The 132,491-nt window shown below is 38.5% G+C and overlaps 77 non-coding genes across 77 annotated transcripts; 60 read left to right on the forward strand and 17 right to left on the reverse strand.

Moving 5' to 3' along the window:
* Window positions 1-273: 273 nt before the first annotated feature.
* Window positions 274-345, forward strand: TRNAE-UUC (transfer RNA glutamic acid (anticodon UUC)). Its single transcript has one exon. It is a non-coding gene; the product is annotated as a tRNA-Glu (tRNA).
* Window positions 346-1,718: 1,373 nt separating this feature from the next.
* Window positions 1,719-1,790, forward strand: TRNAE-UUC (transfer RNA glutamic acid (anticodon UUC)). Its single transcript has one exon. It is a non-coding gene; the product is annotated as a tRNA-Glu (tRNA).
* A 648-nt stretch (window positions 1,791-2,438) lies between these two features.
* On the forward strand, window positions 2,439-2,510 carry TRNAE-UUC (transfer RNA glutamic acid (anticodon UUC)). The gene has a single exon. It is a non-coding gene; the product is annotated as a tRNA-Glu (tRNA).
* A 653-nt stretch (window positions 2,511-3,163) lies between these two features.
* Window positions 3,164-3,235, forward strand: TRNAE-UUC (transfer RNA glutamic acid (anticodon UUC)). Its single transcript has one exon. It is a non-coding gene; the product is annotated as a tRNA-Glu (tRNA).
* A 1,919-nt stretch (window positions 3,236-5,154) lies between these two features.
* On the reverse strand, window positions 5,155-5,227 carry TRNAM-CAU (transfer RNA methionine (anticodon CAU)). The gene has a single exon. It is a non-coding gene; the product is annotated as a tRNA-Met (tRNA).
* Window positions 5,228-6,063: 836 nt separating this feature from the next.
* Window positions 6,064-6,135, forward strand: TRNAE-UUC (transfer RNA glutamic acid (anticodon UUC)). Its single transcript has one exon. It is a non-coding gene; the product is annotated as a tRNA-Glu (tRNA).
* Window positions 6,136-6,788: 653 nt separating this feature from the next.
* TRNAE-UUC (transfer RNA glutamic acid (anticodon UUC)) lies at window positions 6,789-6,860 on the forward strand. Its single transcript has one exon. It is a non-coding gene; the product is annotated as a tRNA-Glu (tRNA).
* A 1,378-nt stretch (window positions 6,861-8,238) lies between these two features.
* TRNAE-UUC (transfer RNA glutamic acid (anticodon UUC)) lies at window positions 8,239-8,310 on the forward strand. The gene has a single exon. It is a non-coding gene; the product is annotated as a tRNA-Glu (tRNA).
* A 469-nt stretch (window positions 8,311-8,779) lies between these two features.
* TRNAM-CAU (transfer RNA methionine (anticodon CAU)) lies at window positions 8,780-8,852 on the reverse strand. Its single transcript has one exon. It is a non-coding gene; the product is annotated as a tRNA-Met (tRNA).
* Window positions 8,853-9,504: 652 nt separating this feature from the next.
* On the reverse strand, window positions 9,505-9,577 carry TRNAM-CAU (transfer RNA methionine (anticodon CAU)). Its single transcript has one exon. It is a non-coding gene; the product is annotated as a tRNA-Met (tRNA).
* A 111-nt stretch (window positions 9,578-9,688) lies between these two features.
* TRNAE-UUC (transfer RNA glutamic acid (anticodon UUC)) lies at window positions 9,689-9,760 on the forward strand. Its single transcript has one exon. It is a non-coding gene; the product is annotated as a tRNA-Glu (tRNA).
* A 469-nt stretch (window positions 9,761-10,229) lies between these two features.
* TRNAM-CAU (transfer RNA methionine (anticodon CAU)) lies at window positions 10,230-10,302 on the reverse strand. The gene has a single exon. It is a non-coding gene; the product is annotated as a tRNA-Met (tRNA).
* A 652-nt stretch (window positions 10,303-10,954) lies between these two features.
* On the reverse strand, window positions 10,955-11,027 carry TRNAM-CAU (transfer RNA methionine (anticodon CAU)). The gene has a single exon. It is a non-coding gene; the product is annotated as a tRNA-Met (tRNA).
* A 652-nt stretch (window positions 11,028-11,679) lies between these two features.
* On the reverse strand, window positions 11,680-11,752 carry TRNAM-CAU (transfer RNA methionine (anticodon CAU)). The gene has a single exon. It is a non-coding gene; the product is annotated as a tRNA-Met (tRNA).
* Window positions 11,753-11,863: 111 nt separating this feature from the next.
* Window positions 11,864-11,935, forward strand: TRNAE-UUC (transfer RNA glutamic acid (anticodon UUC)). Its single transcript has one exon. It is a non-coding gene; the product is annotated as a tRNA-Glu (tRNA).
* A 469-nt stretch (window positions 11,936-12,404) lies between these two features.
* On the reverse strand, window positions 12,405-12,477 carry TRNAM-CAU (transfer RNA methionine (anticodon CAU)). Its single transcript has one exon. It is a non-coding gene; the product is annotated as a tRNA-Met (tRNA).
* Window positions 12,478-13,129: 652 nt separating this feature from the next.
* TRNAM-CAU (transfer RNA methionine (anticodon CAU)) lies at window positions 13,130-13,202 on the reverse strand. Its single transcript has one exon. It is a non-coding gene; the product is annotated as a tRNA-Met (tRNA).
* Window positions 13,203-13,854: 652 nt separating this feature from the next.
* Window positions 13,855-13,927, reverse strand: TRNAM-CAU (transfer RNA methionine (anticodon CAU)). Its single transcript has one exon. It is a non-coding gene; the product is annotated as a tRNA-Met (tRNA).
* Window positions 13,928-14,579: 652 nt separating this feature from the next.
* On the reverse strand, window positions 14,580-14,652 carry TRNAM-CAU (transfer RNA methionine (anticodon CAU)). Its single transcript has one exon. It is a non-coding gene; the product is annotated as a tRNA-Met (tRNA).
* A 652-nt stretch (window positions 14,653-15,304) lies between these two features.
* On the reverse strand, window positions 15,305-15,377 carry TRNAM-CAU (transfer RNA methionine (anticodon CAU)). The gene has a single exon. It is a non-coding gene; the product is annotated as a tRNA-Met (tRNA).
* Window positions 15,378-16,746: 1,369 nt separating this feature from the next.
* TRNAM-CAU (transfer RNA methionine (anticodon CAU)) lies at window positions 16,747-16,819 on the reverse strand. Its single transcript has one exon. It is a non-coding gene; the product is annotated as a tRNA-Met (tRNA).
* A 1,369-nt stretch (window positions 16,820-18,188) lies between these two features.
* TRNAM-CAU (transfer RNA methionine (anticodon CAU)) lies at window positions 18,189-18,261 on the reverse strand. Its single transcript has one exon. It is a non-coding gene; the product is annotated as a tRNA-Met (tRNA).
* A 651-nt stretch (window positions 18,262-18,912) lies between these two features.
* Window positions 18,913-18,985, reverse strand: TRNAM-CAU (transfer RNA methionine (anticodon CAU)). The gene has a single exon. It is a non-coding gene; the product is annotated as a tRNA-Met (tRNA).
* A 1,369-nt stretch (window positions 18,986-20,354) lies between these two features.
* Window positions 20,355-20,427, reverse strand: TRNAM-CAU (transfer RNA methionine (anticodon CAU)). The gene has a single exon. It is a non-coding gene; the product is annotated as a tRNA-Met (tRNA).
* An 828-nt stretch (window positions 20,428-21,255) lies between these two features.
* Window positions 21,256-21,327, forward strand: TRNAE-UUC (transfer RNA glutamic acid (anticodon UUC)). Its single transcript has one exon. It is a non-coding gene; the product is annotated as a tRNA-Glu (tRNA).
* A 440-nt stretch (window positions 21,328-21,767) lies between these two features.
* TRNAM-CAU (transfer RNA methionine (anticodon CAU)) lies at window positions 21,768-21,840 on the reverse strand. The gene has a single exon. It is a non-coding gene; the product is annotated as a tRNA-Met (tRNA).
* An 828-nt stretch (window positions 21,841-22,668) lies between these two features.
* On the forward strand, window positions 22,669-22,740 carry TRNAE-UUC (transfer RNA glutamic acid (anticodon UUC)). The gene has a single exon. It is a non-coding gene; the product is annotated as a tRNA-Glu (tRNA).
* A 2,796-nt stretch (window positions 22,741-25,536) lies between these two features.
* TRNAE-UUC (transfer RNA glutamic acid (anticodon UUC)) lies at window positions 25,537-25,608 on the forward strand. Its single transcript has one exon. It is a non-coding gene; the product is annotated as a tRNA-Glu (tRNA).
* Window positions 25,609-26,261: 653 nt separating this feature from the next.
* TRNAE-UUC (transfer RNA glutamic acid (anticodon UUC)) lies at window positions 26,262-26,333 on the forward strand. The gene has a single exon. It is a non-coding gene; the product is annotated as a tRNA-Glu (tRNA).
* A 1,369-nt stretch (window positions 26,334-27,702) lies between these two features.
* TRNAE-UUC (transfer RNA glutamic acid (anticodon UUC)) lies at window positions 27,703-27,774 on the forward strand. The gene has a single exon. It is a non-coding gene; the product is annotated as a tRNA-Glu (tRNA).
* Window positions 27,775-36,200: 8,426 nt separating this feature from the next.
* TRNAE-UUC (transfer RNA glutamic acid (anticodon UUC)) lies at window positions 36,201-36,272 on the forward strand. Its single transcript has one exon. It is a non-coding gene; the product is annotated as a tRNA-Glu (tRNA).
* A 1,369-nt stretch (window positions 36,273-37,641) lies between these two features.
* Window positions 37,642-37,713, forward strand: TRNAE-UUC (transfer RNA glutamic acid (anticodon UUC)). Its single transcript has one exon. It is a non-coding gene; the product is annotated as a tRNA-Glu (tRNA).
* Window positions 37,714-38,366: 653 nt separating this feature from the next.
* Window positions 38,367-38,438, forward strand: TRNAE-UUC (transfer RNA glutamic acid (anticodon UUC)). Its single transcript has one exon. It is a non-coding gene; the product is annotated as a tRNA-Glu (tRNA).
* A 653-nt stretch (window positions 38,439-39,091) lies between these two features.
* TRNAE-UUC (transfer RNA glutamic acid (anticodon UUC)) lies at window positions 39,092-39,163 on the forward strand. The gene has a single exon. It is a non-coding gene; the product is annotated as a tRNA-Glu (tRNA).
* Window positions 39,164-40,532: 1,369 nt separating this feature from the next.
* Window positions 40,533-40,604, forward strand: TRNAE-UUC (transfer RNA glutamic acid (anticodon UUC)). Its single transcript has one exon. It is a non-coding gene; the product is annotated as a tRNA-Glu (tRNA).
* Window positions 40,605-43,434: 2,830 nt separating this feature from the next.
* TRNAE-UUC (transfer RNA glutamic acid (anticodon UUC)) lies at window positions 43,435-43,506 on the forward strand. Its single transcript has one exon. It is a non-coding gene; the product is annotated as a tRNA-Glu (tRNA).
* Window positions 43,507-66,652: 23,146 nt separating this feature from the next.
* TRNAI-UAU (transfer RNA isoleucine (anticodon UAU)) lies at window positions 66,653-66,725 on the reverse strand. The gene has a single exon. It is a non-coding gene; the product is annotated as a tRNA-Ile (tRNA).
* Window positions 66,726-68,757: 2,032 nt separating this feature from the next.
* On the forward strand, window positions 68,758-68,829 carry TRNAE-CUC (transfer RNA glutamic acid (anticodon CUC)). The gene has a single exon. It is a non-coding gene; the product is annotated as a tRNA-Glu (tRNA).
* Window positions 68,830-69,869: 1,040 nt separating this feature from the next.
* TRNAE-UUC (transfer RNA glutamic acid (anticodon UUC)) lies at window positions 69,870-69,941 on the forward strand. Its single transcript has one exon. It is a non-coding gene; the product is annotated as a tRNA-Glu (tRNA).
* Window positions 69,942-71,527: 1,586 nt separating this feature from the next.
* TRNAE-CUC (transfer RNA glutamic acid (anticodon CUC)) lies at window positions 71,528-71,599 on the forward strand. Its single transcript has one exon. It is a non-coding gene; the product is annotated as a tRNA-Glu (tRNA).
* A 483-nt stretch (window positions 71,600-72,082) lies between these two features.
* TRNAE-CUC (transfer RNA glutamic acid (anticodon CUC)) lies at window positions 72,083-72,154 on the forward strand. Its single transcript has one exon. It is a non-coding gene; the product is annotated as a tRNA-Glu (tRNA).
* Window positions 72,155-72,638: 484 nt separating this feature from the next.
* Window positions 72,639-72,710, forward strand: TRNAE-CUC (transfer RNA glutamic acid (anticodon CUC)). The gene has a single exon. It is a non-coding gene; the product is annotated as a tRNA-Glu (tRNA).
* A 483-nt stretch (window positions 72,711-73,193) lies between these two features.
* TRNAE-CUC (transfer RNA glutamic acid (anticodon CUC)) lies at window positions 73,194-73,265 on the forward strand. The gene has a single exon. It is a non-coding gene; the product is annotated as a tRNA-Glu (tRNA).
* A 484-nt stretch (window positions 73,266-73,749) lies between these two features.
* TRNAE-CUC (transfer RNA glutamic acid (anticodon CUC)) lies at window positions 73,750-73,821 on the forward strand. Its single transcript has one exon. It is a non-coding gene; the product is annotated as a tRNA-Glu (tRNA).
* A 483-nt stretch (window positions 73,822-74,304) lies between these two features.
* Window positions 74,305-74,376, forward strand: TRNAE-CUC (transfer RNA glutamic acid (anticodon CUC)). The gene has a single exon. It is a non-coding gene; the product is annotated as a tRNA-Glu (tRNA).
* Window positions 74,377-74,860: 484 nt separating this feature from the next.
* Window positions 74,861-74,932, forward strand: TRNAE-CUC (transfer RNA glutamic acid (anticodon CUC)). Its single transcript has one exon. It is a non-coding gene; the product is annotated as a tRNA-Glu (tRNA).
* Window positions 74,933-75,415: 483 nt separating this feature from the next.
* TRNAE-CUC (transfer RNA glutamic acid (anticodon CUC)) lies at window positions 75,416-75,487 on the forward strand. The gene has a single exon. It is a non-coding gene; the product is annotated as a tRNA-Glu (tRNA).
* Window positions 75,488-76,525: 1,038 nt separating this feature from the next.
* Window positions 76,526-76,597, forward strand: TRNAE-CUC (transfer RNA glutamic acid (anticodon CUC)). The gene has a single exon. It is a non-coding gene; the product is annotated as a tRNA-Glu (tRNA).
* A 484-nt stretch (window positions 76,598-77,081) lies between these two features.
* TRNAE-CUC (transfer RNA glutamic acid (anticodon CUC)) lies at window positions 77,082-77,153 on the forward strand. Its single transcript has one exon. It is a non-coding gene; the product is annotated as a tRNA-Glu (tRNA).
* A 1,028-nt stretch (window positions 77,154-78,181) lies between these two features.
* Window positions 78,182-78,253, forward strand: TRNAE-CUC (transfer RNA glutamic acid (anticodon CUC)). Its single transcript has one exon. It is a non-coding gene; the product is annotated as a tRNA-Glu (tRNA).
* Window positions 78,254-78,735: 482 nt separating this feature from the next.
* TRNAE-CUC (transfer RNA glutamic acid (anticodon CUC)) lies at window positions 78,736-78,807 on the forward strand. The gene has a single exon. It is a non-coding gene; the product is annotated as a tRNA-Glu (tRNA).
* Window positions 78,808-79,292: 485 nt separating this feature from the next.
* TRNAE-CUC (transfer RNA glutamic acid (anticodon CUC)) lies at window positions 79,293-79,364 on the forward strand. Its single transcript has one exon. It is a non-coding gene; the product is annotated as a tRNA-Glu (tRNA).
* A 485-nt stretch (window positions 79,365-79,849) lies between these two features.
* Window positions 79,850-79,921, forward strand: TRNAE-CUC (transfer RNA glutamic acid (anticodon CUC)). The gene has a single exon. It is a non-coding gene; the product is annotated as a tRNA-Glu (tRNA).
* A 485-nt stretch (window positions 79,922-80,406) lies between these two features.
* On the forward strand, window positions 80,407-80,478 carry TRNAE-CUC (transfer RNA glutamic acid (anticodon CUC)). Its single transcript has one exon. It is a non-coding gene; the product is annotated as a tRNA-Glu (tRNA).
* Window positions 80,479-83,145: 2,667 nt separating this feature from the next.
* TRNAE-CUC (transfer RNA glutamic acid (anticodon CUC)) lies at window positions 83,146-83,217 on the forward strand. Its single transcript has one exon. It is a non-coding gene; the product is annotated as a tRNA-Glu (tRNA).
* Window positions 83,218-84,896: 1,679 nt separating this feature from the next.
* TRNAE-CUC (transfer RNA glutamic acid (anticodon CUC)) lies at window positions 84,897-84,968 on the forward strand. Its single transcript has one exon. It is a non-coding gene; the product is annotated as a tRNA-Glu (tRNA).
* Window positions 84,969-86,828: 1,860 nt separating this feature from the next.
* Window positions 86,829-86,900, forward strand: TRNAE-CUC (transfer RNA glutamic acid (anticodon CUC)). The gene has a single exon. It is a non-coding gene; the product is annotated as a tRNA-Glu (tRNA).
* A 4,905-nt stretch (window positions 86,901-91,805) lies between these two features.
* Window positions 91,806-91,877, forward strand: TRNAE-CUC (transfer RNA glutamic acid (anticodon CUC)). The gene has a single exon. It is a non-coding gene; the product is annotated as a tRNA-Glu (tRNA).
* A 1,597-nt stretch (window positions 91,878-93,474) lies between these two features.
* On the forward strand, window positions 93,475-93,546 carry TRNAE-CUC (transfer RNA glutamic acid (anticodon CUC)). Its single transcript has one exon. It is a non-coding gene; the product is annotated as a tRNA-Glu (tRNA).
* A 1,599-nt stretch (window positions 93,547-95,145) lies between these two features.
* Window positions 95,146-95,217, forward strand: TRNAE-CUC (transfer RNA glutamic acid (anticodon CUC)). The gene has a single exon. It is a non-coding gene; the product is annotated as a tRNA-Glu (tRNA).
* Window positions 95,218-96,257: 1,040 nt separating this feature from the next.
* Window positions 96,258-96,329, forward strand: TRNAE-CUC (transfer RNA glutamic acid (anticodon CUC)). The gene has a single exon. It is a non-coding gene; the product is annotated as a tRNA-Glu (tRNA).
* Window positions 96,330-96,812: 483 nt separating this feature from the next.
* Window positions 96,813-96,884, forward strand: TRNAE-CUC (transfer RNA glutamic acid (anticodon CUC)). The gene has a single exon. It is a non-coding gene; the product is annotated as a tRNA-Glu (tRNA).
* Window positions 96,885-97,912: 1,028 nt separating this feature from the next.
* Window positions 97,913-97,984, forward strand: TRNAE-CUC (transfer RNA glutamic acid (anticodon CUC)). Its single transcript has one exon. It is a non-coding gene; the product is annotated as a tRNA-Glu (tRNA).
* A 485-nt stretch (window positions 97,985-98,469) lies between these two features.
* On the forward strand, window positions 98,470-98,541 carry TRNAE-CUC (transfer RNA glutamic acid (anticodon CUC)). Its single transcript has one exon. It is a non-coding gene; the product is annotated as a tRNA-Glu (tRNA).
* A 397-nt stretch (window positions 98,542-98,938) lies between these two features.
* On the forward strand, window positions 98,939-99,010 carry TRNAE-UUC (transfer RNA glutamic acid (anticodon UUC)). The gene has a single exon. It is a non-coding gene; the product is annotated as a tRNA-Glu (tRNA).
* A 482-nt stretch (window positions 99,011-99,492) lies between these two features.
* Window positions 99,493-99,564, forward strand: TRNAE-CUC (transfer RNA glutamic acid (anticodon CUC)). The gene has a single exon. It is a non-coding gene; the product is annotated as a tRNA-Glu (tRNA).
* Window positions 99,565-100,604: 1,040 nt separating this feature from the next.
* Window positions 100,605-100,676, forward strand: TRNAE-CUC (transfer RNA glutamic acid (anticodon CUC)). The gene has a single exon. It is a non-coding gene; the product is annotated as a tRNA-Glu (tRNA).
* A 483-nt stretch (window positions 100,677-101,159) lies between these two features.
* On the forward strand, window positions 101,160-101,231 carry TRNAE-CUC (transfer RNA glutamic acid (anticodon CUC)). The gene has a single exon. It is a non-coding gene; the product is annotated as a tRNA-Glu (tRNA).
* Window positions 101,232-102,259: 1,028 nt separating this feature from the next.
* TRNAE-CUC (transfer RNA glutamic acid (anticodon CUC)) lies at window positions 102,260-102,331 on the forward strand. The gene has a single exon. It is a non-coding gene; the product is annotated as a tRNA-Glu (tRNA).
* Window positions 102,332-102,816: 485 nt separating this feature from the next.
* TRNAE-CUC (transfer RNA glutamic acid (anticodon CUC)) lies at window positions 102,817-102,888 on the forward strand. The gene has a single exon. It is a non-coding gene; the product is annotated as a tRNA-Glu (tRNA).
* Window positions 102,889-103,285: 397 nt separating this feature from the next.
* TRNAE-UUC (transfer RNA glutamic acid (anticodon UUC)) lies at window positions 103,286-103,357 on the forward strand. The gene has a single exon. It is a non-coding gene; the product is annotated as a tRNA-Glu (tRNA).
* A 482-nt stretch (window positions 103,358-103,839) lies between these two features.
* Window positions 103,840-103,911, forward strand: TRNAE-CUC (transfer RNA glutamic acid (anticodon CUC)). Its single transcript has one exon. It is a non-coding gene; the product is annotated as a tRNA-Glu (tRNA).
* Window positions 103,912-104,394: 483 nt separating this feature from the next.
* TRNAE-CUC (transfer RNA glutamic acid (anticodon CUC)) lies at window positions 104,395-104,466 on the forward strand. Its single transcript has one exon. It is a non-coding gene; the product is annotated as a tRNA-Glu (tRNA).
* Window positions 104,467-104,949: 483 nt separating this feature from the next.
* Window positions 104,950-105,021, forward strand: TRNAE-CUC (transfer RNA glutamic acid (anticodon CUC)). Its single transcript has one exon. It is a non-coding gene; the product is annotated as a tRNA-Glu (tRNA).
* A 483-nt stretch (window positions 105,022-105,504) lies between these two features.
* TRNAE-CUC (transfer RNA glutamic acid (anticodon CUC)) lies at window positions 105,505-105,576 on the forward strand. Its single transcript has one exon. It is a non-coding gene; the product is annotated as a tRNA-Glu (tRNA).
* Window positions 105,577-107,263: 1,687 nt separating this feature from the next.
* TRNAE-CUC (transfer RNA glutamic acid (anticodon CUC)) lies at window positions 107,264-107,335 on the forward strand. Its single transcript has one exon. It is a non-coding gene; the product is annotated as a tRNA-Glu (tRNA).
* A 10,694-nt stretch (window positions 107,336-118,029) lies between these two features.
* TRNAE-CUC (transfer RNA glutamic acid (anticodon CUC)) lies at window positions 118,030-118,101 on the forward strand. Its single transcript has one exon. It is a non-coding gene; the product is annotated as a tRNA-Glu (tRNA).
* Window positions 118,102-132,491: the final 14,390 nt, after the last annotated feature.

A 132,491-nucleotide genomic window follows, 5' to 3' on the forward strand; every position in this document is an offset into this window, starting at 1 on the left:
AACAACACTTTCCTCATATATTAAAAACGTTTCGGCAGAAAAACCCGATTTCCTGCATGAATGGAGGAAGACAAAAACTCACTGAACAGTGCCTCGTGCGAGGATCGAACTCACGACCTTCAGATTATGAGACTGACACGCTTCCTACTGCGCTAACGAGGTAACCACCAGATGTTTGTAGACAAGCTCAAAGCGGCAAAATGAAAAAATATATATAAATTTTCTTTATTCCCACTTTTTCTTAGTCCATGACTCATTTTACTTAATAACTGCTTCCATATGGTCTAGCGGTTAGGATTCCTGGTTTTCACCCAGGTGGCCCGGGTTCGACTCCCGGTATGGGAAAAAACCTTTTACTAGTCTTGCATTTTCAAAGGTTGAGCGTTATAGGATAAAAGTGCTCTTTGTGGCCATAAATTATAACTTATCTTTGTTTACCCATTCCTCCTCTTTTCACCAGATCCTATTTGAGCTTGAAAACTCAAATAATTCCTATTGTTCCCTTCTCACTCCAAGTCAACAACCCCTTTATCCTGTCAGTTTGGCTAATTTTCCTTTTTTTAATGAACTAGTTTCGCCAATAAATAAGAAACCATCAGACTATTTCACCCAATCTGATTGGGACTTTGCTTTAATATTGTTTCTTTTTAGGCAAAATCCTATTTTGGATTTAAAGCTCAAATCATTCCCATCTCTTCTACTCACTCAAAAATGACAAGGAAATAAACAACACTTTCCTCATATATTAAAAACGTTTCGGCAGAAAAACCCGATTTCCTGCATGAATGGAGGAAGACAAAAACTCACTGAACAGTGCCTCGTGTGAGGATCGAACTCACGACCTTCAGATTATGAGACTAACACGCTTCCTACTGCGCTAACGAGGCAACCACCAGATGTTTGTAGACATGCTCAAAGCGGCAAAATGAAAAAATATATATATATTTTCTTTATTCCCACTTTCTCTTAGTCCATGACTCATTATACTTAATAACTGCTCCCATATGGTCTAGCGGTTAGGATTCCTGGTTTTCACCCAGGTGGCCCGGGTTTGACTTCCGGTATGGCAAAGAATCTTTTACTAGTCTTGCACTTTCAAAGGTTGAGCGTTATAGGATAAAAGTGCTCTTTGTGGCCATAAATTCTAACTTATCTTTGTTTACCCATTCCTCCTCTTTTCACCAGATTATATTTGAGCTTGAAAACTCAAATAATTCCTATTGTTCCCTTCTCACTCCAAGTCAACAACCCCTTTATCCTGTCAGTTTGGCTAATTTTCCTTTTTTTAATGAACTAGTTTCGCCAATAAATAAGAAACCATCAGACTATTTCACCCAATCTGATTGGGACTTTGCTTTAATATTGTTTCTTTTTAGGCAAGATCCTATTTTGGATTTAAAGCTCAAATCATTCCCATCTCTTCTACTCACTCAAAAATGACAAGGAAATCAACAACACTTTCCTCATATATTAAAAAAGTTTCGGCAGAAATACCCGATTTCCGAATGGAGGAAGACAAAAACTCACTGAACAGTGCCTCGTGTGAGGATCAAACTCACGACCTTCAGATTATGAGAATGACACGCTTCCTACTGCGCTGACAAGGCAACCACCAGATGTTTGTAGACAAGCTCAAATCGGCAAAATGAAAAAATATATATATATTTTCTTTATTCCCACTTTTTCTTAGTCCATGACTCATTATACTTAATAACTGCTCCCATATGGTCTAGCGGTTAGGATTCCTGGTTTTCACCCAGGTGGCCCGGGTTCGACTCCTGGTATGGGAAAGAACCTTTTACTAGTCTTGCACTTTCAAAGGTTGAGCGTTATAGGATAAAAGTGCTCTTTGTGGCCATAAATTCTAACTTATCTTTGTTTACCCATTCCTCCTCTTTTCACCAGATTATATTTGAGCTTGAAAACTCAAATAATTCCTATTGTTCCCTTCTCACTCCAAGTCAACAACCCCTTTATCCTGTCAGTTTGGCTAATTTTCCTTTTTTTAATGAACTAGTTTCGCCAATAAATAAGAAACCATCAGACTATTTCACCCAATCTGATTGGGACTTTGCTTTAATATTGTTTCTTTTTAGGCAAGATCCTATTTTGGATTTAAAGCTCAAATCATTCCCATCTCTTCTACTCACTCAAAAATGACAAGGAAATCAACAACACTTTCCTCATATATTAAAAAAGTTTCGGCAGAAATACCCGATTTCCGAATGGAGGAAGACAAAAACTCACTGAACAGTGCCTCGTGTGAGGATCAAACTCACGACCTTCAGATTATGAGAATGACACGCTTCCTACTGCGCTAACAAGGCAACCACCAGATGTTTGTAGACAAGCTCAAATCGGCAAAATGAAAAAATATATATATATTTTCTTTATTCCCACTTTTTCTTAGTCCATGACTCATTATACTTAATAACTGCTCCCATATGGTCTAGCGGTTAGGATTCCTGGTTTTCACCCAGGTGGCCCGGGTTCGACTCCTGGTATGGGAAAAAACCTTTTACTAGTCTTGCACTTTCAAAGGTTGAGCGTTATAGGATAAAAGTGCTCTTTGTGGCCATAAATTCTAACTTATCTTTGTTTACCCATTCCTCCTCTTTTCACCAGATTATATTTGAGCTTGAAAACTCAAATCATTCCTATTGTTCCCTTCTCACTCCAAGTCAACAACCCCTTTATCCTGTCAGTTTGGCTCATTTTCCTTTTTTTAATGAACTAGTTTCGCCAATAAATAAGAAACCATCAGACTATTTCACCCAATCTGATTGGGACTTTGCTTTAATATTGTTTCTTTTTAGGCAAGATCCTATTTTGGATTTAAAGCTCAAATCATTCCCATCTCTTCTACTCACTCAAAAATGACAAGGAAATCAACAACACTTTCCTCATATATTAAAAAAGTTTCGGCAGAAATACCCGATTTCCTGCATGAATGGAGGAAGACAAAAACTCACTGAACAGTGCCTGGTGTGAGGATCGAACTCACAACCTTCAGAATATGAGACTGACACGCTTCCTACTGCACTAACGAGGCAACCACCAGATGTTTGTAGACAAGCTCAAAGCGGCAAAATGAAAAAATATATATATATTTTCTTTATTCCCACTTTTTCTTAGTCCATGACTCATTATACTTAATAACTGCTCCCATATGGTCTAGCGGTTAGGATTCCTGGTTTTCACCCAGGTGGCCTGGGTTCGACTCCCGGTATGGGAAAAAACCAATTACTAGTCTTGCACTTTCAAAGGTTGAGCGTTATAGGATAAAAGTGCTCTTTGTGGCCATAAATTCTAACTTATCTTTGTTTACCCATTCCTCCTCTTTTCACCAGATTATATTTGAGCTTGAAAACTCAAATCATTCCTATTGTTCCCTTCTCACTCCAAGTCAACAACCCCTTTATCCTGTCAGTTTGGCTCATTTTCCTTTTTTTAATGAACTAGTTTCGCCAATAAATAAGAAACCATCAGACTATTTCACCCAATCTGATTGGGACTTTGCTTTAATATTGTTTCTTTTTAGGCAAGATCCTATTTTGGATTTAAAGCTCAAATCATTCCCATCTCTTCTACTCACTCAAAAATGACAAGGAAATCAACAACACTTTCCTCATATATTAAAAAAGTTTCGGCAGAAATACCCGATTTCCTGCATGAATGGAGGAAGACAAAAACTCACTGAACAGTGCCTGGTGTGAGGATCGAACTCACAACCTTCAGAATATGAGACTGACACGCTTCCTACTGCACTAACGAGGCAACCACCAGATGTTTGTAGACAAGCTCAAAGCGGCAAAATGAAAAAATATATATATATTTTCTTTATTCCCACTTTTTCTTAGTCCATGACTCATTATACTTAATAACTGCTCCCATATGGTTTAGCGGTTAGGATTCCTGGTTTTCACCCAGGTGGCCCGGGTTCGACTCCCGTTATGGGAAAGAACCTTTTACTAGTCTTGCACTTTCAAAGGTTGAGCGTTATAGGATAAAAGTGCTCTTTGTGGCCATAAATTCTAACTTATCTTTGTTTACCCATTCCTCCTCTTTTCACCAGATTATATTTGAGCTTGAAAACTCAAATAATTCCTATTGTTCCCTTCTCACTCCAAGTCAACAACCCCTTTATCCTGTCAGTTTGGCTCATTTTCCTTTTTTTAATGAACTAGTTTCGCCAATAAATAAGAAACCATCAGACTATTTCACCCAATCTGATTGGGACTTTGCTTTAATATTGTTTCTTTTTAGGCAAGATCCTATTTTGGATTTAAAGCTCAAATCATTCCCATCTCTTCTACTCACTCAAAAATGACAAGAAAATCAACAACACTTTCCTCATATATTAAAAACGTTTCGGCAGAAAAACCCGTTTTCCTGCATGAATGGAGGAAGACAAAAACTCACTGAACAGTGCCTCGTGTGAGGATCGAACTCACGACCTTCAGATTATGAGACTGACACGCTTCCTACTGCGCTAACAAGGCAACCACCAGATGTTTGTAGACAAGCTCAAAGCGGCAAAATGAAAAAAAATATATATATTTTCTTTATCCCCTCTTTTTCTTAGTCCATGACTCATTATACTTACTAACTGCTCCCATATGGTCTAGCGGTTAGGATTCCTGGTTTTCACCCAGGTGGCCTGTGTTCGACTCGCGGTATGGGAAATAACCTTTTACTAGTCTTGCATTTTCAAAGGTTGAGCGTTATAGGATAAAAGTGCTCTTTGTGGCCATAAATTCTAACTTATCTTTGTTTACCCATTCCTCCTCTTTTCACCAGATCCTATTTGAGCTTGAAAACTCAAATAATTCCTATTGTTCCCTTCTCACTCCAAGTCAACAACCCCTTTATCCTGTCAGTTTGGCTAATTTTCCTTTTTATAATGAACTAGTTTCGCCAATAAATAAGAAACCATCAGACTATTTCACCCAATCTGATTGGGACTTTGCTTTAATATTGTTTCTTTTTAGGCAAGATCCTATTTTGGATTTAAAGCTCAAATCATTCCCATCTCTTCTACTCACTCAAAAATGACAAGGAAATCAACAACACTTTCCTCATATATTAAAAACGTTTCGGCAGAAAAACCCGATTTCCTGCATGAATGGAGGAAGACAAAAACTCACTGAACAGTGCCTCGTGTGAGGATCGAACTCACGACCTTCAGATTATGAGACTGACACGCTTCCTACTGCGCTAACGAGGCAACCACCAGATGTTTGCAGACAAGCTCAAAGCGGCAAAATGAAAAAATATATATATATTTTCTTTATTCCCACTTTTTCTTAGTCCATGACTCATTATACTTAATAACTGCTCCCATATGGTTTAGCGGTTAGGATTCCTGGTTTTCACCCAGGTGGCCCGGGTTCGACTCCCGTTATGGGAAAGAACCTTTTACTAGTCTTGCACTTTCAAAGGTTGAGCGTTATAGGATAAAAGTGCTCTTTGTGGCCATAAATTCTAACTTATCTTTGTTTACCCATTCCTCCTCTTTTCACCAGATTATATTTGAGCTTGAAAACTCAAATCATTCCTATTGTTCCCTTCTCACTCCAAGTCAACAACCCCTTTATCCTGTCAGTTTGGCTCATTTTCCTTTTTTTAATGAACTAGTTTCGCCAATAAATAAGAAACCATCAGACTATTTCACCCAATCTGATTGGGACTTTGCTTTAATATTGTTTCTTTTTAGGCAAGATCCTATTTTGGATTTAAAGCTCAAATCATTCCCATCTCTTCTACTCACTCAAAAATGACAAGAAAATCAACAACACTTTCCTCATATATTAAAAACGTTTCGGCAGAAAAACCCGTTTTCCTGCATGAATGGAGGAAGACAAAAACTCACTGAACAGTGCCTCGTGTGAGGATCGAACTCACGACCTTCAGATTATGAGACTGACACGCTTCCTACTGCGCTAACAAGTCAACCACCAGATGTTTGTAGACAAGCTCAAAGCGGCAAAATGAAAAAAAATATATATATTTTCTTTATCCCCTCTTTTTCTTAGTCCATGACTCATTATACTTAATAACTGCTCCCATATGGTCTAGCGGTTAGGATTCCTGGTTTTCACCCAGGTGGCCCGGGTTCGACTCCCGGTATGGGAAAGAACCTTTTACTAGTCTTGCACTTTCAAAGGTTGAGCGTTATAGGATAAAAGTGCTCTTTGTGGCCATAAATTCTAACTTATCTTTGTTTACCCATTCCTCCTCTTTTCACCAGATTATATTTGAGCTTGAAAACTCAAATAATTCCTATTGTTCCCTTCTCACTCCAAGTCAACAACCCCTTTATCCTGTCAGTTTGGCTCATTTTCCTTTTTTTAATGAACTAGTTTCGCCAATAAATAAGAAACCATCAGACTATTTCACCCAATCTGATTGGGACTTTGCTTTAATATTGTTTCTTTTTAGGCAAGATCCTATTTTGGATTTAAAGCTCAAATCATTCCCATCTCTTCTACTCACTCAAAAATGACAAGAAAATCAACAACACTTTCCTCATATATTAAAAACGTTTCGGCAGAAAAACCCGTTTTCCTGCATGAATGGAGGAAGACAAAAACTCACTGAACAGTGCCTCGTGTGAGGATCGAACTCACGACCTTCAGATTATGAGACTGACACGCTTCCTACTGCGCTAACAAGGCAACCACCAGATGTTTGTAGACAAGCTCAAAGCGGCAAAATGAAAAAAAATATATATATTTTCTTTATCCCCTCTTTTTCTTAGTCCATGACTCATTATACTTACTAACTGCTCCCATATGGTCTAGCGGTTAGGATTCCTGGTTTTCACCCAGGTGGCCCGGGTTCGACTCCCGGTATGGGAAAGAACCTTTTACTAGTCTTGCACTTTCAAAGGTTGAGCGTTATAGGATAAAAGTGCTCTTTGTGGCCATAAATTCTAACTTATCTTTGTTTACCCATTCCTCCTCTTTTCACCAGATTATATTTGAGCTTGAAAACTCAAATAATTCCTATTGTTCCCTTCTCACTCCAAGTCAACAACCCCTTTATCCTGTCAGTTTGGCTCATTTTCCTTTTTTTAATGAACTAGTTTCGCCAATAAATAAGAAACCATCAGACTATTTCACCCAATCTGATTGGGACTTTGCTTTAATATTGTTTCTTTTTAGGCAAGATCCTATTTTGGATTTAAAGCTCAAATCATTCCCATCTCTTCTACTCACTCAAAAATGACAAGAAAATCAACAACACTTTCCTCATATATTAAAAACGTTTCGGCAGAAAAACCCGTTTTCCTGCATGAATGGAGGAAGACAAAAACTCACTGAACAGTGCCTCGTGTGAGGATCGAACTCACGACCTTCAGAATATGAGACTGACACGCTTCCTACTGCACTAACGAGGCAACCACCAGATGTTTGTAGACAAGCTCAAATCGCCAAAATGAAAAAAAATATATATATTTTCTTTATTCCCACTTTTTCTTAGTCCATGACTCATTATACTTAATAACTGCTCCCATATGGTTTAGCGGTTAGGATTCCTGGTTTTCACCCAGGTGGCCCGGGTTCGACTCCCGTTATGGGAAAGAACCTTTTACTAGTCTTGCACTTTCAAAGGTTGAGCGTTATAGGATAAAAGTGCTCTTTGTGGCCATAAATTCTAACTTATCTTTGTTTACCCATTCCTCCTCTTTTCACCAGATTATATTTGAGCTTGAAAACTCAAATAATTCCTATTGTTCCCTTCTCACTCCAAGTCAACAACCCCTTTATCCTGTCAGTTTGGCTCATTTTCCTTTTTTTAATGAACTAGTTTCGCCAATAAATAAGAAACCATCAGACTATTTCACCCAATCTGATTGGGACTTTGCTTTAATATTGTTTCTTTTTAGGCAAGATCCTATTTTGGATTTAAAGCTCAAATCATTCCCATCTCTTCTACTCACTCAAAAATGACAAGAAAATCAACAACACTTTCCTCATATATTAAAAACGTTTCGGCAGAAAAACCCGTTTTCCTGCATGAATGGAGGAAGACAAAAACTCACTGAACAGTGCCTCGTGTGAGGATCGAACTCACGACCTTCAGATTATGAGACTGACACGCTTCCTACTGCGCTAACAAGGCAACCACCAGATGTTTGTAGACAAGCTCAAAGCGGCAAAATGAAAAAAAATATATATATTTTCTTTATCCCCTCTTTTTCTTAGTCCATGACTCATTATACTTACTAACTGCTCCCATATGGTCTAGCGGTTAGGATTCCTGGTTTTCACCCAGGTGGCCCGGGTTCGACTCCCGGTATGGGAAAGAACCTTTTACTAGTCTTGCACTTTCAAAGGTTGAGCGTTATAGGATAAAAGTGCTCTTTGTGGCCATAAATTCTAACTTATCTTTGTTTACCCATTCCTCCTCTTTTCACCAGATTATATTTGAGCTTGAAAACTCAAATAATTCCTATTGTTCCCTTCTCACTCCAAGTCAACAACCCCTTTATCCTGTCAGTTTGGCTCATTTTCCTTTTTTTAATGAACTAGTTTCGCCAATAAATAAGAAACCATCAGACTATTTCACCCAATCTGATTGGGACTTTGCTTTAATATTGTTTCTTTTTAGGCAAGATCCTATTTTGGATTTAAAGCTCAAATCATTCCCATCTCTTCTACTCACTCAAAAATGACAAGAAAATCAACAACACTTTCCTCATATATTAAAAACGTTTCGGCAGAAAAACCCGTTTTCCTGCATGAATGGAGGAAGACAAAAACTCACTGAACAGTGCCTCGTGTGAGGATCGAACTCACGACCTTCAGAATATGAGACTGACACGCTTCCTACTGCGCTAACGAGGCAACCACCAGATGTTTGTAGACAAGCTCAAATCGCCAAAATGAAAAAAAATATATATATTTTCTTTATTCCCACTTTTTCTTAGTCCATGACTCATTATACTTAATAACTGCTCCCATATGGTTTAGCGGTTAGGATTCCTGGTTTTCACCCAGGTGGCCCGGGTTCGACTCCCGTTATGGGAAAGAACCTTTTACTAGTCTTGCACTTTCAAAGGTTGAGCGTTATAGGATAAAAGTGCTCTTTGTGGCCATAAATTCTAACTTATCTTTGTTTACCCATTCCTCCTCTTTTCACCAGATTATATTTGAGCTTGAAAACTCAAATAATTCCTATTGTTCCCTTCTCACTCCAAGTCAACAACCCCTTTATCCTGTCAGTTTGGCTCATTTTCCTTTTTTTAATGAACTAGTTTCGCCAATAAATAAGAAACCATCAGACTATTTCACCCAATCTGATTGGGACTTTGCTTTAATATTGTTTCTTTTTAGGCAAGATCCTATTTTGGATTTAAAGCTCAAATCATTCCCATCTCTTCTACTCACTCAAAAATGACAAGGAAATCAACAACACTTTCCTCATATATTAAAAACGTTTCGGCAGAAAAACCCGATTTCCTGCATGAATGGAGGAAGACAAAAACTCACTGAACAGTGCCTCGTGTGAGGATCGAACTCACGACCTTCAGATTATGAGACTGACACGCTTCCTACTGCGCTAACGAGGCAACCACCAGATGTTTGTAGACAAGCTCAAATCGGCAAAATGAAAAAAAATATATATATTTTCTTTATTCCCACTTTTTCTTAGTCCATGACTCATTATACTTAATAACTGCTCCCATATGGTCTAGCGGTTAGGATTCCTGGTTTTCACCCAGGTGGCCTGGGTTCGACTCCCGGTATGGGAAAAAACCAATTACTAGTCTTGCACTTTCAAAGGTTGAGCGTTATAGGATAAAAGTGCCCTTTGTGGCCATAAATTCTAACTTATCTTTGTTTACCCATTCCTCCTCTTTTCACCAGATTATATTTGAGCTTGAAAACTCAAATAATTCCTATTGTTCCCTTCTCACTCCAAGTCAACAACCCCTTTATCCTGTCAGTTTGGCTCATTTTCCTTTTTTTAATGAACTAGTTTCGCCAATAAATAAGAAACCATCAGACTATTTCACCCAATCTGATTGGGACTTTGCTTTAATATTGTTTCTTTTTAGGCAAGATCCTATTTTGGATTTAAAGCTCAAATCATTCCCATCTCTTCTACTCACTCAAAAATGACAAGGAAATCAACAACACTTTCCTCATATATTAAAAAAGTTTCGGCAGAAATACCCGATTTCCTGCATGAATGGAGGAAGACAAAAACTCACTGAACAGTGCCTCGTGTGAGGATCGAACTCACGACCTTCAGATTATGAGACTGACACGCTTCCTACTGCGCTAACGAGGCAACCACCAGACGTTTGTAGACAAGCTCAAAGCGGCAAAATGAAAAAAAATATATATATTTTCTTTATCCCCTCTTTTTCTTAGTCCATGACTCATTATACTTAATAACTACTCCCATATGGTCTAGCGGTTAGGATTCCTGGTTTTCAACTAGGTTGCCTGGGTTCGACTCCCAGTATGGCAAAAAACCTTTTACTAGTCTTGCACTTTCAAAGGTTGAGCGTTATAGGATAAAAGTGCTCTTTGTGGCCATAAATTCTAACTTATCTTTGTTTACCCATTCCTCCTCTTTTCACCAGATTATATTTGAGCTTGAAAACTCAAATAATTCCTATTGTTCCCTTCTCACTCCAAGTCAACAACCCCTTTATCCTGTCAGTTTGGCTCATTTTCCTTTTTTTAATGAACTAGTTTCGCCAATAAATAAGAAACCATCAGACTATTTCACCCAATCTGATTGGGACTTTGCTTTAATATTGTTTCTTTTTAGGCAAGATCCTATTTTGGATTTAAAGCTCAAATCATTCCCATCTCTTCTACTCACTCAAAAATGACAAGAAAATCAACAACACTTTCCTCATATATTAAAAACGTTTCGGCAGAAAAACCCGATTTCCTGCATGAATGGAGGAAGACAAAAACTCACTGAACAGTGCCTCGTGTGAGGATCGAACTCACGACCTTCAGATTATGAGACTGACACGCTTCCTACTGCGCTAACGAGGCAACCACCAGATGTTTGCAGACAAGCTCAAAGCGGCAAAATGAAAAAAAATATATATATTTTCTTTATCCCCTCTTTTTCTTAGTCCATGACTCATTATACTTAATAACTGCTCCCATATGGTCTAGCGGATAGGATTCCTGGTTTTCACCTAGGTTGCCCGGGTTCGACTCCCAGTATGGGACAAAACCTTTTACTAGTCTTGCACTTTCAAAGGTTGAGCGTTATAGGATAAAAGTGCTCTTTGTGGCCATAAATTCTAACTTATCTTTGTTTACCCATTCCTCCTCTTTTCACCAGATTATATTTGAGCTTGAAAACTCAAATAATTCCTATTGTTCCCTTCTCACTCCAAGTCAACAACCCCTTTATCCTGTCAGTTTGGCTAATTTTCCTTTTTTTAATGAACTAGTTTTGCCAATAAATAAGAAACCATCAGACTATTTCACCCAATCTGATTGGGACTTTGCTTTAATATTGTTTCTTTTTAGGCAAGATCCTATTTTGGATTTAAAGCTCAAATCATTCCCATCTCTTCTACTCACTCAAAAATGACAAGAAAATCAACAACACTTTCCTCATATATTAAAAACGTTTCGGCAGAAAAACCCGATTTCCTGCATGAATGGAGGAAGACAAAAACTCACTGAACAGTGCCTCGTGTGAGGATCGAACTCACGACCTTCAGATTATGAGACTGACACGCTTCCTACTGCGCTAACGAGGCAACCACCAGCTGTTTGTAGACAAGCTCAAAGCGGCAAAATGAAAAAAAATATATATATTTTCTTTATCCCCTCTTTTTCTTAGTCCATGACTCATTATACTTAATAACTGCTCCCATATGGTCTAGCGGTTAGGATTCCTGGTTTTCACCCAGGTGGCCTGGGTTCGACTCCCGGTATGGGAAAAAACCAATTACTAGTCTTGCACTTTCAAAGGTTGAGCGTTATAGGATAAAAGTGCCCTTTGTGGCCATAAATTCTAACTTATCTTTGTTTACCCATTCCTCCTCTTTTCACCAGATTATATTTGAGCTTGAAAACTCAAATAATTCCTATTGTTCCCTTCTCACTCCAAGTCAACAACCCCTTTATCCTGTCAGTTTGGCTCATTTTCCTTTTTTTAATGAACTAGTTTCGCCAATAAATAAGAAACCATCAGACTATTTCACCCAATCTGATTGGGACTTTGCTTTAATATTGTTTCTTTTTAGGCAAGATCCTATTTTGGATTTAAAGCTCAAATCATTCCCATCTCTTCTACTCACTCAAAAATGACAAGGAAATCAACAACACTTTCCTCATATATTAAAAAAGTTTCGGCAGAAATACCCGATTTCCTGCATGAATGGAGGAAGACAAAAACTCACTGAACAGTGCCTCGTGTGAGGATCGAACTCACGACCTTCAGATTATGAGACTGACACGCTTCCTACTGCGCTAACGAGGCAACCACCAGACGTTTGTAGACAAGCTCAAAGCGGCAAAATGAAAAAAAATATATATATTTTCTTTATCCCCTCTTTTTCTTAGTCCATGACTCATTATACTTAATAACTACTCCCATATGGTCTAGCGGTTAGGATTCCTGGTTTTCAACTAGGTTGCCTGGGTTCGACTCCCAGTATGGCAAAAAACCTTTTACTAGTCTTGCACTTTCAAAGGTTGAGCGTTATAGGATAAAAGTGCTCTTTGTGGCCATAAATTCTAACTTATCTTTGTTTACCCATTCCTCCTCTTTTCACCAGATTATATTTGAGCTTGAAAACTCAAATAATTCCTATTGTTCCCTTCTCACTCCAAGTCAACAACCCCTTTATCCTGTCAGTTTGGCTCATTTTCCTTTTTTTAATGAACTAGTTTCGCCAATAAATAAGAAACCATCAGACTATTTCACCCAATCTGATTGGGACTTTGCTTTAATATTGTTTCTTTTTAGGCAAGATCCTATTTTGGATTTAAAGCTCAAATCATTCCCATCTCTTCTACTCACTCAAAAATGACAAGAAAATCAACAACACTTTCCTCATATATTAAAAACGTTTCGGCAGAAAAACCCGATTTCCTGCATGAATGGAGGAAGACAAAAACTCACTGAACAGTGCCTCGTGTGAGGATCGAACTCACGACCTTCAGATTATGAGACTGACACGCTTCCTACTGCGCTAACGAGGCAACCACCAGATGTTTGCAGACAAGCTCAAAGCGGCAAAATGAAAAAAAATATATATATTTTCTTTATCCCCTCTTTTTCTTAGTCCATGACTCATTATACTTAATAACTGCTCCCATATGGTCTAGCGGATAGGATTCCTGGTTTTCACCTAGGTTGCCCGGGTTCGACTCCCAGTATGGGACAAAACCTTTTACTAGTCTTGCACTTTCAAAGGTTGAGCGTTATAGGATAAAAGTGCTCTTTGTGGCCATAAATTCTAACTTATCTTTGTTTACCCATTCCTCCTCTTTTCACCAGATTATATTTGAGCTTGAAAACTCAAATAATTCCTATTGTTCCCTTCTCACTCCAAGTCAACAACCCCTTTATCCTGTCAGTTTGGCTAATTTTCCTTTTTTTAATGAACTAGTTTTGCCAATAAATAAGAAACCATCAGACTATTTCACCCAATCTGATTGGGACTTTGCTTTAATATTGTTTCTTTTTAGGCAAGATCCTATTTTGGATTTAAAGCTCAAATCATTCCCATCTCTTCTACTCACTCAAAAATGACAAGAAAATCAACAACACTTTCCTCATATATTAAAAACGTTTCGGCAGAAAAACCCGATTTCCTGCATGAATGGAGGAAGACAAAAACTCACTGAACAGTGCCTCGTGTGAGGATCGAACTCACGACCTTCAGATTATGAGACTGACACGCTTCCTACTGCGCTAACGAGGCAACCACCAGCTGTTTGTAGACAAGCTCAAAGCGGCAAAATGAAAAAAAATATATATATTTTCTTTATCCCCTCTTTTTCTTAGTCCATGACTCATTATACTTAATAACTGCTCCCATATGGTCTAGCGGTTAAGATTCCTGGTTTTCACCCAGGTGGCCTGGGTTTGACTCCCGGTATGGGAAAAAACCAATTACTAGTCTTGCACTTTCAAAGGTTGAGCGTTATAGGATAATAGTGCTCTTTGTGGCCATAAATTCTAACTTATCTTTGTTTACCCATTCCTCCTCTTTTCACCAGATTATATTTGAGCTTGAAAACTCAAATAATTCCTATTGTTCCCTTCTCACTCCAAGTCAACAACCCCTTTATCCTGTCAGTTTGGCTCATTTTCCTTTTTTTAATGAACTAGTTTCGCCAATAAATAAGAAACCATCAGACTATTTCACCCAATCTGATTGGGACTTTGCTTTAATATTGTTTCTTTTTAGGCAAGATCCTATTTTGGATTTAAAGCTCAAATCATTCCCATCTCTTCTACTCACTCAAAAATGACAAGAAAATCAACAACACTTTCCTCATATATTAAAAACGTTTCGGCAGAAAAACCCGATTTCCTGCATGAATGGAGGAATACAAAAACTCACTGAACAGTGCCTCGTGTGAGGATCGAACTCACGACCTTCAGATTATGAGACTGACACGCTTCCTACTGCGCTAACGAGGCAACCACCAGCAGTTTGTAGACAAGCTCAAAGCGGCAAAATGAAAAAAAATATATATATTTTCTTTTTTCCCACTTTTTCTTAGTCCATGACTCATTATACTTAATAACTGCTCCCATATGGTCTAGCGGTTAAGATTCCTGGTTTTCACCCAGGTGGCCTGGGTTTGACTCCCGGTATGGGAAAAAACCAATTACTAGTCTTGCACTTTCAAAGGTTGAGCGTTATAGGATAAAAGTGCTCTTTGTGGCCATAAATTCTAACTTATCTTTGTTTACCCATTCCTCCTCTTTTCACCAGATTATATTTGAGCTTGAAAACTCAAATAATTCCTATTGTTCCCTTCTCACTCCAAGTCAACAACCCCTTTATCCTGTCAGTTTGGCTCATTTTCCTTTTTTTAATGAACTAGTTTCGCCAATAAATAAGAAACCATCAGACTATTTCACCCAATCTGATTGGGACTTTGCTTTAATATTGTTTCTTTTTAGGCAAGATCCTATTTTGGATTTAAAGCTCAAATCATTCCCATCTCTTCTACTCACTCAAAAATGACAAGGAAATCAACAACACTTTCCTCATATATTAAAAAAGTTTCGGCAGAAATACCCGATTTCCTGCATGAATGGAGGAAGACAAAAACTCACTGAACAGTGCCTCGTGTGAGGATCGAACTCACGACCTTCAGAATATGAGACTGACACGCTTCCTACTGCGCTAACGAGGCAACCACCAGATGTTTGTAGACAAGCTCAAATTGGCAAAATGAAAAAAAAAATATATATTTTCTTTATTCCCACTTTTTCTTAGTCCATGACTCATTATACTTAATAACTGCTCCCATATGGTCTAGCGGTTAAGATTCCTGGTTTTCACCCAGGTGGCCTGGGTTTGACTCCCGGTATGGGAAAAAACCAATTACTAGTCTTGCACTTTCAGAGGTTGAGCGTTATAGGATAAAAGTGCTCTTTGTGGCCATAAATTCTAACTTATCTTTGTTTACCCATTCCTTCTCTTTTCACCAGATTATATTTGAGCTTGAAAACTCAAATAATTCCTATTTTTCCCTTCTCACTCCAAGTCAACAACCCCTTTATCCTGTCAGTTTGGCTAATTTTCCTTTTTTTAATGAACTAGTTACGCCAATAAATAAGAAACCATCAGACTATTTCACCCAATCTGATTGGGACTTTGCTTTAATATTGTTTATTTTTAGGCAAGATCCTATTTTGGATTTAAAACTCAAATCATTCCCATCTCTTCTACTCACTCAAAAATGACAAGGAAATCAACAACACTATATTAAAAACGTTTCGGCAGAAAAACCCGATTTCCTGCATGAATGGAGGAAGACAAAAACTCACTGAACAGTGCCTCGTGTGAGGATCGAACTCACAATCTTCAGATTATGAAACTGACACGGTTCCTCCTGCACTAACGAGGCAACCACCAGATGTTTGTAGACAAGCTCAAAGCGGCAAAATGAAAAAATATATATATACTTTCTTTATTCCCACTTTTTCTTAGTCCATGACTCATTATACTTAATAACTGCTCCCATATGGTCTAGCGGTTAGGATTCTTGGTTTTCACCCAGGTGGCCTGGGTTCGACTCCTGGTATGGGAAAGAACCTTTTACTAGTCTTGCACTTTCAAAGGTTGAGCGTTATAGGATAAAAGTGCTCTTTGTGGCCATAAATTCTAACTTATCTTTGTTTACCCATTCCTCCTCTTTTCACCAGATCCTATTTGAGCTTGAAAACTCAAATAATTCCTGTTGTTCCCTTCTCATTCCAAGTCAAGAACCCCTTTATCCTGTCAGTTTGGCTCATTTTCCTTTTTTTAATGAACTAGTTTCGCCAATAAATAAGAAACCATCAGACTATTTCACCCAATCTGATTGGGACTTTGCTTTAATATTGTTTCTTTTTAGGCAAGATCCTATTTTGGATTTAAAACTCAAATCATTCCCATCTCTTCTACTCACTCAAAAATGACAAGGAAATCAACAACACTTTCCTCATATATTAAAAACGTTTCGGCAGAAAAACCCGATTTCCTGCATGAATGGAGGAAGACAAAAACTCACTGAACAGTGCCTCGTGTGAGGATCGAACTCACGACCTTCAGATTATGAGACTGACACGCTTCCTACTGCGCTAACGAGGCAACCACCAGATGTTTTTAGACAAGCTCAAAGCGGCAAAATGAAAAAATATATATATATTTTCTTTATTCCCACTTTTTCTTAGTCCATGACTCATTATACTTAATAACTGCTCCCATATGGTCTAGCGGTTAGGATTCCTGGTTTTCACCCAGGTGGCCTGGGTTCAACTCCTCGTATGGGAAAGAACCTTTTACTAGTCTTGCACTTTCAAAGGTTTAGCGTTATAGGATAAAAGTGCTCTTTGTGGCCATAAATTCTAACTTATCTTTGTTTACCCATTCCTCCTCTTTTCACCAGATCCTATTTGAGCTTGAAAACTCAAATAATTCCTATTGTTCCCTTCTCACTCCAAGTCAACAACTCCTTTATCCTGTCAGTTTGGCTAATTTTCCTTTTTTTAATGAACTAGTTACGCCAATAAATAAGAAACCATCAGACTATTTCACCCAATCTGATTGGGACTTTGCTTTAATATTGTTTCTTTTTAGGCAAGATCCTATTTTGGATTTAAAACTCAAATCATTCCCATCTCTTCTACTCACTCAAAAATGACAAGGAAATCAACAACACTATATTAAAAACGTTTCGGCAGAAAAACCCGATTTCCTGCATGAATGGAGGAAGACAAAAACTCACTGAACAGTGCCTCGTGTGAGGATCGAACTCACAACCTTCAGATTATGAAACTGACACGGTTCCTCCTGCGCTAACGAGGCAACCACCAGATGTTTGTAGACAAGCTCAAAGCGGCAAAATGAAAAAATATATATATACTTTCTTTATTCCCACTTTTTCTTAGTCCATGACTCATTATACTTAATAACTGCTCCCATATGGTCTAGCGGTTAGGATTCTTGGTTTTCACCCAGGTGGCCCGGGTTCGACTCCTGGTATGGGAAAGAACCTTTTACTAGTCTTGCACTTTCAAAGGTTGAGCGTTATAGGATAAAAGTGCTCTTTGTGGCCATAAATTCTAACTTATCTTTGTTTACCCATTCCTCCTCTTTTCACCAGATCCTATTTGAGCTTGAAAACTCAAATAATTCCTGTTGTTCCCTTCTCATTCCAAGTCAACAACCCCTTTATCCTGTCAGTTTGGCTCATTTTCCTTTTTTTAATGAACTAGTTTCGCCAATAAATAAGAAACCATCAGACTATTTCACCCAATCTGATTGGGACTTTGCTTTAATATTGTTTCTTTTTAGGCAAGATCCTATTTTGGATTTAAAACTCAAATCATTCCCATCTCTTCTACTCACTCAAAAATGACAAGGAAATCAACAACACTTTCCTCATATATTAAAAACGTTTCGGCAGAAAAACCCGATTTCCTGCATGAATGGAGGAAGACAAAAACTCACTGAACAGTGCCTCGTGTGAGGATCGAACTCACGACCTTCAGATTATGAGACTGACACGCTTCCTACTGCGCTAACGAGGCAACCACCAGATGTTTGTAGACAAGCTCAAAGCGGCAAAATGAAAAAAAAATATATATTTTCTTTATCCCCTCTTTTTCTTAGTCCATGACTCATTATATTTAATAACTGCTCCCATATGGTCTAGCGGTTAGGATTCCTGGTTTTCACCTAGGTTGCCCGGGTTCGACTCCCAGTATGGGAAAAAATCTTTTACTAGTCTTGCACTTTCAAAGGTTGAGCGTTATAGGATAAAAGTGCTCTTTGTGGCCATAAATTCTAACTTATCTTTGTTTACCCATTCCTCCTCTTTTCACCAGATTATATTTGAGCTTGAAAACTCAAATAATTCCTATTGTTCCCTTCTCACTCCAAGTCAACAACCCCTTTATCCTGTCAGTTTGGCTCATTTTCCTTTTTTTAATGAACTAGTTTTGCCAATAAATAAGAAACCATCAGACTATTTCACCCAATCTGATTGGGACTTTGCTTTAATATTGTTTCTTTTTAGGCAAGATCCTATTTTGGATTTAAAACTCAAATCATTCCCATCTCTTCTACTCACTCAAAAATGACAAGGAAATCAACAACACTTTCCTCATATATTAAAAACGTTTCGGCAGAAAAACCCGATTTCCTGCATGAATGGAGGAAGACAAAAACTCACTGAACAGTGCCTCGTGTGAGGATCGAACTCACGACCTTCAGATTATGAGACTGACACGCTTCCTACTGCGCTAACGAGGCAACCACCAGATGTTTTTAGACAAGCTCAAAGCGGCAAAATGAAAAAATATATATATATTTTCTTTATTCCCACTTTTTCTTAGTCCATGACTCATTATACTTAATAACTGCTCCCATATGGTCTAGCGGTTAGGATTCCTGGTTTTCACCCAGGTGGCCTGGGTTCAACTCCTCGTATGGGAAAGAACCTTTTACTAGTCTTGCACTTTCAAAGGTTTAGCGTTATAGGATAAAAGTGCTCTTTGTGGCCATAAATTCTAACTTATCTTTGTTTACCCATTCCTCCTCTTTTCACCAGATCCTATTTGAGCTTGAAAACTCAAATAATTCCTATTGTTCCCTTCTCACTCCAAGTCAACAACTCCTTTATCCTGTCAGTTTGGCTAATTTTCCTTTTTTTAATGAACTAGTTACGCCAATAAATAAGAAACCATCAGACTATTTCACCCAATCTGATTGGGACTTTGCTTTAATATTGTTTCTTTTTAGGCAAGATCCTATTTTGGATTTAAAACTCAAATCATTCCCATCTCTTCTACTCACTCAAAAATGACAAGGAAATCAACAACACTATATTAAAAACGTTTCGGCAGAAAAACCCGATTTCCTGCATGAATGGAGGAAGACAAAAACTCACTGAACAGTGCCTCGTGTGAGGATCGAACTCACAACCTTCAGATTATGAAACTGACACGGTTCCTCCTGCGCTAACGAGGCAACCACCAGATGTTTGTAGACAAGCTCAAAGCGGCAAAATGAAAAAATATATATATACTTTCTTTATTCCCACTTTTTCTTAGTCCATGACTCATTATACTTAATAACTGCTCCCATATGGTCTAGCGGTTAGGATTCTTGGTTTTCACCCAGGTGGCCCGGGTTCGACTCCTGGTATGGGAAAGAACCTTTTACTAGTCTTGCACTTTCAAAGGTTGAGCGTTATAGGATAAAAGTGCTCTTTGTGGCCATAAATTCTAACTTATCTTTGTTTACCCATTCCTCCTCTTTTCACCAGATCCTATTTGAGCTTGAAAACTCAAATAATTCCTGTTGTTCCCTTCTCATTCCAAGTCAACAACCCCTTTATCCTGTCAGTTTGGCTCATTTTCCTTTTTTTAATGAACTAGTTTCGCCAATAAATAAGAAACCATCAGACTATTTCACCCAATCTGATTGGGACTTTGCTTTAATATTGTTTCTTTTTAGGCAAGATCCTATTTTGGATTTAAAACTCAAATCATTCCCATCTCTTCTACTCACTCAAAAATGACAAGGAAATCAACAACACTTTCCTCATATATTAAAAACGTTTCGGCAGAAAAACCCGATTTCCTGCATGAATGGAGGAAGACAAAAACTCACTGAACAGTGCCTCGTGTGAGGATCGAACTCACGACCTTCAGATTATGAGACTGACACGCTTCCTACTGCGCTAACGAGGCAACCACCAGATGTTTTTAGACAAGCTCAAAGCGGCAAAATGAAAAAATATATATATATTTTCTTTATTCCCACTTTTTCTTAGTCCATGACTCATTATACTTAATAACTGCTCCCATATGGTCTAGCGGTTAGGATTCCTGGTTTTCACCCAGGTGGCCTGGGTTCAACTCCTCGTATGGGAAAGAACCTTTTACTAGTCTTGCACTTTCAAAGGTTTAGCGTTATAGGATAAAAGTGCTCTTTGTGGCCATAAATTCTAACTTATCTTTGTTTACCCATTCCTCCTCTTTTCACCAGATCCTATTTGAGCTTGAAAACTCAAATAATTCCTATTGTTCCCTTCTCACTCCAAGTCAACAACTCCTTTATCCTGTCAGTTTGGCTAATTTTCCTTTTTTTAATGAACTAGTTACGCCAATAAATAAGAAACCATCAGACTATTTCACCCAATCTGATTGGGACTTTGCTTTAATATTGTTTCTTTTTAGGCAAGATCCTATTTTGGATTTAAAACTCAAATCATTCCCATCTCTTCTACTCACTCAAAAATGACAAGGAAATCAACAACACTATATTAAAAACGTTTCGGCAGAAAAACCCGATTTCCTGCATGAATGGAGGAAGACAAAAACTCACTGAACAGTGCCTCGTGTGAGGATCGAACTCACAACCTTCAGATTATGAAACTGACACGGTTCCTCCTGCGCTAACGAGGCAACCACCAGATGTTTGTAGACAAGCTAAAAGCGGCAAAATGAAAAAATATATATATACTTTCTTTATTCCCACTTTTTCTTAGTCCATGACTCATTATACTTAATAACTGCTCCCATATGGTCTAGCGGTTAGGATTCCTGGTTTTCACCCAGGTGGCCCGGGTTCGACTCCTGGTATGGGAAAGGTTGAGCGTTATAGGATAAAAGTGCTCTTTGTGGCCATAAATTCTAACTTATCTTTGTTTACCCATTCCTCCTCTTTTCACCAGATCCTATTTGAGCTTGAAAACTCAAATAATTCCTATTGTTCCCTTCTCACTCCAAGTCAACAACCCCTTTATCCTGTCAGTTTGGCTCATTTTCCTTTTTTTAATGAACTAGTTTCGCCAATAAATAAGAAACCATCAGACTATTTCACCCAATCTGATTGGGACTTTGCTTTAATATTGTTTCTTTTTAGGCAAGATCCTATTTTGGATTTAAAACTCAAATCATTCCCATCTCTTCTACTCACTCAAAAATGACAAGGAAATCAACAACACTTTCCTCATATATTAAAAACGTTTCGGCAGAAAAACCCGATTTCCTGCATGAATGGAGGAAGACAAAAACTCACTGAACAGTGCCTCGTGTGAGGATCGAACTCACGACCTTCAGATTATGAGACTGACACGCTTCCTACTGCGCTAACGAGGCAACCACCAGATGTTTTTAGACAAGCTCAAAGCGGCAAAATGAAAAAATATATATATATTTTCTTTATTCCCACTTTTTCTTAGTCCATGACTCATTATACTTAATAACTGCTCCCATATGGTCTAGCGGTTAGGATTCCTGGTTTTCACCCAGGTGGCCTGGGTTCAACTCCTCGTATGGGAAAGAACCTTTTACTAGTCTTGCACTTTCAAAGGTTTAGCGTTATAGGATAAAAGTGCTCTTTGTGGCCATAAATTCTAACTTATCTTTGTTTACCCATTCCTCCTCTTTTCACCAGATCCTATTTGAGCTTGAAAACTCAAATAATTCCTATTGTTCCCTTCTCACTCCAAGTCAACAACTCCTTTATCCTGTCAGTTTGGCTAATTTTCCTTTTTTTAATGAACTAGTTACGCCAATAAATAAGAAACCATCAGACTATTTCACCCAATCTGATTGGGACTTTGCTTTAATATTGTTTCTTTTTAGGCAAGATCCTATTTTGGATTTAAAACTCAAATCATTCCCATCTCTTCTACTCACTCAAAAATGACAAGGAAATCAACAACACTATATTAAAAACGTTTCGGCAGAAAAACCCGATTTCCTGCATGAATGGAGGAAGACAAAAACTCACTGAACAGTGCCTCGTGTGAGGATCGAACTCACAACCTTCAGATTATGAAACTGACACGGTTCCTCCTGCGCTAACGAGGCAACCACCAGATGTTTGTAGACAAGCTCAAAGCGGCAAAATGAAAAAATATATATATACTTTCTTTATTCCCACTTTTTCTTAGTCCATGACTCATTATACTTAATAACTGCTCCCATATGGTCTAGCGGTTAGGATTCCTGGTTTTCACCCAGGTGGCCCGGGTTCGACTCCTGGTATGGGAAAGAACCTTTTACTAGTCTTGCACTTTCAAAGGTTGAGCGTTATAGGATAAAAGTGCTCTTTGTGGCCATAAATTCTAACTTATCTTTGTTTACCCATTCCTCCTCTTTTCACCAGATCCTATTTGAGCTTGAAAACTCAAATAATTCCTATTGTTCCCTTCTCATTCCAAGTCAACAACCCCTTTATCCTGTCAGTTTGGCTCATTTTCCTTTTTTTAATGAACTAGTTTCGCCAATAAATAAGAAACCATCAGACTATTTCACCCAATCTGATTGGGACTTTGCTTTAATATTGTTTCTTTTTAGGCAAGATCCTATTTTGGATTTAAAACTCAAATCATTCCCATCTCTTCTACTCACTCAAAAATGACAAGGAAATCAACAACACTATATTAAAAACGTTTCGGCAGAAAAACCCGATTTCCTGCATGAATGGAGGAAGACAAAAACTCACTGAACAGTGCCTCGTGTGAGGATCGAACTCACAACCTTCAGATTATGAAACTGACACGGTTCCTCCTGCGCTAACAAGGCAACCAACAGATGTTTGTAGACAAGCTCAAAGCGGCAAAATGAAAAAATATATATATATTTTCTTTATTCCCACTTTTTCTTAGTCCATGACTCATTATACTTAATAACTGCTCCCATATGGTCTAGCGGTTAGGATTCCTGGTATTCACCCAGGTGGCCCGGGTTCGACTCCTGGTATGGGAAAGAACCTTTTACTAGTCTTGCACTTTCAAAGGTTGAGCGTTATAGGATAAAAGTGCTCTTTGTGGCCATAAATTCTAACTTATCTTTGTTTACCCATTCCTCCTCTTTTCACCAGATCCTATTTGAGCTTGAAAACTCAAATAATTCCTATTGTTCCCTTCTCATTCCAAGTCAACAACCCCTTTATCCTGTCAGTTTGGCTCATTTTCCTTTTTTTAATGAACTAGTTTCGCCAATAAATAAGAAACCATCAGACTATTTCACCCAATCTGATTGGGACTTTGCTTTAATATTGTTTCTTTTTAGGCAAGATCCTATTTTGGATTTAAAACTCAAATCATTCCCATCTCTTCTACTCACTCAAAAATGACAAGGAAATCAACAACACTATATTAAAAACGTTTCGGCAGAAAAACCCGATTTCCTGCATGAATGGAGGAAGACAAAAACTCACTGAACAGTGCCTCGTGTGAGGATCGAACTCACAACCTTCAGATTATGAAACTGACACGGTTCCTCCTGCGCTAACGAGGCAACCAACAGATGTTTGTAGACAAGCTCAAAGCGGCAAAATGAAAAAATATATATATATTTTCTTTATTCCCACTTTTTCTTAGTCCATGACTCATTAAACTTAATAACTGCTCACATATGGTCTAGCGGTTAGGATTCCTGGTTTTCACCCAGGTGGCCCGGTTTTGACTTCCGGTATGGGAAAGAACCTTTTACTAGTCTTGCACTTTCAAAGGTTGAGCGTTATAGGATAAAAGTGCTCTTTGTGGCCATAAATTCTAACTTATCTTTGTTTACCCATTCCTCCTCTTTTCACCAGATCCTATTTGAGCTTGAAAACTCAAATAATTCCTATTGTTCCCTTCTCACTCCAAGTCAACAACCCCTTTATCCTGTCAGTTTGGCTCATTTTCCTTTTTTTAATGAACTAGTTTCGCCAATAAATAAGAAACCATGAGACTATTTCACCCAATCTGATTGGGACTTTGCTTTAATATTGTTTCTTTTTAGGCAAGATCCTATTTTGGATTTAAAGCTCAAATCATTCCCATCTCTTCTACTCACTCAAAAATGACAAGGAAATCAACAACACTATATTAAAAACGTTTCGGCAGAAAAACCCGATTTCCTGCATGAATGGAGGAAGACTAAAACTCACTGAACAGTGCCTCGTGTGAGGATCGAACTCACAACCTTCAGATTATGAAACTGACACGGTTCCTCCTGCGCTAACGAGGCAACCACCAGATGTTTGTAGACAAGCTCAAAGCGGCAAAATGAAAAAATATATATATATTTTCTTTATTCCCACTTTTTCTTAGTCCATGACTCATTATACTTAATAACTGCTCCCATATGGTCTAGCGGTTAGGATTCCTGGTTTTCACCCAGGTGGCCCGGTTTTGACTTCCGGTATGGGAAAGAACCTTTTACTAGTCTTGCACTTTCAAAGGTTGAGCGTTATAGGATAAAAGTGCTCTTTGTGGCCATAAATTCTAACTTATCTTTGTTTACCCATTCCTCCTCTTTTCACCAGATCCTATTTGAGCTTGAAAACTCAAATAATTCCTATTGTTACGTTCTCACTCCAAGTCAACAACCCCTTTATCCTGTCAGTTTGGCTAATTTTCCTTTTTTTAATGAACTAGTTTCGCCAATAAATAAGAAACCATCAGACTATTTCACCCAATCTGATTAGGACTTTGCTTTAATATTGTTTCTTTTTAGGCAAGATCCTATTTTGGATTTAAAGCTCAAATCATTCCCATCTCTTCTACTCACTCAAAAATGACAAGGAAATCAACAACACTATATTAAAAACGTTTCGGCAGAAAAACCCGATTTCCTGCATGAATGGAGGAAGACAAAAACTCACTGAACAGTGCCTCGTGTGAGGATCGAACTCACAACCTTCAGATAATGAGACTGACACGCTTCCTACTGCGCTAACGAGGCAACCACCAAAGGTTTGTAGACAAGCTCAAAGCGGCAAAATGAAAAAATATATATATATTTTCTTTATTCCCACTTTTTCTTAGTCCATGACTCATTATACTTAATAACTGCTCCCATATGGTCTAGCGGTTAGGATTCCTGGTTTTCACCCAGGTGGCCCGGGTTCGACTCCCGGTATGGGAAAGAACCTTTTACTAGTCTTGCACTTTCAAAGGTTGAGCGTTATAGGATAAAAGTGCTCTTTGTGGCCATAAATTCTAACTTATCTTTGTTTACCCATTCCTCCTCTTTTCACCAGATCCTATTTGAGCTTGAAAACTCAAATAATTCCTATTGTTCCCTTCTCACTCCAAGTCAACAACCCCTTTATCCTGTCAGTTTGGCTCATTTTCCTTTTTTTAATGAACTAGTTTCGCCAATAAATAAGAAACCATGAGACTATTTCACCCAATCTGATTGGGACTTTGCTTTAATATTGTTTCTTTTTAGGCAAGATCCTATTTTGGATTTAAAACTCAAATCATTCCCATCTCTTCTACTCACTCAAAAATGACAAGGAAATCAACAACACTTTCCTCATATATTAAAAACGTTTCGGCAGAAAAACCCGATTTCATGCATGAATGGAGGAAGACATTAACTCACTGAACAGTGCATCGTGTGAGGATCGAACTCACAACCTTCAGATAATGAGACTGACACGCTTCCTACTGCGCTAACGAGGCAACCACCAGATGTTTGTAGACAAGCTCAAAGCGGCAAAATGAAAAAATATATATATATTTTCTTTATTCCCACTTTTTCTTAGTACATGACTCATTATATTTAACAATTGCTCCCATATGGTCTAGCGGTTAGGATTCCTGGTTTTCACCCAGGTGGCCCGGGTTTGACTCCCGGTATGGGAAAGAACCTTTTACTAGTCTTGCACTTTCAAAGGTTGAGCGTTATAGGATAAAAGTGCTCTTTGTGGCCATAAATTCTAACTTATCTTTGTTTACCCATTCCTCCTCTTTTCACCAGATCCTATTTGAGCTTGAAAACTCAAATAATTCCTATTGTTCCCTTCTCACTCCAAGTCAACAACCCCTTTATCCTGTCAGTTTGGCTCATTTTCCTTTTTTTAATGAACTAGTTTCGCCAATAAATAAGAAACCATCAGACTATTTCACCCAATCTGATTGGGACTTTGCTTTAATATTGTTTCTTTTTAGGCAAGATCCTATTTTGGATTTAAAACTCAAATCATTCCCATCTCTTCTACTCACTCAAAAATGACAAGGAAATCAACAACACTTTCCTCATATATTAAAAACGTTTCGGTAGAAAAACCCGATTTCCTGCATGAATGGAGGAATACAATAACTCACTGAACAGTGCCTTGTGTGAGGATCGAACTCACGACCTTCAGATTATGAGACTGACACGCTTCCTACTGCGCTAACGAGGCAACCACCAGATGTTTGTAGACAAGCTCAAAGTGGCAAAATGAAAAAATATATATATATTTTCTTTATTCACACTTTTTCTTAGTCCATGACTCATTATACTTAATAACTGCTCCCATATGGTCTAGCGGTTAGGATTCCTGGTTTTGGCCCGGGTTCGACTCCCGGTATGGGAAAGAACCTTTTACTAGTCTTGCACTTTCAAAGGTTGAGCGTTATAGGATAAAAGTGCTCTTTGTGGCCATAAATTCTAACTTATCTTTGTTTACCCATTCCTCCTCTTTTCACCAGATCCTATTTGAGCTTGAAAACTCAAATAATTCCTATTGTTCCCTTCTCACTCCAAGTCAACAACCCCTTTATCCTGTCAGTTTGGCTCATTTTCCTTTTTTTAATGAACTAGTTTCGCCAATAAATAAGAAACCATCAGACTATTTCACCCAATCTGATTGGGACTTTGCTTTAATATTGTTTCTTTTTAGGCAAGATCCTATTTTGGATTTAAAACTCAAATCATTCCCATCTCTTCTACTCACTCAAAAATGACAAGGAAATCAACAACACTTTCCTCATATATTAAAAACGTTTCGGCAGAAAAACCCGATTTCATGCATGAATGGAGGAAGACATTAACTCACTGAACAGTGCATCGTGTGAGGATCGAACTCACAACCTTCAGATAATGAGACTGACACGCTTCCTACTGCGCTAACGAGGCAACCACCAGATGTTTGTAGACAAGCTCAAAGCGGCAAAATGAAAAAATATATATATATTTTCTTTATTCCCACTTTTTCTTAGTACATGACTCATTATATTTAACAATTGCTCCCATATGGTCTAGCGGTTAGGATTCCTGGTTTTCACCCAGGTGGCCCGGGTTTGACTCCCGGTATGGGAAAGAACCTTTTACTAGTCTTGCACTTTCAAAGGTTGAGCGTTATAGGATAAAAGTGCTCTTTGTGGCCATAAATTCTAACTTATCTTTGTTTACCCATTCCTCCTCTTTTCACCAGATCCTATTTGAGCTTGAAAACTCAAATAATTCCTATTGTTCCCTTCTCACTCCAAGTCAACAACCCCTTTATCCTGTCAGTTTGGCTCATTTTCCTTTTTTTAATGAACTAGTTTCGCCAATAAATAAGAAACCATCAGACTATTTCACCCAATCTGATTGGGACTTTGCTTTAATATTGTTTCTTTTTAGGCAAGATCCTATTTTGGATTTAAAACTCAAATCATTCCCATCTCTTCTACTCACTCAAAAATGACAAGGAAATCAACAACACTTTCCTCATATATTAAAAACGTTTCGGTAGAAAAACCCGATTTCCTGCATGAATGGAGGAATACAATAACTCACTGAACAGTGCCTTGTGTGAGGATCGAACTCACGACCTTCAGATTATGAGACTGACACGCTTCCTACTGCGCTAACGAGGCAACCACCAGATGTTTGTAGACAAGCTCAAAGTGGCAAAATGAAAAAATATATATATATTTTCTTTATTCACACTTTTTCTTAGTCCATGACTCATTATACTTAATAACTGCTCCCATATGGTCTAGCGGTTAGGATTCCTGGTTTTGGCCCGGGTTCGACTCCCGGTATGGGAAAGAACCTTTTACTAGTCTTGCACTTTCAAAGGTTGAGCGTTATAGGATAAAAGTGCTCTTTGTGGCCATAAATTCTAACTTATCTTTGTTTACCCATTCCTCCTCTTTTCACCAGATCCTATTTGAGCTTGAAAACTCAAATAATTCCTATTGTTCCCTTCTCACTCCAAGTCAACAACCCCTTTATCCTGTCAGTTTGGCTCATTTTCCTTTTTTTAATGAACTAGTTTCGCCAATAAATAAGAAACCATGAGACTATTTCACCCAATCTGATTGGGACTTTGCTTTAATATTGTTTCTTTTTAGGCAAGATCCTATTTTGGATTTAAAGCTCAAATCATTCCCATCTCTTCTACTCACTCAAAAATGACAAGGAAATCAACAACACTTTCCTCATATATTAAAAACGTTTCGGCAGAAAAACCCGATTTCATGCATGAATGGAGGAAGACATTAACTCACTGAACAGTGCATCGTGTGAGGATCGAACTCACAACCTTCAGATAATGAGACTGACACGCTTCCTACTGCGCTAACGAGGCAACCACCAGATGTTTGTAGACAAGCTCAAAGCGGCAAAATGAAAAAATATATATATATTTTCTTTATTCCCACTTTTTCTTAGTACATGACTCATTATATTTAAGCTTAGAAGAGAAGGAGGGTTGGATCCAGCATTCGTAAAAATAAAAGGAATCTTTTTCCAAGTTTTAATTGTTCTTGTTTAAAATTAGAGGTTCGATAGCATATATAATGTTTAGCAATGATAGAAGAAATGGTAGGTAGCCTACGCGTTTCAGACGGTGTCTCCGTCCTTATTCATGGCTAGGATAGAATGTCTGACTGTGTATGTTGGGTTTAAATGTGTTTGACCACAGGTGTATACTTAATTAATTAATTGCGTTTCAGGAATGTCATGTTGGACCGCAGTCTTAGATCCGCCTTCCAACATTAACCGGTTCATGAGCTTTTGAGCTGAATGATCCGGGAATGGTAAGTAACTTTTAGATAGTTTATATGTCTGTAAAACCATTTATGACATATATATGTCCATATAGTGTGTTAACATTCTAGGATTGGCAGATGTATGAGAGAGCCATAATCTAAACACACATTGTTAGAGTATATAACGCATTGAGTCAGACTTGTGTGTGAATGGTGGTTAGATAAGAGATGTGAAAAAAGAAGAACTAGATTTTACTTAACGAAAATGTGGTGAAATGAAATAATAAAGATACATAGTTTGGCTGTTAAAAAGCTTATGTGTCCAGGAAGAAACATATAGCTGGTTAAAATCGTATTAAATGGGAAATTATAAGGTAGTGATATATTTATGCTTAATGAGAACAGTATGTATTCTGCTTGTATTTTTAGTTTTCCATTGTAGAACATTCTTTTGTGAAGAAAGTATAAGTGGATATAGCGTATTGTCATGGCAATTATGATGATATATTGTAGTGGATATGAACTTATTATTCAATGGACAGTATTTTCTGTCTGCATTAGTTTCTTATTTCTAATAGACCAGTGTAGTTAGTAATAATGCATAATTTCTCTTTTTAGATTAAGACCTTCTGGTATTCTGGTTTTTAAACGAAAGATCCAAAATGCTTCTCTTTGTAGCATTTTTTCTTTTCTGTTTCCACCTCTTTTGGATTTATGAATTTTTTCGATTGCATAACAACGGAATGAATTAGTTGTTCTTTTATGATGGAGTATGAAGTGTCTTGCCGCATTTGATATATTTTGGATATTAGAGTTTCTTATGTAACTTAAATGTTCAAGAATACGGATTTTTAGTTTACGGCTTGTGCAGCCTATATACTTTAAGTTACATTCTATGCATTCGATAATGTATACTACTAGTTCTGAGTTACAATTGATGTAACTTTGTATAGAAAAAGTTTCAGAATTATTGGAGTTTGAGAAAATTTTTGTGACATGAGTGTATGAGCATATTTTGCACGGGTGTTGACCACACTTATATGATCCTTTGTTTTCCAGCCATGTGGTCATTGGTTCTGTAGGTTGGAAGGCTGATGGTGATAAAACACTACCTATTGATGGAGCTTTGCGGGCTACTATTCTACATCCATCTTTTAATAATGACCTTAAAATATCGTCTTCCATTAATATAGGTAGATAGTTGTTGACAATTTTTTTGATTTGATGAAATTGATTACTTTGTTGAAGCACAAGAGTAGGTTTATTTGGTTCTATTTCAACGTATTTTTTGGTTTGAGTGAGTAATTTGTTCCTATCAATTTTTGATGTAATATTGTCTGCCCGTTCAAGAGACCATTTTGGGTATCCTCTATCCTGAAGCCTACTCTTGATTTGTTTTTTCTCCTCAATGTATTGGATATGAGAGGTGCAGTTTCTTTTAGCACGGATCATTTCTCCTACTGGAATTGATTTAATCGTTTGTTTTAAATGGTTACTATCAGCATGTAGTATTGTGTTGCCACTGGTTGTTTTGCGGTGGGTTTGTATTTGTATGATACTGCCTGGCTTTCCTGTCAGATCTAAATCCAGGAAGGTAATTTTATTTTGATTTTGTTGATGGGTGAAACGGAGGTTGTAGTTATTGTTGTTTATGAAATCAATAAATAGTGGAATTGTGTTTGCATCATTTTTCCAGATTAGTAGAAGGTCGTCGATATATCTACCGTACCATTCTATTTGTTTTTCATATGGATTATTTGAAAATATATATGATTCTTCCCACCAGGACATTGTTAAATTTGCGATGGATGGAGAAAATTTTGCCCCCATTGACACACCAGATAGTTGTAAGTAAAATTTGTTGTCGAATTGAAAGTAGTTATTTGTCATGAGGAATATAAGTATCTCTAGGATGTAGTTTTGAAAATCCTCAGTATGAGTACTGTGTGTATTTAAGTGATATTTCAGTGCATCATGTGCGACTTGGTGAGGAATGGCAGTATATAGAGAAACTACATCACATGTTAGCCATGTTAGATTTTTATTCCACTTTTTTTGTTGGAAAGCTGAGAGTACATCTTTAGTATCTTTTAAAAAACCTGGTGCTTGTTGTGCAAGTGGTTGTAATATGCAATCTAGCCATTCTGATAATTTTTCGAGAACTGATCCTATTCCAGAGACAATCGGTCTCATAGGAGGAGGGAGGATATTTTTGTGGATTTTAGGTAGAGCATGTATTATTGGTATGGTGGGATGTTCTAGGTATATGTAGTCCATTTGTTTTTGTGTAAGAAATCCGTTGTGTACACCTTCTATGAGTAGGTTTCTCATTTTAAGTTGTATTTTTTCAGTTGGATTTTTTTCTAATAATTTGTATGTTTTTTGGTCTGCTAATAGATCTAATATTGATTTTTTGTAGTTGTTTTTGTCCATTATTACTATACCTCCTCCTTTGTCAGAGTTTTTTATAATAATTTCTTTATTGTCTTTTAAGGACTTTATTGCTTTTTTGAGGCGTATTGGAAGATTGGATTCAGGCTTGTTTTTTTGAATGCTTTCTGAAAGTTTCTGTAGTTCTTTTTCTATAGTCAATTGAAAATGGTCCATTGATTCAGTTCTGGACGCAATAGGATAGAATTTAGCATTGCTTGTAGTAAAATTGGTTGCCATGTTTGTATGTAATTCCGTTGTTTCCGTATTTAAGCTTTCCAGGCACATCATAGTTTGCAGTTCATGAAAGGAAAATTCTTTTCTATTTTCTCGTTCTGTTGAATAGGTATGTTCAAATTGTTGTGCTTCAATATTTGTGGAACTGTCTGCTGTTGTTGATTCCATACTGGATATATCTTTCGGAAGGAAGTGTTTCTTGACGGTGAGGTTTCTAATAAATTTGTTGACATCGATAATGGTGTGGAAAAGATCGAAGTTATTGCTGGGAGCAAAATTCAGACCTAGCGTTAAGACTTCAGTTTGTGCTTCCGACAATGGGATGGAAGATAGGTTAATAACATTCAGGTTTGATGCAGGGGTTTTCGTGAGCGGAGGCGACGGCTTGGGTCCTGGTCTATATTTTCGGTGTTTTCTGCCGCCCCTCCTACTGCGTTTTTTGAAAACCTATGAATATTTTCATGTCTGTAATTAGTTTGATGTTGATGTCTAGGGATTTCCTCTTCTGAAAATCCATCTGTAGAATCTTGTTCGGTTGAACTGAAACTAACTCTATTTTGTGAGTCATTTCTTCTTTTATATCGATTTTGATGTTTCAATATGGGTCTGATGTTTCTAGTATGTTCATTGCGGTTCCAATTGTAAACTATTCATAGGTTTTCAAAAAACGCAGTAGGAGGGGCGGCAGAAAACACCGAAAATATAGACCAGGACCCAAGCCGTCGCCTCCGCTCACGAAAACCCCTGCATCAAACCTGCATTATCGATGTCAACAAATTTATTAGAAACCTCACCGTCAAGAAACACTTCCTTCCGAAAGATATATCCAGTATGGAATCAACAACAGCAGACAGTTCCACAAATATTGAAGCACAACAATTTGAACATACCTATTCAACAGAACGAGAAAATAGAAAAGAATTTTCCTTTCATGAACTGCAAACTATGATGTGCCTGGAAAGCTTAAATACGGAAACAACGGAATTACATACAAACATGGCAACCAATTTTACTACAAGCAATGCTAAATTCTATCCTATTGCGTCCAGAACTGAATCAATGGACCATTTTCAATTGACTATAGAAAAAGAACTACAGAAACTTTCAGAAAGCATTCAAAAAAACAAGCCTGAATCCAATCTTCCAATACGCCTCAAAAAAGCAATAAAGTCCTTAAAAGACAATAAAGAAATTATTATAAAAAACTCTGACAAAGGAGGAGGTATAGTAATAATGGACAAAAACAACTACAAAAAATCAATATTAGATCTATTAGCAGACCAAAAAACATACAAATTATTAGAAAAAAATCCAACTGAAAAAATACAACTTAAAATGAGAAACCTACTCATAGAAGGTGTACACAACGGATTTCTTACACAAAAACAAATGGACTACATATACCTAGAACATCCCACCATACCAATAATACATGCTCTACCTAAAATCCACAAAAATATCCTCCCTCCTCCTATGAGACCGATTGTCTCTGGAATAGGATCAGTTCTCGAAAAATTATCAGAATGGCTAGATTGCATATTACAACCACTTGCACAACAAGCACCAGGTTTTTTAAAAGATACTAAAGATGTACTCTCAGCTTTCCAACAAAAAAAGTGGAATAAAAATCTAACATGGCTAACATGTGATGTAGTTTCTCTATATACTGCCATTCCTCACCAAGTCGCACATGATGCACTGAAATATCACTTAAATACACACAGTACTCATACTGAGGATTTTCAAAACTACATCCTAGAGATACTTATATTCCTCATGACAAATAACTACTTTCAATTCGACAACAAATTTTACTTACAACTATCTGGTGTGTCAATGGGGGCAAAATTTTCTCCATCCATCGCAAATTTAACAATGTCCTGGTGGGAAGAATCATATATATTTTCAAATAATCCATATGAAAAACAAATAGAATGGTACGGTAGATATATCGACGACCTTCTACTAATCTGGAAAAATGATGCAAACACAATTCCACTATTTATTGATTTCATAAACAACAATAACTACAACCTCCGTTTCACCCATCAACAAAATCAAAATAAAATTACCTTCCTGGATTTAGATCTGACAGGAAAGCCAGGCAGTATCATACAAATACAAACCCACCGCAAAACAACCAGTGGCAACACAATACTACATGCTGATAGTAACCATTTAAAACAAACGATTAAATCAATTCCAGTAGGAGAAATGATCCGTGCTAAAAGAAACTGCACCTCTCATATCCAATACATTGAGGAGAAAAAACAAATCAAGAGTAGGCTTCAGGATAGAGGATACCCAAAATGGTCTCTTGAACGGGCAGACAATATTACATCAAAAATTGATAGGAACAAATTACTCACTCAAACCAAAAAATACGTTGAAATAGAACCAAATAAACCTACTCTTGTGCTTCAACAAAGTAATCAATTTCATCAAATCAAAAAAATTGTCAACAACTATCTACCTATATTAATGGAAGACGATATTTTAAGGTCATTATTAAAAGATGGATGTAGAATAGTAGCCCGCAAAGCTCCATCAATAGGTAGTGTTTTATCACCATCAGCCTTCCAACCTACAGAACCAATGACCACATGGCTGGAAAACAAAGGATCATATAAGTGTGGTCAACACCCGTGCAAAATATGCTCATACACTCATGTCACAAAAATTTTCTCAAACTCCAATAATTCTGAAACTTTTTCTATACAAAGTTACATCAATTGTAACTCAGAACTAGTAGTATACATTATCGAATGCATAGAATGTAACTTAAAGTATATAGGCTGCACAAGCCGTAAACTAAAAATCCGTATTCTTGAACATTTAAGTTACATAAGAAACTCTAATATCCAAAATATATCAAATGCGGCAAGACACTTCATACTCCATCATAAAAGAACAACTAATTCATTCCGTTGTTATGCAATCGAAAAAATTCATAAATCCAAAAGAGGTGGAAACAGAAAAGAAAAAATGCTACAAAGAGAAGCATTTTGGATCTTTCGTTTAAAAACCAGAATACCAGAAGGTCTTAATCTAAAAAGAGAAATTATGCATTATTACTAACTACACTGGTCTATTAGAAATAAGAAACTAATGCAGACAGAAAATACTGTCCATTGAATAATAAGTTCATATCCACTACAATATATCATCATAATTGCCATGACAATACGCTATATCCACTTATACTTTCTTCACAAAAGAATGTTCTACAATGGAAAACTAAAAATACAAGCAGAATACATACTGTTCTCATTAAGCATAAATATATCACTACCTTATAATTTCCCATTTAATACGATTTTAACCAGCTATATGTTTCTTCCTGGACACATAAGCTTTTTAACAGCCAAACTATGTATCTTTATTATTTCATTTCACCACATTTTCGTTAAGTAAAATCTAGTTCTTCTTTTTTCACATCTCTTATCTAACCACCATTCACACACAAGTCTGACTCAATGCGTTATATACTCTAACAATGTGTGTTTAGATTATGGCTCTCTCATACATCTGCCAATCCTAGAATGTTAACACACTATATGGACATATATATGTCATAAATGGTTTTACAGACATATAAACTATCTAAAAGTTACTTACCATTCCCGGATCATTCAGCTCAAAAGCTCATGAACCGGTTAATGTTGGAAGGCGGATCTAAGACTGCGGTCCAACATGACATTCCTGAAACGCAATTAATTAATTAAGTATACACCTGTGGTCAAACACATTTAAACCCAACATACACAGTCAGACATTCTATCCTAGCCATGAATAAGGACGGAGACACCGTCTGAAACGCGTAGGCTACCTACCATTTCTTCTATCATTGCTAAACATTATATATGCTATCGAACCTCTAATTTTAAACAAGAACAATTAAAACTTGGAAAAAGATTCCTTTTATTTTTACGAATGCTGGATCCAACCCTCCTTCTCTTCTAAGCATACCTTCTTTCGTGAGCCACCACGAGGATCCGTGCATCAGGATTACCTATTACAAATAACCAGACTAACTTCTACAAGGTGAGCTGGAGAAATTCTCCCTATATTACTTGTTTCATTATATTTAACAATTGCTCCCATATGGTCTAGCGGTTAGGATTCCTGGTTTTCACCCAGGTGGCCCGGGTTTGACTCCCGGTATGGGAAAGAACCTTTTACTAGTCTTGCACTTTCAAAGGTTGAGCGTTATAGGATAAAAGTGCTCTTTGTGGCCATAAATTCTAACTTATCTTTGTTTACCCATTCCTCCTCTTTTCACCAGATCCTATTTGAGCTTGAAAACTCAAATAATTCCTATTGTTCCCTTCTCACTCCAAGTCAACAACCCCTTTATCCTGTCAGTTTGGCTCATTTTCCTTTTTTTAATGAAATAGTTTCGCCAATAAATAAGAAACCATCAGACTATTTCACCCAATCTGATTGGGACTTTGCTTTAATATTGTTTCTTTTTAGGCAAGATCCTATTTTGGATTTAAAACTCAAATCATTCCCATCTCTTCTACTCACTCAAAAATGACAAGGAAATCAACAACACTTTCCTCATATATTAAAAACGTTTCGGTAGAAAAACCCGATTTCCTGCATGAATGGAGGAATACAATAACTCACTGAACAGTGCCTTGTGTGAGGATCGAACTCACGACCTTCAGATTATGAGACTGACACGCTTCCTACTGCGCTAACGAGGCAACCACCAGATGTTTGTAGACAAGCTCAAAGTGGCAAAATGAAAAAATATATATATATTTTCTTTATTCACACTTTTTCTTAGTCCATGACTCATTATACTTAATAACTGCTCCCATATGGTCTAGCGGTTAGGATTCCTGGTTTTGGCCCGGGTTCGACTCCCGGTATGGGAAAGAACCTTTTACTAGTCTTGCACTTTCAAAGGTTGAGCGTTATAGGATAAAAGTGCTCTTTGTGGCCATAAATTCTAACTTATCTTTGTTTACCCATTCCTCCTCTTTTCACCAGATCCTATTTGAGCTTGAAAACTCAAATAATTCCTATTGTTCCCTTCTCACTCCAAGTCAACAACCCCTTTATCCTGTCAGTTTGGCTCATTTTCCTTTTTTTAATGAACTAGTTTCGCCAATAAATAAGAAACCATCAGACTATTTCACCCAATCTGATTGGGACTTTGCTTTAATATTGTTTCTTTTTAGGCAAGATCCTATTTTGGATTTAAAACTCAAATCATTCCCATCTCTTCTACTCACTCAAAAATGACAAGGAAATCAACAACACTTTCCTCATATATTAAAAACGTTTCGGTAGAAAAACCCGATTTCCTGCATGAATGGAGGAATACAATAACTCACTGAACAGTGCCTTGTGTGAGGATCGAACTCACGACCTTCAGATTATGAGACTGACACGCTTCCTACTGCGCTAACGAGGCAACCACCAAATGTTTATAGACAAGCTCAAAGTGGAAAAATGAAAAAATATATATATATTTTCTTTATTCCCACTTTTTCTTAGTCCATGACTCATTATACTTAATAACTGCTCCCATATGGTCTAGCGGTTAGGATTCCTGGTTTTCACCCAGGTGGCCCGGGTTCGACTCCCGGTATGGGAAAGAACCTTTTACTAGTCTTGCACTTTCAAAGGTTGAGCGTTATAGGATAAAAGTGCTCTTTGTGGCCATAAATTCTAACTTATCTTTGTTTACCCATTCCTCCTCTTTTCACCAGATCCTATTTGAGCTTGAAAACTCAAATAATTCCTATTGTTCCCTTCTCACTCCAAGTCAACAACCCCTTTATCCTGTCAGTTTGGCTCATTTTCCTTTTTTTAATGAACTAGTTTCGCCAATAAATAAGAAACCATCAGACTATTTCACCCAATCTGATTGGGACTTTGCTTTAATATTGTTTCTTTTTAGGCAAGATCCTATTTTGGATTTAAAACTCAAATCATTCCCATCTCTTCTACTCACTCAAAAATGACAAGGAAATCAACAACACTTTCCTCATATATTAAAAACGTTTCGGCAGAAAAACCCGATTTCATGCATGAATGGAGGAAGACATTAACTCACTGAACAGTGCATTGTGTGAGGATCGAACTCACAACCTTCAGATAATGAGACTGACACGCTTCCTACTGCGCTAACGAGGCAACCACCAGATGTTTGTAGACAAGCTCAAAGCGGCAAAATGAAAAAATATATATATATTTTCTTTATTCCCACTTTTTCTTAGTACATGACTCATTATATTTAACAATTGCTCCCATATGGTCTAGCGGTTAGGATTCCTGGTTTTCACCCAGGTGGCCCGGGTTTGACTCCCGGTATGGGAAAGAACCTTTTACTAGTCTTGCACTTTCAAAGGTTGAGCGTTATAGGATAAAAGTGCTCTTTGTGGCCATAAATTCTAACTTATCTTTGTTTACCCATTCCTCCTCTTTTCACCAGATCCTATTTGAGCTTGAAAACTCAAATAATTCCTATTGTTCCCTTCTCACTCCAAGTCAACAACCCCTTTATCCTGTCAGTTTGGCTCATTTTCCTTTTTTTAATGAACTAGTTTCGCCAATAAATAAGAAACCATCAGACTATTTCACCCAATCTGATTGGGACTTTGCTTTAATATTGTTTCTTTTTAGGCAAGATCCTATTTTGGATTTAAAACTCAAATCATTCCCATCTCTTCTACTCACTCAAAAATGACAAGGAAATCAACAACACTTTCCTCATATATTAAAAACGTTTCGGTAGAAAAACCCGATTTCCTGCATGAATGGAGGAATACAATAACTCACTGAACAGTGCCTTGTGTGAGGATCGAACTCACGACCTTCAGATTATGAGACTGACACGCTTCCTACTGCGCTAACGAGGCAACCACCAGATGTTTGTAGACAAGCTCAAAGCGGCAAAATGAAAAAATATATATATATTTTCTTTATTCCCACTTTTTCTTAGTACATGACTCATTATATTTAACAATTGCTCCCATATGGTCTAGCGGTTAGGATTCCTGGTTTTCACCCAGGTGGCCCGGGTTTGACTCCCGGTATGGGAAAGAACCTTTTACTAGTCTTGCACTTTCAAAGGTTGAGCGTTATAGGATAAAAGTGCTCTTTGTGGCCATAAATTCTAACTTATCTTTGTTTACCCATTCCTCCTCTTTTCACCAGATCCTATTTGAGCTTGAAAACTCAAATAATTCCTATTGTTCCCTTCTCACTCCAAGTCAACAACCCCTTTATCCTGTCAGTTTGGCTCATTTTCCTTTTTTTAATGAACTAGTTTCGCCAATAAATAAGAAACCATCAGACTATTTCACCCAATCTGATTGGGACTTTGCTTTAATATTGTTTCTTTTTAGGCAAGATCCTATTTTGGATTTAAAACTCAAATCATTCCCATCTCTTCTACTCACTCAAAAATGACAAGGAAATCAACAACACTTTCCTCATATATTAAAAACGTTTCGGTAGAAAAACCCGATTTCCTGCATGAATGGAGGAATACAATAACTCACTGAACAGTGCCTTGTGTGAGGATCGAACTCACGACCTTCAGATTATGAGACTGACACGCTTCCTACTGCGCTAACGAGGCAACCACCAGATGTTTGTAGACAAGCTCAAAGTGGCAAAATGAAAAAATATATATATATTTTCTTTATTCACACTTTTTCTTAGTCCATGACTCATTATACTTAATAACTGCTCCCATATGGTCTAGCGGTTAGGATTCCTGGTTTTGGCCCGGGTTCGACTCCCGGTATGGGAAAGAACCTTTTACTAGTCTTGCACTTTCAAAGGTTGAGCGTTATAGGATAAAAGTGCTCTTTGTGGCCATAAATTCTAACTTATCTTTGTTTACCCATTCCTCCTCTTTTCACCAGATCCTATTTGAGCTTGAAAACTCAAATAATTCCTATTGTTCCCTTCTCACTCCAAGTCAACAACCCCTTTATCCTGTCAGTTTGGCTCATTTTCCTTTTTTTAATGAACTAGTTTCGCCAATAAATAAGAAACCATCAGACTATTTCACCCAATCTGATTGGGACTTTGCTTTAATATTGTTTCTTTTTAGGCAAGATCCTATTTTGGATTTAAAACTCAAATCATTCCCATCTCTTCTACTCACTCAAAAATGACAAGGAAATCAACAACACTTTCCTCATATATTAAAAACGTTTCGGTAGAAAAACCCGATTTCCTGCATGAATGGAGGAATACAATAACTCAGTGAACAGTGCCTTGTGTGAGGATCGAACTCACGACCTTCAGATTATGAGACTGACACGCTTCCTACTGCGCTAACGAGGCAACCACCAAATGTTTATAGACAAGCTCAAAGTGGAAAAATGAAAAAATATATATATATTTTCTTTATTCCCACTTTTTCTTAGTCCATGACTCATTATACTTAATAACTGCTCCCATATGGTCTAGCGGTTAGGATTCCTGGTTTTCACCCAGGTGGCCCGGGTTCGACTCCCGGTATTGGAAAGAACCTTTTACTAGTCTTGCACTTTCAAAGGTTGAGCGTTATAGGATAAAAGTGCTCTTTGTGGCCATAAATTCTAACTTATCTTTGTTTACCCATTCCTCCTCTTTTCACCAGATCCTATTTGAGCTTGAAAACACAAATAATTCCTATTGTTCCCTTCTCACTCCAAGTCAACAACCCCTTTATCCTGTAAGTTTGGCTCATTTTCCTTTTTTTGATGAACTAGTTTCGCCAATAAATAAGAAACCATCAGACTATTTCACCCAATCTGATTGGGACTTTGCTTTAATATTGTTTCTTTTTAGGCAAGATTCTATTTTGGATTTAAAACTCAAATCATTCCCATCTCTTCTACTCACTCAAAAATGACAAGGAAATCAACAACACTTTCCTCATATATTAAAAACGTTTCGGCAGAAAAAGCCGATTTCATGCATGAATGGAGGAAGACAAAAACTCACTGAACAGTGCCTCGTGTGAGGATCGAACTCACAACCTTCAGATAATGAGACTGACACGCTTCCTACTGCGCTAACGAGGCAACCAAAAGATGTTTGTAGACAAGCTCAAAGCGGCAAAATGAAAAAATATATATATTTTTTTTCTTTATTCCCACTTTTTCTTAGTCCATGACTCATTATACTTAACAATTGCTCCCATATGGTCTAGCGGTTAGGATTCCTGGTTTTCACCCAGGTGGCCCGGGTTTGACTTCCGGTATGGCAAAGAATCTTTTACTAGTCTTGCACTTTCAAAGGTTGAGCGTTATAGGATAAAAGTGCTCTTTGTGGCCATAAATTCTAACTTATCTTTGTTTACCCATTCCTCCTCTTTTCACCAGATCCTATTTGAGCTTGAAAACTCAAATAATTCCTATTGTTCCCTTCTCACTCCAAGTCAACAACCCCTTTATCCTGTCAGTTTGGCTCATTTTCCTTTTTTTAATGAACTAGTTTCGCCAATAAATAAGAAACCATCAGACTATTTCACCCAATCTGATTGGGACTTTGCTTTAATATTGTTTCTTTTTAGGCAAGATCCTATTTTGGATTTAAAGCTCAAATCATTCCCATCTCTTCTACTCACTCAAAAATGACAAGGAAATCAACAACACTTTCCTCATATATAAAAAACGTTTTGGCAGAAAAACCTGATTTCCTGCATGAATGGAGGAATACAAAAACTCACTGAACAGTGCCTTGTGTGAGGATCGAACTCACGACCTTCAGATTATGAGACTGACACGCTTCCTACTGCGCTAACGAGGCAACCAAAAGATGTTTGTAGACAAGCTCAAAGCGGCAAAATGAAAAAATATATATATATTTTCTTTATTCCCACTTTTTCTTAGTCCATGACTCATTATACTTAACAATTGCTCCCATATGGTCTAGCGGTTAGGATTCCTGGTTTTCACCCATGTGGCCCGGGTTTGACTTCCGGTATGGCAAAGAATCTTTTACTAGTCTTGCACTTTCAAAGGTTGAGCGTTATAGGATAAAAGTGCTCTTTGTGGCCATAAATTCTAACTTATCTTTGTTTACCCATTCCTCCTCTTTTCACCAGATCCTATTTGAGCTTGAAAACTCAAATAATTCCTATTGTTCCCTTCTCACTCCAAGTCAACAACCCCTTTATCCTGTCAGTTTGGCTCATTTTCCTTTTTTTAATGAACTAGTTTTGCCAATAAATAAGAAACCATCAGACTATTTCACCCAATCTGATTGGGACTTTGCTTTAATATTGTTTCTTTTTAGGCAATATCCTATTTTGGATTTAAAGCTCAAATCATTCCCATCTCTTCTACTCACTCAAAAATGACAAGGAAATCAACAACACTTTCCTCATATATAAAAAACGTTTTGGCAGAAAAACCTGATTTCCTGCATGAATGGAGGAATACAAAAACTCACTGAACAGTGCCTTGTGTGAGGATCGAACTCACGACCTTCAGATTATGAGACTGACACGCTTCCTACTGCGCTAACGAGGCAACCAAAAGATGTTTGTAGACAAGCTCAAAGCGGCAAAATGAAAAAATATATATATATTTTCTTTATTCCCACTTTTTCTTAGTCCATGACTCATTATACTTAACAATTGCTCCCATATGGTCTAGCGGTTAGGATTCCTGGTTTTCACCCATGTGGCCCGGGTTTGACTTCCGGTATGGCAAAGAATCTTTTACTAGTCTTGCACTTTCAAAGGTTGAGCGTTATAGGATAAAAGTGCTCTTTGTGGCCATAAATTCTAACTTATCTTTGTTTACCCATTCCTCCTCTTTTCACCAGATCCTATTTGAGCTTGAAAACTCAAATAATTCCTATTGTTCCCTTCTCACTCCAAGTCAACAACCCCTTTATCCTGTCAGTTTGGCTCATTTTCCATTTTTTAATGAACTAGTTTCGCCAATAAATAAGAAACCATGAGACTATTTCACCCAATCTGATTGGGACTTTGCTTTAATATTGTTTCTTTTTAGGCAAGATCCTATTTTGGATTTAAAACTCAAATCATTCCCATCTCTTCTACTCACTCAAAAATGACAAGGAAATCAACAACACTTTCCTCATATATTAAAAACGTTTCGGCAGAAAAACCCGATTTCATGCATGAATGGAGGAAGACAAAAACTCACTGAACAGTGCCTCGTGTGAGGATCGAACTCACAACCTTCAGATAATGAGACTGACACGCTTCCTACTGCGCTAACGAGGCAACCACCAAATGTTTGTAGACAAGCTCAAAGTGGCAAAATGAAAAAATATATATATATTTTCTTTATTCCCACTTTTTCTTAGTCCATGACTCATTATACTTAATAACTGCTCCCATATGGTCTAGTGGTTAGGATTCCTGGTTTTCACCGAGGTGGCCCGGGTTCGACTCCCGGTATGGGAAAAAACCTTTTACTAGTCTTGCACTTTCAAAGGTTGAGCGTTATAGGATAAAAGTGCTCTTTGTGGCCATAAATTCTAACTTATCTTTGTTTACCCATTCCTCCTCTTTTCACCAGATCCTATTTGAGCTTGAAAACTCAAATAATTCCTATTGTTCCCTTCTCACTCCAAGTCAACAACCCCTTTATCCTGTCAGTTTGGCTCATTTTCCTTTTTTTAATGAACTAGTTTCGCCAATAAATAAGAAACCATCAGACTATTTCACCCAATCTGATTGGGACTTTGCTTTAATATTGTTTCTTTTTAGGCAAGATCCTATTTTGGATTTAAAACTCAAATCATTCCCATCTCTTCTACTCACTCAAAAATGACAAGGAAATCAACAACACTTTCCTTATATATTAAAAACGTTTCGGCAGAAAAACCCGATTTCCTGCATGAATGGAGGAATACAAAAACTCACTGAACAGTGCCTTGTGTGAGGATCGAACTCACGACCTTCAGATTATGAGACTGACACGCTTCCTACTGCGCTAACGAGGCAACCAAAAGATGTTTGTAGACAAGCTCAAAGCGGCAAAATGAAAAAATATATATATACTTTCTTTATTCCCACTTTTTCTTAGTCCATGACTCATTATACTTAATAACTGCTCCCATATGGTCTAGCGGTTAGGATTCCTGGTTTTCACCCAGGTGGCCCGGGTTTGACTTCCGGTATGGCAAAGAATCTTTTACTAGTCTTGCACTTTCAAAGGTTGAGCGTTATAGGATAAAAGTGCTCTTTGTGGCCATAAATTCTAACTTATCTTTGTTTACCCATTCCTCCTCTTTTCACCAGATCCTATTAAAGCTTGAAAACTCAAATAATTCCTATTGTTCCCTTCTCACTCCAAGTCAACAACCCCTTTATCCTGTCAGTTTGGCTCATTTTCCATTTTTTAATGAACTAGTTTCGCCAATAAATAAGAAACCATCAGACTATTTCACCCAATCTGATTGGGACTTTGCTTTAATATTGTTTCTTTTTAGGCAAGATCCTATTTTGGATTTAAAACTCAAATCATTCCCATCTCTTCTACTCACTCAAAAATGACAAGGAAATCAACAACACTTTCCTCATATATTAAAAACGTTTCGGCAGAAAAACCCGATTTCATGCATGAATGGAGGAAGACAAAAACTCACTGAACAGTGCCTCGTGTGAGGATCGAACTCACAACCTTCAGATAATGAGACTGACACGCTTCCTACTGCGCTAACGAGGCAACCACCAAATGTTTGTAGACAAGCTCAAAGTGGAAAAATGAAAAAATATATATATATTTTCTTTATTCCCACTTTTTCTTAGTCCATGACTCATTATACTTAATAACTGCTCCCATATGGTCTAGCGGTTAGGATTCCTGGTTTTCACCCAGGTGGCCCGGGTTTGACTTCCGGTATGGCAAAGAATCTTTTACTAGTCTTGCACTTTCAAAGGTTGAGCGTTATAGGATAAAAGTGCTCTTTGTGGCCATAAATTCTAACTTATCTTTGTTTACCCATTCCTCCTCTTTTCACCAGATCCTATTTGAGCTTGAAAACTCAAATAATTCCTATTGTTGCCTTCTCACTCCAAGTCAACAACCCCTTTATCCTGTCAGTTTGGCTCATTTTCCTTTTTTTAATGAACTAGTTTCGCCAATAAATAAGAAACCATCAGACTATTTCACCCAATCTGATTGGGACTTTGCTTTAATATTGTTTCTTTTTAGGCAAGATCCTATTTTGGATTTAAAACTCAAATCATTCCCATCTCTTCTACTCACTCAAAAATGACAAGGAAATCAACAACACTTTCCTCATATATTAAAAACGTTTCGGCAGAAAAACCCGATTTCATGCATGAATGGAGGAAGACAAAAACTCACTGAACAGTGCCTCGTGTGAGGATCGAACTCACAACCTTCAGATAATGAGACTGACACGCATCCTACTGCGCTAACGAGGCAACCACCAAATGTTTGTAGACAAGCTCAAAGTGGAAAAATGAAAAAATATATATATATTTTCTTTATTCCCTCTTTTTCTTAGTCCATGACTCATTATACTTAATAACTGCTCCCATATGGTCTAGCGGTTAGGATTCCTGGTTTTCACCCAGGTGGCCCGGGTTTGACTTCCGGTATGGCAAAGAATCTTTTACTAGTCTTGCACTTTCAAAGGTTGAGCGTTATAGGATAAAAGTGCTCTTTGTGGCCATAAATTCTAACTTATCTTTGTTTACCCATTCCTCCTCTTTTCACCAGATCCTATTTGAGCTTGAAAACTCAAATAATTCCTATTGTTGCCTTCTCACTCCAAGTCAACAACCCCTTTATCCTGTCAGTTTGGCTCATTTTCCTTTTTTTAATGAACTAGTTTCGCCAATAAATAAGAAACCATCAGACTATTTCACCCAATCTGATTGGGACTTTGCTTTAATATTGTTTCTTTTTAGGCAAGATCCTATTTTGGATTTAAATCTCAAATCATTCCCATCTCTTCTACTCACTCAAAAATGACAAGGAAATCAACAACACTTTCCTCATATATTAAAAACGTTTCGGCAGAAAAACCCGATTTCCTGCATGAATGGAGGAATACAAAAACTCACTGAACAGTGCCTTGTGTGAGGATCGAACTAAGGACCTTCAGATTATGAGACTGACACGCTTCCTACTGCGCTAACGAGGCAACCACCAGATGTTTTTAGACAAGCTCAAAGCGGCAAAATGAAAAAATATATATATATTTTCTTTATTCCCACTTTTTCTTAGTCCATGACTCATTATACTTAATAACTGCTCCCATATGGTCTAGCGGTTAGGATTCCTGGTTTTCACCCAGGTGGCCCGGGTTTGACTTCCGGTATGGCAAAGAATCTTTTACTAGTCTTGCACTTTCAAAGGTTGAGCGTTATAGGATAAAAGTGCTCTTTGTGGCCATAAATTCTAACTTATCTTTGTTCACCCATTCCTCCTCTTTTCACCAGATCCTATTTGAGCTTGAAAACTCAAATAATTCCTATTGTTGCCTTCTCACTCCAAGTCAACAACCCCTTTATCCTGTCAGTTTGGCTCATTTTCCTTTTTTTAATGAACTAGTTTCGCCAATAAATAAGAAACCATCAGACTATTTCACCCAATCTGATTGGGACTTTGCTTTAATATTGTTTCTTTTTAGGCAAGATCCTATTTTGGATTTAAAACTCAAATCATTCCCATCTCTTCTACTCACTCAAAAATGACAAGGAAATCAACAACACTTTCCTCATATATTAAAAACGTTTCGGCAGAAAAACCCGATTTCCTGCATGAATGGAGGAATACAAAAACTCACTGAACAGTGCCTTGTGTGAGGATCGAACTCACGACCTTCAGATTATGAGACTGACACGCTTCCTACTGCGCTAACGAGGCAACCAAAAGATGTTTGTAGACAAGCTCAAAGCGGCAAAATGAAAAAATATATATATATTTTCTTTATTCCCACTTTTTCTTAGTCCATGACTCATTAACCCCTTAGTGACCAGCCCATTTTAGGCCTTAATGACCAAGCTATTTTATTCGTTTTTCTATAGTCGCATTCAAAGAGCTATAACGTTTTTATTTTTTCGTCTACATAGCTGTATGAGGACTTGTTTTTTGCGGGATTAGTTGTGCTTCTTAATGGCACCATTTTTGGGTACATATAATTTTTATATTTACTTTTATTAACCTTTTTGGGGGGGATTATAAAAAAAAACTGAAATTCCGCCATTGTTCTATGCGTTTTTAAATTGACGCCGTTCACTGTGCGACGTAATTAACATGTGACCTTTATTCTATGGGTCGGTACGATTACGGCGATACCACATATGTGGAGGTTTTTTTATGTTTTACGACTTTTGCACAATAAAAACCCTTTTGAACTAAAATTATTTGTTTTTGCATCGTCGCTTTCCAAGAGCCGTAATTTTTTTATTTTTCCATCAATGTAGTGATTTTTTGGGCTTGTTTTCTGCGGGACAAGACGTAGTTTTGAATGGTACTGTTTTGGGGTACATGGGACTTATTGATTCATTTTTATTATGACTTTTTTGGGGGGCAATGGAAAAAAATTGCAATTTCGCCATAGTTTTTGGCGTTTTTTTTTTACGGTGTTCACTTTGCGGTTTAAATTACATATTAACTTTATTAATGGAGTCATTACGGTCGCGGCGATACCACATATGTGTACTTTTTTTTATTTTTTACACTTTTACTAAATAAAACCACTTTTTATGGAAAAAAATTGTTTTATTTATTTTTTTACTGTACTTTTTATTAATAATCTTTATTTCACTTTGATGACTGATTCTATTAGTCCCACTAGGGGACTTTACTGTGCGATCATCCGATCGCTGCTATAATGCTCTGGTATACTTCGTATACCAGAGCATTATTGCCTGTCAGTGTAAATCTGACAGGCAATCTGTTAGGACGTGCCTCCGGCGCGTCCTAACAGGCATATGTCCAGGGCAGACCTGGGGGCTTTTATCAGTCCCCCGGCTGCCATGACACCCCATCGGAGACCCGCGATTTCATTCGCGGGCCGCCGATGGGTGACAGAGGGAGCGCACTCCCTCTGTAAACAAAGTTAAATGCCGCGGTCGCTATTGACGGCGGCATTTAACGGGTTAAACGGCCGCGATCGAAGTAAACTTCGATCGCGGGCGTTGGAGCAGGAGCTCAGCTGTCATCAGACAGCAGAGCCCCGGCTCCTGCCTGCACGGGAGACCCGTGCAGGACTTAGACTAGGCTGACGTGAAAAGGCGTCAGCCTAGCCTAAAGCCCAGTAGTGAATCACGTTAAAACACGTATTAGTGGTCACTAAGGGGTTATACTTAACAATTGCTCCCATATGGTCTAGCGGTTAGGATTCCTGGTTTTCACCCATGTGGCCCGGGTTTGACTTCCGGTATGGCAAAGAATCTTTTACTAGTCTTGCACTTTCAAAGGTTGAGCGTTATAGGATAAAAGTGCTCTTTGTGGCCATAAATTCTAACTTATCTTTGTTTACCGATTCCTCCTCTTTTCACCAGATCCTATTTGAGCTTGAAAACTCAAATAATTCCTATTGTTGCCTTCTCACTCCAAGTCAACAACCCCTTTATCCTGTCAGTTTGGCTCATTTTCCTTTTTTTAATGAACTAGTTTCGCCAATAAATAAGAAACCATCAGACTATTTCACCCAATCTGATTGGGACTTTGCTTTAATATTGTTTCTTTTTAGGCAAGATCCTATTTTGGATTTAAAACTCAAATCATTCCCATCTCTTCTACTCACTCAAAAATGACAAGGAAATCAACAACACTTTCCTCATATATTAAAAACGTTTCGGCAGAAAAACCCGATTTCCTGCATGAATGGAGGAATACAAAAACTCACTGAACAGTGCCTTGTGTGAGGATCGAACTCACGACCTTCAGATTATGAGACTGACACGCTTCCTACTGCGCTAACGAGGCAACCAAAAGATGTTTGTAGACAAGCTCAAAGCGGCAAAATGAAAAAATATATATATATTTTCTTTATTCCCACTTTTTCTTAGTCCATGACTCATTATACTTAACAATTGCTCCCATATGGTCTAGCGGTTAGGATTCCTGGTTTTCACCCAGGTGGCCCGGGTTTGACTTCCGGTATGGCAAAGAATCTTTTACTAGTCTTGCACTTTCAAAGGTTGAGCGTTATAGGATAAAAGTGCTCTTTGTGGCCATAAATTCTAACTTATCTTTGTTTACCCATTCCTCCTCTTTTCACCAGATCCTATTTGAGCTTGAAAACTCAAATAATTCCTATTGTTCCCTACTCACTCCAAGTCAACAACCCCTTTATCCTGTCAGTTTGGCTCATTTTCCTTTTTTTAATGAACTAGTTTCGCCAATAAATAAGAAACCATCAGACTATTTCACCCAATCTGATTGGGACTTTGCTTTAATATTGTTTCTTTTTAGGCAAGATCCTATTTTGGATTTAACCCCTTCCCGCTCCTTGACGTACTATTACGTCATGGCAGCTGTATCGTTCGCGCTCCATGCCGTAATAGTACGTCTCGGGAGTAACGGCCGTTTCGGCCGTCCTCCCGACACATACAGGAGCTGTGACGCTGCTGTCTTGTTCAGCAGCTGTCACAGCTCCTACAGCGGGGACCGATCGCTGTGTCCCCGCTGATTAACCCCTTAAAAGCCGCGTTCTATAGAGATCGCGGCTTTTTAGGGGTTAAGCTGCCATCGCCGGCCTGCTACGCGATAGCGGCCGGCGATGGTGACTATGGCAACCGGACTCCAAACAATGGCGTCCGGCTATGCCATAGACGGAAGCCTAGTGGGTCCTGACAACGTCAGGACCCACTATGCTTGCTGTCAGTGAGTAGCTGACAGTTCTAATACACTGCACTACGCATGTAGTGCAGTGTATTAGAATAGCGATCAGGGCCTCCTGCCCTCAAGTCCCCTAGTGGGACAAAGTAATAAAGTAAAAAAAAAGTTAAAAAAAGATGTGTAAAAATAAGAAAATAAAAGTTTTAAAAGTAATAAAAGTAAAAGTCCCACTTTTTCCCTTATCAGTCCTTTATTATTAATAAAAATATATAAACAAACAAATAAACTATACATAATTGGTATCGCCGCGTCCGTAACGGCCTGAACTACAAAATTATTTTGTTATTTATCCCGCACGGTGAACGCCGTAAAAAAAAATATTAATAAACCGTACCACAATCACAATTGTTTGGTCACTTCACCTCCCAAAAAATGGAATAAAAAGAGATCAAAAAGTCGCATGTACCTAAAAATGGTACTGATGGAAAATACAGTTCGTTACGCAAAAAATAAGTCCTCGGACGGCTTTATTGATTGAAAAATAAAAACGTTCTGGCTCTTAGAATAAGGTAACATAAAAAGTGAATGATTGTTTACAAAACGTATTTTATTGTGCAAACGCCATAAGACATAAAAAAAAACTATAAACATCTGGTATCGCCGTGATCGTATCGCCCCGCAGAATAAAGTTAATATATCATTTATAGCGCACGGTGAACGCTGTAAAAAAAAAAGTATACAAAAACAATAGTAGAATTGCTGTTTATTAGTCACCACGCCACCTAAAAATGGAATAAAAACTGATCAAAAAGCCGCATGCACCCCATGAAAACTACAATGGATTCCTCAAGGGGTCTAGTTTCCAAATTGGGGTCACTTTTGGGGGGTTTCCAATGTTTTGGCACCACAAGACCTCTTCAAACCGGACATGGTGCCTAATAAAAAAGAGGGCTCAAAATCCGCTAGGTGCTCCTTTGCTTCGGAGGCCGGTGCTTCAGTCCATTACCGCCCGAGGGCAACATGTGGGATATTTCTCTAAACTGCAGAATCTGGGCAATAAGTATTAATTTGTGTTTCTCTGATAAATCCTTTTGTGTTATAAAAAAAATGGTATAAAAAGAGTAAATTTCACCTCTACTTTGCTCTAAATTTCTGTGAAACACCTAAAGGGTTCATAAACTTTCTAAATGCTGTTGTGAATACTTTGAGGGGTCTAGTTTCTAAAATGGGGTGTTTGATAGGGGTTTCTAATATATGGGCCCCTCAAAGCAACTTCAGAAATGAACTGGAACCTAAAAAAATAAATAAATGAGGCAATACTTCGCTTCTTACATTATACTGATAATGAGCCGTGCCCACTCCGAGATGACCCCAGTTTTGACCGTTTGTATAAACGGAGACCCCTATTAGACCGTTCCAGTGCCCGGTTTTCCCAAGCATACACCCCCGAGAAGTGTTTTTCTATTGATGAGTCCCTGGTACATTTTAAAGGGAGGGTTCAATTCCGCCAGTACCTGCCAGGTAAGAGGGCAAGGTATGGCGTGAAGATGTATAAGCTGTGCGAGAGTGCATCAGGGTATACCTACAGGTTTAGGATATATGAAGGAAAGGCCACCCCCAAACCAGACTGCATCCTGGACTACAATAGGTACATGGGAGGGATGGACTTTTCAAATCAAGTCCTGAAGCCCTACAGCGCCATGCGGTGTGGTATAAGAAGCTGGCCGGGCACATCATACAGATGGCTTTGTACAATGCGTATGTGCTACGTCGATGTGCAGGCCAGAGGGGAACTTTCCTGGAATTTCAAGATCTAATCTTTAGGGACCAGGAAGGGGGGGCACCCAGTACTTCTGGAAGCGAGGCCACACGCATCGTACCAGGGCAACACTTTCCAGGAGAAGGTCCCCAAACCGGTGGAAAGGGAAAGAGTCAAAAGAGGTGCAGAGTCTGCTATAAGAGGGGGATAAGGAAGAACACAATATACCAATGTGACACGTGTCCCGAAAAACCAGGGCTCTGTATAAAAGATTGTTTTAAAATGTATCATACATCCCTTGATTTTTAATTTACCCTGATGCACTCCGCACAGCTTACCCCCCTCATCTTTCCCTTCTGAGCCCTGCCGTATGCCCAGGCAGCTGATAACAGCCACATGTAGGGTATTGTCGTACCCAGGAGAACCCACATTACAATTTAAGGGGTGTATATCTCCGGTGGCGCATGCTGGGCACACTATATTGGACACTGAAATTGCATATACATATATAAAATTGCAAATCTCACACTGCACCATCTGCTGCGCATTATCTTTTACACAGTACCTGTGGGGTCAAAATGCTCACTACACCTCTAGATGAATGTCTTAAGGGGTGTAGTTTTTAAAATGGGGTCACTTCTCGGGGGTTTCAACTGTACTGGTACCTCAGGGGCTTCTGCACACATGACTTAGCACCAGAAAAGCTCCAGTAGGCCAAATGGTGGTCCTTTCCTTCTGAGCCCTCCCATGGGCCCAAAGGGCAGTTTATCACCACAAATGGGGTATTGCCGCACTAAGGACAAATTGGGCAACAAAATGGGGTATGTTGTTCCTTGTGAAAATAAGAAATTTTGATCAAAAATGACATCTTATTGGAAAAAATATCATTTTTTTCATTTCACAGCCCAATTCAAATAGGTGCTGTGAAAAAACTGTGCGGTCAAAATGATAACAAAAACCATAAATGAATTCCTTGAGGGGTGTAGTTTCCAAAATGGGGTCACTTCTGGTGGGTTTCCATTGCTTTGATACCTCTGGGGCTCTGCAAATGCAACATGGCACCCGAAAACCAATCCAGCAAAATCTGGACTCCAACAAACACATAGCGCTCCTTTCCGTCTGAGCCCTCCCATGGGCCCAAACGGCAGTTTATCACCACAAATGGGGTATTGCCGCACTAAGGACAAATTGGGCAACAAAATGGGGTATGTTGTTCCCTGTGAAAATAAGAAATTTTGATCAAAAATGACATCTTATTGGAAAAAATATAATTTTTTTCATTTCACAGCCCAATTCAAATAGGTGCTGTGAAAAACCTGTGCGGTCAAAATGATAACAAAAACCATAAATGAATTCCTTGAGGGGTGTAGTTTCCAAAATGGGGTCACTTCTGGTGGGTTTCCATTGCTTTGATACCTCTGGGGCTCTGCAAATGCGACATGGCACCCGAAAACCAATCCAGCAAAATCTGGACTCCAACAAACACATAGCGCTCCTTTCCTTCTGAGCCCTCCCATGGGCCCAAACGGCAGTTTATCACCACAAATGGGGTATTGCCGCACTAAGGACAAATTGGGCAACAAAATGGGGTATGTTGTTCCCTGTGAAAATAAGAAAATTTGATCAAAAATGACATTTTATTGGAAAAAATATCATTTTTTTCATTTCACAGCCCAATTCAAATAGGTGCTGTGAAAAAACTGTGCGGTCAAAATGATAACAAAAACCATAAATGAATTCCTTGAGGGGTGTAATTTCCAAAATGGGGTCATTTCTGGTGGGTTTCCATTGTTTTGATACCTCAACGCCTCTTCAAACCTGGCATGCTGCCTAAAATATATTCTAATAAAAAAGAGGCCTCAAAATGCACTAGGTGCTTCTTTGCTTCTAGGGCTTGTGTTTTAGTCCACGAGCGCAGTAGGGCCACATGTGGGACATTTCTAAAAACTGCAGAATCTGGACAATACATATTTAGTAGTGTTTCTCTGGTAAAACCTTCTCTGTTACTAAAAAAAAATTGAATAAAATTGAAATTCAGCAGAAAAAATGAAATTTGCAAATTTCATTTCCACTTTGCTTTAATTCCTGTGAAATGCCTGAAGGGTTAAAAAACTTTCTATATGCTGTTTTGAATACTTTGAGGGGTCTAGTTTTTAAAATGGGGTGTTTTATGGGGGTTTCTAATACATAGGCCCCTCAAATCCACTTCAGAACTGAACTGGCACCTTCAAAAAAAGGCTTTTGAAATTTTCTTAAGAATATGAGAAATTGCTGTTTATGTTCTAAACCTTGTAACGTCCAAGAAAAATAAAATAATGTTCAAAAAACGATGCCAATCTAAAGTAGACATATGGGAAATGTGAACTAGTAACTATTTTGGGTGGTATAACCGTCTGTTTTTCAAGCAGATGCATTTAAATTCTGAAAAATGCTATTTTTTGTAAATTTTCTCTAAATTTTGCAATTTTTCACAAATAAAGACTGAATATATCGACCAAATTTTACCACGAACATGAAGCCCAAAGTGTCACGAGAAAACAATCTCAGAATCGCTTGGATAGGTTTAAGCATTCCGACGTTATTACCACATAAAGTGAAATATGTCAGATTTGAAAAATGGGCTCTGAGCCTTAAGGCCCAAACTAGGCTGCGTCCTTAAGGGGTTAAAGCTCAAATCATTCCCATCTCTTCTACTCACTCAAAAATGACAAGGAAATCAACAACACTTTCCTCATTTATAAAAAACGTTTTGGCAGAAAAACCTGATTTCCTGCATGAATGGAGGAATACAAAAACTCACTGAACAGTGCCTTGTGTGAGGATCGAACTCACGACCTTCAAATTATGAGACTGACACGCTTCCTACTGCGCTAACGAGGCAACCAAAAGATGTTTGTAGACAAGCTCAAAGCGGCAAAATGAAAAAATATATATATATTTTCTTTATTCCCACTTTTTCTTAGTCCATGACTCATTATACTTAACAATTGCTCCCATATGGTCTAGCGGTTAGGATTCCTGGTTTTCACCCATGTGGCCCGGGTTTGACTTCCGGTATGGCAAATAATCTTTTACTAGTCTTGCACTTTCAAAGGTTGAGCGTTATAGGATAAAAGTGCTCTTTGTGGCCATAAATTCTAACTTATCTTTGTTTACCCATTCCTCCTCTTTTCACCAGATCCTATTTGAGCTTGAAAACTCAAATAATTCCTATTGTTCCCTTCTCACTCCAAGTCAACAACCCCTTTATCCTGTCAGTTTGGCTCATTTTCCTTTTTTTAATGAACTAGTTTCGCCAATAAATAAGAAACCATCAGACTAATTCACCCAATCTGATTGGGACTTTGCTTTAATATTGTTTCTTTTTAGGCAAGATCCTATTTTGGATTTAAAACTCAAATCAATCCCATCTCTTCTACTCACTCAAAAATGACAAGGAAATCAACAACACTTTCCTCATATATTAAAAACGTTTCGGCAGAAAAACCCGATTTCCTGCATGAATGGAGGAACACAAAAACTCACTGAACAGTGCCTTGTGTGAGGATCGAACTCACGACCTTCAGATTATGAGACTGACACGCTTCCTACTGCGCTAACGAGGCAACCAAAAGATGTTTGTAGACAAGCTCAAAGCGGCAAAATGAAAAAATATATATATATTTTCTTTATTCCCACTTTTTCTGAGTCCATGACTCATTATACTTAACAATTGCTCCCATATGGTCTAGCGGTTAGGATTCCTGGTTTTCACCCATGTGGCCCGGGTTTGACTTCCGGTATGGCAAAGAATCTTTTACTAGTCTTGCACTTTCAAAGGTTGAGCGTTATAGGATAAAAGTGCTCTTTGTGGCCATAAATTCTAACTTATCTTTGTTTACCGATTCCTCCTCTTTTCACCAGATCCTATTTGAGCTTGAAAACTCAAATAATTCCTATTGTTGCCTTCTCACTCCAAGTCAACAACCCCTTTATCCTGTCAGTTTGGCTCATTTTCCTTTTTTTAATGAACTAGTTTCGCCAATAAATAAGAAACCATCAGACTATTTCACCCAATCTGATTGGGACTTTGCTTTAATATTGTTTCTTTTTAGGCAAGATCCTATTTTGGATTTAAAACTCAAATCATTCCCATCTCTTCTACTCACTCAAAAATGACAAGGAAATCAACAACACTTTCCTCATATATTAAAAACGTTTCGGCAGAAAAACCCGATTTCCTGCATGAATGGAGGAATACAAAAACTCACTGAACAGTGCCTTGTGTGAGGATCGAACTCACGACCTTCAGATTATGAGACTGACACGCTTCCTACTGCGCTAACGAGGCAACCAAAAGATGTTTGTAGACAAGCTCAAAGCGGCAAAATGAAAAAATATATATATATTTTCTTTATTCCCACTTTTTCTTAGTCCATGACTCATTATACTTAACAATTGCTCCCATATGGTCTAGCGGTTAGGATTCCTGGTTTTCACCCAGGTGGCCCGGGTTTGACTTCCGGTATGGCAAAGAATCTTTTACTAGTCTTGCACTTTCAAAGGTTGAGCGTTATAGGATAAAAGTGCTCTTTGTGGCCATAAATTCTAACTTATCTTTGTTTACCCATTCCTCCTCTTTTCACCAGATCCTATTTGAGCTTGAAAACTCAAATAATTCCTATTGTTCCCTTCTCACTCCAAGTCAACAACCCCTTTATCCTGTCAGTTTGGCTCATTTTCCTTTTTTTAATGAACTAGTTTCGCCAATAAATAAGAAACCATCAGACTATTTCACCCAATCTGATTTGGACTTTGCTTTAATATTGTTTCTTTTTAGGCAAGATCCTATTTTGGATTTAAAACTCAAATCATTCCCATCTCTTCTATTCACTCAAAAATGACAAGGAAATCAACAACACTTTCCTCATATATTAAAAACGTTTCGGCAGAAAAACCCGATTTCATGCATGAATGGAGGAATACAAAAACTCACTGAACAGTGCCTCGTGTGAGGATCGAACTCACAACCTTCAGATAATGAGACTGACACGCTTCCTACTGCGCTAACGAGGCAACCACCAAATGTTTGTAGACAAGCTCAAAGTGGCAAAATGAAAAAATATATATATATTTTCTTTATTCCCACTTTTTCTTAGTCCATGACTCATTATACTTAATAATTGCTCCCATATGGTCTAGCGGTTAGGATTCCTGGTTTTCACCCAGGTGCCCTGGGTTCGACTCCTGGTATGGGAAAGAACCTTTTACTAGTCTTGCACTTTCAAAGGTTGAGCGTTATAGGATAAAAGTGCTCTTTGTGGCCATAAATTCTAACTTATCTTTGTTTACCCATTCCTCCTCTTTTCACCAGATCCTATTTGAGCTTGAAAACTCAAATAATTCCTATTGTTCCCTTCTCACTCCAAGTCAACAACCCCTTTATCCTGTCAGTTTGGCTCATTTTCCTTTTTTTAATGAACTAGTTTCGCCAATAAATAAGAAACCATCAGACTAGTTCACCCAATCTGATTGGGACTTTGCTTTAATATTGTTTCTTTTTAGGCAAGATCCTATTTTGGATTTAAAACTCAAATCATTCCCATCTCTTCTACTCACTCAAAAATGACAAGGAAATCAACAACACTTTCCTCATATATTAAAAACGTTTCGGCAGAAAAACCCGATTTCCTGCATGAATGGAGGAAGACAAAAACTCACTGAACAGTGCCTCGTGTGAGGATCAAACTCACAACCTTCAGATTATGAGACTGACACGCTTCCTCCTGCGCTAACGAGGCAACCACCAGATGTTTGTAGACAAGCTCAAAGCGGCAAAATGAAAAAATATATATATATTTTCTTTATTCCCACTTTTTCTTAGTCCATGACTCATTATACTTAACAATTGCTCCCATATGGTCTAGCGGTTAGGATTCCTGGTTTTCACCCAGGTGGCCTGGGTTTGACTTCCGGTATGGCAAAGAATCTTTTACTAGTCTTGCACTTTCAAAGGTTGAGCGTTATAGGATAAAAGTGCTCTTTGTGGCCATAAATTCTAACTTATCTTTGTTTACCCATTCCTCCTCTTTTCACCAGATCCCTTCTCACTCCAAGTCAACAACCCCTTTATCCTGTCAGTTTGGCTCATTTTCCTTTTTTTAATGAACTAGTTTCGCCAATAAATAAGAAACCATCAGACTATTTCACCCAATCTGATTGGGACTTTGCTTTAATATTGTTTCTTTTTAGGCAAGATCCTATTTTGGATTTAAAACTCAAATCATTCCCATCTCTTCTACTCACTCAAAAATGACAAGGAAATCAACAACACTTTCCTCATATATTAAAAACGTTTCGGCAGAAAAACCCGATTTCCTGCATGAATGGAGGAATACAAAAACTCACTGAACAGTGCCTTGTGTGAGGATCGAACTCACGACCTTCAGATTATGAGACTGACACGCTTCCTACTGCGCTAACGAGGCAACCACCAGATGTTTGTAGACAAGCTCAAAGCGGCAAAATGAAAAAATATATATATATTTTCTTTATTCCCACTTTTTCTTAGTCCATGACTCATTATACTTAACAATTGCTCCCATATGGTCTAGCGGTTAGGATTCCTGGTTTTCACCCAGGTGGCCCGGGTTTGACTTCCGGTATGGCAAAGAATCTTTTACTAGTCTTGCACTTTCAAAGGTTGAGCGTTATAGGATAAAAGTGCTCTTTGTGGCCATAAATTCTAACTTATCTTTGTTTACCCATTCCTCCTCTTTTCACCAGATCCTATTTGAGCTTGAAAACTCAAATAATTCCTATTGTTCCCTTCTCACTCCAAGTCAACAACCCCTTTATCCTGTCAGTTTGGCTCATTTTCCTTTTTTTAATGAACTAGTTTCGCCAATAAATAAGAAACCATCAGACTATTTCACCCAATCTGATTGGGACTTTGCTTTAATATTGTTTCTTTTTAGGCAAGATCCTATTTTGGATTTAAAACTCAAATCATTCCCATCTCTTCTACTCACTCAAAAATGACAAGGAAATCAACAACACTTTCCTCATATATTAAAAACGTTTCGGCAGAAAAAGCCGATTTCATGCATGAATGGAGGAAGACAAAAACTCACTGAACAGTGCCTCGTGTGAGGATCGAACTCACAACCTTCAGATAATGAGACTGACACGCTTCCTACTGCGCTAACGAGGCAACCAAAAGATGTTTGTAGACAAGCTCAAAGCGGCAAAATGAAAAAATATATATATATTTTCTTTATTCCCACTTTTTCTTAGTCCATGACTCATTATACTTAACAATTGCTCCCATATGGTCTAGCGGTTAGGATTCCTGGTTTTCACCCAGGTGGCCCGGGTTTGACTTCCGGTATGGCAAAGAATCTTTTACTAGTCTTGCACTTTCAAAGGTTGAGCGTTATAGGATAAAAGTGCTCTTTGTGGCCATAAATTCTAACTTATCTTTGTTTACCCATTCCTCCTCTTTTCACCAGATCCTATTTGAGCTTGAAAACTCAAATAATTCCTATTGTTCCCTTCTCACTCCAAGTCAACAACCCCTTTATCCTGTCAGTTTGGCTCATTTTCCTTTTTTTAATGAACTAGTTTCGCCAATAAATAAGAAACCATCAGACTATTTCACCCAATCTGATTTGGACTTTGCTTTAATATTGTTTCTTTTTAGGCAAGATCCTATTTTGGATTTAAAACTCAAATCATTCCCATCTCTTCTACTCACTCAAAAATGACAAGGAAATCAACAACACTTTCCTCATATATTAAAAACGTTTCGGCAGAAAAACCCGATTTCATGCATGAATGGAGGAATACAAAAACTCACTGAACAGTGCCTCGTGTGAGGATCGAACTCACAACCTTCAGATAATGAGACTGACACGCTTCCTACTGCGCTAACGAGGCAACCACCAAATGTTTGTAGACAAGCTCAAAGTGGCAAAATGAAAAAATATATATATATTTTCTTTATTCCCACTTTTTCTTAGTCCATGACTCATTATACTTAATAACTGCTCCCATATGGTCTAGCGGTTAGGATTCCTGGTTTTCACCCAGGTGCCCTGGGTTCGACTCCTGGTATGGGAAAGAACCTTTTACTAGTCTTGCACTTTCAAAGGTTGAGCGTTATAGGATAAAAGTGCTCTTTGTGGCCATAAATTCTAACTTATCTTTGTTTACCCATTCCTCCTCTTTTCACCAGATCCTATTTGAGCTTGAAAACTCAAATAATTCCTATTGTTCCCTTCTCACTCCAAGTCAACAACCCCTTTATCCTGTCAGTTTGGCTCATTTTCCTTTTTTTAATGAACTAGTTTCGCCAATAAATAAGAAACCATCAGACTATTTCACCCAATCTGATTGGGACTTTGCTTTAATATTGTTTCTTTTTAGGCAAGATCCTATTTTGGATTTAAAACTCAAATCATTCCCATCTCTTCTACTCACTCAAAAATGACAAGGAAATCAACAACACTTTCCTCATATATTAAAAACGTTTCGGCAGAAAAAGCCGATTTCATGCATGAATGGAGGAAGACAAAAACTCACTGAACAGTGCCTCGTGTGAGGATCGAACTCACAACCTTCAGATAATGAGACTGACACGCTTCCTACTGCGCTAACGAGGCAACCAAAAGATGTTTGTAGACAAGCTCAAAGCGGCAAAATGAAAAAATATATATATATTTTCTTTATTCCCACTTTTTCTTAGTCCATGACTCATTATACTTAACAATTGCTCCCATATGGTCTAGCGGTTAGGATTCCTGGTTTTCACCCAGGTGGCCCGGGTTTGACTCCCGGTATGGCAAAGAATCTTTTACTAGTCTTGCACTTTCAAAGGTTGAGCGTTATAGGATAAAAGTGCTCTTTGTGGCCATAAATTCTAACTTATCTTTGTTTACCCATTCCTCCTCTTTTCACCAGATCCTATTTGAGCTTGAAAACTCAAATAATTCCTATTGTTCCCTTCTCACTCCAAGTCAACAACCCCTTTATCCTGTCAGTTTGGCTCATTTTCCTTTTTTTAATGAACTAGTTTCGCCAATAAATAAGAAACCATCAGACTGTTTCACCCAATCTGATTTGGACTTTGCTTTAATATTGTTTCTTTTTAGGCAAGATCCTATTTTGGATTTAAAACTCAAATCATTCCCATCTCTTCTACTCACTCAAAAATGACAAGGAAATCAACAACACTTTCCTCATATATTAAAAACGTTTCGGCAGAAAAACCCGATTTCATGCATGAATGGAGGAATACAAAAACTCACTGAACAGTGCCTCGTGTGAGGATCGAACTCACAACCTTCAGATAATGAGACTGACACGCTTCCTACTGCGCTAACGAGGCAACCACCAAATGTTTGTAGACAAGCTCAAAGTGGCAAAATGAAAAAATATATATATATTTTCTTTATTCCCACTTTTTCTTAGTCCATGACTCATTATACTTAATAACTGCTCCCATATGGTCTAGCGGTTAGGATTCCTGGTTTTCACCCAGGTGCCCTGGGTTCGACTCCTGGTATGGGAAAGAACCTTTTACTAGTCTTGCACTTTCAAAGGTTGAGCGTTATAGGATAAAAGTGCTCTTTGTGGCCATAAATTCTAACTTATCTTTGTTTACCCATTCCTCCTCTTTTCACCAGATCCTATTTGAGCTTGAAAACTCAAATAATTCCTATTGTTCCCTTCTCACTCCAAGTCAACAACCCCTTTATCCTGTCAGTTTGGCTCATTTTCCTTTTTTTAATGAACTAGTTTCGCCAATAAATAAGAAACCATCAGACTATTTCACCCAATCTGATTGGGACTTTGCTTTAATATTGTTTCTTTTTAGGCAAGATCCTATTTTGGATTTAAAACTCAAATCATTCCCATCTCTTCTACTCACTCAAAAATGACAAGGAAATCAACAACACTTTCCTCATATATTAAAAACGTTTCGGCAGAAAAACCCGATTTCCTGCATGAATGGAGGAAGACAAAAACTCACTGAACAGTGCCTCGTGTGAGGATCAAACTCACAACCTTCAGATTATGAGACTGACACGCTTCCTCCTGCGCTAACGAGGCAACCACCAGATGTTTGTAGACAAGCTCAAAGCGGCAAAATGAAAAAATATATATATATTTTCTTTATTCCCACTTTTTCTTAGTCCATGACTCATTATACTTAACAATTGCTCCCATATGGTCTAGCGGTTAGGATTCCTGGTTTTCACCCAGGTGGCCTGGGTTTGACTTCCGGTATGGCAAAGAATCTTTTACTAGTCTTGCACTTTCAAAGGTTGAGCGTTATAGGATAAAAGTGCTCTTTGTGGCCATAAATTCTAACTTATCTTTGTTTACCCATTCCTCCTCTTTTCACCAGATCCCTTCTCACTCCAAGTCAACAACCCCTTTATCCTGTCAGTTTGGCTCATTTTCCTTTTTTTAATGAACTAGTTTCGCCAATAAATAAGAAACCATCAGACTATTTCACCCAATCTGATTGGGACTTTGCTTTAATATTGTTTCTTTTTAGGCAAGATCCTATTTTGGATTTAAAACTCAAATCATTCCCATCTCTTCTACTCACTCAAAAATGACAAGGAAATCAACAACACTTTCCTCATATATTAAAAACGTTTCGGCAGAAAAACCCGATTTCCTGCATGAATGGAGGAATACAAAAACTCACTGAACAGTGCCTTGTGTGAGGATCGAACTCACGACCTTCAGATTATGAGACTGACACGCTTCCTACTGCGCTAATGAGGCAACCACCAGATGTTTGTAGACAAGCTCAAAGCGGCAAAATGAAAAAATATATATATATTTTCTTTATTCCCACTTTTTCTTAGTCCATGACTCATTATACTTAACAATTGCTCCCATATGGTCTAGCGGTTAGGATTCCTGGTTTTCACCCAGGTGGCCCGGGTTTGACTTCCGGTATGGCAAAGAATCTTTTACTAGTCTTGCACTTTCATAGGTTGAGCGTTATAGGATAAAAGTGCTCTTTGTGGCCATAAATTCTAACTTATCTTTGTTTACCCATTCCTCCTCTTTTCACCAGATCCTATTTGAGCTTGAAAACTCAAATAATTCCTATTGTTCCCTTCTCACTCCAAGTCAACAACCCCTTTATCCTGTCAGTTTGGCTCATTTTCCTTTTTTTAATGAACTAGTTTCGCCAATAAATAAGAAACCATCAGACTATTTCACCCAATCTGATTGGGACTTTGCTTTAATATTGTTTCTTTTTAGGCAAGATCCTATTTTGGATTTAAAACTCAAATCATTCCCATCTCTTCTACTCACTCAAAAATGACAAGGAAATCAACAACACTTTCCTCATATATTAAAAACGTTTCGGCAGAAAAAGCCGATTTCATGCATGAATGGAGGAAGACAAAAACTCACTGAACAGTGCCTCGTGTGAGGATCGAACTCACAACCTTCAGATAATGAGACTGACACGCTTCCTACTGCGCTAACGAGGCAACCAAAAGATGTTTGTAGACAAGCTCAAAGCGGCAAAATGAAAAAATATATATATTTTTTTTCTTTATTCCCACTTTTTCTTAGTCCATGACTCATTATACTTAACAATTGCTCCCATATGGTCTAGCGGTTAGGATTCCTGGTTTTCACCCAGGTGGCCCGGGTTTGACTTCCGGTATGGCAAAGAATCTTTTACTAGTCTTGCACTTTCAAAGGTTGAGCGTTATAGGATAAAAGTGCTCTTTGTGGCCATAAATTCTAACTTATCTTTGTTTACCCATTCCTCCTCTTTTCACCAGATCCTATTTGAGCTTGAAAACTCAAATAATTCCTATTGTTCCCTTCTCACTCCAAGTCAACAACCCCTTTATCCTGTCAGTTTGGCTCATTTTCCTTTTTTTAATGAACTAGTTTCGCCAATAAATAAGAAACCATCAGACTATTTCACCCAATCTGATTGGGACTTTGCTTTAATATTGTTTCTTTTTAGGCAAGATCCTATTTTGGATTTAAAACTCAAATCATTCCCATCTCTTCTACTCACTCAAAAATGACAAGGAAATCAACAACACTTTCCTCATATATTAAAAACGTTTCGGCAGAAAAACCCGATTTCCTGCATGAATGGAGGAAGACAAAAACTCACTGAACAGTGCCTCGTGTGAGGATCAAACTCACAACCTTCAGATTATGAGACTGACACGCTTCCTCCTGCGCTAACGAGGCAACCACCAGATGTTTGTAGACAAGCTCAAAGCGGCAAAATGAAAAAATATATATATATTTTCTTTATTCCCACTTTTTCTTAGTCCATGACTCATTATACTTAACAATTGCTCCCATATGGTCTAGCGGTTAGGATTCCTGGTTTTCACCCAGGTGGCCTGGGTTTGACTTCCGGTATGGCAAAGAATCTTTTACTAGTCTTGCACTTTCAAAGGTTGAGCGTTATAGGATAAAAGTGCTCTTTGTGGCCATAAATTCTAACTTATCTTTGTTTACCCATTCCTCCTCTTTTCACCAGATCCCTTCTCACTCCAAGTCAACAACCCCTTTATCCTGTCAGTTTGGCTCATTTTCCTTTTTTTAATGAACTAGTTTCGCCAATAAATAAGAAACCATCAGACTATTTCACCCAATCTGATTGGGACTTTGCTTTAATATTGTTTCTTTTTAGGCAAGATCCTATTTTGGATTTAAAACTCAAATCATTCCCATCTCTTCTACTCACTCAAAAATGACAAGGAAATCAACAACACTTTCCTCATATATTAAAAACGTTTCGGCAGAAAAACCCGATTTCCTGCATGAATGGAGGAATACAAAAACTCACTGAACAGTGCCTTGTGTGAGGATCGAACTCACGACCTTCAGATTATGAGACTGACACGCTTCCTACTGCGCTAACGAGGCAACCACCAGATGTTTGTAGACAAGCTCAAAGCGGCAAAATGAAAAAATATATATATATTTTCTTTATTCCCACTTTTTCTTAGTCCATGACTCATTATACTTAACAATTGCTCCCATATGGTCTAGCGGTTAGGATTCCTGGTTTTCACCCACGTGGCCCGGGTTTGACTTCCGGTATGGCAAAGAATCTTTTACTAGTCTTGCACTTTCAAAGGTTGAGCGTTATAGGATAAAAGTGCTCTTTGTGGCCATAAATTCTAACTTATCTTTGTTTACCCATTCCTCCTCTTTTCACCAGATCCTATTTGAGCTTGAAAACTCAAATAATTCCTATTGTTCCCTTCTCACTCCAAGTCAACAACCCCTTTATCCTGTCAGTTTGGCTCATTTTCCTTTTTTTAATGAACTAGTTTCGCCAATAAATAAGAAACCATCAGACTATTTCACCCAATCTGATTGGGACTTTGCTTTAATATTGTTTCTTTTTAGGCAAGATCCTATTTTGGATTTAAAACTCAAATCATTCCCATCTCTTCTACTCACTCAAAAATGACAAGGAAATCAACAACACTTTCCTCATATATTAAAAACGTTTCGGCAGAAAAACCCTATTTCCTGCATGAATGGAGGAATACAAAAACTCACTGAACAGTGCCTTGTGTGAGGATCGAACTGACGACCTTCAGATTATGAGACTGACACGCTTCCTACTGCGCTAACGAGGCAACCAAAAGATGTTTGTAGACAAGCTCAAAGCGGCAAAATGAAAAAATATATATATATTTTCTTTATTCCCACTTTTTCTTAGTCCATGACTCATTATACTTAACAATTGCTCCCATATGGTCTAGCGGTTAGGATTCCTGGTTTTCACCCAGGTGGACCGGGTTTGACTTCCGGTATGGCAAAGAATCTTTTACTAGTCTTGCACTTTCAAAGGTTGAGCGTTATAGGATAAAAGTGCTCTTTGTGGCCATAAATTCTAACTTATCTTTGTTTACCCATTCCTCCTCTTTTCACCAGATCCTATTTGAGCTTGAAAACTCAAATAATTCCTATTGTTCCCTTCTCACTCCAAGTCAACAACCCCTTTAACCTGTCAGTTTGGCTCATTTTCCTTTTTTTAATGAACTAGTTTCGCCAATAAATAAGAAACCATCAGACTATTTCACCCAATCTGATTGGGACTTTGCTTTAATATTGTTTCTTTTTAGGCAAGATCCTATTTTGGATTTAAAGCTCAAATCATTCCCATCTCTTCTACTCACTCAAAAATGACAAGGAAGTCAACAACACTTTCCTCATTTATAAAAAACGTTTTGGCAGAAAAACCTGATTGCCTGCATGAATGGAGGAATACAAAAACGTACTGAACAGTGCCTCGTGTGAGGATCGAACTCACGACCTTCAGATTATGAGACTGACACGCTTCCTACTGTGCTAACGAGGCAACCACAAGATGTTTGTAGGCAAGCTCAAAGCGGCAAAATGAAAAAATATATATATATTTTCTTTATTCCCACTTTTTCTTAGTCCATGACTCATTATAATTAACAACTGCTCCCATATGTTCTAGCGGTTAGGAATCTTGGTTTTCACCCAGGTGGCCTGGGTTCGACTTCTGTTATGGGAAAGAACCTTTTACTAGTCTTGCACTTTCAAAGGTTGAGCGTTATAGGATAAAAGTGCTCTTTGTGGCCATAATTTCTAACTTATCTTTGTTTACCCATTCCTCCTCTTTTCACCAGATCCTATTTGAGCTTGAAAACTCAAATAATTCCTATTGTTCCCTTCTCACTCCAAGTCAACAACCCCTTTATCCTGTCAGTTTGGCTCATTTTCCTTTTTTTAATGAACTAGTTTCGCCAATAAATAAGAAACCATCAGACTATATCACCCAATCTGATTGGGACTTTGCTTTAATATTGTTTCTTTTTAGGCAAGATCCTATTTTGGATTTAAAGCTCAAATCATTCCCATCTCTTCTACTCACTCAAAAATGAAAAGGAAATCAACAACACTTTCCTCATTTATAAAAAACGTTTTGGCAGAAAAACCCGATTGCCTGCATGAATGGAGGAATACAAAAACTCACTGAACAGTGCCTCGTGTGAGGATCGAACTCACAACCTTCAGATTATAAGTCTGACACGCTTCCTACTGCGCTAACGAGGCAACCACCAGATGTTTGTAGACAAACTCAAAGCGGCAAAATGAAAAAATATATATATATTTTCTTTATTCCCACTTTTTCTTAGTCCATGACTCATTATATTTAATAACTGCTCCCATATGGTCTAGCGGTTAGGATTCCTGGTTTTCACCCAGGTGGACCGGGTTTGACTCCTGGTATGGCAAAGAATCTTTTACTAGTCTTGCACTTTCAAAGGTTGAGCGTTATAGGATAAAAGTGCTCTTTGTGGCCATAATTTCTAACTTATCTTTGTTTACCCATTCCTCCTCTTTTCACCAGATCCTATTTGAGCTTGAAAACTCAAATAATTCCTATTGTTCCCTTCTCACTCCAAGTCAACAACCCCTTTATCCTGTCAGTTTGGCTCATTTTCCTTTTTTTAATGAACTAGTTTCACCAATAAATAAGAAACCATCAGACTATTTCACCCAATCTGATTGGGACTTTGCTTTAATATTGTTTCTTTTTAGGCAAGATAATATTTTGGATTTAAAGCTCAAATCATTCCCATCTCTTCTACTCACTCAAAAATGACAAGGAAATCAACCACATTTTCCTCATTTATAAAAAACGTTTTGGCAGAAAAACCCGATTACCTGCATGAATGGAGGAATACAAAAACTCACTGAACAGTGCCTCGTGTGAGGATCAAACTCACGACCTTCAGATTATGAGACTGACACGCTTCCTACTGCGCTAACGAGGCAACCACCACATGTTTGTAGACAAGCTCAAAGCGGCAAAATGAAATAATATATATATATTTTCTTTATTCCCACTTTTTCTTAGTCCATTACTCATTATATTTAATAACTGCTCCCATATGGTCTAGCGGTTAGGATTCCTGGTTTTCACCCAGGTGGACCGGGTTTGACTCCTGGTATGGCAAAGAATCTTTTACTAGTCTTGCACTTTCAAAGGTTGAGCGTTATAGGATAAAAGTGCTCTTTGTGGCCATAAATTCTAACTTATCTTTGTTTACCCATTCCTCCTCTTTTCACCAGATCCTATTTGAGCTTGAAAACTCAAATAATTCCTATTGTTCCCTTCTCACTCCAAGTCAACAACCCCTTTATCCTGTCAGTTTGGCTCATTTTCCTTTTTTTAATGAACTAGTTTCGCCAATAAATAAGAAACCATCAGACTATTTCACCCAATCTGATTGGGACTTTGCTTTAATATTGTTTCTTTTTAGGCAAGATCCTATTTTGGATTTAAAACTCAAATCATTCCCATCTCTTCTACTCACTCAAAAATGACAAGGAAATCAACAACACTTTCCTCATATATTAAAAACGTTTCGGCAGAAAAACCCGATTTCATGCATGAATGGAGGAAGACAAAAACTCACTGAACAGTGCCTCGTGTGAGGATCGAACTCACAACCTTCAGATAATGAGACTGACACGCTTCCTACTGCGCTTCCCATACTACTTACTCTAAACCTTATCTGCTCCCATATGGTCTAGCGGTTAGGATTCCTGGTTTTCACCCAGGTGGCCCGGGTTCCCATACTCCCGGTATGGGAATGAGCCTCCATTTAGACTTGAACCTGCATTCGATGGTCGAGTGGGTCAGTTTAATGTTTCTGGATGAAAGTGCTTTTGTGGCCAAAAATCTGAATGTGCCTTTTCTTCATTTTGCACAAGATACTATTTTGGCTTTAGGTTTTGAATAATTCCCATCTCTCCCTTATCGCTCCAAGTTGTCAAGGAAGTCAGAAGCACCATTGTCCTGTCCGTCAATTTGGCTTTCCTTGATTTTTGATTGATAATGTTTTGGCATTCAATGTAAAAGAGCTGTGGCCTTCAAGTCTGGTGGAAGAAAAAAGCCATGAAAATAGGAAAGAAAAGTACCCCATTTGAAGTTCAAACTAAGACTGACACACTACCTACTGCACTAGCGAGACCAGACATTTTCACCCCATCGCAACATGGATAAATTAAAGCAAGTAATGACTTTTTACTTTATTAATTTATTTTTTTTATATTACATACACAAAACCTTATCTCCTCCCGTATGGTCTAGCGGTTAGGATTCCTGGTTCTCACCCAGGTGGCCTGGGTTCGACTCCCGATATGGGAATGAGCCTCCATTTAGACTTGAACCTGCATTCGATGGTCGAGTGGGTCAGTTTAATGTTTCTGGATGAAAGTGCTTTTGTGGCCAAAAATCTGAATGTACCTTTTCTTCATTTTGCACAAGATACTATTTTGGCTTTAGGTTTTGAATAATTACCATCTCTCCCTTATCACTCCAAGTTGTCAAGGAGGTCAGAAGCACCATTGTCCCCTCCGTCAATTTGGCTTTCCTTCATTTTTGATTGATAATGTTTTGGCATTCAATGTAAAAGAGCTGTGGCCTTCAAGTCTGGTGGAAGAAAAAAGCCATGAAAATAGGAAAGAAAAGTACCCCATTTGAAGTTCAAACTAAGACTGACACACTACCTACTGCACTAGCGAGACCAGACATTTTCACCCCATCGCAACATGGATAAATTAAAGCAAGTAATGACTTTTTACTTTATTAATTTATTTTTTTTATATTACATACACAAAACCTTATCTCCTCCCGTATGGTCTAGCGGTTAGGATTCCTGGTTCTCACCCAGTTGGCCCCGATTCGACTCCCGGTATGGGAATGAGCCTCCATTTAGACTTGAACCTGCATTCGTTGGTCAAGTGGGTCAGTTTAATGTTACTGGATGAAAGTGCTTTTGTGGCCAAAAATCTAAATGTGCCTTTTCTTCATTTTGCACAAGATACTATTTTGGCTTTAGGTTTTGAATAATTACCATCTCTCCCTTATCACTCCAAGTTGTCAAGGAGGTCAGAAGCACCATTGTCCTCTCCGTCAATTTGGCTTTCCTTCATTTTTGATTGATAATGTTTTGGCATTCAATGTAAAAGAGCTGTGGCCTTCAAGTCTGGTGGAAGAAAAAAGCCATGAAAATAGGAAAGAAAAGTACCCCATTTGAAGTTCAAACTAATACTGACACACTACCTACTGCACTAGCGAGACCAGACATTTTCACCCCATCGCAACATGGATAAATTAAAGCAAGTAATGACTTTTATTTTGTTCTTTTATTTATTTTTATACTACTTACTCTAAACCTTATCTGCTCTCATATGGTCTAGCGGTTAGGATTCCTGGTTTTCACCCAGGTGGCCCGGGTTCGACTCCCGGTATGGGAATGAGACTCCATTTAGACTTTAACCTGCATTTAGTGGTCGAGTGGGTCAGTTTAATGTTTCTGGATGAAAGCGCTTTTGTGGCCAATAATCTGAATGTTCCTTTTCTTCATTTTGCACAAGATACTATTTTGGCTTTAGGTTTTGAATAATTACCATCTCTCCCTTATCACTCCAAGTTGTCAAGGAGGTCAGAAGCACCATTGTCCTCTCCGTCAATTTGGCTTTCCTTCATTTTTGATTGATAATGTTTTGGCATTCAATGTAAAAGAGCTGTGGCCTTCAAGTCTGGTGGAAGAAAAAAGCCATGAAAATAGGAAAGAAAAGTACCCCATTTGAAGTTCAAACTAATACTGACACACTACCTACTGCACTAGCGAGACCAGACATTTTCACCCCATCGCAACATGGATAAATTAAAGCAAGTAATGACTTTTATTTTGTTCTTTTATTTATTTTCATATTACTTACTCTAAACCTTATCTGCTCCCATATGGTCTAGCGGTTAGGATTCCTGGTTGTGGCCCGGGTTCGACTCCTGGTATGGGAATGAGCCTCCATTTAGACTTGAACCTGCATTCGATGGTCGAGTGGGTCAGTTTAATGTTTCTGGATGAAAGTGCTTTTGTGGCCAAAAATCTGAAAGTGCCTTTTCTTCATTTTGCACAAGATACTATTTTGGCTTTAGGTTTTGAATAATTCCCATCTCTCCCTTATCACTCCAAGTTGTCAAGGAAGTCAGAAGCACCATTGTCCTGTCCGTCAATTTGGCTTTCCTTGATTTTTGATTGATAATGTTTTGGCATTCAATGTAAAAGAGCTGTGGCCTTCAAGTCTGGTGGAAGAAAAAAGCCATGAAAATAGGAAAGAAAAGTACCCCATTTGAAGTTCAAACTAAGACTGACACACTACCTACTGCACTAGCGAGACCAGACATTTTCACCCCATCGCAACATGGATAAATTAAAGCAAGTAATGACTTTTTGCTTTATTAATTTTTTTTTTAATATTACATACACAAAGCCTTATCTGCTCCCATATGGTCTAGCGGTTAGGATTCCTTGTTTTCACCCAGGTGGCCCGGGTTCGACTCACGGTATGGGAATGAGACTCCATTTAGACTTGAACCTGCATTCGATGGTCGAGTGGGTCAGTTTAATGTTTCTGGATGAAAGTGCTTTTGTGGCCAAAAATCTGAATGTGCCTTTTCTTCATTTTGCACAAGATACTATTTTGGCTTTAGGTTTTGAATAATTCCCATCTCTCCCTTATCGCTCCAAGTTGTCAAGGAAGTCAGAAGCACCATTGTCCTGTCCGTCAATTTGGCTTTCCTTGATTTTTGATTGATAATGTTTTGGCATTCAATGTAAAAGAGCTGTGGCCTTCAAGTCTGGTGGAAGAAAAAAGCCATGAAAATAGGAAAGAAAAGTACCCCATTTGAAGTTCAAACTAAGACTTACACACTACCTACTGCACTAGCGAGACCAGACATTTTCACCCCATCGCAACATGGATAAATTAAAGCAAGTAATGACTTTTATTTTGTTCTTTTATTTATTTTTATATTACTTACTCTAAACCTTATCTCCTCCCGTATGGTCTAGCGGTTAGGATTCCTGGTTCTCACCCAGGTGGCCTGGGTTCGACTCCTGGTATGGGAATGAGCCTCCATTTTGACTTGAACCTGCATTCGATGGTCGAGTGGGTCAGTTTAATGTTTCTGGATGAAAGTGGTTTTGTGGCCAAAAATCTGAATGTGCCTTTTCTTCATTTTGCACAAGATACTATTTTGGCTTTAGGTTTTGAATAATTACAATCTCTCCCTTATCACTCCAAGTTGTCAAGGAGGTCAGAAGCACCATTGTCCTCTCCGTCAATTTGGCTTTCCTTGATTTTTGATTGATAATGTTTTGGCATTCAATGTAAAAGAGCTGTGGCCTTCAAGTCTGGTGGAAGAAAAAAGCCATGAAAATAGGAAAGAAAAGTACCCCATTTGAAGTTCAAACTAAGACTGACACACTACCTACTGCACTAGCGAGACCAGACATTTTCACCCCATCGCAACATGGATAAATTAAAGCAAGTAATGACTTTTTACTTTATTAATTTTTTTTTTTATATTACATACACAAAATCTTATCTGCTCCCATATGGTCTAGCGGTTAGGATTCCTGGTTCTCACCCAGGTGGCCCGAGTTCGACTCCCGGTATGGGAATGAGCCTCCATTTAGACTTGAACCTGCATTCGATGGTCGAGTGGGTCAGTTTAATGTTTCTGGATGAAAGTGCTTTTGTGGCCAAAAATCTGAATGTGCCTTTTCTTCATTTTGCACACGATACTATTTTGGCTTTAGGTTTTGAATAATTCCCATCTCTCCCTTATCGCTCCAAGTTGTCAAGGAAGTCAGAAGCACCATTGTCCTGTCCGTCAATTTGGCTTTCCTTGATTTTTGATTGATAATGTTTTGGCATTCAATGTAAAAGAGCTGTGGCCTTCAAGTCTGGTGGAAGAAAAAAGCCATGAAAATAGGAAAGAAAAGTACCCCATTTGAAGTTCAAACTAAGACTGACACACTACCTACTGCACTAGCGAGACCAGACATTTTCACCCCATCGCAACATGGATAAATTAAAGCAAGTAATGACTTTTATTTTGTTCTTTTATTTATTTTTATATTACTTACTCTAAACCTTATCTCCTCCCGTATGGTCTAGCGGTTAGGATTCCTGGTTCTCACCCAGGTGGCCTGGGTTCGACTCCTGGTATGGGAATGAGCCTCCATTTTGACTTGAACCTGCATTCGATGGTCGAGTGGGTCAGTTTAATGTTTCTGGATGAAAGTGGTTTTGTTGCCAAAAATCTGAATGTGCCTTTTCTTCATTTTGCACAAGATACTATTTTGGCTTTAGGTTTTGAATAATTACCATCTCTCCCTTATCACTCCAAGTTGACAAGGAAGTCAGAAGCACCATTGTCCTCTCCGTCAATTTGGCTTTCCTTGATTTTTGATTGATAATGTTTTGGCATTCAATGTAAAAGAGCTGTGGCCTTCAAGTCTGGTGGAAGAAAAAAGCCATGAAAATAGGAAAGAAAAGTACCCCATTTGAAGTTCAAACTAAGACTGACACACTACCTACTGCACTAGCGAGACCAGACATTTTCACCCCATCGCAACATGGATAAATTAAAGCAAGTAATGACTTTTTACTTTATTAATTTTTTTTTTTATATTACATACACAAAATCTTATCTGCTCCCATATGGTCTAGTGGTTAGGATTCCTGGTTCTCACCCAGGTGGCCCGAGTTCGACTCCCGGTATGGGAATGAGCCTCCATTTAGACTTGAACCTGCATTCGATGGTCGAGTGGGTCAGTTTAATGTTTCTGGATGAAAGTGCTTTTGTGGCCAAAAATCTGAATGTGCCTTTTCTTCATTTTGCACAAGATACTATTTTGGCTTTAGGTTTTGAATAATTCCCATCTCTCCCTTATCGCTCCAAGTTGTCAAGGAAGTCAGAAGCACCATTGTCCTGTCCGTCAATTTGGCTTTCCTTGATTTTTGATTGATAATGTTTTGGCATTCAATGTAAAAGAGCTGTGGCCTTCAAGTCTGGTGGAAGAAAAAAGCCATGAAAATAGGAAAGAAAAGTACCCCATTTGAAGTTCAAACTAAGACTGACACACTACCTACTGCACTAGCGAGACCAGACATTTTCACCCCATCGCAACATGGATAAATTAAAGCAAGTAATGACTTTTATTTTGTTCTTTTATTTATTTTTATATTACTTACTCTAAACCTTATCTCCTCCCGTATGGTCTAGCGGTTAGGATTCCTGGTTCTCACCCAGGTGGCCTGGGTTCGACTCCTGGTATGGGAATGAGCCTCCATTTTGACTTGAACCTGCATTCGATGGTCGAGTGGGTCAGTTTAATGTTTCTGGATGAAAGTGGTTTTGTTGCCAAAAATCTGAATGTGCCTTTTCTTCATTTTGCACAAGATACTATTTTGGCTTTAGGTTTTGAATAATTACCATCTCTCCCTTATCACTCCAAGTTGACAAGGAAGTCAGAAGCACCATTGTCCTCTCCGTCAATTTGGCTTTCCTTGATTTTTGATTGATAATGTTTTGGCATTCAATGTAAAAGAGCTGTGGCCTTCAAGTCTGGTGGAAGAAAAAAGCCATGAAAATAGGAAAGAAAAGTACCCCATTTGAAGTTCAAACTAAGACTGACACACTACCTACTGCACTAGCGAGACCAGACATTTTCACCCCATCGCAACATGGATAAATTAAAGCAAGTAATGACTTTTTACTTTATTAATTTTTTTTTTTATATTACATACACAAAATCTTATCTGCTCCCATATGGTCTAGCGGTTAGGATTCCTGGTTCTCACCCAGGTGGCCCGAGTTCGACTCCCGGTATGGGAATGAGCCTCCATTTAGACTTGAACCTGCATTCGATGGTCGAGTGGGTCAGTTTAATGTTTCTGGATGAAAGTGCTTTTGTGGCCAAAAATCTGAATGTGCCTTTTCTTCATTTTGCACAAGATACTATTTTGGCTTTAGGTTTTGAATAATTCCCATCTCTCCCTTATCGCTCCAAGTTGTCAAGGAAGTCAGAAGCACCATTGTCCTGTCCGTCAATTTGGCTTTCCTTGATTTTTGATTGATAATGTTTTGGCATTCAATGTAAAAGAGCTGTGGCCTTCAAGTCTGGTGGAAGAAAAAAGCCATGAAAATAGGAAAGAAAAGTACCCCATTTGAAGTTCAAACTAAGACTTACACACTACCTACTGCACTAGCGAGACCAGACATTTTCACCCCATCGCAACATGGATAAATTAAAGCAAGTAATGACTTTTATTTTGTTCTTTTATTTATTTTTATATTACTTACTCTAAACCTTATCTCCTCCCGTATGGTCTAGCGGTTAGGATTCCTGGTTCTCACCCAGGTGGCCTGGGTTCGACTCCTGGTATGGGAATGAGCCTCCATTTTGACTTGAACCTGCATTCGATGGTCGAGTGGGTCAGTTTAATGTTTCTGGATGAAAGTGGTTTTGTGGCCAAAAATCTGAATGTGCCTTTTCTTCATTTTGCACAAGATACTATTTTGGCTTTAGGTTTTGAATAATTACAATCTCTCCCTTATCACTCCAAGTTGTCAAGGAGGTCAGAAGCACCATTGTCCTCTCCGTCAATTTGGCTTTCCTTGATTTTTGATTGATAATGTTTTGGCATTCAATGTAAAAGAGCTGTGGCCTTCAAGTCTGGTGGAAGAAAAAAGCCATGAAAATAGGAAAGAAAAGTACCCCATTTGAAGTTCAAACTAAGACTGACACACTACCTACTGCACTAGCGAGACCAGACATTTTCACCCCATCGCAACATGGATAAATTAAAGCAAGTAATGACTTTTTACTTTATTAATTTTTTTTTTTATATTACATACACAAAATCTTATCTGCTCCCATATGGTCTAGCGGTTAGGATTCCTGGTTCTCACCCAGGTGGCCCGAGTTCGACTCCCGGTATGGGAATGAGCCTCCATTTAGACTTGAACCTGCATTCGATGGTCGAGTGGGTCAGTTTAATGTTTCTGGATGAAAGTGCTTTTGTGGCCAAAAATCTGAATGTGCCTTTTCTTCATTTTGCACACGATACTATTTTGGCTTTAGGTTTTGAATAATTACAATCTCTCCCTTATCACTCCAAGTTGTCAAGGAGGTCAGAAGCACCATTGTCCTCTCCGTCAATTTGGCTTTCCTTGATTTTTGATTGATAATGTTTTGGCATTCAATGTAAAAGAGCTGTGGCCTTCAAGTCTGGTGGAAGAAAAAAGCCATGAAAATAGGAAAGAAAAGTACCCCATTTGAAGTTCAAACTAAGACTGACACACTACCTACTGCACTAGCGAGACCAGACATTTTCACCCCATCGCAACATGGATAAATTAAAGCAAGTAATGACTTTTTGCTTTATTAATTTTTTTTTTAATATTACATACACAAAGCCTTATCTGCTCCCATATGGTCTAGCGGTTAGGATTCCTTGTTTTCACCCAGGTGGCCCAGGTTCGACTCACGGTATGGGAATGAGACTCCATTTAGACTTGAACCTGCATTCGATGGTCGAGTGGGTCAGTTTAATGTTTCTGGATGAAAGTGCTTTTGTGGCCAAAAATCTGAATGTGCCTTTTCTTCATTTTGCACAAGATACTATTTTGGCTTTAGGTTTTGAATAATTCCCATCTCTCCCTTATCGCTCCAAGTTGTCAAGGAAGTCAGAAGCACCATTGTCCTGTCCGTCAATTTGGCTTTCCTTGATTTTTGATTGATAATGTTTTGGCATTCAATGTAAAAGAGCTGTGGCCTTCAAGTCTGGTGGAAGAAAAAAGCCATGAAAATAGGAAAGAAAAGTACCCCATTTGAAGTTCAAACTAAGACTGACACACTACCTACTGCACTAGCGAGACCAGACATTTTCACCCCATCGCAACATGGATAAATTAAAGCAAGTAATGACTTTTTACTTTATTAATTTTTTTTTTTATATTACATACACAAAATCTTATCTGCTCCCATATGGTCTAGCGGTTAGGATTCCTGGTTCTCACCCAGGTGGCCCGAGTTCGACTCCCGGTATGGGAATGAGCCTCCATTTAGACTTGAACCTGCATTCGATGGTCGAGTGGGTGAGTTTAATGTTTCTGGATGAAAGTGCTTTTGTGGCCAAAAATCTGAATGTGCCTTTTCTTCATTTTGCACACGATACTATTTTGGCTTTAGGTTTTGAATAATTCCCATCTCTCCCTTATCGCTCCAAGTTGTCAAGGAAGTCAGAAGCACCATTGTCCTGTCCGTCAATTTGGCTTTCCTTGATTTTTGATTGATAATGTTTTGGCATTCAATGTAAAAGAGCTGTGGCCTTCAAGTCTGGTGGAAGAAAAAAGCCATGAAAATAGGAAAGAAAAGTACCCCATTTGAAGTTCAAACTAAGACTGACACACTACCTACTGCACTAGCGAGACCAGACATTTTCACCCCATCGCAACATGGATAAATTAAAGCAAGTAATGACTTTTATTTTGTTCTTTTATTTATTTTTATATTACTTACTCTAAACCTTATCTCCTCCCGTATGGTCTAGCGGTTAGGATTCCTGGTTCTCACCCAGGTGGCCCGGGTTCGACTCCTGGTATGGGAATGAGCCTCCATTTTGACTTGAACCTGCATTCGATGGTCGAGTGGGTCAGTTTAATGTTTCTGGATGAAAGTGGTTTTGTGGCCAAAAATCTGAATGTGCCTTTTCTTCATTTTGCACAAGATACTATTTTGGCTTTAGGTTTTGAATAATTACAATCTCTCCCTTATCACTCCAAGTTGTCAAGGAGGTCAGAAGCACCATTGTCCTCTCCGTCAATTTGGCTTTCCTTGATTTTTGATTGATAATGTTTTGGCATTCAATGTAAAAGAGCTGTGGCCTTCAAGTCTGGTGGAAGAAAAAAGCCATGAAAATAGGAAAGAAAAGTACCCCATTTGAAGTTCAAACTAAGACTGACACACTACCTACTGCACTAGCGAGACCAGACATTTTCACCCCATCGCAACATGGATAAATTAAAGCAAGTAATGACATTTATTTTGTTCTTTTATTTATTTTTATATTACTTACTCTAAACCTTATCTCCTCCCATATGGTCTAGCGGTTAGGATTCCTGGTTGTGGCCCGGGTTCGACTCCTGGTATGGGAATGAGCCTCCATTTAGACTTGAACCTGAATTCGATGGTCGAGTGGGTCAGTTTAATGTTTCTGGATGAAAGTGCTTTTGTGGCCAAAAATCTGAATGTGCCTTTTCTTCATTTTGCACAAGATACTATTTTGGCTTTAGGTTTTGAATAATTCCCATCTCTCCCTTATCACTCCAAGTTGTCAAGGAAGTCAGAAGCACCATTGTCCTGTCCGTCAATTTGGCTTTCCTTAATTTTTGATTGATAATGTTTTGGCATTCAATGTAAAAGAGCTGTGGCCTTCAAGTCTGGTGGAAGAAAAAAGCCATGAAAATAGGAAAGAAAAGTACCCCATTTGAAGTTCAAACTAAGACTGACACACTACTTCTGCACTAGCGAGACCAGACATTTTCACCCCATCGCAACATGGATAAATTAAAGCAAGTAATGACTTTTTACTTTATTAATTTTTTTTTTATATTACATACACTAAACCTTATCTGCTCCCATATGGTCTAGTGGTTAGGATTCCTGGTTCTCACCCAGGTGGCCTGGGTTTGACTCCCGGTATGGGAATGTGCCTCCATTTAGACGTGAACCTGCATTCGATGGTCGAGTGGGTCAGTTTAATGTTTCTGGATGAAAGTGCTTTTGTGGCCAAAAATCTGAATGTGCCTTTTCTTCATTTTGCACAAGATACTATTTTGGCTTTAGGTTTTGAATAATTCCCATCTCTCCCTTATCGCTCCAAGTTGTCAAGGAAGTCAAAAGCACCATTGTCCTGTCCGTCAATTTGGCTTTCCCTGATTTTTGATTGATAATGTTTTGGCATTCAATGTAAAAGAGCTGTGGCCTTCAAGTCTGGTGGAAGAAAAAAGCCATGAAAATAGGAAAGAAAAGTACCCCATTTGAAGTTCAAACTAAGACTGACACACTACCTACTGCACTAGCGAGACCAGACATTTTCACCCCATCGCAACATGGATAAATTAAAGCAAGTAATGACTTTTTACTTTATTAATTTTTTTTTTATATTACATACACTAAACCTTATCTGCTCCCATATGGTCTAGTGGTTAGGATTCCTGGTTCTCACCCAGGTGGCCTGGGTTTGACTCCCGGTATGGGAATGTGCCTCCATTTAGACGTGAACCTGCATTCGATGGTCGAGTGGGTCAGTTTAATGTTTCTGGATGAAAGTGCTTTTGTGGCCAAAAATCTGAATGTGCCTTTTCTTCATTTTGCACAAGATACTATTTTGGCTTTAGGTTTTGAATAATTCCCATCTCTCCCTTATCGCTCCAAGTTGTCAAGGAAGTCAGAAGCACTATTGTCCTGTCCGTCAATTTGGCTTTCCCTGATTTTTGATTGATAATGTTTTGGCATTCAATGTAAAAGAGCTGTGGCCTTCAAGTCTGGTGGAAGAAAAAAGCCATGAAAATAGGAAAGAAAAGTACCCCATTTGAAGTTCAAACTAAGACTGACACACTACCTACTGCACTAGCGAGACCAGACATTTTCACCCCATCGCAACATGGATAAATTAAAGCAAGTAATGACTTTTTATTTTGTTCTTTTATTTATTTTCATATTACTTACTCTAAATCTTATCTGCTGCCATATGGTCTAGCGGTTAGGATTCCTGGTTCTCACCCAGGTGGCCTGGGTTTGACTCCCGGTATGGGAATGTGCCTCCATTTAGACGTGAACCTGCATTCGATGGTCGAGTGGGTCAGTTTAATGTTTCTGGATGAAAGTGCTTTTGTGGCCAAAAATCTGAATGTGCCTTTTCTTCATTTTGCACAAGATACTATTTTGGCTTTAGGTTTTGAATAATTCCCATCTCTCCCTTATTACTCCAAGTTGTCAAGGAAGTCAGAAGCACCATTGTCCTGTCCGTCAATTTGGCTTTCCTTCATTTTTGATTGATAATGTTTTGGCATTCAATGTAAAAGAGCTGTGGCCTTCAAGTCTGGTGGAAGAAAAAAGCCATGAAAATAGGAAAGAAAAGTACCCCATTTGAAGTTCAAACTAAGACTGACACACTACCTACTGCACTAGCGAGACCAGACATTTTCACCCCATCGCAACATGGATAAATTAAAGCAAGTAATGACTTTTTATTTTGTTCTTTTATTTATTTTCATATTACTTACTCTAAATCTTATCTGCTGCCATATGGTCTAGCGGTTAGGATTCCTGGTTCTCACCCAGGTGGCCCGGGTTCGACTCCTGGTATGGGAATGAGCCTCCATTTAGACTTGAACCTGCATTCTGTGGTCGAGTGGGTCAGTTTAATGTTTCTGGATGAAAGTGCTTTTGTGGCCAAAAATCTGAATGTGCCTTTTCTACATTTTGCACAAGATACTATTTTGGCTTTAGGTTTTGAATAATTCCCATCTCTCCCTTATTACTCCAAGTTGTCAAGGAAGTCAGAAGCACCATTGTCCTGTCCGTCAATTTGGCTTTCCTTCATTTTTGATTGATAATGTTTTGGCATTCAATGTAAAAGAGCTGTGGCCTTCAAGTCTGGTGGAAGAAAAAAGCCATGAAAATAGGAAAGAAAAGTACCCCATTTGAAGTTCAAACTAAGACTGACACACTACCTACTGCACTAGCGAGACCAGACATTTTCACCCCATCGCAACATGGATAAATTAAAGCAAGTAATGACTTTTTATTTTGTTCTTTTATTTATTTTCATATTACTTACTCTAAATCTTATCTGCTGCCATATGGTCTAGCGGTTAGGATTCCTGGTTCTCACCCAGGTGGCCCGGGTTCGACTCCTGGTATGGGAATGAGCCTCCATTTAGACTTGAACCTGCATTCGGTGGTTGAGTGGGTCAGTTTAATGTTTCTGGATGAAAGTGCTTTTGTGGCCAAAAATTTGAATGTGCCTTTTCTTCATTTTGCACAAGATACTATTTTGGCTTTAGGTTTTGAATAATTACCATCTCTCCCTTATCACTCCAAGTTGTCAAGGAGGTCAGAAGCACCATTGTCCTCTCCGTCAATTTGGCTTTCCTTCATTTTTGATTGATAATGTTAAGACATTCAATGTAAAAGAGCTGTGGCCTTCAAGTCTGGTGGAAGAAAAAAGCCATGAAAATAGGAAAGAAAAGTACCCCATTTGAAGTTCAAACTAAGACTGACACACTACCTACTGCACTAGCGAGACCAGACATTTTCACTCCATCGCAACATGGATAAATTAAAGCAAGTAATGACTTTTTATTTTGTTCTTTTATTTATTTTCATATTACTTACTCTAAACCTTATCTGCTGCCATATGGTCTAGCGGTTAGGATTCCTGGTATGGGAACGAGCCTCCATTTAGACTTGAACCTGCATTCGATGGTCGAGTGGGTCAGTTTAATGTTTCTGGATGAAAGTGCTTTTGTGGCCAAAAATCTGAATGTGCCTTTTCTTCATTTTGCACAAGATACTATTTTGGCTTTAGGTTTTGAATAATTCCCATCTCTCCCTTATTACTCCAAGTTGTCAAGGAAGTCAGAAGCACCATTGTCCTGTCCGTCAATTTGGCTTTCCTTCATTTTTGATTGATAATGTTTTGGCATTCAATGTAAAAGAGCTGTGGCCTTCAAGTCTGGTGGAAGAAAAAAGCCATGAAAATAGGAAAGAAAAGTACCCCATTTGAAGTTCAAACTAAGACTGACACACTACCTACTGCACTAGCGAGACCAGACATTTTCACCCCATCGCAACATGGATAAATTAAAGCAAGTAATGACTTTTTATTTTGTTCTTTTATTTATTTTCATATTACTTACTCTAAATCTTATCTGCTGCCATATGGTCTAGCGGTTAGGATTCCTGGTTCTCACCCAGTTGGCCCGGGTTCGACTCCTGGTATGGGAATGAGCCTCCATTTAGACTTGAACCTGCATTCGGTGGTCGAGTGGGTCAGTTTAATGTTTCTGGATGAAAGTGCTTTTGTGGCCAAAAATTTGAATGTGCCTTTTCTTCATTTTGCACAAGATACTATTTTGGCTTTAGGTTTTGAATAATTACCATCTCTCCCTTATCACTCCAAGTTGTCAAGGAGGTCAGAAGCACCATTGTCCTCTCCGTCAATTTGGCTTTCCTTCATTTTTGATTGATAATGTTAAGACATTCAATGTAAAAGAGCTGTGGCCTTCAAGTCTGGTGGAAGAAAAAAGCCATGAAAATAGGAAAGAAAAGTACCCCATTTGAAGTTCAAACTAAGACTGACACACTACCTACTGCACTAGCGAGACCAGACATTTTCACCCCATCGCAACATGGATAAATGAAAGCAAGTAATGACTTTTTACTTTATTAATTTTTTTTTTTATATTACATACACAAAACCTTATCTGCTCCCATATGGTCTAGCGGTTAGGATTCCTGGTTGTGGCCCGGGTTCGACTCCTGGTATGGGAATGAGCCTCCATTTAGACTTGAACCTGAATTCGATGGTCGAGTGGGTCAGTTTAATGTTTCTGGATGAAAGTGCTTTTGTGGCCAAAAATCTGAATGTGCCTTTTCTTCATTTTGCACAAGATACTATTTTGGCTTTAGGTTTTGAATAATTCCCATCTCTCCCTTATCACTCCAAGTTGTCAAGGAAGTCAGAAGCACCATTGTCCTCTCCGTCAATTTGGCTTTCCTTCATTTTTGATTGATAATGTTTTGGCATTCAATGTAAAAGAGCTGTGGCCTTCAAGTCTGGTGGAAAAAAAAAACCATGAAAATAGGAAAGAAAAGTACACCATTTGAAGTTCAAACTAAGACTGACACACTACCTACTGCACTAGCGAGACCAGACATTTTCACCCCATCGCAACATGGATAAATTAAAGCAAGTAATTACTTTTTATTTTGTTCTTTTATTTATTTTCATATTACTTACTCTAAACCTTATCATCTCCCATATGGTCTAGCGGTTAGGATTCCTGGTTCTCACCCAGGTGGCCTGGGTTTTACACCCGGTATGGGAATGTGCCTCCATTTAGACTTGAACCTGCATTCGATGGTCGAGTGGGTCAGTTTAATGTTTCTGGATGAAAGTGCTTTTGTGGCCAAAAATCTGAATGTGCCTTTTCTTCATTTTGCACAAGATACTATTTTGGCTTTAGGTTTTGAATAATTACCATCTCTCCCTTATCACTCCAAGTTGTCAAGGAGGTCAGAAGCACCATTGCCCTCTCCGTCAATTTGGCTTTCCTTCATTTTTGATTGATAATGTTTTGGCATTCAATGTAAAAGAGCTGTGGCCTTCAAGTCTGGTGGAAGAAAAAAGCCATGAAAATAGGAAAGAAAAGTACCCCATTTGAAGTTCAAACTAAGACTGACACACTACCTACTGCACTAGCGAGACCAGACATTTTCACCCCATCGCAACATGGATAAATGAAAGCAAGTAATGACTTTTTACTTTATTAATTTTTTTTTTTATATTACATACACAAAACCTTATCTGCTCCCATATGGTCTAGAGGTTAGGATTCCTGGTTCTCACCCAGGTGGCCTGGGTTCGACTCCTGGTATGGGAATGAGCCTCCATTTAGACTTGAACCTGCATTCGATGGTCGAGTGGGTCAGTTTAATGTTTCTGGATAAAAGTGCTTTTGTGCCAAAAATCTGAATGTGCCTTTTCTTCATTTTGCACAAGATACTATTTTGGCTTTAGGTTTTGAATAATTCCCATCTCTCCCTTATCACTCCAAGTTGTCAAGGAAGTCAGAAGCACCATTGTCCTCTCCGTCAATTTGGCTTTCCTTCATTTTTGATTGATAATGTTTTGGCATTCAATGTAAAAGAGCTGTGGCCTTCAAGTCTGGTGGAAGAAAAAAGCCATGAAAATATGAAAGAAAAGTTCCCCATTTGAAGTTCAATCTAAGACTGACACACTACCTACTGCATTAGCGAGACCAGACATTTTCACCCCATCGCAACATGGATAAATTAAAGCAAGTAATGACTTTTTATTTTGTTCTTTTATTTATTTTCATATTACTTACTCTAAACCTTATCTTCTCCCATATGGTCTAGCGTTTAGGATTACTGGTTCTCACCCAGGTGGCCTGGGCTTTACTCCCGGTATGGGAATGTGCCTCCATTTAGACTTGAACCTGCATTCGATGGTCGAGTGGGTCAGTTTAATGTTTCTGGATGAAAGTGCTTTTGTGGCCAAAAATCTGAAAGTGCCTTTTCTTCATTTTGCACAAGATACTATTTTGGCTTTAGGTTTTGAATAATTCCCATCTCTCCCTTATCACTCCAAGTTGTCAAGGAAGTCAGAAGCACCATTGTCCTGTCCGTCAATTTGGCTTTCCTTGATTTTTGATTGATAATGTTTTGGCATTCAATGTAAAAGAGCTGTGGCCTTCAAGTCTGGTGGAAGAAAAAAGCCATGAAAATAGGAAAGAAAAGTACCCCATTTGAAGTTCAAACTAAGACTGACACACTACCTACTGCACTAGCGAGACCAGACATTTTCACCCCATCGCAACATGGATAAATTAAAGCAAGTAATGACTTTTATTTTGTTCTTTTATTTATTTTTATATTACTTACTCTAAACCTTATCTCCTCCCATATGGTCTAGCGTTTAGGATTTCTGGTTCTCACCCAGGTGGCCCGGGTTCAACTCCTGGTATGGGAATAAGCCCCCATTTAGACTTGAACCTGCATTCGATGGTCGAGTGGGTCAGTTTAATGTTTCTGGATGAAAGTGCTTTTGTGGCCAAAAATCTGAATGTGCCTTTTCTTCATTTTGCACAAGATACTATTTTGGCTTTAGGTTTTGAATAATTCCCATCTCTCCCTTATCACTCCAAGTTGTCAAGGAAGTCAGAAGCACCATTGTCCTGTCCATGGCTTTAGGTTTTGAATAATTCCCATCTCTCCCTTATCACTCCAAGTTGTCAAGGAAGTCAGAAGCACCATTGTCCTGTCCGTCAATTTGGCTTTCCTTGGTTTTTGATTGATAATGTTTTGGCATTCAATGTAAAAGAGCTGTGGCCTTCAAGTCTGGTGGAAGAAAAAAGCCATGAAAATAGGAAAGAAAAGTACCCCATTTGAAGTTCAAACTAAGACTGACACACTACCTACTGCACTAGCGAGACCAGACATTGTCACCCCATCGCAACATGGATAAATTAAAGCAAGTAATGACTTTTATTTTGTTCTTTTATTTATTTTTATATTACTTACTCTAAATCTTATCTCCTTCCATATGCTCTAGCGGTTAGGATTCCTGGTTCTCACCCAGGTGGCCTGGGTTCAACTCCCGGTATGGGAATGAGCCTCCATTTAGACTTGAACCTGCATTCGATGGTCGAGTGGGTCAGTTTAATGTTTCTGGATGAAAGTGCTTTTGTGGCCAAAAATCTGAATGTGCCTTTTCTTCATTTTGCACAAGATACTATTTTGGCTTTAGGTTTTGAATAATTCCCATCTCTCCCTTATCACTCCAAGTTGTCAAGGAAGTCAGAAGCACCATTGTCCTGTCCGTCAATTTGGCTTTCCTTGATCTTTGATTGATAATGTTTTGGCATTCAATGTAAAAGAGCTGTGGCCTTCAAGTCTGGTGGAAGAAAAAAGCCATGAAAATAGGAAAGAAAAGTACCCCATTTGAAGTTCAAACTAAGACTGACACACTACCTACTGCACTAGCGAGACCAGACATTTTCACCCCATCGCAACATGGATAAATTAAAGCAAGTAATGACTTTTATTTTGTTCTTTTATTTATTTTTATATTACTTACTCTAAACCTTATCTCCTCCCATATGGTCTAGCGGTTAGGATTCCTGGTTGTGGCCCGGGTTCGACTCCTGGTATGGGAATGAGCCTCCATTTAGACTTGAACCTGCATTCGATGGTCGAGTGGGTCAGTTTAATGTTTCTGGATGAAAGTGCTTTTGTGGCCAAAAATCTGAAAGTGCCTTTTCTTCATTTTGCACAAGATACTATTTTGGCTTTAGGTTTTGAATAATTCCCATCTCTCCCTTATCACTCCAAGTTGTCAAGGAAGTCAGAAGCACCATTGTCCTGTCCGTCAATTTGGCTTTCCTTGATTTTTGATTGATAATGTTTTGGCATTCAATGTAAAAGAGCTGTGGCCTTCAAGTCTGGTGGAAGAAAAAAGCCATGAAAATAGGAAAGAAAAGTACCCCATTTGAAGTTCAAACTAAGACTGACACACTATCTGAAAGTGCCTTTTCTTCATTTTGCACAAGATACTATTTTGGCTTTAGGTTTTGAATAATTCCCATCTCTCCCTTATCACTCCAAGTTGTCAAGGAAGTCAGAAGCACCATTGTCCTGTCCGTCAATTTGTCTTTCCTTGATTTTTGATTGATAATGTTTTGGCATTCAATGTAAAAGAGCTGTGGCCTTCAAGTCTGGTGGAAGAAAAAAGCCATGAAAATAGGAAAGAAAAGTACCCCATTTGAAGTTCAAACTAAGACTGACACACTACCTACTGCACTAGCGAGACCAGACATTTTCACCCCATCGCAACATGGATAAATTAAAGCACGTAATGACTTTTTATTTTGTTCTTTTATTTATTTTCATATTACTTACGCTAAACCTTATCTGCTCCCATATGGTCTAGCGGTTAGGATTCCTGGTTCTCACTCAGGTAGCCTGGGTTTGACTCACGGTATGGGAATGTGCCTCCGTTTAGACTTGAACCTGCATTCGATGGTCGCGTGGGTCAGTTTAATGTTTCTGGATGAAAGTGCTTTTGTGGCCAAAAATCTGAATGTGCCTTTTCTTCATTTTGCACAAGATACTATTTTGGCTTTAGGTTTTGAATAATTACCATCTCTCCCTTATCACTCCAAGTTGTCAAGGAGGTCATAAGCACCATTGTCCTCTCCATCAATTTGGCTTTCCTTCATTTTTGATTGATAATGTTTTGGCATTCAATGTAAAAGAGCTGTGGCCTTCAAGTCTGGTGGAAGAAAAAAGCCATGAAAATAGGAAAGAAAAGTACCCCATTTGAAGTTCAAACTAAGACTGACACACTACCTACTGCACTAGCGAGACCAGACATTTTCACCCCATCGCAACATGGATAAATTAAAGCAAGTAATGACTTTTTACTTTATTATTTTTTTTTTTAATATTACATACACAAAACCTTATCTGCTCCCATATGGTCTAGCGGTTAGGATTCCTGGTTCTCACCCAGGTGGCCCGGCTTCGACTCCCGGTATGGGAATGAGCCTCCATTTAGACTTGAACCTGCATTCGATGGTCGAGTGGGTCAGTTTAATGTTTCTGGATGAAAGTGCTTTTGTGGCCAAAAATCTGAATGTGCCTTTTCTTCATTTTGCACAAGATACTATTTTGGCTTTAGGTTTTGAATAATTCCCATCTCTCCCTTATCACTCCAAGTTGTCAAGGAAGTCAGAAGCACCATTGTCCTGTCCGTCAATTTGGCTTTCCTTGATTTTTGATTGATAATGTTTTGGCATTCAATGTAAAAGAGCTGTGGCCTTCAAGTCTGGTGGAAGAAAAAAGCCATGAAAATAGGAAAGAAAAGTACCCCATTTGAAGTTCAAACTAAGACTGACACACTACCTACTGCACTAGCGAGACCAGACATTTTCACCCCATCGCAACATGGATAAATTAAAGCAAGTAATGACTTTTATTTTGTTCTTTTATTTATTTTCATATTACTTACTCTAAACCTTATCTGCTCCCATATGGTCTAGCGATTAGGATTCCTGGTTCTCACCTGGGTGGCCTGGGTTCCACTCCCGGTATGGGAATGAGCCTCCATTTAGACTTGAACCTGCATTCGGTGGTCGAGTGGGTCAGTTTAATGTTTCTGGATGAAAGTGCTTTTGTAGCCAAAAATCTGAATGTGCCTTTTCTTCATTTTGCACAAGATACTATTTTGGCTTTAGGTTTTGAATAATTCCCAACACTCCCTTATCACTCCAAGTTGTCAAGGAAGTCAGAAGCACCATTGTCCTGTCCGTCAATTTGGCTTTCCTTCATTTTTGATTGATAATGTTTTGGCATTCAATGTAAAAGAGCTGTGGCCTTCAAGTCTGGTGGAAGAAAAAAGCCATGAAAATAGGAAAGAAAAGTACCCCCATTTGAAGTTCAAACTAAGACTGACACACTACCTACTGCACTAGCGAGACCAGACATTTTCACCCCATCGCAACATGGATAAATTAAAGCAAGTAATGACTTTTTATTTTGTTCTTTTATTTATTTTTATATTACTTACTCTAAACCTTATTTGCTCCCATATTGTCTAGCGGTTAGGATTCCTGGTTCTCACCCAGGTGGTCTGGGTTCAACTCCTGGTATGGGAAAGAGCCTCCATTTAGACTTGAACCTGCATTCGATGGTCAAGTGGGTCAGTTTAATTTTTTCTGGATGAAAGTGCTTTTGTGGCTAAAAATCTGAATGTGCCTTTTCTTTATTTTGCACAAGATACTATTTTGGCTTTAGGTTTTGAATAATTCCCATCTCTCCCTCATCACTCCAAGTTGTCAAGGAAGTCAGAAGCACCATTGTCCTGTCCGTCAATTTGGCTTTCCTTCATTTTTGATTGATAATGTTTTGGCATTCAATGTAAAAGAGCTGTGGCCTTCAAGTCTGGTGGAAGAAAAAAGCCATGAAAATAGGAAAGAAAAGTACCCCATTTGAAGTTCAAACTAAGACTGACACACTACCTACTGCACTAGCGAGACCAGACATTTTCACCCCATCGCAACATGGATAAATTAAAGCAAGTAATGACTTTTATTTTGTTCTTTTATTTATTTTTATATTACTTACTCTAAACCTTATCTCCTCCCATATGGTCTAGCGGTTAGGATTCCTGGTTGTGGCCCGGGTTCGACTCCTGGTATGGGAATGAGCCTCCATTTAGACTTGAACCTGCATTCGATGGTCGAGTGGGTCAGTTTAATGTTTCTGGATGAAAGTGCTTTTGTGGCCAAAAATCTGAAAGTGCCTTTTCTTCATTTTGCACAAGATACTATTTTGGCTTTAGGTTTTGAATAATTCCCATCTCTCCCTTATCACTCCAAGTTGTCAAGGAAGTCAGAAGCACCATTGTCCTGTCCGTCAATTTGGCTTTCCTTGATTTTTGATTGATAATGTTTTGGCATTCAATGTAAAAGAGCTGTGGCCTTCAAGTCTGGTGGAAGAAAAAAGCCATGAAAATAGGAAAGAAAAGTACCCCATTTGAAGTTCAAACTAAGACTGACACACTACCTACTGCACTAGCGAGACCAGACATTTTCACCCCATCGCAACATGGATAAATTAAAGCAAGTAATGACATTTATTTTGTTCTTTTATTTATTTTTATATTACTTACTCTAAACCTTATCTCCTCCCATATGGTCTAGCGGTTAGGATTCCTGGTTGTGGCCCGGGTTCGACTCCTGGTATGGGAATGAGCCTCCATTTAGACTTGAACCTGAATTCGATGGTCGAGTGGGTCAGTTTAATGTTTCTGGATGAAAGTGCTTTTGTGGCCAAAAATCTGAATGTGCCTTTTCTTCATTTTGCACAAGATACTATTTTGGCTTTAGGTTTTGAATAATTCCCATCTCTCCCTTATCACTCCAAGTTGTCAAGGAAGTCAGAAGCACCATTGTCCTGTCCGTCAATTTGGCTTTCCTTAATTTTTGATTGATAATGTTTTGGCATTCAATGTAAAAGAGCTGTGGCCTTCAAGTCTGGTGGAAGAAAAAAGCCATGAAAATAGGAAAGAAAAGTACCCCATTTGAAGTTCAAACTAAGACTGACACACTACCTACTGCACTAGCGAGACCAGACATTTTCACCCCATCGCAACATGGATAAATTAAAGCAAGTAATGACTTTTTACTTTATTATTTTTTTTTTTTATATTACATACGCAAAACCTTATCTGCTGCCATATGGTCTAGAGGTTAGGATTCCTGGTTCTCTCCCAGGTGGCCCGGGTTTGACTCCTGGTATGGGAATAAGCCCCCATTTAGACTTGAACCTGCATTCGATGGTCGAGTGGGTCAGTTTAATGTTTCTGGATGAAAGTGCTTTTGTGGCCAAAAATCTGAAAGTGCCTTTTCTTCATTTTGCACAAGATACTATTTTGGCTTTAGGTTTTGAATAATTCCCATCTCTCCCTTATCACTCCAAGTTGTCAAGGAAGTCAGAAGCACCATTGTCCTGTCCGTCAATTTGTCTTTCCTTGATTTTTGATTGATAATGTTTTGGCATTCAATGTAAAAGAGCTGTGGCCTTCAAGTCTGGTGGAAGAAAAAAGCCATGAAAATAGGAAAGAAAAGTACCCCATTTGAAGTTCAAACTAAGACTGACACACTACCTACTGCACTAGCGAGACCAGACATTTTCACCCCATCGCAACATGGATAAATTAAAGCACGTAATGACTTTTTATTTTGTTCTTTTATTTATTTTCATATTACTTACGCTAAACCTTATCTGCTCCCATATGGTCTAGCGGTTAGGATTCCTGGTTCTCACTCAGGTAGCCTGGGTTTGACTCACGGTATGGGAATGTGCCTCCGTTTAGACTTGAACCTGCATTCGATGGTCGCGTGGGTCAGTTTAGTGTTTCTGGATGAAAGTGCTTTTGTGGCCAAAAATCTGAATGTGCCTTTTCTTCATTTTGCACAAGATACTATTTTGGCTTTAGGTTTTGAATAATTCCCATCTCTCCCTTATCACTCCAAGTTGTCAAGGAGGTCATAAGCACCATTGTCCTCTCCATCAATTTGGCTTTCCTTCATTTTTGATTGATAATGTTTTGGCATTCAATGTAAAAGAGCTGTGGCCTTCAAGTCTGGTGGAAGAAAAAAGCCATGAAAATAGGAAAGAAAAGTACCCCATTTGAAGTTCAAACTAAGACTGACACACTACCTACTGCACTAGCGAGACCAGACATTTTCACCCCATCGCAACATGGATAAATTAAAGCAAGTAATGACATTTATTTTGTTCTTTTATTTATTTTTATATTACTTACTCTAAACCTTATCTCCTCCCATATGGTCTAGCGGTTAGGATTCCTGGTTGTGGCCCGGGTTCGACTCCTGGTATGGGAATGAGCCTCCATTTAGACTTGAACCTGAATTCGATGGTCGAGTGGGTCAGTTTAATGTTTCTGGATGAAAGTGCTTTTGTGGCCAAAAATCTGAATGTGCCTTTTCTTCATTTTGCACAAGATACTATTTTGGCTTTAGGTTTTGAATAATTCCCATCTCTACCTTATCACTCCAAGTTGTCAAGGAAGTCAGAAGCACCATTGTCCTGTCCGTCAATTTGGCTTTCCTTAATTTTTGATTGATAATGTTTTGGCATTCAATGTAAAAGAGCTGTGGCCTTCAAGTCTGGTGGAAGAAAAAAGCCATGAAAATAGGAAAGAAAAGTACCCCATTTGAAGTTCAAACTAAGACTGACACACTACCTACTGCACTAGCGAGACCAGACATTTTCACCCCATCGCAACATGGATAAATTAAAGCAAGTAATGACTTTTTACTTTATTATTTTTTTTTTTTATATTACCTACGCAAAACCTTATCTGCTGCCATATGGTCTAGAGGTTAGGATTCCTGGTTCTCTCCCAGGTGGCCCGTGTTCGACTCCTGGTATGGGAATAAGCCCCCATTTAGACTTGAACCTGCATTCGATGGTCGAGTGGGTCAGTTTAATGTTTCTGGATGAAAGTGCTTTTGTGGCCAAAAATCTGAATATTCCTTTTCTTCATTTTGCACAAGATACTATTTTGGCTTTAGGTTTTGAATAATTCTCAACTCTCCCTTATCACTCCAAGTTGTCAAGGAAGTCAGAAGCACCATTGTCCTCTCCGTCAATTTGGCTTTCCTTCATTTTTGATTGATAATGTTTTGCCATTCAATGTAAAAGAGCTGTGGCCTTCAAGTCTGGTGGAAGAAAAAAGCCATGAAAATAGGAAAGAAAAGTACCCCATTTGAAGTTCAAACTAAGACTGACACACTACCTACTGCACTAGCGAGACCAGACATTTTCACCCCATCGCAACATGGATAAATTAAAGCAAGTAATGACTTTTTACTTTATTAATTTTTTTTTTATATTACATACACAAAACCTTATCTGCTCCCATATGGTCTAGCGGTTAGGATTCCTGGTTCTCACCCAGGTGGCCTGGGTTTGACTCCCGGTATGGGATTGAGCCTCCATTTAGACTTGAACCTGCATTCGATGGTCGAGTGGTTCAGGTTAATGTTTCTGGATGAAAGTACTTTTGTGGCCAAAAATCGGAATGTGCCTTTTCTTCATTTTGCACAAGATGCTATTTTGGCTTTAGGTTTTGAATAATTCCCATCTCTCCCTTATCACTCCAAGTTGTCAAGGAAGTCAGAAGCACCATTGTCCTGTCAGTCAATTTGGCTTTCCTTGATTTTTGATTGATAATGTTTTGGCATTCAATGTAAAAGAGCTGTGGCCTTCAAGTCTGGTGGAAGAAAAAAGCCATGAAAATAGGAAAGAAAAGTACCCCATTTGAAGTTCAAACTAAGACTGACACACTACCTACTGCACTAGCGAGACCAGACATTTTCACCCCATCGCAACATGGATAAATTAAAGCAAGTAATGACTTTTTATTTTGTTCTTTTATTTATTTTCATATTACTTACTCTAAAACTTATCTGCTCCCATATGGTCTAGCGGTTAGGATTCCTGGTACTCACCTGGGTGGCCTGGGTTCGACTCCCGGTATGGGAATGAGCCTCCATTTAGGCTTGAACCTGCATTCGGTGGTCGAGTGGGTCAGTTTAATGTTTCTGGATGAAAGTGCTTTTGTGGCCAAAAATCTGAATGTGCCTGTTCTTCATTTTGCACAAGATACTATTTTGGCTTTATGTTTTGAATAATTCCCATCTCTCCCTTATCACTCCAAGTTGTCAAGGAGGTCAGAAGCACCATTGTCCTCTCCGTCAATTTGGCTTTCCTTGATTTTTGATTGATAATGTTTTGGCATTCAATGTAAAAGAGCTGTGGCCTTCAAGTCTGGTGGAAGAAAAAAGCCATGAAAATAGGAAAGAAAAGTACCCCATTTGAAGTTCAAACTAAGACTGACACACTACCTACTGCACTAGCGAGACCAGACATTTTCACCCCATCGCAACATGGATAAATTAAAGCACGTAATGACTTTTTATTTTGTTCTTTTATTTATTTTCATATTACTTACGCTAAACCTTATCTGCTCCCATATGGTCTAGCGGTTAGGATTCCTGGTTCTCACTCAGGTAGCCTGGGTTTGACTCACGGTATGGGAATGTGCCTCCGTTTAGACTTGAACCTGCATTCGATGGTCGCGTGGGTCAGTTTAATGTTTCTGGATGAAAGTGCTTTTGTGGCCAAAAATCTGAATGTGCCTTTTCTTCATTTTGCACAAGATACTATTTTGGCTTTAGGTTTTGAATAATTACCATCTCTCCCTTATCACTCCAAGTTGTCAAGGAGGTCATAAGCACCATTGTCCTCTCCATCAATTTGGCTTTCCTTCATTTTTGATTGATAATGTTTTGGCATTCAATGTAAAAGAGCTGTGGCCTTCAAGTCTGGTGGAAGAAAAAAGCCATGAAAATAGGAAAGAAAAGTACCCCATTTGAAGTTCAAACTAAGACTGACACACTACCTACTGCACTAGCGAGACCAGACATTTTCACCCCATCGCAACATGGATAAATTAAAGCAAGTAATGACTTTTTACTTTATTATTTTTTTTTTTAATATTACATACACAAAACCTTATCTGCTCCCATATGGTCTAGCGGTTAGGATTCCTGGTTCTCACCCAGGTGGCCCGGCTTCGACTCCCGGTATGGGAATGAGCCTCCATTTAGACTTGAACCTGCATTCGATGGTCGAGTGGGTCAGTTTAATGTTTCTGGATGAAAGTGCTTTTGTGGCCAAAAATCTGAATGTGCCTTTTCTTCATTTTGCACAAGATACTATTTTGGCTTTAGGTTTTGAATAATTCCCATCTCTCCCTTATCACTCCAAGTTGTCAAGGAAGTCAGAAGCACCATTGTCCTGTCCGTCAATTTGGCTTTCCTTGATTTTTGATTGATAATGTTTTGGCATTCAATGTAAAAGAGCTGTGGCCTTCAAGTCTGGTGGAAGAAAAAAGCCATGAAAATAGGAAAGAAAAGTACCCCATTTGAAGTTCAAACTAAGACTGACACACTACCTACTGCACTAGCGAGACCAGACATTTTCACCCCATCGCAACATGGATAAATTAAAGCAAGTAATGACTTTTATTTTGTTCTTTTATTTATTTTCATATTACTTACTCTAAACCTTATCTGCTCCCATATGGTCTAGCGATTAGGATTCCTGGTTCTCACCTGGGTGGCCTGGGTTCCACTCCCGGTATGGGAATGAGCCTCCATTTAGACTTGAACCTGCATTCGGTGGTCGAGTGGGTCAGTTTAATGTTTCTGGATGAAAGTGCTTTTGTAGCCAAAAATCTGAATGTGCCTTTTCTTCATTTTGCACAAGATACTATTTTGGCTTTAGGTTTTGAATAATTCCCAACACTCCCTTATCACTCCAAGTTGTCAAGGAAGTCAGAAGCACCATTGTCCTGTCCGTCAATTTGGCTTTCCTTCATTTTTGATTGATAATGTTTTGGCATTCAATGTAAAAGAGCTGTGGCCTTCAAGTCTGGTGGAAGAAAAAAGCCATGAAAATAGGAAAGAAAAGTACCCCATTTGAAGTTCAAACTAAGACTGACACACTACCTACTGCACTAGCGAGACCAGACATTTTCACCCCATCGCAACATGGATAAATTAAAGCAAGTAATGACTTTTTATTTTGTTCTTTTATTTATTTTTATATTACTTACTCTAAACCTTATTTGCTCCCATATTGTCTAGCGGTTAGGATTCCTGGTTCTCACCCAGGTGGTCTGGGTTCAACTCCTGGTATGGGAAAGAGCCTCCATTTAGACTTGAACCTGCATTCGATGGTCAAGTGGGTCAGTTTAATTTTTTCTGGATGAAAGTGCTTTTGTGGCTAAAAATCTGAATGTGCCTTTTCTTTATTTTGCACAAGATACTATTTTGGCTTTAGGTTTTGAATAATTCCCATCTCTCCCTCATCACTCCAAGTTGTCAAGGAAGTCAGAAGCACCATTGTCCTGTCCGTCAATTTGGCTTTCCTTCATTTTTGATTGATAATGTTTTGGCATTCAATGTAAAAGAGCTGTGGCCTTCAAGTCTGGTGGAAGAAAAAAGCCATGAAAATAGGAAAGAAAAGTACCCCATTTGAAGTTCAAACTAAGACTGACACACTACCTACTGCACTAGCGAGACCAGACATTTTCACCCCATCGCAACATGGATAAATTAAAGCCAGTAATGACTTTTTATTTTGTTCTTTTATTTATTTTTATATTACTTACTCTAAACCTTATCTCCTCCCATATGGTCTAGCAGTTAGGATTCCTGGTTCTCACCCAGGTGGCCCGTGTTCGACTCCCGGTATGGGAATGAGCCTCCATTTAGACTTGAACCTGCATTCGATGGTCGAGTGGGTCAGTTTAATGTTTCTGGATGAAAGTGCTTTTGTGGCCAAAAATCTGAATGTGCCTTTTCTTCATTTTGCACAAGATACTATTTTGGCTTTAGGTTTTGAATAATTCCCATCTCTCCCTTATCACTCCAAGTTGTCAAGGAAGTCAGAAGCACCATTGTCCTGTCAGTCAATTTGGCTTTCCTTGATTTTTGATTGATAATGTTTTGGCATTCAATGTAAAAGAGCTGTGGCCTTCAAGTCTGGTGGAAGAAAAAAGCCATGAAAATAGGAAAGAAAAGTACCCCATTTGAAGTTCAAACTAAGACTGACACACTACCTACTGCACTAGCGAGACCAGACATTTTCACCCCATCGCAACATGGATAAATTAAAGCAAGTAATGACTTTTTATTTTGTTCTTTTATTTATTTTCATATTACTTACTCTAAAACTTATCTGCTCCCATATGGTCTAGCGGTTAGGATTCCTGGTACTCACCTGGGTGGCCTGGGTTCGACTCCCGGTATGGGAATGAGCCTCCATTTAGGCTTGAACCTGCATTCGGTGGTCGAGTGGGTCAGTTTAATGTTTCTGGATGAAAGTGCTTTTGTGGCCAAAAATCTGAATGTGCCTGTTCTTCATTTTGCACAAGATACTATTTTGGCTTTATGTTTTGAATAATTCCCATCTCTCCCTTATCACTCCAAGTTGTCAAGGAGGTCAGAAGCACCATTGTCCTCTCCGTCAATTTGGCTTTCCTTGATTTTTGATTGATAATGTTTTGGCATTCAATGTAAAAGAGCTGTGGCCTTCAAGTCTGGTGGAAGAAAAAAGCCATGAAAATAGGAAAGAAAAGTACCCCATTTGAAGTTCAAACTAAGACTGACACACTACCTACTGCACTAGCGAGACCAGACATTTTCACCCCATCGCAACATGGATAAATTAAAGCAAGTAATGACTTTTTACTTTATAAATTTTTTTTTTTATATTACATACACAAAACCTTATCTGCTCCCATATGGTCTAGCGGTTAGGATTCCTGGTTCTCACCCAGGTGGCCCGGGTTCGACTCCCGGTATGGGAATGAGCCTCCATTTAGACTTGAACCTGCATTCGATGGTCGAGTGGGTCAGTTTAATGTTTCGGGATGAAGGTGCTTTTGTGGCCAAAAATCGGAATGTGCCTTTTCTTCATTTTGCACAAGATACTATTTTGGCTTTATGTTTTGAATAATTCCCATCTCTCCCTTATCACTCCAAGTTGTCAAGGAAGTCAGAAGCACCATTGTCCTGTCAGTCAATTTTGCTTTCCTTGATTTTTGATTGATAATGTTTTGGCATTCAATGTAAAAGAGCTGTGGCCTTCAAGTCTGGTGGAAGAAAAAAGCCATGAAAATAGGAAAGAAAAGTACCCCATTTGAAGTTCAAACTAAGACTGACACACTACCTACTGCACTAGCGAGACCAGACCTTTTCACCCCATCGCAACATGGATAAATTAAAGCAAGTAATGACTTTTTACTTTATTAATTTTTTTTTTTATATTACATACACAAAACCTTATCTGCTCCCATATGGTCTAGCGGTTAGGATTCCTGGTTCTCACCCAGGTGGCCCAGGTTCGACTCCCGGTATGGGAATGAGCCTCCATTTAGACTTGAACCTGCATTCGATGGTTGAGTGGGTCAGTTTAATGTTTCGGGATGAAAGTGCTTTTGTGGCCAAAAATCGGAATGTGCCTTTTCTTCATTTTGCACAAGATACTATTTTGGCTTTAGGTTTTGAATAATTCCCATCTCTCCCTTATCACTCCAAGTTTTCAAGGAAGTCAGAAGCACCATTGTCCTGTCAGTCAATTTGGCTTTCCTTGATTTTTGATTGATAATGTTTTGGCATTCAATGTAAAAGAGCTGTGGCCTTCAAGTCTGGTGGAAGAAAAAAGCCATGAAAATAGGAAAGAAAAGTACCCCATTTGAAGTTCAAACTAAGACTGACACACTACCTACTGCACTAGCGAGACCAGACATTTTCACCCCATCGCAACATGGATAAATTAAAGCAAGTAATGACTTTTTATTTTGTTCTTTTATTTATTTTCATATTACTTACTCTAAAACTTATCTGCTCCCATATGGTCTAGCGGTTAGGATTCCTGGTGGCCTGGATTCGACTCCCGGTATGGGAATGAGCCTCCATTTAGACTTGAACCTGCATTCGATGGTTGAGTGGGTCAGTTTAATGTTTCGGGATGAAAGTGCTTTTGTGGCCAAAAATCGGAATGTGCCTTTTCTTCATTTTGCACAAGATACTATTTTGGCTTTAGGTTTTGAATAATTCCCATCTCTCCCTTATCACTCCAAGTTGTCAAGGAAGTCAGAAGCACCATTGTCCTGTCAGTCAATTTGGCTTTCCTTGATTTTTGATTGATAATGTTTTGGCATTCAATGTAAAAGAGCTGTGGCCTTCAAGTCTGGTGGAAGAAAAAAGCCATGAAAATAGGAAAGAAAAGTACCCCATTTGAAGTTCAAACTAAGACTGACACACTACCTACTGCACTAGCGAGACCAGACATTTTCACCCCATCGCAACATGGATAAATGAAAGCAAGTAATGACTTTTTACTTTATTAATTTTTTTTTTTATATTACATACACTAAACCTTATCTGCTCCCATATGGTCTAGCGGTTAGGATTCCTGGTTCTCACCCAGGTGGCCCAGGTTCGACTCCCGGTATGGGAGTGAGCCTCCATTTAGACTTGAACCTGCATTTGATGGTCGAGTGGGTCAGTTTAATGTTTCTGGATGAAAGTGCTTTTGTGGCCAAAAATCGGAATGTGACTTTTCTTCATTTTGCACAAGATACTATTTTGGCTTTAGGTTTTGAATAATTCCCATCTCTCCCTTATCACTCCAAGTTGTCAAGGAAGTCAGAAGCACCATTGTCCTGTCAGTCAATTTGGCTTTCCTTGATTTTTGATTGATAATGTTTTGGCATTCAATGTAAAAGAGCTGTGGCCTTCAAGTCTGGTGGAAGAAAAAAGCCATGAAAATAGGAAAGAAAAGTACCCCATTTGAAGTTCAAACTAAGACTGACACACTACCTACTGCACTAGCGAGACCAGACATTTTCACCCCATCGCAACATGGATAAATTAAAGCAAGTAATGACTTTTTATTTTGTTCTTTTATTTATTTTCATATTACTTACTCTAAAACTTATCTGCTCCCATATGGTCTAGCGGTTAGGATTCCTGGTTCTCACCCAGGTGGCCTGGGTTTGACTCCCGGTATGGGAATGTGCCTCCGTTTAGACTTGAACCTGCATTCGATGGTTGCGTGGGTCAGTTTAATGTTTCTGGATGAAAGTGCTTTTGTGGCCAAAAATCTGAATGTACCTTTTCTTCATTTTGCACAAGATACTATTTTGGCTTTAGGTTTTGAATAATTCTCAACTCTCCCTTATCACTCCAAGTTGTCAAGGAAGTCAGAAGCACCATTGTCCTCTCCGTCAATTTGGCTTTCCTTCATTTTTGATTGATAATGTTTTGGCATTCAATGTAAAAGAGCTGTGGCCTTCAAGTCTGGTGGACCAGACATTTTCACCCCATCGCAACATGGATAAATTAAAGCAAGTAATGACTTTTTACTTCATTATTTTTTTTTTATATATTACATACACATAACCTTGTCTGCTCCCATATGGTCTAGCGGTTAGGATTCCTGGTTTTCACCCAGGTGGCCTGGGTTTGACTCCCGGTATGGGAATGAGCCTCCATTTAGACTTGAACCTGCATTCGATCGTCGAGTGGGTAAGTTTAATGTTTCTGGATGAAAGTGCTTTTGTGGCTAAAAATCTGAATGTGCATTTTCTTCATTTTGCACAAGATACTATTTTGGCTTTAGGTTTTGAATAATTCCCATCTCTCCCTTATCACTCCAAGTTGTCAAGGAAGTCAGAAGCACCATTGTCCTGACCGTCAATTTGGCTTTCCTTCATTTTTGATTGATAATGTTTTGGCATTCAATGTAAAAGAGCTGTGGCCTTCAAGTCTGGTGGAAGAAAAAAGCCATGAAAATAGGAAAGAAAAGTACCCCATTTGAAGTTCAAACTAAGACTGACACACTACCTACTGCACTAGCGAGACCAGACATTTTCATCCCATCGCAACATGGATAAATTAAAGCAAGTAATTACTTTTTACTTTATTAATTTTTTTTTTATATTACATACACAAAACCTTATCTGCTCCCATATAGTCTAGCGGTTAGGGTTCCTGGTTCTCACCCAGGTGGCCCGGGTTTGACTCCCGGTATGGGAATGAGCCTCCATTTAGACTTGAACCTGCATTTGATTGTTGAGTGGGTCAGTTTAATGTTTCTGGATGAAAGTGCTTTTGTTGCCAAAAATCTGAATGTGCCTTTTCTTCATTTTGCACAAGATACTATTTTGGCTTTAGGTTTTGAATAATTACCATCTCTCCCTTATCACTCCAAGTTGTCAAGGAAGTCAGAAGCACCATTGTCCTCTCCGTCAATTTGGCTTTCCTTCATTTTTTATTGATAATGTTTTGGCATTCAATGTAAAAGAGCTGTGGCCTTCAAGTCTGGTGGAAGAGAAAAGCCATGAAAATAGGAAAGAAAAGTACCCCATTTGAAGTTCAAACTAAGACTGACACACTACCTACTGCACTAGCGAGACCAGACATTTTCACCCCATCGCAACATGGATAAATTAAAGCAAGTAATGACTTTTTATTTTGTTCTTTTATTTATTTTCATATTACTTACTCTAAAACTTATCTGCTCCCATATGGTCTAGCGGTTAGGATTCCTGGTACTCACCTGGGTGGCCTGGGTTCGACTCCCGGTATGGGAATGAGCCTCCATTTAGGCTTGAACCTGCATTCGGTGGTCGAGTGGGTCAGTTTAATGTTTCTGGATGAAAGTGCTTTTGTGGCCAAAAATCTGAATGTGCCTGTTCTTCATTTTGCACAAGATACTATTTTGGCTTTATGTTTTGAATAATTCCCATCTCTCCCTTATCACTCCAAGTTGTCAAGGAGGTCAGAAGCACCATTGTCCTCTCCGTCAATTTGGCTTTCCTTGATTTTTGATTGATAATGTTTTGGCATTCAATGTAAAAGAGCTGTGGCCTTCAAGTCTGGTGGAAGAAAAAAGCCATGAAAATAGGAAAGAAAAGTACCCCATTTGAAGTTCAAACTAAGACTGACACACTACCTACTGCACTAGCGAGACCAGACATTTTCACCCCATCGCAACATGGATAAATTAAAGCAAGTAATGACTTTTTACTTTATAAATTTTTTTTTTTATATTACATACACAAAACCTTATCTGCTCCCATATGGTCTAGCGGTTAGGATTCCTGGTTCTCACCCAGGTGGCCCGGGTTCGACTCCCGGTATGGGAATGAGCCTCCATTTAGACTTGAACCTGCATTCGATGGTCGAGTGGGTCAGTTTAATGTTTCGGGATGAAGGTGCTTTTGTGGCCAAAAATCGGAATGTGCCTTTTCTTCATTTTGCACAAGATACTATTTTGGCTTTATGTTTTGAATAATTCCCATCTCTCCCTTATCACTCCAAGTTGTCAAGGAAGTCAGAAGCACCATTGTCCTGTCAGTCAATTTTGCTTTCCTTGATTTTTGATTGATAATGTTTTGGCATTCAATGTAAAAGAGCTGTGGCCTTCAAGTCTGGTGGAAGAAAAAAGCCATGAAAATAGGAAAGAAAAGTACCCCATTTGAAGTTCAAACTAAGACTGACACACTACCTACTGCACTAGCGAGACCAGACCTTTTCACCCCATCGCAACATGGATAAATTAAAGCAAGTAATGACTTTTTACTTTATTAATTTTTTTTTTTATATTACATACACAAAACCTTATCTGCTCCCATATGGTCTAGCGGTTAGGATTCCTGGTTCTCACCCAGGTGGCCCAGGTTCGACTCCCGGTATGGGAATGAGCCTCCATTTAGACTTGAACCTGCATTCGATGGTTGAGTGGGTCAGTTTAATGTTTCGGGATGAAAGTGCTTTTGTGGCCAAAAATCGGAATGTGCCTTTTCTTCATTTTGCACAAGATACTATTTTGGCTTTAGGTTTTGAATAATTCCCATCTCTCCCTTATCACTCCAAGTTTTCAAGGAAGTCAGAAGCACCATTGTCCTGTCAGTCAATTTGGCTTTCCTTGATTTTTGATTGATAATGTTTTGGCATTCAATGTAAAAGAGCTGTGGCCTTCAAGTCTGGTGGAAGAAAAAAGCCATGAAAATAGGAAAGAAAAGTACCCCATTTGAAGTTCAAACTAAGACTGACACACTACCTACTGCACTAGCGAGACCAGACATTTTCACCCCATCGCAACATGGATAAATTAAAGCAAGTAATGACTTTTTATTTTGTTCTTTTATTTATTTTCATATTACTTACTCTAAAACTTATCTGCTCCCATATGGTCTAGCGGTTAGGATTCCTGGTGGCCTGGATTCGACTCCCGGTATGGGAATGAGCCTCCATTTAGACTTGAACCTGCATTCGATGGTTGAGTGGGTCAGTTTAATGTTTCGGGATGAAAGTGCTTTTGTGGCCAAAAATCGGAATGTGCCTTTTCTTCATTTTGCACAAGATACTATTTTGGCTTTAGGTTTTGAATAATTCCCATCTCTCCCTTATCACTCCAAGTTGTCAAGGAAGTCAGAAGCACCATTGTCCTGTCAGTCAATTTGGCTTTCCTTGATTTTTGATTGATAATGTTTTGGCATTCAATGTAAAAGAGCTGTGGCCTTCAAGTCTGGTGGAAGAAAAAAGCCATGAAAATAGGAAAGAAAAGTACCCCATTTGAAGTTCAAACTAAGACTGACACACTACCTACTGCACTAGCGAGACCAGACATTTTCACCCCATCGCAACATGGATAAATGAAAGCAAGTAATGACTTTTTACTTTATTAATTTTTTTTTTTATATTACATACACTAAACCTTATCTGCTCCCATATGGTCTAGCGGTTAGGATTCCTGGTTCTCACCCAGGTGGCCCAGGTTCGACTCCCGGTATGGGAGTGAGCCTCCATTTAGACTTGAACCTGCATTTGATGGTCGAGTGGGTCAGTTTAATGTTTCTGGATGAAAGTGCTTTTGTGGCCAAAAATCGGAATGTGACTTTTCTTCATTTTGCACAAGATACTATTTTGGCTTTAGGTTTTGAATAATTCCCATCTCTCCCTTATCACTCCAAGTTGTCAAGGAAGTCAGAAGCACCATTGTCCTGTCAGTCAATTTGGCTTTCCTTGATTTTTGATTGATAATGTTTTGGCATTCAATGTAAAAGAGCTGTGGCCTTCAAGTCTGGTGGAAGAAAAAAGCCATGAAAATAGGAAAGAAAAGTACCCCATTTGAAGTTCAAACTAAGACTGACACACTACCTACTGCACTAGCGAGACCAGACATTTTCACCCCATCGCAACATGGATAAATTAAAGCAAGTAATGACTTTTTATTTTGTTCTTTTATTTATTTTCATATTACTTACTCTAAAACTTATCTGCTCCCATATGGTCTAGCGGTTAGGATTCCTGGTTCTCACCCAGGTGGCCTGGGTTTGACTCCCGGTATGGGAATGTGCCTCCGTTTAGACTTGAACCTGCATTCGATGGTTGCGTGGGTCAGTTTAATGTTTCTGGATGAAAGTGCTTTTGTGGCCAAAAATCTGAATGTACCTTTTCTTCATTTTGCACAAGATACTATTTTGGCTTTAGGTTTTGAATAATTCTCAACTCTCCCTTATCACTCCAAGTTGTCAAGGAAGTCAGAAGCACCATTGTCCTCTCCGTCAATTTGGCTTTCCTTCATTTTTGATTGATAATGTTTTGGCATTCAATGTAAAAGAGCTGTGGCCTTCAAGTCTGGTGGACCAGACATTTTCACCCCATCGCAACATGGATAAATTAAAGCAAGTAATGACTTTTTACTTCATTATTTTTTTTTTATATATTACATACACATAACCTTGTCTGCTCCCATATGGTCTAGCGGTTAGGATTCCTGGTTTTCACCCAGGTGGCCTGGGTTTGACTCCCGGTATGGGAATGAGCCTCCATTTAGACTTGAACCTGCATTCGATCGTCGAGTGGGTAAGTTTAATGTTTCTGGATGAAAGTGCTTTTGTGGCTAAAAATCTGAATGTGCATTTTCTTCATTTTGCACAAGATACTATTTTGGCTTTAGGTTTTGAATAATTCCCATCTCTCCCTTATCACTCCAAGTTGTCAAGGAAGTCAGAAGCACCATTGTCCTGACCGTCAATTTGGCTTTCCTTCATTTTTGATTGATAATGTTTTGGCATTCAATGTAAAAGAGCTGTGGCCTTCAAGTCTGGTGGAAGAAAAAAGCCATGAAAATAGGAAAGAAAAGTACCCCATTTGAAGTTCAAACTAAGACTGACACACTACCTACTGCACTAGCGAGACCAGACATTTTCATCCCATCGCAACATGGATAAATTAAAGCAAGTAATGACTTTTTACTTTATTAATTTTTTTTTTATATTACATACACAAAACCTTATCTGCTCCCATATAGTCTAGCGGTTAGGGTTCCTGGTTCTCACCCAGGTGGCCCGGGTTTGACTCCCGGTATGGGAATGAGCCTCCATTTAGACTTGAACCTGCATTTGATTGTTGAGTGGGTCAGTTTAATGTTTCTGGATGAAAGTGCTTTTGTTGCCAAAAATCTGAATGTGCCTTTTCTTCATTTTGCACAAGATACTATTTTGGCTTTAGGTTTTGAATAATTACCATCTCTCCCTTATCACTCCAAGTTGTCAAGGAAGTCAGAAGCACCATTGTCCTCTCCGTCAATTTGGCTTTCCTTCATTTTTTATTGATAATGTTTTGGCATTCAATGTAAAAGAGCTGTGGCCTTCAAGTCTGGTGGAAGAGAAAAGCCATGAAAATAGGAAAGAAAAGTACCCCATTTGAAGTTCAAACTAAGACTCACACACTACCTACTGCACTAGCGAGACCAGACATTTTCACCCCATTGCAACATGGATAACTTAAAGCAAGTAATGACTTTTTACTTTATTATTATTTTTTTTTATATTACATACACAAAACTTTATCTGCTCCCATGTAGTCTAGCGGTTAGGATTCCTGGTTCTCACCCAGGTGGCCCGGGTTTGACTCCCGGTATGGGAATGAGCCTCCATTTAGACTTGAACCTGCATTCGATGGTCGAGTGGGTCAGTTTAATGTTTCTGGATGAAAGTGCTTTTGTGGCCAAAAATTTGAATGTGCCTTTTCTTCATTTTGCACAAGATACTATTTTGGCTTTAGGTTTTGAATGATTACCATCTCTCCCTTATCACTCCAAGTTGTCAAGGAAGTCAGAAGCACCATTGTCCTCTCCGTCAATTTGGCTTTCCTTCATTTTTGATTGATAATGTTTTGGCATTCAATGTAAAAGAGCTGTGGCCTTCAAGTCTGGTGGAAGAGAAAAGCCATGAAAATAGGAAAGAAAAGTACCCCATTTGAAGTTCAAACTAAGATTGACACACTACCTACTGCACTAGCGAGACCAGACATTTTCACCCCATCGCAACATGGATAAATTAAAGCAAGTAATGACTTTTTACTTTATTCATTTTTTTTTAAATATTACATACACAAAACATTATCTGCTCCCGTATGGTCTAGCGGTTAGGATTCCTGGTTCTCACCCAGGTGGCCTGGGTTTGTCTCCCGGTATGGGAATGATCCTCCATTTAGACTTGAACCTGCATTCGATGGGCGAGTGGGTCAGTTTAATGTTTCTGGATGAAAGTGCTTTTGTGGCCAAAAATTTGAATGTGCCTTTTCTTCATTTTGCACAAGATACTATTTTGGCTTTAGGTTTTGAATAATTCCCAACTCTCCCTTATCTCTCCAAGTTGTCAAGGAAGTTAGAAGCACCATTGTCCTCTCCGTCAATTTGGCTTTCCTTCATTTTCGATTGATAATGTTTTGGCATTCAATGTAAAAGAGTTGTGGCCTTCAAGTCTGGTGGAAGAAAAAAGCCATGAAAATAGGAAAGAAAAGTACCCCATTTGAAGTTCAAACTAAGACTGACACACTACCTACTGCACTAGCGAGACCATACATTTTCACCCCATCGCAACATGGATAAATTAAAGCAAGTAATGACTTTTTACTTTATTATTTTTTTATTTAATATTACATACACAAAATGTTATCTGCTCCCATATGGTCTAGCGGTTAGGATTCCTGGTTCTCATCCAGGTGGCCTGGGTTTGAGTCCCGGTATGGGAATGAGCCTACATTTAGACATGAACCTGCATTTTATGGTCGAGTGGGTCAGTTTAATGTTTCTGGATGAAACAGTGCTTTTGTGGCCAAAAATCTGAATGTGCCTTTTCTTCATTTTGCACAAGATACTATTTTGGCTTTAGGTTTTGAATAATTCCCAACTCTCCCTTATCACTCCAAGTTGTCAAGGAAGTCAGAAGCACCATTGTCCTCTCCGTCAATTTGGCTTTCCTTCATTTTCGATTGATAATGTTTTGGCATTCAATGTAAAAGAGCTGTGGCCTTCAAGTCTGGTGGAAGAAAAAAGCCATGAAAATAGGAAAGAAAAGTACCCCATTTGAAGTTCAAACTAAGACTGACACACTACCTACTGCACTAGCGAGACCAGACATTTTCACCCCATCGCAAAATGGATAAATTAAAGCAAGTAATGACTTTTTATTTTGTTCTTTTATTTATTTTTATATTACTTACTCTAAAACTTATCTGCTCCCATATGGTCTAGCGCAAGGGATTCTTGGTTATCACCCAGGTGGCCCGGGTTCGACTCCCGGTATGGATAAATTAAAGCAAGTAATGACTTTTTATTTGGTATGGGTATGGGAATGAGCCTACATTTAGACTTGAACCTGCATTTGATGGTCGAGTGGGTCAGTTTAAAGTTTCTGGATGAAAGTGCTTTTGTGGCCAAAAATCTGAATGTGCCTTTTCTTCATTTTCCACAAGATACTATTTTGGCTTTAGGTTTTGAATAATTCCCATCTCTCCCTTATCACTCCAAGTTGTCAAGGAAGTCAGCAGCACCATTGTGCTCTCCGTCAATTTGGCTTTCCTTCATTTTTGATTGATAATATTTTGGCATTCAATGTAAAAGAGCTGTGGCCTTCAAGTCTGGTGGAAGAAAAAAGCCATGAAAATAGGAAAGAAAAGTACCCCATTTGAAGTTCAAACTAAGACTGACACACTACCTACTGCACTAGCGAGACCAGACATTTTCACCCCATCGCAACATGGATAAATTAAAGCAAGTAATGACTTTTTATTTTGTTCTTTTATTTATTTTTATATTACTTTCTCTAAACCTTATCTGCTCCCATATGGTCTAGCGCTTAGGATTCCTGGTTATCACCCAGGTGGCCCGGGTTCGACTCCCAGTATGGATAAATTAAAGCAAGTAATGACTTTTTATTTTATATGGGTATGGGAATGAGCCTCCATTTAGACTTGAACCTGCATTTGATTGTTGAGTGGGTCAGTTTAATGTTTCTGGATGAAAGTGCTTTTGTTGCCAAAAATCTGAATGTGCCTTTTCTTCATTTTGCACAAGATACTATTTTGGCTTTAGGTTTTGAATAATTACCATCTCTCCCTTATCACTCCAAGTTGTCAAGGAAGTCAGAAGCACCATTGTCCTCTCCGTCAATTTGGCTTTCCTTCATTTTTAATTGATAATGTTTTGACATTCAATGTAAAAGAGCTGTGGCCTTCAAGTCTGGTGGAAGAAAAAAAACATAAAAATAGGAAAGAAAAGTACCCCATTTGAAGTTCAAACTTAGACTGACACACTACCTACTGCACTAGCGAGACCAGACATTTTCACCCCATCACAACATGGATAAATTAAAGCAAGTAATGACTTTTTACTTTATTAATTTTTTTATTTAAATTACATACACTAAACCTTATCTGCTCCCATATGGTCTAGCGGTTAGGATTCCTGGTTCTCAACCAGGTGGCCTGGGTTTGACTCCCGGTATGGGAATGAGCCTTCATTTAGACTTGCACCTGCATTTGATGGTCAGTTTAATGTTTCTGGATGAAAGTGCTTTTGTGGCCAAAAATCTGAATGTGCCTTTTCTTCATTTTGCACAAGATACTATTTTGGCTTTAGGTTTTGAATAATTCCCATCTCTCCCTTATCACTCCAAGTTGTCAAGGAAGTCAGAAGCACCATTGTCCTGTCCGTCAATTTGGCTGTCCTTCATTTTTGATTGATAATGTTTTGGCATTCAATGTAAAAGAGCTGTGGCCTTCAAGTCTGGTGGAAGAAAAAAGCCATGGAAATAGGAAAGAAAAGTACCCCATTTGAAGTTCAAACTAAGACTGTTACACTACCTACTGCACTAGTGTTAGAAGAATTTATAATCTATCAATGAGATTCAAGGAGTCATCAGAATAAATTGAAGTATTGTGGCCTTTTAATCTCATTAATGAGGAGACAAAGCGACATCAGATTAAGTAATCTTTCAGCCTCTGTCTGCTGATATCTTGCGTATCATGGTTTTTATACATGGGATAAACGTATTACTTATTCAGCCAATTACAGACACACAATATTTTACAGATACATCATTATAATTCTTCACACATTAAGTTTGCAGCTGGACTTATCTCTCTTGGCAAAACTATTTCTGTAAGATGGGGGAGGCACTCCCACAAGCATTTTTGCCGCCGTACCATCTCACTCCCTGTGTTTTCTCTGTAAGCTTCGTATGAGAAGCAAGGTCAAAGATAAGTAACCTCAATAGCATGAAAACCTGTCTTAAAGGAACAATGACTTTCTTATTCATTATAAAAGAAACAAGATGAGAACTCCAGACAAGATGGCCGCTGCACAAAATTACTCACATCATATAAAGAATAGAAAATGGAGACTGCCCACCACCCTCACACTTGATAACATATTCAACACTTTGGTCTCCATCACATAACCATAAATTTATAATAAAACTTTTCTGACATTCCTCCCTGTTGTAAATTTAACAAGAAAGGTTCTGTGAGACATCTAAAACATATTCTTTCTTTAAGTTTTCACCAGTCCTTCAGAATTTTGACAATCGTCATGAGGTGTTTCCAAGTCATGGTATACGTTCTCACTTTGAATCTCTTGGTACATTGTTTTAGTAATTGAAGTGTCAATGAGTCTCTGAATTAGTCCCCTAATGCAGGAAATGCAACAACATCCACGAGTTACAAGTATGGCTGCCACTGCTGCTGAGGAAATCAATAGACTGAATATGTGGTTACTCCATTTTCCAAACCATCCTACAAGCCAATTAGTGAAGATGTAATTTACTCCAGAGCTCTCCACAAGTTCTTCGGACAGGGAATTGAGTCCTTCCAATGCCTTGGTAATACTGCCATCAGGAGCTATATATTTGGGAATAAAAGTACAACAGAAAATACCAAACATTTTACAGACACCCCCTTTTTCTGCTAGTAACATATCCAGGGCCATTCTATTTTACTATGTCATTAAAGATGTAGGTCCCAACTGATCTGCAATGTCCTTTACTGCATCTATGGTATAATTAACAAATCTCTGTTGATTGTAATAAATATAATTAATCCAGTCGACATTCTTATTTATTGTAGACCACCAGAAAAGTACAGACTCTAAGTCTGATGCAATCTGATTTCGGGCCTTAAGCTCATTTGGCACCCCTCTGGGTACTCCTATTTTCCTATTTCATCTATGTATATTCTATGGTCAAAGGAACCTCCAGGGATAGACCGCTTATAGCGATTCAGATAGTCTCTAGGGCTTTTTCTCCTTCTCTGAAGCTCAAGGGCTGAAAACAAGTGGAATGGCAACAGAAGCTGAACCAGAGTTCAGCTTCCCTGCCACTTGGCCAGTAGCCTCCACATAGCCACCAGAGATCAGTCCTTGCCCTTGTCTCGTTGGTAAACTAATTACCATTATCGGTACCAATATCTATGGTGGTTTCACAAAACTCTTCAGTGAGGTTCCCGACTTTCTTACCTTGCCCATTCCTCAGAAAGCAGGTGTTGTTGCCTGGGTAAGCCACCACTAAGGGAGGGATTTAATTTCTCTCCACAGGTGGGTACAATAAAGAGAATGTCTTACATATTTGATCACCTGGATTATATGATGCCTTATATAAAGATAACACGCATTGCAGACCTTGTGGGTTCTCCTTATCTGAAAGGTATAGTAACCAGATGTGGCCTAGCTTTCACGCTAGCGATACACTTAGTTCAATTATCATGGATTGCAGTGTATCTCACCCAGGCTAACTATTCGTTTTTATCACTGTAACCTGTTTCTAATGCCAATTTATCTTCATAGGTGAAGTTGGCCAGATAAACTATAGAGGGTAGATCTATCTCTCGGGGCTAAAGGACTTTCCGTTAAATCTTTTTTCTTAACTTCAATAAAGAAATGACCTATAGGATCAGTACCTGAAACATCAGCTCCTATAGCATATAGTCCCTTATCCTTTTATTAGGATTTTGGATACAGTTGGTAGAACTTGTACAGTGAGAGGTAAATTTCTTCATAATAATTAACTTTTCTTTTAAAAAGAGATTAATGGGAGTCATCATGGAGTATCCATAATCACTATGGGCTGTGATCCATTGGGCCGAAGACCATGAAGAACATCACCTTTTCCTTAGGGTATTTACATAGATAATCCAAATGTATTTATCTGAATATGCTAGTTTGTAAGAAATCCCATACCTTAGGTTGACACACCTTGGACCCCCATAGGATACCTAAAATAACTAATAACATTTTGCCCTGTCTCCTCCCAGGCTCTGGATGTTTTCTTCGCTGAAGTTTGAGACCAGTCACTTCTAACAAATGACCACCCTTTGTAATCAGTCTTTTATAGCCTAGGAGGATAGTGGCAATTCCCTAACTACCTTACAGTGTGATAAGTGTATCCTAGGGGTACGTCCGATTATCTTTACGGCCTTAGGTGTGGTAAGCAGAACCTGATATAGTCCTTCCCAACGAGGATGATACCAGTGTTTTCTTTTTTTTATAACTTTGATCAGAATCCAATTTCCTGACTTCACAGGTTCAGGTTCAGGTACAGGGTCACCTGGAATACAATTAGAGATAGAAACTTCCTTGTTGGTTAACATTTTTGCCATATATTCAACAAGTGTAAAATCGACTCCGCATCCATCCTAGAGAATGGATTTAAATGTGGTATTACAAATGGTCTACCATACATCATTTCAAAAGGTGTCAAACCTGATGCTGTCGGAGTCACATGCATATTTAGGACTACTAATGGTAAACAATATACCCAATTCTTCCCAGTCTCTTCCATTGTTTTATTGAGTTTGTTTTTAGTATGCCATTGTCGCTGTATATTTTCTCAGGTATCCCAAACCTAGGTATTATCTCCTTTACCAATGCTTTAGCGACTGTGATGGCATCTTGGCTTGCTGTGGGGAATACTTCTACCCAATTGGTAAATACATCAATAATCATTAAGCAATATTTCTTCCCTTTGAGTTTCGCATGAGAACCAAGGTCAAAGGTAACTAACTTTAATAACATACAAAATCAGCATTAATATACTTGTCCTCCATAATGCCAAAAAGGTCTATACAGTGGCAACAGGCTGGGCCAACTACTTGTGAAATGCCCCCTTGGGCAGCATTCAAAACATCATACACATAATCTGTCGGCCACTTTATATTATGAGCATTCTTTACTGCTAAACCTACTAATATTGGCAATAATCAAAACTTCTCCTCCACGGTAAATATTGGTCATAATTGTGTCGCACTGTCACCTACTGTCCTAATGGGACTTTTATCCCTGCAGATATAACAGGCCATGGACAGCATCTTTCTCAAACCTAAAGACACCCAGGTAACATAATCTCTGGGCTCTCATTGCTGCCATGTACTTCTTACATATGAGTGACAACAACCAGTGACCTTCACCTCATTACTCCACATAAAACACCTCAAGTTGTTATTCACAGTACCGCGGCATTTTTACATACATTATAATTATAAACCTCAGACAATAGGGTCTCAACTAATAAAATAATACTATCACCAATCTCATGCTATCACCTCTCAGTTTTGGGTCCCATCAGTTCATTGACAAGTTCTGTACATCAAATAAACAAACAATCAATCAATCAAACAAACACCTTTTATATAAGAAAAACTTCTCTGTCCCCCTGGACAGGGCACCTAGACTGGGTACATTTTATGTCACACTTGTTACTCTTTTCAGAAGGATTTGTACCTTGATCTGAGCTGATTACCTGTAATATCTCCCACCCACAAAAATATTGACAGATACCATATGTTTATCTGACAATTTGTCCCAACCAAATTTTTCTTACCTACTTTGAGATTCAAATTAACACCTCTATACACATACCTAATATATTAGGAAACTAAAAATTATGTTTGGCGCATGTTAAACAGGTTAAACAATTTTTTTTTTTAGAGTAGTTAGTAAAGCCATATGCCGTGAACATTTTAGATATGATTTCTACCATCCCCCCTGTTGAGACATGGCTTGTCCCATGGCTCAATATAACTGCATATCTGAATAAGTTGCTGGGTAGGATGTATTTGTTCTTAAAAGATCCATGTACAAACAGTATGAGATCACTATCTAATAGTGGAATATCTTTACAATCTGATCTTGGTAAGACTCTGTCTGCTATGGAGGATGGGCAATCATGTGGTTCACCATTCTCCGCAGTAGGCATCAAGAATTTAAAGTGGTACATCTTTCTATCATAAATAACACTAATGTGGCGGAAGCTTTTATAGCTTCTGCGGCAGCTACAACTGACTGAACAAGGGGAGGTAAGGCTCTAGCTCTGGGTCGAGTTTTGATGAGTAGTAAGCTAGAGGTCTATCCTTTCCCCCATACTCCTGTGTTAGCACTGAAATCATGTATCCATTTTTACAATCTGCAGTTTGAATAAAGGATTTTGAATAATCAGGTAGTCCAAGCACTGAAGATCCTACAAGAACCTGTTTTATCTGGAAAAAATTGCCTCCTCAGCTTCAGGAGTCCATTTAATGGAATCCTGGGCTGCAAGGGGTTCCTCATAAATCAAACACATCAAAGGTCCTGTAATAGCAGCATAATTGGCTATCCAACTCCTGCAGAAGTTAGTCATACCCAAAAAGGACATCATTTGCCTCTTTGTCAGAGGTTTCGGTGCTTGGAGTATTGCTGACTTTCATCCTTTATACAGATGTTTACCGTCTTGGGTAATATGGTGTATGGAATGCCTGTGTGTTGCCGAGGCTAGTAAGTATATGCCCTAGTACTTCTCCTGTTTAGTGGGTTCCTCTGTCACTGTCAATTACTTCAGGGATCCCATATCGGCATACTATTTCCCTAGCAGTGTTTTTCAGCTGTGGCTTTGGTTACTGGCCATGCCTCAGGCCAGTTTGAAAACACGTCAGTACATATAAGGACATAATTATATACACGAGGACATATTCATATACACTAGGGCATATTCATATACACTCACCTCGGGTAGCTGTATGTAGTCCACCTGCAGTCGCTGGAAGTTGTAATCAGGGCGAGGCGTGTGCTTACTGGGTGTTTTTGTCATTTTACCGGGGTTGTATTTGACGCATGTCAGGCAACCCTTTACATGTCGAGCAGCTGCGTTCTGAAATCCAGGGGCAAACCAGTGTTGTATTGATTTGCCTACTGCAGTCAGAAAGCCTCTTGCTCACCATATTGTGTCATAATCGTGTGCGACTCTAAAGGTGTACCTCGAGTCTATATAGACGTTCACCCTTTTACCTGTGACTAACTTACCTGCTTCTGCGAGTGCCATGAGTTCTGCCTCCTGGGCAGAGCTGCTGGAGGGCAGTGACTTTTTCAGCACTGTCTTACCTTCCTGGACTACTGCATACCCGGTGGTGAAATGTCCTGTCAGCTGATTCCAGTATCTGGATCCATCTACAAAATACTGAACATCATAGTTAGTCAAAGGTCCATCAGTGACACCTGGTAACCCTTGGGCGTCAAATTGCATTAAACTGTGACAATCAGACTCATGTTCCATATCAAACAAGTCATTGTCATTTGCAAGTTCATACATTAACGATCTGACATCCCCCCTTCCCCTCCTTCCTCTACAAACATAGGCATAGTGATGGTTGTGTGGTGCTGGGTGGTTTTGGATAGCAGTAAACCTATATGGGAAAATTACAACAATAATAAGACTGTTTCCTGAGCACATATGTCAAAGAGATACAACACAAAAGCAAATTATCAACATATTGCAATAGATAAGTGGTGGAGTGTTTGGGGGACCACCTATCCAACAGCTCCTTCATTGCACAGATGACAATATCAGGGGAATGTGCTGCACCCTGAGGAAACACCATCCAGGAATACTGTTTGTCTAAAGGAGAAAAACCTAATATTATAGGGAGATACAATGGGAGTTATCAGTTTATTACCTGATAACTTATCAATCTATCATTTATGCAGACCATGCTTGTTAAATATTTCAACATAGAGCAGCAGCAGCAGCTCTCTACCTTCCTTCTAACATGCTCATACACTGCATTCAGCAGCAGCTCTCTACCTTCCTTCTAACATACTCATACACTGCATTCAGCAGCAGCTCTCTACCTTCCTTCTAACATGCTCATACACTGGATTCAGCTGCTGCCCTCTACCTTCCTTCTAACATGCTCATACACTGCATTCAGCTGCTGCTCTCTACCTTCCTTCTAACATGCTCATACACTGCATTCAGCAGCAGCTCTCTACCTTCCTTCTAACATGCTCATATACTGCATTCAGCAGCAGCTCTCTACCTTCCTTCTAACATTCTCATACACTGCATTCAGCAGCAGCTCTCTACCTTCCTTCTAACATGCTCATACACTGCATTCAGCTGCTGCCCTCAGCCCCCACCTTTTCTTTTAACTCTATAAGCTTCAGTGAGCCAAAATGCTGTAATGAAACAAAATTTCTGCTATATTCATAACTCTAAAACCCTATAGATACGGTACATAAAAACAACAACAAACCAGTCTTTTACACAAACTTATACGTCCGTTCATAAGCCATATTAACAAATGAAACCCTATATAGCCAAGTATGGAGAACAAGATAATTTGGAACACAGTTTGAAGTATAATCATCAGCCATCCGGCTATTCCCTTAAATCAATTAGCTGGATTTAAGAAAGAAAAGGTCTTATTCCACCAGGAGTCTTTGTTAACCTCTTGTTCTTGTAGCTACTTCTCTCTGATCTCAGCTATTTTTGTTAGACTAGTTTTAACACATACGTTGCCTGCAGGATCAATATAATGGCAACATTTTATTATTATTATTATTATTATTATTCGTATTACCTTTCTCTTTGTTTCTTCAACTCCTACAATTTAGTACAAGTTCAAGGCTTTCTATAATCACCTAAACCCAATCACATTGGAAATATCCACATTAGTGTAACCATCAATCATCAAACCTTCTTTTACTTGCTGTAACTCACTAATTGGATGTATTGCCCTGTTCTAGGCTTTGACATTCTGCTTATCATGGTTAGTTCATCATCATCATCATGTTAGGTGACATACAATACATTGGTGAAGCATGCAGGGTTATAATTGCTGTAAGAACATCACTCTAATATCCGTATTAACTAAATCCAACCATTTATAATACTTTTTCTTTTCTACATTATTTTTACAATACAGAGCAACAGTTTTCAGCACTTTAATATCTAGAGTACTCCCAAATGTGGAGCTGGAAGCACAGATCTCCACCCGTTCCACATTTTGTATACTTTCTTACCATGTGCCTAGATCATTATGATCATACGTCTTCCTTCTGGATATGCCACACACCTTGTCCCCTGCAGTGGGGTTTTACCATAACCCCAAAATTCACTCTCATCTACAGAAGTCCCAAACTACAGGGACACAATATGGACCTTGTCAGACAACCTTTAATAGGCAATATCATCGTACTAAGCCTTACTACTACACGTCACATTCTGCTTCTATAGCATAGCAGTCAGAGATAAGTAACTCAAGCACAGGCACAGAAATATACAATAGAGAAACACTCTTATAGATACAAAGAATCAAAGTATCAGTCACTACACTACACATTCGCTGCTTCACTCCCTACCAACTCCTGCTACTGAGTGTAACACAGAGCATTAGACTAGACTGCGGACCTTTTATGGGATTCAGAGACTTTTACCGTCCCTCATAGCAGACAGACAGTTCAGGAGTAACCCTTCACTTGCCGCATACATTCACACACCTTTCAAAGGTCCTTCTATTACCCACTCACTGTATTGTTAGTGACAGAACAGTCCATACATCCACATCACAAGTGAACACAACAGAGAAGTATAGTAGAAAACGCTTATAACCCCAACATAAACGATGCAGAACTTATGTATACAAAACGAGTCATACATACACTTCTATCTTACTTTTCTTAATTGTTAATTCACTAACTCACTCCTGAACAAGAGCGCAACAATAGTCACAACGTGGACGTGCAAGAGTGCTGTCCAGATTCGCGGACGGGACTGGTTACCCGCCACTTCACACACTGAGTTTATAATAAAATGTCTCAACTTAGATCCACGTTCTGGTGGATAAGTCTGTAAAACACAGAGAGACTATACCATATACTTCTGTTCATTCAAGCAGCAAACATACAATTAATATAACAATATTACATATTTTACAATATTACACATATTCTGCAATCTGTAATATAAACCCACATTTTCCTATGAAGATTGAACATCAAATCATTAATTAAATCAGTTTATATAGCCAATATGACGTATGCACACCAGGAGATAGCGAGACCGCGTGTACAATACCACTGGCACATGTCTATATAATATAATGCAGTAAAGATAAGGGTTTGTTTATTATATACAATGGTTAGCTGAGCAGATGGAATTCCTGTGACTCCCTGTCTGGTAACTCACACAATAGAAGCAGTAACTTCTGTTCTCCCACAAGACACTTCTTCATTCTCCATGTTAATGCGTTAGTAAAAAAGTTTATTTTCTTAATGTTTTCTATCACATTCACCAATATTTACAAGTATTATGCTGATCAGTCTTACACTTCATGTTCCTGGGTGTTTTAACAGTATCTTTTCTATGAATTTGTCCTGGTAACAATTTTACCTAGGACCACACCTAATTGGACTCCCTTATACACACAGGGTTTTATTTATTTAACCCTCATACATTCATTCTCCACAGTCAAGGAGTCTCATATATGATTCATATCATACATTCACAGAAGCAGAAACCTATATACATCATTACCTTACACAGCACAATTCAGACACTTACAAAGACAAACAGCTGTTCCCCTCATATCTCAATCATTCAATGCTTTTAACCACAATATTGAACTTTAGACAACAAATAATCCTAATACTCTATAATCCTTAATCTATAGGAGATCCTCCAAATCTCCAAGTACTTTATCTTTTACGTGCGGCACATTGTTATTTATTACCTGTAGCCTTCTCACACAGGCTATGGACTACTAACCTCGAGAACCGTTATTCCCAGGTTTTTATATTAAGACCTGTGCTTAATATAACTAAGACCCAGTCTTAGTACCTAAGGACCACTTAGGTTTTGTTTCCTTTTTTTGTTTGTTTTTTTATCACATAACCTTATAACATCTAAATATGAAAAATAATAAAAACATATAAAAACAAAATTATATTACCTTTATTCAGATGAAAACTTGAATCCTCAATTCCTCTCTATACGTTCTTTTAGAATCCTTCACTCCAGCCCCCATACGTCCCATAAGACTGGCCTCTATTTGACAGCAATTAGCTGGAGGTCTTTCTTTTAGTGAGCTGATAGAATAACTCAGCCCGTGCACGGTAAGCAGTCCTCGGGAAGACGAGCGGTCAGGAGATGTTGTATTCCCGGCTTCGAAGGACCAAATGTTAGAAGAATTTATAATCTATCAATGAGATTCAAGGAGTCATCGGAATAAATTGAAGTATTGTGGCCTTTTATTCTCATTAATGAGGAGACAAAGCGACATCAGATTAAGTCATCTTTCAGCCTCTGTCTGCTGATATCTTGCGTATCATGGTTTTTATACATGGGATAAACGTATTACTTATTCAGCCAATTACAGACACACAATATATTACAGATACATCATTATAATTCTTCACACATTAAGTTTGCAGCTGGACTTATCTCTCTTGGCAAAACTATTTCTGTAAGATGGGGGAGGCACTCCCACAAGCATTTTTGCCGCCGTACCATCTCACTCCCTGTGTTTTCTCTGTAAGCTTCGTATGAGAAGCAAGGTCAAAGATAAGTAACCTCAATAGCATGAAAACCTGTCTTAAAGGAACAATGACTTTCTTATTCATTATAAAAGAAACAAGATGAGAACTCCAGACAAGATGGCCGCTGCACGAAATTACACACATCATATAAAGAATAGAAAATGGAGACTGCCCACCACCCTCACACTTGATAACATATTCAACACTTTGGTCTCCATCACATAAACATCAATTTAAAATAAAACTTTTCTGACAACTAGCGAGACCAGACATTTTCACCCCATCGCAACATGGATAAATTAAAGCAAGTAATGACTTTAATTTTATTCTTTATTTTTTTTATATTACATACACACAACCTTATCTGCTCCCATATGGTCTAGCGGTTAGGATTCCTGGTTCTCACCCAGGTGGTCTGGGTTCGACTCCCGTTATGGGAATGAGCCTACATTTAGACTTGCATTTGATGGTCGAGTGGGTCAGTTTAATGTTTCTGGATGAAAGTGCTTTTGTGGCCAAAAATCTGAAAGTGCCTTTTCTTCATTTTGCACAAGATACTATTTTGGCTTTAGGTTTTGAATAATTCCCATCTCTCCCTTATCACTCCAAGTTGTCAAGGAAGTCAGAAGCACCATTGTCCTGTCCGTCAATTTGGCTTTCCTTCATTTTTGATTGACAATGTTTTGGCATTCAATGTAAAAGAGCTGTGGCCTTCAAGTCTGGTGAAAGAAAAGTACCCCATTTGAAGTTCAAACTAAGACTGACACACTACCTACTGCACTAGCGAGACCAGACATTTTCACCCCATCGCAACATGGATAAATTAAAGCAAGAAATGACTTTACATTTTATTTTTTATTCTTTTATTTTTTTTATATTACTTACTCAAAACCTTATCTGTTCACATATTGTCTAGCGGTTAGGATTCCTGGTTCTCATCCAGGTGGCCCGGGATTGACTCCCGGTATGGGAAGGAGGCTTCTTTTAGACTTGCACCTGCATTTGATGGTCGAGTGGGTCAGTTTAACGTTTCTGGATGAAAGTGCTTTTGTGGCCAAAAATCTGAATGTGCCTTTTCTTCATTTTTCACAAGATACTATTTTGGCTTTAGATTTTGAATAATTCCCATCTCTCCCTTATCACTCCAAGTTGTCAAGGAAGTCAGAAGCACCATTGTCCTGTCCGTCAATTTGGCTTTCCTTCATTTTTGATTGATAATGTTTTGGCATTCAATGTAAAAGAGCTGTGGCCTTCAAGTCTGGTGGAAGAAAAAAGCCATGGAAATAGGAAAGAAAAGTACCCCATTTGAAGTTTAAACTAAGACTGACACACTACCTACTGCACTAGCGAGACCAGAAATTTTCACCCCATCGCAACATGGATAAATTAAAGCAAGTAATGACTTTTTATTTTATTTTTTATTCTTTTATTTTTTTTATATTACTTACTCAAAACCTTATCTGCTTCCATATGGTCTAGCAGTTAGGATTCCTGTTTCTCACCCAGGTGACCTGGGGTCGACTCCCGGTATGGGAATGAGCCTACTTTTAGACTTGCAGTCGATGGTCGAGTGGGTCAGTCTAACGTTTCTGGATGAAAGTGCTTTTGTGGCCAAAAATCTGAATGTGCCTTTTCTTCATTTTGTACAAGATACTATTTTGGCTTTCGATTTTGAATAATTCCCATCTCTCCCTTATCACTCCAAATTGTCAAGGAAGTCTGAAGCACCATTGTCCTGTCCGTCAATTTGGCTGTCCTTCATTTTTGATTGATAATGTTTTGGCATTCAATGTAAAAGAGCTGTGGCCTTCAAGTCTGGTGGAAGAAAAAAGGTAACTACCAGACATTTTCACCCCATGGCAGTATGGATAAATTAAAGAAAGTAATGCCTTTTTATTTTATTCTTCTATTTCTTACTGAAAACCTTATTTGCTCCTATATGGTCTAGCAGTTATGATTCCTGGTTCTCACCTCCTACCGAGAGTTGAACTCAGATTGCAGAATGTAGAGTGCTATCCATTACACCATAGAATCCTTGACAACAGAGTTCAGTTTGGATATTTCTACTAAACAGGCAGTACGTGTAATTACAATAAGGGAGGATTCACACGAGCGTGTATTGGGTCCGTGCGGGCCGCGTGGTTTTCACGCGCCACGCACAGACCAATACAAGTCTATGGGGCAGTACAGAAAGTACGTGCTTTTTGCGCAGCGTTTGTCAGCTGCGCAAAAAGCGCGACATGCTCAATATCTACGCGTATTTCGCGCATCATGCACCCATTGAAGTCAATGGGTGCGTGAAAACCACGCAGGTCGCACGGAAGCACTTCCGTGCGAACGGACTGAAACAGCACACCAGCTGTCAAACGGATGAATGTAAACAGAAAAGCACCACGTGCTTTTCTGTTTACAAACATCCAAACGGAGTGTCTTTGAGATGAGCGAGCCCGGACAACCAAACCGAACTTCACCGAGTTCGGCCGAACTCGTTTTGGCCGAACCCGGCGAAAAAATTTCCGGTACGCGACGTCAGGAGATAGTCACTGTCCAGGGTGCTGAGAGAGTTAAACTGTTTCAGCACCATGGACAGTGACTTCCGATCCCAATATACATGAACCTGTAGAAAAAAAATTCTGACTTACCGATAACTCCCGGCTTCTTCCTCCAGTCTGACCTCCCGGGATGACAATTCAGTCCAAGTGACAGCTCCAGCCAATCACAGGCTAAGCACAGGCTGCAGCGGTCACATGGAGTGCCGCGTCATCCAGAGAGGTGGGGCCCGATGTCAAGAGAGGCGCGTCACCAAGGCAACGGCCGGGAGGGAAGTTCTCGGTAAGTACGAACTTTTTCTTTTTTTTTAACAGGTTTCTCGATATTGTGTTCGGCATTCACTGTCGAGGGTGCTGAAAGAGTTACTGCCGATCAGCTAGCTCTTTCAGCACCTTGGACAGTGACGGGCGTCGACTATCCTCATCTCTATGATGGCGCAGCCGCGCATCATACACGGATAAAACACGCAGCTGTCAAGTGGTTTTTGCGCGCACAAAACGCCGCATTTTTTTGCGCGCGCAAAAACGCAACGTTCGTCTGAATCTGCACTAACAGGTCGGCTATCAATCAAAATCGACCTTCCACAATAATCAGTAGGGCATAGCTTCTGTGCCTGCATGATCACCAAGATGTACAATTATTTTCTATTGCGGTTATATAACAAAAGCTAGAACCCTGCATTTGGAAAGGGAAAATACTATTACCAACTCAATGGGAAAAAATTGGGAAATGAAATTATGAATTTCAGTTGACTGAAACTTAACTGTAGTAACCAGTGTCAGGCAGCTACTGCCAAGGCAAAAAGACTGTAAATTAGTTTCCATTTGGATAATCTACAATGTGGATCATACTGCAATGTGGATCATACTAATTTCCAAGGTCTGTCTGTACTGAACACCCTACGAGCTGGAAGTAGAGTCAGTGTTTGCATTACATGCCATAAAAAGAGCCTTTAAATTTGTTGATTTTATATGCTCTCAATTACATTGGTTTAATTATCTCTACGAGAGAATATTATAAAGAATTTTTGTGTTGCTATATCGTGTTTATGGCGTACAACAAGCACTAGCAAAAAAATACCTAATTGAAAAAGGATTACACTCGGAAGGAAGTAATCTGTGGCAAGGTCCCACCGAGAGTTGAACTTGGATTGCTGGATTCAGCGTCCAGAGTGCTAACCATTACACCATGGAACCCTTGCCATTTGAGTGCAGATTGGATATTTCTACTAAACAGGCAGTGCGTGTAATTACAATAACAGGTCGGCTATCAATCAAAATCGACCTCCCACAATAATAAGGAGGGCATAGCTTCTGTGCCTGCATGATCACCAAGATGTACAATTATTTTTAATTGCGGTTATATAACAAAAGCTAGAACCCTGCATTTGGAAAGGGAAAATACTGTTACCAACTCAATGGGAAAAAACTGGGAAATTAAATTATGAATTTCAGTTGACTGAAAACTTAACTGTAGTAACTAGTGTCAGGCAGCTACTGCCAAAGCAAAAAGACTGTAGATTAGTTTCCATTTGGATAATCTACAATGTGGATCATACTAATTTCCAAGGTCTATCTGTACTGAACATCCTACGAGCTGGAAGTAGAGCCAGTGTTTGCATTACATGCCATAAAAAGAGCCTTTAAATTTGTTGATTTTATATGCTCTCAATTACATTGGTTTCATTATCTCTACGAGAGAATATTATAAAAAAAATTTGTGTTGCTAAATCGTGTTTATGGCGTACAACAAGCACTATCAATACAATACCTCATTGAAAAAGGATTACACTCAGAAGGAAGTAATCTGTGGTAAGGTCCCACGGAGAGTTGAACTCGGATAGCTGGATTCAGAGTCCAGAGTGCTAACCATTACACCATGGAACCCTTGACAATAGAGTGCAGTTTGGATATTTCTACTAAACAGGCAGTACGTGTAATGACAATAACAGGTCAGCTATCAATCAAAATCGAACTCCCACAATAATAAGGAGGGCATAGCTTCTGTGCCTGCATGATCACCAAGATGTACAAATATTTTGTATTGCAGTTTTATAACAAAAGGTAGAACCCTGCATTTGAAAAGGGAAAATACTATTACCAACTCAATGGGAAAAAACTGGGAAATGAAATTATGAATTTCAGTTGTTTGAAAACTTAACAGTAGTAACCAGTGTCAGGCAGCTACTGCCAAGGCAAAAAGACTGTAAATTAGTTTCCATTTGGATAATCTACAATGTGGATCATAGTAATTTCCAATGTCTGTCTGTACTGAACACCCTACGAGCTGGAAGTAGACCCAGTGTTTGCATTACATGCCATAAAAAGAGCCTTTAAATTTGTTGATTTTATATGCTCTCAATTACATTGGTTTAATTATCTCTACGAGAGAATATTATAAAATATTCTAAAAAAAATTTGTGTTGTTAAATCGTGTTTATGGCGTACAACAAGCACTATCAATACAATACCTCATTGAAAAAGGATTACACTCAGAAGGAAGTAAACTGTGGCAAGGTCCCACCGAGGGTTGAATTCGGATTGTTGGATTCAGAGTCCAGAGTGCTAACCATTACACCATGAAACCCTTGACAGTAGAGTGAAGTTTGGATATTTCTACTAAACAGGCAGTACGTGTAATTGCAATAACAGGTCGGCTATCAATCAAAATCGACCTCCCACAATAATAAGGAGGGCATAGCTTCTGTGCCTGCATGATCACTGAGATGTACAACTATTTTCTATTGCGGTTATATAACAAAAGCTAGAACCCTGCATTTGGAAAGGGAAAATACTATTACCAACTCAATGGGAAAAAACTGGGAAATGAAATTATGAATTTCAGTTGACTGAAACTTAACTGTAGTAACCAGTGTCAGGCAGCTACTGCCAAGGCAAAAAGACTGTAAATTAGTTTCCATTTGGATAATCTACAATGTGGATCATACTGCAATGTGGATCATACTAATTTCCAAGGTCTGTCTGTACTGAACACCCTACGAGCTGGAAGTAGAGTCAGTGTTTGCATTACATGCCATAAAAAGAGCCTTTAAATTTGTTGATTTCATATGCTCTCAATTACATTGGTTTAATTATCTCTACAAGAGAATATTATAACATTTTAAATCGTGTTTATGGCGTACAACAAGCACTATCAATACAATACCTCATTGAAAAAGGATTACACTCAGAAAGAAGTAAACTGTGGCACGGTCCCACCGAGAGTTGTACTCGTATTTCTGGATTCAGAGTCCAGAGTGCTAACCATTACACTAGAGATGAGCGAACTTATCAAAAGTTTGGTTCGGCTAGTTCGCCGAATTTCACAAAAAAGTTTGATTCGGACCGAACCTGTCACTTCCGTGCGCCGATCATGCTACTGTCCAGGGTGCTGATAGAGTTAATGGGCTGCACTAAGTCTTTCAGCTACCTTGACAGTACATGCTCGGCGCGCGGAAAATAATGTAATAAAAAAATAAAAATAATATGTTTGTACTTACTTTCCTCCTGTCCGGCCTCCAGCGATGACGTTTCATCCCTTTCGCCGCTGCAGCCAATCACAGGCTGTAGTGGCGGTCACGTACGTCAGGATGAGGCTTCATCCCACGTGTCCGCCTCTGCAGCCAATCACAGGCTGCAGCGGCGACATGGATGAAACGTTATCGCTGGAGGCCGGACAGGAGGAAAGTAAGTATGAACATATTATTATTTTTTTGGGCATGTATGTATGTATGTATGTTGGCATGTATGTATGTTGTCATGTATGTATGTATGTATGTATGTATGTATGTTGTCATGTATGTATGTATATATGTGCATGTATGTTTGCATGTATGTTGGCATGTATGTATATATGTGCATGTTTGTATGTATATTTGCATGTATATATATATATATATATAGAAGAAAGAAAAACTTTGCGGCACTCCAATTTGAAAAAATGGTGGTTTATTCAATCCAAATATAACAGCAACGTTTCAATCCTACATTAGGATCTTTCTCAAGCCTTGGCTTGAGAAAGATCCTAATGTAGGATTGAAACGTTGCTGTTATATTTGGATTGAATAAACCACCATTTTTTCAAATTGGAGTGCCGCAAAGTTTTTCTTTCTTCTATATACACCACGTCCGAGGATCGGGACGTTTTTTGCTGGCACCCGATTCACATTTATTCTGTGAGTGCTGCTGTCTTCTCTTTTGTATATATATATATATATATATATATATATATATATATATATGTTTGCATGTGTCTATGTTTGCATGTATGTATGTTTGCATTTATGTATGTTTGTATGTATGTTTGCATGTATGTATGTTTGCATGTATGTATGTATGCATGTATGTATGCATGTATGTATGTAGTCATGTATGTATGTATGTATGTATTGTGAGTGCAATTTAGCATCCCAGTACGCCTTGAGTTCCATCCAGCCCCAAATTAGCTTTTAAAAATCAATTTATGAGTACGAGCAGCTCGGAGTAGCAAAAACACACAGACACGTCACTGTATGAAAATGCTTCTACTTTATTCTTATCAGCACGGATATTTATAACAAAATTGCAACAACAAATGAGTCAGAAAGTTTCGATAAAGTTCCACAACTTAATTGGCTCTTAGGGGGGGCCGTTCCCTCATCTTCCCAATTATTGCTGCGTAGTGCTTTGCACACAGCACTATGATTCTCCATTTTAATTCTTATTATTGCTGCGTAGTGTTTTGCACACGCACTATAATTCTCTATTTTAATTATTATTATTGCTGCGTAGTGCTTTGCACACGGCACTACGCCTTAAAGTCCCAGAGCATCTACCTTCTAATATAACTAACTTGTACAAGCATATAAGGATATAAGTATATAAGATATAAAGTAAGTCTAAAACACTTTGGAAAATATTTTTGCTTTCACATTTCCCCCCTTTTGTGATTTTATAGGTCTGGTAATCATTACCTGCCTCTAATTTCACAACAACCTGTCACTTCTTTCTAGAGGCCTCGCTGTGAAAGCTCTCCGTATCTTATAAAACACATAACAGTTAAAACAAGTCATAATGACAAAGACAATCATAATACATATTAGTGGTTGGAATAAATGGCTTAACACTGAACTGGCAGTCGGCGAAAAACCTGTGTACAGTATATATATATATATATCATACCAGTGATGAGCCGTGTCATCCTTAATCTGGGATCCTAAATGTTTTCCCACTTATAACAGCATTCATTTTGACTGTTTGTAGTGTAATATTAGGTCTCCTAACCATCTCTTTTACCTCTTCTGCGTCTTTTAGAACTTTGTTCAACTCATCTAAGGGGAAACTAATATTAAATATTGGTAATAGGTCCGGTACACATACTATGCTTCCAATCTCATCCAAATCCGGGAGAAATACAATAGTCTGGTTTTTCCATTCTATATAACTAACATTAAATATACATCCAGAAAAGGGTACCTGTAATGAAAAGGTTTTAGTGTGTTGGGTCATCCGTAACCATACATACACTCTGTGGTTTTATCTCTATATACAAAAATTTTCCTGTAAGGTGGGGGAGGCTCTCCCACAAGCATATTTGCCACTCTCCCTTTTCACTCCCTGTGCCTTCTCTGCAGGCTTCATATGGGAGCCAAGGTCAAAGATAAAACATATGAAATCAACATAACTTGTGTTTAAGGAAATTACTTTCTTATTCACTACAAAAGAACCAAGATGGGAACTCCAGACAAGATGGCTGCTGCACGAAACTAAATCATTTAAACATTATCATCACTTTCACATAATACATATCTTAGTAATTCGGCATCCTGCTTGATAATTCACAATGTAAATTAATACAGAGAATATAAGCACATAAACCATCCTTCACAAACCCCCCCTTTCCTCATATTAAATTACAGAAATTATATATTATGATTATAATACTCAAACAATATATCAATAGGGCCACAACTTATATGATGCCATTACCAATGTCCAGTTTGGGTATGGGGTCCCACCAGTGTATTGACAAGTCTTGTACATCATCATCATCATCATCATCATCCTCTTCTTCTATCTTCTGTTCTTCACTGACTGTCAGGCCGACTGCACAGTGGTGTCCAATGGGGGATTTATGATTACCCCCTCCTAGTCACTTACTTATTAAAACACTTGGATGCTGCTAACGGGTTCACTCAGGTCTTTGGTCTTTACTATGATCTCTGCTGATGTCATCAGAACTTGGTTTGGTCCTTCTCGTCTGTCAGACACCGTCTCTCTTAGTATACGTCACCGGGCTGTACACAACACCTCATGCTGTGAGCCTGGGGTGAGATCCCACGTAGGCGGATTAGTGGAGTTTTATTGTGACTACCACGAACCCTCCGCATCTGTCTTCTTCCTCCGGTAAGTTACTTGTCTGGGCGGCTGCTTAGAATTGTGACACTGCCGTCAGTTCATGATAAACGCGTTGTACTGGCTCCAGCTGCGCCTGCCGCATCTCAGTGATGGAGTTCATCGTATTAAAAATCTTTTAGTTACTGGCACTGGCACTTAACGGGGAACCCCAACCCTTGTCAATTGTTAAAATAAATACTGATCTGGTGATATCATCTACATATATAAAAGTTGTTCTAAGTAAATACAATAACAATGGCAGGCCCTTAAACTAAATCAAACAAACACCTTTATATAAGAAAAACTTCTCTGCTCCAATGGACAGGGCACCTAGAAGAAGTGTAATTATTGGGTACATTTCATTTGAACTTGGTGTCACACTTTCCAGTAGGATTTGTACCTTGATCTCAGCCGATTACCTGGAACATCTTCTACCCACAGAAATATACACAGATTCCACATGTTTATCTGACAAATATCAAAAAACAATTTATCTTACTCTAATTTGTATTGTATGGGAAGGCCTCTCAAGGTCTGTTCTCTTTGTGGGAGGCGGGTATGATAAGGTTGGCACCGGTCTGCCAGGACTGTTCTGTAGTCAAATCAAACAGCTCTAACAGAATTTAGCAGCAACAGCTGTAAAGCCTGGGACATACCAATTAGATCTTACCAAATCGATCCTTGCAGTCTTGGGGCATATGTGAGGTCATACACCATCAATACAAGTGCTATCAAGAGTGCCTTGGGTGATACCGGTTCACCTTCCCTTATCCATCCACATTCTGTCAGAATCTGGTTCTCACGCCTTCCGCTCCCAGTTGGACTCTTCCTGTGGAGAACAAGCTTTCCCATTGTATGAACATTAATTGATCTTAATCAAATAATTGATTTAAAGGAAAAAAAAACATTAACAAATAACATCTTTACATCAAACATTCACATTGAGCAATAACTAGAAATGATACATGCAAACTAATTTTTCTTCTTTATATATATATTATATACACACACAAACACTGCATAGAATTTTCTTTTCACAATAACATCAAAAAAAAAAAAAAAAATAACTAAAAATGTTTTCAAATGGGAATATTCCATTTCTGTACCTTTATCTGACGCCTCCTATAGTCCAATACTGAGGCACGCTGGTCTAGAACTTTACATAAAACTTAACCGCAGTTTTACTTCTTAAATACAGTTATTAAACAAACTAACTTTGGGATAACATTTGGAGAACTGCTGACATCTTATCACTGTACAAACATCAGTAAAATACTTGGGATAACACTGTTCCCCTGTCACTACACACAACGTCTGCAGTGGGAAAGATACCGGCCGGGCTTCAGGTCTCCCTGAGAACAGATCTACACATACAAGCACATTGTCATACACTTCTACCTCAGGTAGTTGTATGTTCTGCAGTCGCTGGGACGGGTAATCTGGCCGGGCTTCACTTTTCACAGGTACCTTTGCTGTTTTACCTATGTCATGCCGTGCACACATCATGCCGGCTGCTACAAACCTAGTGGTGGCATTATTGTATCCAGGGACAAGCCAATTTACTGATACCTGGCTGCACATACCCTTGTTGTCAGTTCTGTCTACTCTTGCTCTTTCAATTGGCTTACCCGATGATCCAATAAAGTTCCTACTACCAATGGGCCCATAATTGTGGGCGATGTCAAGAGTACCTAGAGTCAGTGTAAATGTCGGCCGTCTCACCTTCTGCCAGGTTACAAGCCTCAGCGAATACCTCCAGCTCCGCTCCTTGAGATGAACAAGAAGGTGAGAGCGGTTTCTGTATGATTTACCTTGTTGCTCGTATCGTATCCTGTTCTGTACATACTGTATAATAAAATATCTCTTTATTACAAATTTACATTGGAAACCCATGTCACATATAGATAGAACATTTCAAAAGGATGGAGTTTTATTTTTCCACATTCATCTGATAATCCAGAACACTTGTAAATCCCACCCACCAGGTCCTGTAAATACCTGATTAATACAAAAACAAACAAAATATGTTACTGAAATCTGGAATAAAATAAACAATGTTCCGACAAAATTTTTTATTTTTATTTTTTATTTTTCCTTCTTCCCATCTTAATCTGTAAAGACTCATCTGTGAGTGACGTCACCTCTGCCTCCTGTGTAAATTTGCTGGGGGGGGATGGTCTCTTACACAATACCTCATATTGGGTGGAGACTACAGCCTAGCTTACCCAGTGCCATATTCACTGTTCTGGAAGGATCTGGAACCATCTATACAGAAATAACAAAATATGCAACTCAGCTCTCTACTCACTGAAATATCTCAACAAGGAGATGAACAACCGGAGCAGGTAAAAAAAGAGGTGAAATCCTCAACACCACAAAAAACAGAGACAAAAGGATAGTTTTTTACCGCTCAGACGGTTGTAGATGTACAGTCTGAAGTGTCCATCAAGGGTTCCTTCTCTTCAGGGGCAGTAAAAATTAAAAATATTCTTAAACAAAATTGGCATATTATAAAAAGTGATCCTGTAATAGGACCATTGTTACCATCAGACCCGATTGTCATTTATCGTAGAGCTAAAAACATTAAGGACACATTAACAAATAGCTATATAAAATCTAGCAAGGGAGCAATTATTTCTGCAAAATGTTTTTTTTCCTGCAATAAATGCAAGGCATGTAAAGAAGTTGGCTACAACAAAGTGAAAGGCGTATTCAAAAAATTCACTAATTCCAACATGACCAAAGAATTTAACATCGAAAATTTTATTACCTGTGACACTAAAGGAGTCATATACATGCTAGTCTGTCCGTGTGGACTTATGTATGTGGGAAGAACTGCTAGAAAACTGAAAACACGATTAGCTGAGCATTGCAACAACATTAGAAAAGGAAATATTGACCATAGCGTATCCTAATGGAACAAAATTCTATGGAGTTGAATCTGTTGAAAATCATTGGCGTGGTGATAATTATATAAAAAAAATGAGCCAAAGAGAATCCTATTGGATCTATCAATTAAAAACACTATGCCCTTTGGGATTAAACCTGGACTTTGAATTAAAATGTTTTCTCTAAATCACAGCTCTAATCACATCTACATCAATTTTTTTCTTTTTTGTAGTCACCTTCTAATCAAAAAAGAAAAAAGAAAATAAAAATGGTATTTTACCCACATGTATAAGATGTAAGATTGGTATATAATATTGTAAGAGAAACACATAATGTTGTAATAACCTATATTTCAAAATTGTCATTTGTATAAGGGGGATCATTGTGTTTTATATAACCGAGCATAGTTATTCATATAGGTGGAAGGAATGTGGGGATCATCATGGAAAATGCATCGTATTGGTTGTACTTCTATGTAGTTTTTTGTATATGTCTTGGAGAGATTGAACCTTATTCACACAGCTTTTAGTTAAGTAGCATAGACGAGTCATGCAATTAGATCTCATTATGCTGCAGCGTAGTTTTACAACAAATAATGAGGTTTTTTTATTCAATTTATTTATAAACTACACTTATTGTGTGAATGATTTTATTTTTCATGTCATTTTATCATTGTTGTTTTTAAAATTGGCTGTTTTATATACATAAGCAATTTAAAACTGTTGTATGTTAAGAAGATTGACCGCTATTTAAACACATGTATGGTACACGCCCATATGCCCCAGAGGAAGCCAGGAGGGCGAAACCCAGGGTCGGGTTGCATTATTTGGCATGTTACAAGAGCTTATCTTATGCTTTTATCTATATCCATTTTTGTAAGTATGGAATAAAGTCGTGGAATTTGCAGTTTCCAAAAGGTAGTGCACTATCTCCTTTTTCTCCCTTGTTGGAGATTTAGAACATCACATACGAGGATATACACAGCAAGCAGTTGCATTTCTGCAATTTCACTTCTGTGTGGAACCACAAGTACCAGCGAGATATACACACCAGTGAAAATTTGGATCATTCTTTCTGCATCTATACAGAAATACCTCAAAATATAGGTTACTCTCATACACATTTAATCTGGGTTACTCATTGGGGTCTCATATACATTTTATAGACCTCCTAGAACCAAATTCATTAATTCAAAACAAAATAAAACACAAAACAAAATTGTACCTTATCAGTAATGTAGCAGAGTTCAAAACTACATATCTCAACATAATAAGGACTGGCACTCTATCTGGGGGGCACTAGTTTGGCCGCCCTGTAATATACAACAGCCTGAAACAAAAATGACTTTCTCCTGACAAAAATAAATTTTATCTTTCAAATGACCTGCAACCATTTACCTGTAAAACATCTCACATTTTCCAAACTAACATTTAGGCAGCACCATAGCACGCGCCTCATGTGTGAAAACAAAAACAAAACAATTGTAATTAGTTATTCAATAACACCGAAAATAATATATCTGGTAATATTAATTACTGCACATCAATAACCTATACATAAAAATAGGGAACAGAGGGGGCACATACATTTTCAAGACCCCGTGTCTCACAATATCTGTATTTTAATTCATTTGAATCAACATCAAAACATTCCAACATTAAATCTTATATCATAACACATAAATCTGCAGTGTAAATTTTATCTTTTTAAAGACAGATCCAGCCAGCTGTTATATTTTTCTCGCTTGGTGTAGTTACAGACGACTGCGCGTGCGCGAAGATAAGAAACATTCCATTTCGGATTTTTAACCCCATACACAAAACACTAGGAATTTTAGACATTACTGCTGTTCAAGATAAGAACATACAATATAGTTCTGCTTTATAGTGTAGCCATTAGTTTCAAACTTCAGACATGTTACATTACACACATCACACAGATGTCTCATCACATCACACATGTTACATTACACACATCACACAGATGTCTCATCACATCACACATGTTACATTACACACATCACACAGATGTCTCATCACATCACACATGTTACATTACACTCCCCCCGTTCTGACCCACATTAGTCACTGCAATGTACCCGACTGCTCCGTTTCCTTCACTCCTCCAATCAAAATTTACATCTTTTTCTAAATTGTTCTTTCTCACATCAACTCTCTTGTCACCACCTGTAATCACCTGCTTTGTCATTTTAACTTATGCCTTGTCCTGGCCACTCCACTCCATTTTTCAACATTCCACAAACCATTCTATTTATCACATGCAAACATCCCATCGTACGGCTGCCAGCCTCTTCAACAATCTTTTTCCTTACAGTGTGTTATTTTGCCTTCACATACTTTACAAACCTCCATTGAATCAAACAGGAGTTGGTCACATTCATTTCAAACATCTACAAACCCCTCACTGCCGGGCTATAGCTTTTGGTACTACAATCCTTTCATTTCAAATACGTCACATGTGAGTTACGACTTCTCTCCACCATGCGCTACGTCACTGCATTCCAAGGGGGGAGGTCTTACACTTCTCACAATTTTTCTCTGGTTAACAATATAATTGCTGGCAAAAATTCTCTCATGTATTTCATAGCAACAGTTCAAAGTCACGTACGCACCTCTGCAACCTTTCATTACACAAAAAGTTTCAACATACCTTTTTGGATTCATCTTTCATACCACTGCTGGATAAAGTGCCAGCTAAATTTTGAGGCTTACGCAATACATGTGTGAATGGTGTAAGAATAAGCTCCTTAGCTACCGCGGTTTTTTGTAATTCACAGATGCAAAGCCAGACCTCTCCATCAGACCAGCAAACTCCCGGGTTTCTTTATCTTTTATTTTTATTATACTGAAATTTAGACAAGTCCAACAGACACGCACGCTCATGCAAACAACTTCTAATACTACTCTTCTGGGTCTCTTTTCAACCCCAAAAATCAAACAACTAAACTGGGTCTCTTTTCAACCCCAAAAATCGAATACTACTATTCTGGGTCTCTT

The sequence above is a fragment of the Rhinoderma darwinii genome, chromosome 3, assembly GCF_050947455.1.
Source record: "Rhinoderma darwinii isolate aRhiDar2 chromosome 3, aRhiDar2.hap1, whole genome shotgun sequence".
NCBI lineage: Eukaryota > Metazoa > Chordata > Amphibia > Anura > Rhinodermatidae > Rhinoderma > Rhinoderma darwinii.